Source organism: Triturus cristatus, chromosome 11 (assembly GCF_964204655.1).
Source record: "Triturus cristatus chromosome 11, aTriCri1.1, whole genome shotgun sequence".
Lineage (NCBI taxonomy): Eukaryota > Metazoa > Chordata > Amphibia > Caudata > Salamandridae > Triturus > Triturus cristatus.
This window is the reverse complement of record NC_140594.1, coordinates 627646892-627782236: the sequence shown is the minus strand read 5'-3', so window position 1 is coordinate 627782236 and position 135345 is coordinate 627646892. Positions and strand designations below refer to the sequence as shown.

At 46.3% G+C, this 135345-nt stretch overlaps 1 protein-coding gene across 3 annotated transcripts; it reads right to left on the bottom strand.

The window, feature by feature from the left end:
- Window positions 1–14325: 14325 nt before the first annotated feature.
- AP3M2 (adaptor related protein complex 3 subunit mu 2) lies at window positions 14326–72096 on the bottom strand. Of its 3 annotated transcripts, none has more exons than XM_085634073.1 (9): window positions 72044–72096; window positions 53808–54129; window positions 42319–42490; window positions 38586–38723; window positions 38367–38452; window positions 35654–35787; window positions 35081–35288; window positions 19535–19679; window positions 14326–17548 (listed from the first exon to the last, which is right to left on the bottom strand). In XM_085634073.1, exons 2-9 carry the CDS (start codon window positions 54078–54080, stop codon window positions 17448–17450), a joined length of 1257 nt encoding a protein of 418 aa, XP_085490199.1. In that variant the 5' UTR covers window positions 54081–54129; window positions 72044–72096; the 3' UTR covers window positions 14326–17447. The 3 variants fall into 3 exon arrangements, with proteins under 3 accessions (XP_085490199.1, XP_085490198.1, XP_085490197.1); XM_085634072.1 differs by lacking the exon at window positions 72044–72096 and adding an exon at window positions 62113–62246; XM_085634071.1 differs by lacking the exon at window positions 72044–72096 and adding an exon at window positions 61945–62141.
- Window positions 72097–135345: the final 63249 nt, after the last annotated feature.

Here is a 135345-nt window from a genome sequence, read left to right as displayed (position 1 = left end):
AATTTTACCTTCATCATTTCAATGGTCAATGAAAGAGTCATCAACGTAGTGTGGTAACAGTCTCTGCATATTACTACAATTCCCTCCCTACAGTCCTCAAACTTGCCAGTTCCCCCAAATCTTTTTCCATTTATTTGTTCACCTTCTGCTCAGGTATATCGTGGGCTCCTCCTGCCGACATCAGTCAAAATCAATTTTCCAGTCCATCACTTTCGATAGGGTGGGTGCCCCCCCAGCTCCTTGTGAGGTTACGCTTTGTCACCAATGTGGCTAATGTCCGCCACAGTTTTATACATTTGGGCCAGGCCTCATCCCCTGCGATCAACAACAAGAACCACGTCGGTTCAACTGGGACCTCCCCCCCCCCCCCCCGAGGCCATGATCCTCCCAATTTCACACCAGTATTGCAGTGTCACTGGACATTCCCATAGGAGATGGTAGAAGGTCCCCTCCCACCCACAACCCCAATAACATAAGGCATTCTCTGTGTGGCCCAGTCAATGTAATAGCGTTCAAGATTAGTATATTTGATGTAAGATCTTTAGTTGAATTAGTCGGAATTGAGAGCGTATCGCTACCTTTCTCGGGCCCTGTATGGCTCCCACCCAATCTTCATCATCAACGGTGCCCACGTCATCCTCCCATGCTGTTCTCAGCAGGTCCCAGGGGGTCTGAGGCATTATTCACTACTTTCCTGTATATTAGTGACATCACTTTTTCCTCTAATGGGCCCATCAACAGTCGGTCCTTCAAGGGGGACGCTTCTGCTAGTTCTTCCCCCTTGAAAATATGGCCCGAAGCAAGTGCTTCAACTGCAGATATCTCAGCCACTCTCCTTCCCCCATATCGTATTCCTGTTCAAGGGTGGCAAATGCAACATACGCCTGCCCTCTCCAGATGTCGCCCAGTTTTTCCAAACTGAGAAGTTCCAATTTGCTAAAACTATGCAGCCTGCCCACCTTGCCAAGTTGATCACTATCCCACAGCAGGGTCATCGCTGTTAACCTGCCCACCCATGACCTTACTACCATCCGTGTGTGTGCTGGGAGACCCCGCTCCACTTTCTTGTCGTATAGTAAGGGAAGGTAGCCCCCTGGCCCCCATGAATGACGTATTAACTCTATATGCCGGCTCCACCCAATCCCCAAAGACCCAACCATTCAGTGTGACCAGTTGGAAGGCCCAGTAATATATCTTGATGTCGGGAAACACCAGTCCACCCTCAAATATCCCTCTGCAACTTGTGCAGTGCTATGCGCGGTGTTCTCCCGCTCCACAGCAGGGTCCGTTGCTCGACCTCTATCTTTTGAAAAAATATTGGGGGGAATTTATTAGTGTGAGTTCTGCAAGATATACAGTAGGCGTGGAAGTGTCATCATCTTAAATAGGGCCGCACAGCTCATTAATGTAAGTGGCAACAACTGCCAGCAGTGGGCGTCCCTAATTAATCTGTCCAGTTGGGTCACTAAATTCCGCTCATAAAATTACGGGGATCCCTGGCTATGTGGACCCCCTAGTATTTGAAACCGCTCATCTCTAAGGGAACCTCACACCTGGATGTCAGGCTAGGGGCCACACCCACCAATGGAAACAGCAAGAATTTATCCCAGTTTATGCAGTGCCCTGAATAGTCCCCAAAGATACAGAAAATTTGCAGTATTCTGTCTATGGACTGCCTTGGTCTCCTCACGTACAGTAAAATATCAGCATCCAAGAATATGCGCTCATCCCATTCATCTCCAACCGGGATGCCCCATATTAAGAGGTCTTGTAGTACCCATGCTACAAGGGGCTCCAGGGCCAAGCCAAATAATATCGGGGACAAGCGGCACACTGGTCTCCCTCCCTTCTGTAAATGGAACAGCCAGGACACGGCCGAATTGACCCTCAACCTGGCCAATTGTTGTTCATATAGCAGTTTCACCCAGCCGATTAAATTCGGCCCAAACCCCAGGCGGTGCAGGCTGCCAATAAGGTAACACCATTCCACGCTATCAAAGGCCATTCTGGCGTCTAAGGACAGAAGGGCCGCCGGGTCCAAGAAACCGACCTCCGTGACATCTAGGAGTAGACTAATCTTTTTAAACACATGAACTAAATATTTGCATAATTAGGACAAGTTTGTGGTGTCAAAATTAGAGGAGTTTCCTTGAGCATTTATTTACAGGTCTTGTAATAAATCGGCTTGCATCACTATAGAGAAATCACTCCATACAAACTGGACCTCAAGCTGTGGATTACAGTTTCATTATAGAGCAGGTAATTGGTGAAAGAGACTTATGACCGCTATGAAGAGTATATTAGTGCTTTCAAAAATAGCAAGAAGAAAATCAATATAACTAGTTTGTGCATGGAAAGCTTTGGGCGATCCGTCAAGCAGGAACCGAGAAAAAGGGGGAGGGGTCCCGAAATGCATTTCCCCATAAAAATTTCCATAGGAACCTTAGACACAGCAACAGCACAAACCGCTGCGCGGATTTACACCAAATTTTACAGAAAGCAAAATCTTGGCCCAGAAAGAGTGCTTTTTGTGATTTGGTGTAAATCTGTTCAGTCATTTTAGAGCAATGAATGATAAAAAACTTGGTATATTTCACTCAGTGGAATATCCGCTGAGCCAACAGATCTCCTGCTGAGATCTGATTGGCTGCCACTACATCAACCAGAAACTGGTGACAGTCATCTTAGGAATTGTGACTGAGTCCTACAAAAACAGTAAAAAAGTAAATAGGGGGCAGGGTTGGGATACCCTGACCCCATATTCTGGTCTTGGGGTCCCAGAGGGACCATGCTTGGGGCCCAAAAATGTTTTAATTTGTTTTAAAAAAAATATTGCTGCAAATATGCATGGGATCTGAGAAGCCGCAGCAAAAAAAAAAAACACAGGCTCGGAGCTTGTTTAATAAAAGAAAACCCCGAAGTGGACAAGGGCCTGGGAGGGGCGATGCTTGTATTAATTTTGGGAAGAAGATGTGTGGAACCTGTCCTCGAGCCCAAATCCCCCAGGGCCAAAATGTAAATCAAATGGGAGGGGGGCTGTGCGACCCCCTTTCCTGAGCCTTTAAAAGGCCTGAGGACCCCATTCCCCTTGGCTGAGTAAATAAATGAAAGGGGTGGGAGCACAAGCCCCCCCTCCCAGAGTCTAACTAGGCCCTGAGGACCACATCCCCCAGAGCCGAATTTTAAATAAAAGGGGAGGGGGCCACACGCCTCTTACCTGAGCCTTAAAAAAATGCCCCGGGGACCTCACCACCCTGGGGCCAGCTCAGTTACTGTGTCCCGGAAACCCACCCCAGGAAACAGTAGTTTCCCAGCCCACACCAGAGCAGGCAGAAAAACATGTTTGCTCCCCACTGACTGAAGCATTTTAAAATCTCCCACCAGATGGGAGCAAGCGTGAGTGTGCTCCTATCCGACAGGAGTTTTAAAAATGCTCCCACCAGCTGGTAGCAGAGTTTTGGTATGTTTCCTTGCCTGCGGGCAGGGAAACAAACACATATTGCTCCTGCACGGATGGAGCAAGCAGACAGCTGCTCCCTCTCAGGCGGGAGTAGTGCCGGCTCACACACCATGTGAGGTGTCAATTGGAGCCGCGGATGCCCTGGGGCTTCGCGGTTGCCCCCAGGGAGTTCTTTTGGGTTCACTGGGGCATCCATCCATACCCCAGCGGATGGGATCTCCGGGCCTCAAGAGGTCTCAGGCAGGGGGATCGCGCATCCCCCTCTACCCTTTTTCATTAGATATGGCTCCAGGAGAGGAGATCTCCATGATCCGGGAAGTCTCCCATCACCTGTTTGTTGAATTGCCACTGGAGGATGGGGTCTCTGGGCCCTAATGAGACTCGGGGTGGTGGGGCCCCTCCCCTTTTTTAATTGAATTTAGTTCTGGTTACAGGGACCATATAGTTAGGTTCATATTTTACAAACACAAAACCATAGAAATTCAGCAGTTATAATTATCTCAAGTAACTGTAACTCGCGCCCTCGCCATGCACTGCTAATTACCCCACATATTACATCACTCATGTCATCCTCTAGGATAATATCACTGCAACATTTTCAGTGAAATTATTGATGATAAAACTGTACATGGCGGGATGCAATTTATAGTTACCTTAGGCCAGGAGTTATAGTTACTTGAGATTACTATAACTGCGGAAGTTCCATGGTTTTGTGTGTGTAAAATCGGAACCCAACTATAAAGTCCCTGTAACCTTTGTTTTCTTTAGAGAATATATAGGTATATATATAAATATAAACATCAAGAGCAAGGTAATGTGGAAAGTATCCTGAAGGTAAGCTTATGTCTAATGGCTAACTGTCAAACTTCATCCTTCACCCACTCTGCAACATTTCAACTCAAAAATCAATTTCCGTTCCCTCAGACATAGCAGATGGTAAATATTCTCAAGACCTTTACATGTTACATGCTTAATGATGAGCCACCGAAAGTCATTCAGAGAGCATCCATGTGATCTGAAATGGGGCATTCGTTTTACTGTAAATTTATATAACTGATGGTGCTCTTCTGTGAAAGGAATTTACAGCATCACAGATGATGCCTGAAAAATGGCTTTTTGTTGAGGAATGTTCCACCTGTAAAACACTCCAGCAATCAACATCATTGTACTGTTTGTGCAGCTGTTGGCTATCTCATTGAGATCTGATAGAGACTTCTAGTTGCAGATTCCTTACCTTTTAATTTCCCAGGTGTTAGGCTGGATCCAGAAACGTCTGTGTGAGCGGAACCCCAGTGTGCCGTCGGGTGGCTCCTTTCGGCTCCGCTTTGCATCGTCCTTAGCGTCGGTTGTGATTTCACCATCACCTATATAGGTGTATATATCTTTTCTTTCCTCACTGGTACAGAAAAGAGCTACCACTCTGGCTCTTTTTGACAGTTTTTCTTTTTGTTGAACAAAATGTTTTCTGTGTATCGAGGTATGTCTTCTAGAAGAAAAGGGTTTAAACTGTGTGGTGATTATTACCACGCCATGTCGGTAACAGACCCCCACCTCATATGTTTGCGGTACCTTGAGCGCAACCACAACACAAAGTAGTGCACGAACTGTCGGGCCATGGCTCTGATAACCTTGCAGGAGCACGCTATGAAGCTCCTTGTGGCCCAGCAGTCAACACAGGCCAGCGAGACACCACGGAAGATGCTGGTCCCCTTCGAATAGGAGGTTGCGGGACCGCTCCCGGAGCCCCAAGTTCTCTTCTTCCCATTTGAGTTCTTCGGGACACTCAGAGAAGAAGCACAAGAAGATGAAGTCCAATCGGATTTCATCTTTGCCTTGGCTGTTGCCTGTAGACAAACGAAGTAAGGAGCACCAACGCTCTAGGCATGGTTCTGCAGAGTCGGAGCCAGGGTCGTCTACACACCTACCCCCATTTCGAAGCGACCCCCACTCAGATAAAATAATTTTACGAGGCCATGCACCGCATATTTGAGTGGACCGACCCCTCTGGTGAGACTTCGGGCCCCACGGGTTCAGAGGAGGCCACATCAGATTCGGCTCCGGCTATGGCACTGGTGGGGCCTCATGGATCTGGTTCCCGATCTAGGTCGACGGGTCGTGCCAATGCGACCTTCTCGACATCGGACCCGAACTCGTGCCTTTGGAGCCGCCAGCCTCCACCGGCAGTGCCAGCCTCATCCTTATCTCTGACGACTCTGAGTAGAACTGGCGTCGCTCGACGTCGACTTCGGTACGGGTAGAACCCAGAGGTTCTATATCGTTGCCTGGATATTTTGAAGGCATGGGAGGGGACTGGGAGCGGTCTAGGGACCCTTTAGCACATCAAATAGATAGACCTTCCAGTGGAACAGATGGACTGGTAAGAGGAACTTGTGGATGCAAGTGGACTGGACACATCCCCAGGTACTGACATGCTCTCTCCCCTGACTTTGGTTAAAGAAGAGGGGGGTTCATATGCCATAGTGGTAAGGAGGGCAGCAGAGGTCCTTGGACTGGAGCTGCCCTCTGTGCAGGTCAGAACTAATCTCCTAACCAAAGTGCTTCAGCCTGGGGCTTCCACCTCCATACCCCTATTGCCCTTTAAGGAAGCACTGACAGATATCCTTATAGACACATGGTCCAAGCCTAGCACAGGGGCTTCTGTGAACAGGACAATTGCACGCCACCATCTCCCGGCTCCAGGCGACCCAAGATTCCTCAGCCAACACCCCACACCTGAAGCTTGTTTGTGCAGGCTTCAACATCCCATGGTTCGTTCCCTTCCGCTCCTCCGAATAGAGAATCCAAGAGGCTGGACACACTTTGGAAGAAAATATTTTCTTCTACTAACCTGGTGTTGCAGTCAATGAATACTGCATGCTTATTGGGCTGTTTCTCCCACACCCTTTGGGTAACAGATGTGCAAGTGCTGCCACAGGTCCCGGAGGAGGACCGAGCTGTACTCTTCCAGGCTATGAAGGATGGGAGTGATGCATCAAAATTCCCCATTAGGTGTGGCCTAGACATGACTGACTTGCAGAGCGGTTTTGTCAATGGTGGCCTTACGATGCCACACCTGGCTAACAACATCTGGCTTGTCGGGTGATGTCCAAGCTAATCTCATGGACATTCCCTTTGACGGATCTCGTCTCTTTGGTGAGAAAGCGGATTCGGCCTTGGAGCGCTTCAAGGATTTTCATGCTATGGCCAGATCCATGGGCCTCTCAGTGACACCTCGCGGCCAGTCTAGCTTTTGCCCCTTGCTTGGCAATGAAAGGGGTTTTCAGCCGCGTCAACTGTATCCCAGGCCCTGTCCTGTGCAGACTCGCCAGGCTGTGCAAGGACGTGGACGCAGCTCATTCGCACCTCTGAATGGAAGCCAGAAGTCATCTGCCACCAAGCCCTCAGCAGCTGCAGCTTTCAAGCACTTCTAGTTTGAGTCTGCAAGACCATTCCAACTCCAGCTGAAGGGAGAATTCATCACCATCTCCACCACTGAATGTGGATAACATCGGACAAATGGGTCTTGCAGATTATTCAGTAGGGCTATTCCTCGTCTTTCCTTTCTGTGCCTCCTTGTATTCTGCCAATTCAAGAGCAGCTGGTGGAGGATCATCTATCTTTACTCCAAGAGGAAGTTATAGCTCTCCTGGCCAATGGAGCTATAGAGAAGCTTCTGGTTTTAGAAGTAGGCAGTGGTTGATATTTCCGCTATTTTCTGATTCCGAAAAAGAACAAAGGGTTAGGGCCCATTTTAGATCTTCAGACAGTCAATCTCTTCCTCAAGAAGGGGAAGTTCAAGATGCTCACGTTGGCTCAGGTCTTGTCTGCCTCAGACCAAGTAGGCTGGCATGTAGGATTGGACTTACATGATGCGTATTTTCACATTCCCATCCTGCCGGGCCAAAGACATTACCCGAGGTTCAAGGTAGGCCACAAGCACTTTCAGTTCACCGTGCTACCCTCTATGGCCTTACCAGTGCCTCTTGGGTGTTAACCAAGGTAATAGCAGTAGTCGCAGCTCATCTGCGCAGGTTATGGATTTCAGTCTTCCTCTGCCTCTATGACTGCCTGTTGAAGGCATCCTCACCCCAGGTTGTCGTCTCCCACCTTCAGACCATGGCAAAACTCTTGCATTCACTGGAATTCTCTATAAACGTGTCGAAGTCACAACTGACTCCTTCTCGGACGCTCCCTTTCATCGGAGCTGTTCTGGACACAGTGCAGTTTCGGACCTATCCTCCCAAGCAGCAAGTCCAGAATATTTAGATTATAATACCCATGTTTCAGCCTCTATCCTGGATTTTGGTGAGACTGACTCTGAGACTGCTGGACCTCATCACCTCCCGCTAGTGACGCATGCCAGATGTTATATGCAGGCTCTGCAGCGAGACCTGGAGTTCCAGTGGGCACAGCATCAGGGGAATCTCTCCGACATGGTCCAGATTTCAGAGCAAACTGCAAAAGACCTGCAGTGGTGGTTGACTAACCGCAACTGGGTCAAAGGCAGACCCTCTCTCTTATGCAATCAGATATCATAGTAGTGGCAAATGCGTCACTCCTACAATAGGGCGGCCATCTGGGAGAGGTGGAAATCAGGGGACACTGGTCTCCGGCGGAGTCACGGTTCCACATCAATTTGTTGGAGCTTCAGGCGATCCGGTTGGGATTGAAAGCATTTCACCCCTCTGTCAAAGAGAAGTTAGCGCAGGTGTTCATGGACAAAACCACCTCTATGTGGTACTGCAACTAGCAAGGCGAGATGGGGTGGTGGACCCTTTGTCAAGATGTCCGGCGTCTCTAGACATGGCTGGAAAAGCAGGGTGTAACCCGGGTGGTTCAACACCTGGCGGGTTCTCTGAATGCCATGGCAGACGAACTCAACCGTTGATGCCTAGCGGATCACAAATGGCATCTCCTGTCGGAGGTGTCGCAAAGCCTCTTTCAACAATGGGGAGAGCCTTGGTTAGATCTGTTCACCTCTGAAGAGAACACACAATGTTAGCAGTTTTGTGTGCTGAAGTTTCAAAGGCGGCTATTGCTCGGTTACGCTTTTCATCGTTAGTAAAGCTCAGGCCTACTACACAGCTTTACACCCATACCACTTCTGCCCAGAGTTCTCAAGAAGTTGAAGAACGACTGAGCCCCAATCCAGACTGGGCAAGGAGAATATTGTATCCAGAGCTTCTTCAAATGAGCATCGATCCTCCGATCAGGCTGCCTCTTCGGAAAGATCTTCTGTCGCAGCTGCAGGGGAGGGTCCTCCACCCGAACCGGTCAACTGTCCGCCTCCATGCGTGGAAATTGAGCAGCAACAGTTGACAGCTTTCAACCTTCCTTCAAAGTGTGTGATGTTTTTTTGGCAGCCAGGCAGCACTCCAGCAGGATGGTGTATGCCTGCTGTAGGCAAATTTTTTAAACTATTGTACAGAATAGTCTATTGAACCTCCTTCTGCTTTTCTGTCTATCATTCTTCTCTTTATCCATACCCTTGCCCAGCAGGGCTCTACTTTGGGTACTCTTGAGGGTTATCTTTCTGCTCTATCCACTTTCTTGCGGCTACGGGATCAACCCTCTTTATTCTAGTCCCCTAAGGGTTTGTACATATGTTTCCACCTAAGCCCTTTGTCATGCCACAGTGGGACCTTAATTTGTTTCTCGTATTTCTTATGTGCGCTCCTTTCGAACCTCTGCATAACTGTCTTCTCTGGCTGCTTACCATCAAGACAGCTTTTCTGGTGGCAATAACATCTGCCCAGAGGGTGAGTGACTTGCAGGCAGTGTCTTGTAAGCCTCCCTATATTATAGCCTTTAGGGATAAGGTAGTGCTTTGCACCCGGGCTTCATTCTTGCCAAAAGTGGTGACCCCATTCCACCTGGATCAATTAGTCACGCTGTCCACCTTTTTTTGCTCCCCCGCATCCCTCTAAGGAAGAGGAGCGTCTCCACTTCCAGGACCCAAAAAGAGCGCTGTTGCTCTACCTTGACTGCATAAAAGAGTTCAGATTGGACGACCAACTCTTTGTGGGGTACGTGGGAGCAAAAAAAAAAAAAGTTGGGCTGTACAGAAATGGATCATTTCTCGCTGGGTCGTTATCTGCAGTAAAATCTGCTATGCCCTAGCTAAAAAGAAGCCCCCTGAAGGCTTACAAGCTCATTACACCAGGGGGAAGGCTGCGACCACGACATTGGCTTGGGGTGTCCCAGTACTGGACATCTGCTAGGCAGCAACATGGGCGTCTTTGCACATGTTTACCAAGCACTACTGCCTGGACAGTCGGGTCCGCAGGAACAGGCATTTTGCTCGTTCGGTCCTGCAGGACTTTTTAGTGTAAGAAATCTGTCCGCAGCCCACCACCAGGATAGGATGGCTAGGGTATCTATTCAAATGTAAGGAATCTCCAGCTAAAAGTCTCTATCAGATGAACAAGTTACTTACCTTCGATAACTCATTATCTGGTAGAGACATTATCTAACTGCAGATTCCTTATAGACCCACCAATGCCTCCCCACTCTGCGACTCAATTGTTAGGGCTAGGGTTGCTCCCTTCTTCAGGGTCCTATTTATGACACAGATTCAAGTCTGTCACTTCATGGCTCCGCGCTTCTGGCATAGAAAAGTGAAAAGTATTTACGTTTGTGCGCCTGGGTGTCGCCTACATAGGTGACCACGACGTTATAAGCAATGCTACTGACGTCATACAGAGCCAAACTGATGCACTGAACGTCACGCCGGGGTACGGTACTGCTCATGCAAAAGTTTCCAGATCCAGCCTGCCGCCTGGGAAATTCAAAGGTAAGGAATCTGCAGCTAGATATTGTCTCTACCAGATAATGCGTTACCGAAGGTAAGTAACGTATTCAACTACTTGTGTGCCCTAAAACTCTCTTGCCCACCTCCTTAAAAGGCAGTGGTACAGTTTACAATGGGAAAAAAAAGCAATAGCAAGTGTATAACTCTTCATTAAATCAAAAGCACCGCTATATAATCATAATAATAAATCATGTACATACATTTACAAAGAAAACACCAAATAAATCTCTCTTAATTGATATATGTATTAATTCATGATATTAAATTAATTTATATGCATAAACATTTTTTTTGAAGAATTTTTGTTTAAAAATGTGTTAAACAAATATGACAACAACAAACATACATATACAAAACCCACAAAACAATAAAAATACAGTTTGTTTTAGTTGAGATGCCCAATATCACGGTCAGTCGAAGGAAGGCTAGCGGTAGATATCACTACGTGCGTTTCGGCATATGTGCCTTCATCAGGGGTGCATAATGACTATTCATTATGCATGGAAAAATCCAGTGGCAAGTTAGCCGCAATTCTGACTCCAAATCTTTTAATGCGGATTTTAACTCGGTTATATCAGTATATCCAGAGATTTTAATTGCTTTCATGAAGCTGCTCAATGCGTATGGGTAGCGTCTCTGTTTCTAAAATTATTTGGTAGTTCAACCGGCTTTATTAACAACATATTACATGATATGGCGACAGACTGAGTCAGCGACGAAACCGATGTATGTCGAGGCCCGTTTTGTAAACACTATACGGCAGTCTTTCGTGTCGTCATCAGATTCAGTTTGTAACGCGGGGTACAAATTCGGCAAAATGGGCCTCAACATACATCGGTTTCGTCGCTGACTCACAGTCTGTCGCCATATCATGTAATACGTTGTGAATAAAGCCGGTTTATGTTTATTAACAAATTTTTAAACAAAAATTCTTCAAAAAAAGTGTATGCATATAAATAAATTTAATATCATGAATTAATAAATATATCAATTATGAGATAGATTTATTTGGTGTTTTCTTTGTAAATGTATGTGCATGATTTATTATTATATAGTGTTGCTTTTGATTTAATGAAGAGTTATACACTTGCTATTACCTTTTTCCCATTGTATTCATTTCCCTACGATTAGCAAGTTCATTGTGTATGTGGGGGTCTCGATCTTTCAAAAATATAGTGGTACATTTTACCTCAGACTCAAATGAGTGAGACATTATAGTGGTTATAGGTCATCCAGTATAGCGCAATGTTTTTCCTTATAAGGCAGCGTAGGGTGATCAATCAGGAAGTTTGTGTGGATTGTTTATAGAAGAACCCTGTGCCCTTGCTACAGACACCTGAATTCTCAGCAAATAAGTGACTTGATTTCCACCATAGTTATTCAGGAGACACAGGAGTTCCTCTAGTGGTTAGTGAGCAGTCTTTTATGACCTGAAATCTTGTTTTTCAAACGAGCAGCAGCAAATTATTCCTTGAGCAAACACTATGATCTCTAGACTCTGTGTGAATGATGGAAAGGCAGGGTGTGGCGAGAGAACCAGCTACACATCTTAGTAACTTACATGGGTAGTATTGCATGGTCCTCTTGGGTAACATGGGTCGAGCCGATCGTTCCCAAGACATGCATTTTGTACTTCTGTTTTATGTTAAGCACGTGTGGTTACAATATTTAATATTTCAATATCAGGCATGCTTCAGTCTCTTGCCTTTTTGTGTTCTCTCAACCTAGGCACATGGATTTGCATTAGATCCCCAAGTTCCCACTCTTCCATTAGATTGCCTTTTGATGAAACATTGGTATTGTGGTTTCAATCAGGAGATTTGCACATCTCTTTACTGTTTTTTATGCTCTGGTCTGGGAGTTTTTGTGTTCATTTGATGTATTAGCCACCTCAAACGGTTTTTATTTTTTAAGTAAGTGAATTAAAGACGTTTTTTTCCTCTCTCCATAGTCATCTATAAGCAAATTTAATGTAATAGGACTGAGGTAGCTGGTGTCTGTGTCTTTGTTTCCCTGTTGTGCTTCCTTTCTTTCTGTCAGGTGCCTTGTTCTTCCCTTGTTCAGATATCACCTTCTCCATCAGAAGAGTGAGTACCCATGCTAGCACTGCGAAGATTGGTATGGTTGAATGTTACGTTTTTAGGCAGTGAGCGATTAATTTGCCAAATTAATGCTGTTCGGTATCCATGGGAGGTATTTATAAGTTCAGGATTTTCTCCATGGATCATGGCATCAGTGGAGACCTTCAAAAGACTCTGCCAAAGGAATGGTGGCAACAAATCCCAGTAGACTGCCCTTGTGGTCATTTGTGAAGTAGCTGTGGGGTCTTCTTTCCAGATCTTTGGACCAGGCAACTGTTTCCAAGACAGAAAGTCTTAATTGCTTAAGTGTTTAGTCAGTTGAGGGCTAATTCTGTACTGTTCATGATATTACTGCACATGGACAGCCACAGGTCAGCTATGGTTCTTAATTCTGTGCCACGGCTTGGTCCATAAACTGGTTTTCATCCAACATGACCAGGCCAAAGAAAGGGCACAGATTTCATGCTTAGATAACCTTCTCCTAATTCTGTAAGCAAATTGTACACTGCCTACCCTCCTAAAATGTCAATTTGTTCATGCCAGACATGAGAGAATACTAAAAGCGGATCATTGGTGATGCAGCACTATTTATGATACCTCCGTATGCTGGGTAGGGATATCTCAAGACTGAATCTGAGCAACAGGATTTCCTGTCTTGGACGTGGAAGTGACATTACTAGTATTAAATAATCTATAGATTCAAACATTAAATAGTGCACTATTGTATTTCATTAGTAATGAGCTATGTTAATCCATTAACTTTCCCCATATAATCACAAAACCAACTGAGTCTGTTTCGGTGTTCACACATAATGACAAATAAGAAAACAAAGGCATAGTGAAACCATCAGTTACCCAAATCATATAATTTGGTTTAATACAAGACCCAGCATGGCAATTTAGGGTTTCTTGGTTCAGGGTCCATGACTTTTCTACACACCGCACTGAAGTGCCCTCGCCCATCTGATATGCTTTTAACTTAGTTTCCAAGTTATGCAGTTTTTTTCCCTTTTAGATAGTGATTTGTCTACTCTCTATTAGCCTCTTGGAGGGCAGTCCTAGCACGGAGAAGCTCCAGTTGGTGAAACCAGGCACTTTATAAAATGTAGTATTATTATTTTAACATGATGAAATCATGGGCCTAATTGATGATAAAGATTGGCTTCTATCTGGTAACTAGAGCACATCATGAATACCCGTGCTATCCAAGATGAAAACGTATAGAGTACAAGCCTTCACCCCAATCTATCAATGGAACAGCTGAGGACTGCTGCAATGACTAATTCCATTATCAATATCCCTTCAAAGAGGACATCCTTTTGTAGTAAAGCTAACAGAGTAGCTCTTGCAAGAGCGCCAATCAGTTCAAGGCGTGATGAGTGCATGGTCAAAAACCAGGCGTCTCAAAAAAGCAGATCTACACCTCTGGAGCTAGGAATGTAAGGGGGCCCAAAACACTGCCACGTTTCCAACCCTGTATAAATTCAGTGAATTAATGGGTCTTGTTTATGACTTTTCACTCCAACGCAACAGCTCTTCTGTTACTCCTATATGTTAGGAAAACGTTTTCAAACAATTATGTCTTCAGTAGGGCACTGCAATGTGTAGGTAAGTGATCACTTCATGCCCGAAGGCCAAAACAAGAGATAGCTCCTTAGATGTACTAACCTGCGGTCCAATGTACAACTAGGCATGCATATGAACAGAAGCGAGCACATTTTCGAAAAAAGAAATGCCACTTGTAGGCCTGGTCTCTACTTACCTGTGAAAACTGCTCCTCCCCACTCCAGCCCCACATAGCAGATCTATGGGTAGCACTAACCCATATAGACGCGGGGCTCATGAATACGCAGAGGACAGAAATGTTCTTACTTTTCTACCAACAATTTCCTACACATGGTTATCAGCTTTAACTGAAATCACATCTCAAACAAAACATTGGTTCAATGATAATGCACACACAATAGGACAGATGCCTTACACTGCAGATTTATTTGTGTAAACTCAACTCTTATCACATGAGGGAATGAGCAGCAAATATTGGGTTTACCACCACGGCTCTCTGAAAAGCCAGGTATAAGTTTACACACTCACTCAGGAAAAAACAAATGTTCTGTAATCTGTAAAGTGACTGATGGCTCACACAAGTTAAATACACTTCTGACCTTTCTCTTATGTAACAACAGATCGGAATCCCACCCCTTTATACACCTGCTCTGGGGCTGTAGCACAATAATAGCGAGGAGACACCCAAGCAACTGGGCAGGGGCGAGGTCAGACATTGTGAGCTCCTCAGATTCCACTTAAATCATGACTTAAATCGGCTCCTATCTGGAAAGCCTGAGGCTTCTGACTTGGCTGTAGGCCAGTACTGACTTGGGTCCCAGCCCAATGCGTTGGAGCCCACCTGGGGTTGGTAGCCCCAAGTATGGTGATGACTGCATGTCACTCACATCCTGTCTTCGCAACAGTCGGTAGGTATGGGTTCAAGTTACTGATCGCCATCTTTTGTATTCAACACCCATTGAGAAAAAGCTCTGGCAAAGGCACCCCTGGGGAATCTATTTGCCAGTGGTTAATTTCCAGCTTGAAGACCACCCAGCCGCTCGGTCACCAAAGGCCTGGTCGACCCTCCAGGAAGGGGGCAGGGTCCTCTCAGAGATCCTTACCAAAGGAGAACTTCTCTTGCCTCTTATCACCCATACCAGACTTGGCATGGGCAAGGCTGTTCTGTGGCAGCTCCCCCACTAACCACTCGATCTCACATCTTCGAGACAATAGGACTCTCTGGAAATATTTATATCATACATGCACACTCACTGCAGTCAAACATTTGCAGAAACATACCAATCACTACACTCGCTGTCAATCACTTCGGATCCCATGTGGACATGACAAATGCTGCAGAGAGCCACCCACGTCCAGGATGGTAAACATATGGACCACAGGTCATCCTGACACAGCAATATGAGCACTAGACAAGTACATGTACAGATAAGTTTCATGTGGAGGAGCCTCAGAGCTTGCCAGGAGCATGAGATAAATCAATCAGCCAAGTTAATACTCCCACCCCACCTCCCCTCAGAACACGCACCCACTCTGCAGAATACCCACATAGCACGACCCACACTGTGCAGAGACTCGCATGGCGTAAAACAGTTAATCCATGGTGTATTAACCATGAATCAGTGGAGGCTCCTCATCCTAGAGTAAATGCATCATAATTTAGCAGAGGTGTCTGTAAAACACATTTATTCCAACAGTCACCAACCACCTCAAAATGAAACCTCACAATATTAACACGTGTGCTGAGCAGCAAAGAAGCAATCAGACAACAGCATTTGGAGCCACTTACTCCAATAGGACCTTCTCAAGGCTGTGAAGGGCAGACCACCACTGTGCCCTCTTATGGTTAAACACTACTGGATCAGAAGTAAGAGATTTTATTTTAGGGAGGAATTCAAGACACGAACATCCTTAAATTCAGCTTTCTGGTATGACTATTTCCTTTGACACATTAGAGGGCTGTTAAGAATCAAGAAAAATAAAGGGCGTCCAAGGGTAACCGCTGCCGCAAGTAGGGTGTTTCTTTCAACAGCAATGTATCTGGAAACATGGAAGAAGCCTACGCGAACTCTGGAGATCTCTCTGACCGCAGAGTTAAAAAAACAGAAGCAATTACAGCAGTTTTGCAGAGTGATCGTCTGTTTGATTCAGAGACTTTGCCTACTCCTGCTATCATACAGTTGTTGTAGATGGTTGCACAAAGAAGTCTGTGGGAGACTGCGGACTCTGGAAACATTGACAGGATCACCATAACACTTTTGGACATGACGCTACATTATTTTGCTGGCCCATTGCACTTCCGGTGAAACTCGCAATTCCTACCACCTTCCTTCATGGCGATGCTGTGTGAAACACAGGTAAATCAATACAAGCCCTCCCCACGTTTGATGCTTTTAAGGGCACTCTGGCACCACTGGGTTGTTTGTGGCCTAGACTGTTGTCTAAAATGAAACTGCCATAGAATATGGCCCGTTCTTTACTGAGCAGGACCTCCTCCACTATGGTCCAAAACAGTGGCATCTTTCTATACCAAGGTGATAATATGGGGCTGCACTTCACACTAGAATCACTCAACCAGGAAAGTTCTAATGTCCTAAATTCACTTGAATGTAATCATGTTATAAGTATAGAAACCAGTCCTGTGGGCCATAACTCTAAAAATCACTTGACAGCTGATCACAGGCAAATATTGTTCAGGAAGTACGGATGATAACTTGTCGCAAATCTCGAAATCAGTAACTTGCACCCAATTTCCATGCTGAAAGCAATAGTGAACAAAGGACACTAAACATGAAGTCAAGAGGATTCTGAGATTTCTGGTGGCATCATCAGTACCTGATTAGAAGCACTTCCTCTACCAACCTCTTGGAGTGTTTACTAGAACTATTTTTACAGCTATTTCAGATCTAACTACCAGATGAGAGTTGCACATAAAACATAGGACACATCCATGCTTAAAACCCGTTTATAGTCTTACAAGTCTGTTCAATTAAAAAGCAGTCATTGAAACTGGAGTCTGCTGCCAAGGCTCCCATTGCAGTTAACGCAGTCCCTCATGCCTCCAACGGCATCGCCTTATGTGCAAAGAAAAAGGGCAGAATTCCGATACTCATCCATTCCAGTGACGCACACTCAGATGAGAGGGCAAAATGCTAAATACTCAAATTTCTTCCCGATAGCTTCCCCAATCCAGAAACAAATTACTAGTGCAAACCAACACTGGTATTCACACACTCACAGAAGCACAAACTCTGTCCCTACCCACACACTCTTCACAGTCCTAGAACACACGCCTTGTTCTTCCTTCGCAGTCCAGGGTCCATAATCAGTCGCCTTCCTCAAACTCTGACCGCTCTTCCATTCGAAGTCTGAGAGAAGATGGTTCCACCCATAGCATTGTCTTAGCGTGTCGAGTCCCCAAGACCAGGCAGATGGGACTGGGGGGGAAAATTGTCTCTGGTCCACAGGGTAACTGCTGGAGTGGGGTTGTCTTCCTGGAGGAGGGGCTTCCTTCCTCACAGATGCCCTGTTATGTGCGCACCTGAAACTTTCCCGCCTTTGTCATGTACTTGATGCCTTTAAAGGGTTTGTACTTTTCACCATACATATCCAGGCGGTTCACCTTCAGCCCTGCAAAGTACAAAGAGATGGTGGTCAAAGTAGTGTCTGTCTGAGGCAGAGATGAGAAGGGAAGTTAAGGGGTATTACAGACAGACACAAATTGGAGGAGCAAGAGGTTAAGCTGTGTTACAAAAAGACAATGGCACACATACCGGCACAGGAAGGGGAAGTAGAGACTATGTGCGTTGAGAGAAATGCGGACACGAGCATAAAATCGATGGGTGAAATATACAAATATTATACAGAGTGTGTTGTTAAGTTGCTATCGCTTGATATATGAATGCGTGCTCATTATATATGCTTATGGTAAGTCTTTGAAAAGGGTTATAATTGCGCTCCCTTATTATTCTGAGGTGAAGCGTGCTGTTATCTTCCCAGTGGTCATCTCCATTGAGAATATGAAGCACTGAACAGAAGATGAGAAACCTCTAGGAGCAATGTCAGGTTGTGGGGCTGGCACTATGGAGATGACAGAAGAGGATTTCACGGTCTCAGTAGAAGTGGGCCTTTTAGGGAATAACCTGAAACTTGGTTATCGCCGGAAACCGATTGTGAGAAAGGTGCAGCAGCTTCCCAGAAGGGGCAAGCTGAATCAGTGGCATCTCTAGAATTGATTTTTAGTGGAACAGCACAAATTGGGCGCCACAGATAAGGCTAGTGGGGCCCCCACCCACCCCAGAGGGGAGTGGGGGGTGGGGGGGGGGTGGGAAGAGAACACACACCTATATATTTATATATACACATCTGCTTGAAATGACATTCAAGCAGATTTAAACATTTCAAGTAAATGTGGCCTCACATTGGCTCAAACAATCGCTGCTTTGCAGTGAAAGGTAGTGTGTGTGGAAAGGAGCGCTGCGGGTTTTGTTCTGGGTTGTCCCTGAGTAAATTCAACAGCTGTGGTGGTGAGGCCCAAGATGGGCCAAGGCTGAATCAGAACTACAAATATTTTATGCCTTGAGTTGCTATTACTACTTTTAGTTTTTGATTTGTTATATGCATGTTAATAATTTTATGATGAAAGTTTTTTGTTTTTATAACATTATTTAATAATAAAGTTGAACGCCTGAGCAGCAGAACTTCCCCAAAGTATGTATGCACATTTTACTGGTGGAGCTAGATTCAAGTCACATGTTGAGCACTTCAGTGGTAGGCTCCGCTGCATGCTTTCTGCAACTTAGAAGAACACAAATGTTATATTTGCTGATCCTCTGCCTGGTACTTTGTTCCCCTATAGTGCAATGATCAAGCTAGGCCGGATGAGCCAAATTCACACTTCCAACAAATTCTACAGCCAAGCAAATTAAGCATTGTCAAGAGTCGTCCCTAATTAATCAGTCTTTAGATTAGAATCAGACACGCTTTTTTATTTGAAAATGCATTTCCAATGGATGAATTATAAAAATCTGCAGTTAGTTTATCATGAGAAAGATTTTGTCTTGATAACATTTTCAGATTTGAGCAAAGAGGTAGTGATTGTGCACAATATAGAGCTCTGGTGGCAATCAGTCATTGAATTTTTTGAGATAGTGACATAGAGCGATTTATTAGTGTCCCTAGTCATCACAGACAGAAAGGGCGAGTTAGATCATGGATACAAATCAGATGACCTCAGCCACCCCCATAGGAGGCAGTTACATCCTGGACACATACTTTAGGGATCTGTTCTTATTCTCTAGATGTTGACTGCACCACTGTACACAGATAAGTAAAGCCGGTTAATCTTGATTTACTGAATATATGCTTTACACTGGTACACAGACAGCCCTTACAAAGTCTTGTTATTCGTTGGCACATACCAAGGATCCAGGCAGTGGTGTAACAAGTATGCCATGATCCTTAGCCTAAAATTTTTAATTGCCCCTGCACTGGTTTTGAAGCAAAAAAAACACCCATCATTGGGGTGCAGCGTACTGACTCCACTGGACCTCCCCCCCTTCGGATCTGTGACTGGACACTCAATAATAAATACCTATCGGAGTAAGGGACACTCACCAGAGATTGCCAGTTGCTGAATCTTGAAGTTCAGGTTGATTGTGGGATTTTCATCAGGTTTGGAGCACCCGGCCTGAAGACTCATGGATCCTTTCAAACTCGGTAACTTCTGCGGGTTTATCTTCCCCACATCCCATGACAGCAACTATAGAGAAACCAGAAGAAGACTGTGTAAGATTCACACAAGGGGCTCTCAGAAACAGAGAGGAACTGGGGCTCCCAGAAACAGAGAGGAACAGACGCCTTTAATGCAGAGGAAAGGGAAGTGGACATCAGGGGTGATGTAGTGGCCTCCACTCAACAACCATAAAATATTTACAGTGAATCAGTTGAAGTATTAGTAAAATCCTGTCCTTCAGTCGCTGTGTTTGTTATACGTGTTTTTAGCCCTCTGGTTTCAATTTTTAATATCCTGCAGGTCCCGGTCTAACTCCGACCTTATATCTTGTCAATATTCATGTTGCCAATAGATGTGCGCAAATGATGAACGTTAAGAGGGACTCTAACTATCAATGACTAGTTGAGCTTGTCTCCTCCACAAAACCACATGCTACCGCATTTTTCGCTGTTCACTTGACCTTCTGCCAACTAATCACTTCTGACACCCGAGCACCGTTTTTCGCAACTATATCCACGTCGCATCCACCTACCTAGTCAACCTGCACCCCTTGGCTGGGTTTGGAGGCTTTACAGTAATTTGAAGTTTCCTTTAAGAATCACAAGTGTGCTTCTCACCATAGTACCTGTACATTGTGCATCCTGGCAGGTCTAACCGCTGGTTTTATCCCCCCCTTTTCACTTTGTCCTTCTCCTACAGGTCTCGGTACATCCCAGTACCAGTTCTCCTTTACACTTCCTCCTGCCGTAATTAGCAACTAGTGCTATACGGTGGTGCACTTAATTCATACTCACTTGGTCCTGACGAAGTGCCATTGACCCCTTCTGGGGCAGCTGGGGCACGAAACATGTTGACCACACACACTCAAGATTAGCCCTTAGGGAACATTATTTCCTACACAGGGCTTCTTCACAATTTTAATAAGGTTGGAGCTACCTCAATAATTAAAATTTGAATTTAGTAGGACTGCTCAAAAACCTTTTTTAAACATCCCACCCCTAGTGCACTACCTGGCCCTCACACCCACACGCACCCATACGGCTTCTTCAAAAGATCCCCGATAAAGAGCCCCGGTTTCGGGAGCCAGTCAGGCATTGCAGCGCCGGCCAGACGAGGGGCAAATGCCCAAATGATGAAGCATGACATCCCTTGGGGTGTGTGAGGGCATTTCGAAGAAAGACCTGTGCTTTCCCTTCCTTCCTCTCCCCCTGTCCTAGACAGCACCCCTAGGAACTGCTCATTCCTTATACACTACTTCATTGGGGCCTACGAGCAGGACCTAATAAACTTGGCTCCGCGTCCCTCCTTTTGCTCAAAAGTAACGCGCGGCGGACCAGCCGTGGGACTTTCGTTTTTTCCTACTAGTACTGCTAGTCGCCTCACATCCACCATGGATAATATCCAAGGCCTTTCCTTTGGTGAGGATTGCGTCTCAGAAATTCTGAGTGGACCCTCCATACTGGATCCAGATGGAGGGGCATCGACCAGCAATTCAGCTGGAGATTGGACTACTATCACAAACATGAAAAGGCAACTCATGAAAATTATCATGCACGGTGCCATCATGACGGAATATCTGCGTGCAAATATAGCACCGAATGGTTTGATCGTCACTAACACTCCAAGGATCTTCCTAGAGGACAAGTTATTCAAGGAAGAATGGTCCCTGGTGTCATGGAAATGCACCAGTGACCTTTTGGTACTCATTATAAAAACTGCAAAAAGGTTAGCTGACGAACTCATCCAAAAAATTACCATAGCAGAAGGTACTATGAAGGCAAACATTACTATTGCCGCCTTCAAGGCCAAATTGGCAGAAATTACAAAAGAGATCAATGATAACAAAGATTACTTGATGAGACAAAAAGTAACTAAGCTCCAGAAGGACATCACACGGTTCAGCAAGGAAAAGGTGTACCCTTACCTTAAAGACGATTTTGTACCTTCCGGAGATGATTACTTATCCGATGACAGTACTAACTCTCGCCGGCGCACCAATTCCTCAAGCAGTAACTCTAGCTCTGAGACGCAAGGCACATATTATCATAACCAGCAGTCTAGAAGACCCACCAATACCATGTACGGGTATGGCAATTCACCATACCAAGGACCGGGACCCTTCCAAGGGCCGCCTCCTTTCCAAGGATCTTATCCATTTCATGGACCACCCATGTGGCAATACCCACAAGGACCACCACCCCTCTTTCCACCCTTCCAACCACAACCTTTTTTAGGCAGAGGCTGGGGCAAGGGGCGAGGCAGAAGAAGAAGAGGCGCACAGAACCAACAAAAACAAGTACAATGGCAGGATCAGGCACCACAACCACCACTACACATGGAACTGCGGAGCCACCAGGAGAAGAAAAATTAATCGTAAACTTGTCAGATCGCCTTCTCACCAACACAGAAACCAATGTCCTTAAAAGAGGCCTAGGATTTGTACCTACACCCAAAGTGGATTCCTTCCGCACAAACTTGGAAGTCCATAATCTCTTTAGGAAAATCCGCCTCAAGGCTTACTTTGGCGAGCAACCTAATTCACGTCCCATGGATACCGGTTTACGAAAACCTTCTACTTTCACTCCTACCACCAGTATGGTCCCATCAGAAGTCCTTACTTTTGAAAAAGCAGTACTAAAAGAAATATCAAAAAAACGCCATACTTCGAATTTTTCTAACATGACCAATGAAGAGGCCCTAGCTATAAAAACACTAGCCGACGACGCTTCCATAACAATCAAGGAAGCAGATAAAGGCGGTGCTATAGTCATTACGGCTAGCTCAGACTACCGGATGGAATGTCTACGCCAATTACAGAATACTAACTACTATACACCACTCACTGCGGACCCCACACCACGTCTATCTACCAAAATAAACTCCATGGTCACAGCGGCAAAGAACCAAGGATGGATTTCTAAAAACGAAGCTGATTTTCTAGTGAATACTGATCCAAAAGTACCCTATTTTTATACACTGCCAAAAATCCACAAAGGGGTATCCCCACCCCCTGGAAGACCAATTGTGTCTGGCATAGGGTCCCTATTAGAACCACTATCCAAATTCTGCGACCATTTTTTACGACCATTAGTTCGTACTACCCCTACATTTCTACAAGACACCAGAGATGTTCTGAAATTGATTGATCTAACCAATTTGGAGGGTCCACATCCAGATGTACTTCTTACACTGGATGTAGAGGCCCTCTATACCAATATCCCTCAGCTCAACACTCTTGAGGTGGTTGAGACGATCTTGCAAAATACCGACTGGGACTCACCAACTCCCGTGAGCTTTGTCATGGAGTGTGCTAGCATCGCTCTCACTGAAAACTTTTTTCAATTTGAGGAACTGATGTTCCATCAAACCCAAGGTACTTCGATGGGCAGTACCTTCGCCCCAAGTCTGGCATGTCTCTATATGTCGGATTTCGAGGCGAGGTATGTGCTCACGGACACAAACCCTTTTTCGAGTAACGTTCTCCTATGGAAGAATTACATCGATGACATTTTAATTTTTTGGAAGGGCAATATGGATGATATTCCAAATTTCATGTCATGGATTAATGATCTTAACCCCTTTTTAAAATTCACTGCTAACTGCTCCGAACAGGAACTACCATTCCTTGACCTGACTATTATCAACCGGACGGGCTTCCTGGAAACAATCACATACAAAAAACCCACCGACAGCCACTGTCCCCTACAATACTATAGTTTTCATCCTAAAGCACTTAAGGATAATCTTCCTTACGGGCAGTTCTTGCGTATTCGCAGGAACTGCAGCCAAATAGAAATCTATAAAGAACAAGCATCTGAACTTAGTGTGAATCTAGCTCAAAGACAATACCCCGCCCGCATCATTGGCAACGCACAAAAACGAGCACGTAACACTCACAGATCAACCCTTTTGGAATCACAAACCAAACCTGAATCAGACCTCATCACATGTGTGACCACTTTTACCACAGAATCCAACATGTTAAAAAGGGTCATTAACAAACATTGGCGAATCCTAGATTCGGGCGATTTGTCCATACCAAAACCAAGATTTGCTTTTAAACGCACGTCAAACCTGAAGGATCTCCTCATCAACACCAGACCAAAAAAGACAGACCCTGCAGTCCCTACCACCTTATGGAACCTACCTCCGGTTAGTGGACATTACCCTTGCGGTCAATGTGTGGCGTGCCCATCAACCCAAGCTACAAAAACAGTTCAACTTATTAGCAACTGGAGTTGGACCCAGAAAAAACACACAAACTGCAACACTCATAACTGTATCTACCTGATCACGTGTCCCTGCCCCCTACAATACATTGGGATGACCACACGCCAAGCCAAAACCAGATTAACTGAACACAGAAGTAATGTACGGTGCAAAAAAAAACAATACTAAAATGTGTTCACATTTTGCGGAAAAAAATCACACGCCCAATGACTTAAACTGGACTATTCTAGAGGCTTTCCCTAACATCACAAAAGAAGCCCTGTTTAGGAAAGAACAATGCTGGGTGTTCAAGTTGGGGTCTCACTTAAGGGGTTTAAATGACGACATACCCTGGGCAGAACTAAACTCAAACAATTAGCACATCCGGGCTAACTTGGTATGACGTCACTTCCAACTCTTCAACCCATATTTTACCCTATTAGCTGACCATGTCGGGCCTTAAGTGGTACTGCTCCCCTGGGTTTTGAAGATAACACATCCTGGGCCGGACTGATAATAATTGCATACTCTTGATGTACACTTCATATGAGATCAAACTCCAGTAATAGATTCCATGGTGGACATTGTAGGCATATCACATTAAGAGTACTTCTGGAAATGTTCCTTGCTTACTATTCCCCCATGCTAACATCACGCTTCGCATAACATTAAGTCTGGGAAAATTTCTCAAAAATTTAATAATACACCATTGCACTAATGTTGTGCAGCCCTCTATCACAAGGGTTTCACTCCCTTCCTTTAACTTTCACACCACCCCTCTGCCCGTTCCAATATGGTTGCTATGATACTACGGCGGACACCGGAACTTCCCGGACGTGATCCAGATTGAACTCGCATTGATAGCCCATTCCAAGATGGCCGCCACGTTCGGGGACGCTCCTCGAACAGCGTTATTTAAGAACGCCCACCGAAAGGTTTCTTTACGGGGCCCAGAGCGAGGGTAGGACATCGGCAAGTTGCTAGTCTACCGCCGTGAGTACTTAATGGGGTGTCTTAACCCAAACGGTAAGCCTTCTAATTACGCCGAAGTGTTGTCAACAGGTTTATGTAACCGGACCTTTTATGTTCTTTTAACCATCCTCTTAGACTCCGGAGCAACTATTGTGCTCTGTTCCTCCCCGTCAGCCGGAATTAGGTCATTGGGGGTGAGTCCTCAGCATGTGTCCGTTACTCGTACTTTTACCTTCCATACCGTCTTTGTGGAGGGACGCCTGGCTGCCAGAATGATATCACAGACTTCAGGAGGCAAGTCAAATGGCATCAACTGCCGCCGCTAAATCTCCATGCATGGAGGTGGAGGCTGGACAGGTTCGGGTGGAGGACCGTCCCCTGCTGCTGCAACAGAAGATCCTCCCGAAGGGGCAGACGTATCGGAGGATCGGTCAACATACTGAGTAGCTCGGGATACCAGTACCTTCGTGCCCAATCCGGAGCCACCAAGATGACTTGGGCCCGGTCGCGCCTGATCTTCTTCAGCACTCTGGGCAGAAGTGGTATAGGCGGAAAGGCGTACAACAGACCGCAACTCCACTCGTGACGAAAAGCGTCGCCGAGCGAGTGCCGCCTTGGAAATTCCAACGCGCAGAACTGCTGACATTGCGCGTTCTCTTCGGTGGCGAATAGATCTAACCAAGGCTCTCCCCACTGCTGAAAGAGACCTTGCGCCACTTCGGAGTTCAGACGCCATTCGTGATCCATCATGCACCAGCGGCTGAGTTCGTCTGCTCTGGCGTTCAGAGAGCCCGCCAGATGTTGAACCACTAGGGTGACGCCCTGGTGTTCCAGCCACGTCCAGAGGCGCAGAGCCTCCTGACAAAGGGTCCACGACCCCACCCCGCCCTGTTTGTTGCAATACCACATGGCGGTGGTGTTGTCCGTGAACACCTGCACGACACTTCCCCTGACAGAGGGAAGGAAGGCTTTCAGTGCAAGTCGGATCGCTCTCAACTCCAACAGGTTGATGTGGAGACGAGACTCCGCCGGAGACCAGAGGCCTCTGATCTCCGCCTCTCCCATATGGCCACCCCATCCCAGGAGGGACGCATCCGTCACTACGACATGCTCCGGTTGGGGAAGGGAGAGGCTTCTGCCCATGACCCAATCGCGGTCCGTGAGCCACCACTGCAACTGCTGTGCAGTGCCCTCCGAGATCAAGACATGGTCGGACAGGTTGCAGTGATGCTGGGCCCACTGAAACTTCAGGTCCCACTGCAGAGCCCGCATGCGCCGCCTGGCGTGATGCACTAGTAGGATGCAGGAGGCCATCAGCCCCAGAAGCCGCAACACTAGCCTGACCGAAACCCAGGATAGAGGCTGAAAGATGGGAATCAGGGCCGGAATATCCCGGACCCGCTGTTCCGGCGGATAGACCCGGAACTGCGCCGAATCGAGAACCGCTCCGATGAAGAGGAGCTTCTGAGAGGGACTCAGGTGTGACTTCGGCACGTTGATGGAAAATCCCAGCAAATGCAGGAGATCCGCCGTAGTCTGGAGGTGGGAGACGACTGTCTGGGGCGAGCCCGCCTTCAACAACCAGTCGTCGAGATAGGGGAAGACTGGAACCCCTGATCTGCGCAGATGAGCCGCGACCACCGCCATCACTTTCGTGAACACCCGAGGGGCACTGGTGAGGCCGAAGGGGAGCACGGTAAACTGAAAGTGCTCTGGGCCCACCGTGAACCGCAGGTAACGCCGGTGGGCCGGCAGGATGGGGATGTGGAAATATGCGTCCTGCAAGTCCAACGCTATCATCCAGTCTCCAGGGTCTAGGGCAGCTAGAACCTGAGCCAAAGTCAACATCTTGAACCTTTCCTTCCGGAGGAAGGCATTGACGTTCCGGAGGTCCAAGATAGGGCGTAGGCCCCCCTAGCCCTTCTTGGGAACCAGAAAGTAGTGAGAATAACAACCACGACCTACTTCTGGGCTCGGAATGCGCTCGACGGCCCCCTTGGCCAAGAGGGCCGAAACTTCCTCGTGGAGAAGATTCAAATGATCCCCCGAGATACGGTGGTGCTGCGGTGGCATGGCTGGGGGGGGGTCGTCTCGAAGGGGAGGGAGTAGCCCCTTCGGACGATTTGCAGCACCCACCTGTCCGATGTGATGGACCGCCAGTGGAGCAGGTGATGGCGAACTCTGCCGCCCACTGGCGTGGAATGGGCCTGAAAGCTCGGACTAGGAAGGCTTTGAGGCGGATGCTGCCGGGGTGGATGTGGGCTGACCTCGTCGTCCTCCAGAACCGCCTCGGCGGAAACCACATCCGCGAACGCGCGCAGGTTGGTTCTGCGGCTGGTGGCTAGGCATACGTGAGGAGGCACCCCTTCCTTGGCCACGAAAGGGGCGAAAAGCGGTAGTTTGTGACCGCGGGGCCGAGAGGCCCAAGGACTTGGCCGTAGCCCGGGAGTCCTTAAAGCGATTCAGCGCACTGTCCGCTTTCTCACCAAAAATGTGAGTGCCATCAAAGGGCATGTCCATAAGAGTGCTCTGGACATCACCCGAAAAGGACGTGGACCGCAGCCAGGCGTGACGTCTAAGCGCCACCGTGGTAGAAATCGCCCTACCCAGCGAGTCCGTAGTGTCAAGCCCACAGCGGATAGCATGCCGCGCTGCATCGGCCAGAGCCTGGGTAAGTCGTGTCTGGACCTCCTCCGGACACAGGGGCAGCACGTCCTCCACCGTATCCCACAGAGAGTGGGAATAACGGTCCAAGAGACAGGCGGTGTTCAAAGACCGCAGGCCCAAACTAAGGGAGGAGAACAGCTTTTTACCAAACTGTTCCAGTCTCTTGGAATCCCGGTCCGGCGGGGCGGTCGGGCAGGAGGATTGGGAGGTAGAGGCCTGGATAACCAGGCTCTCGGGGGTAGGGTGTTGGGACAGAAAACTGGGGTCGCCAGGAGCAGGGCGGTGGCACCTGGCGACGTTCCTGTCCACAGGAGGAACCGTGGAGGGCTTGGACCAGGTGCCCTGCAGAACGTCAATGAGGGCCTCATTGAATTGCAGCAGAGGCTCAGTGGAGCTTGCTGCAAACTGAAGCACCTCAGTGAGGACGTTAGTCCTCACAGCCACGGCAGGTAGCTCGAGCCCAAGGGCTGCGGCCGCCTTGCGCAGCGCCACAGAGAAAGCAGCACCCTCCTCCGAAGCCACAGTCGGAGGAGAGATGAATCCAGTGTCTGAAGAGGTATCCAGACCACTGGCCTCACCCAGTTCGTCTGCCCAGTCCTGTGACAGTTGAGCCTGAACGGCCATAGGATCCTCGGATCCCTCCCATTCGCCCCCATCATCCGATTCCTGGTATACAGGAGGAAGGATAGGAGCCGGGCGATAGACAAAATGTGTCTCTAGCGGCGCCGAACGCGGCGTCCATCGGGGGCTGAACTGGGGATCAACGCCGAGCGGAGCCGGCGTCGGAGGTGGTACCGGTGTCGACGCCGGCGGAGGAGGCGTGACTAGGTCAACCGGCGTTGGCGGGGACTCGGGAACGGGTCCCTCGGGCACTTGCGGCGTCGAGGCCGGAGCCGTCGACGGCGCCGGGGCCGGAGCCGCCGGCGGGCAAGGTTGCCCAGTCGGGTCCGCGGGGCCCGAAGGCGCGCCAGCGGGCGTCGACGGCGGAGCCAGGTTCCTCATGGCCGAGGGGAAGGCACTGACTTCCGCCGGCGTCGCGTCAGTCCCAGGGACCGGTGGGTATGGGGACTTGCGCGGCGCCTGCGGCTCCGCCGGAGCCGCGGGGGTGGAACCACCCAGACCCTCGGCCGAGTCGCACGACCGGCGAGGGGAGTCCTTAGAGCGGTGTCGCCTCTTGGACTTCTTGGAGTGCTTCGACTTACCCGAAGACTTGGATCCCGACGACCGATGATGACGTCGGCTGCGGCTCCGCGACCGATCCTTGGACCTCCTCCTGGACCGGGATCGAGAGGGGCGCGGAGCCGAGTGGCGAATCTCGAGAAGCTTGCGGGACCGCTCCCGTCTAGCCTTCGAGGTCAGGGCCTTGCAGTCCGAACACGACTCCGCGTCGTGGTCGAGGCCCAAGCAGTACAGGCACCGGCGGTGATGGTCCGTAACCGACATCAAGCGGCTACAGTCAGCACAGGCTTTAAAACCAGGCATCCTACCGGCACCGGAGTCGAGACAAGATCAAAAAGGATTGAAAAAGTTAGTCAAAAAGTGACTAAAGGGGTAGCTCTCCCGGATCTGCGCTTACTGGCGCGGAAAAAAGAAGAACTGACGTCAGCGCGCGAGGGCGGCGTCTAAGTACTCCGACGACGTCATTCCGGCGCACGACGACGGACGCGGAGCCGCAGACGACGCCTAGCGACGCGCAAGGGGTATTGCTGACGAAAAATCTTCCGGATCCAGTCTGACGCCTGGGGATATTCTAAGGTGAGGAATCTAACTAACGTGTTTCTTTCAGATTCAGTCAGTCAGCAAGAGTCAGTCAGTCAGTGAGAGAGAGAGTGAGTCAGTCACTCATTTAGTCAGTAAGTCAGTGAGAGAGAGTAAGAGAGTCAGTCAGTCAGTGAGTCAGTCAGTGAGTCAGTCAGTGAGTCAGTCAGTGATTCAGTCAGTGATTCAGTCAGTGAGTCAGTCAGTGAGTCAGTCAGTGAGTGAGAGAGTCAATGACTGACGGAACGAGAATGAGCACTATGGATTGGGTACAGCTCCCAATCAAGAAAGGGCGTTGTTGTTAAGGAGGAGCCTAGCCGGCAACAGAGATGGCCGCCTGAGCCCTCGGCTCCGCCGACTCGTCCGCTTCCCTCCCGTACCGCTTCCTCTCCTGATTGCTGAATCGTGCCTGTTGTGCGGTAACGGGTTGGGGAGGCGACGCTGCATCCGATGGTGGGCTCCCCGTCGTCCCTCCTGCACCGGGGGTGAAGAAACGCCCTGAATTCTCGCAGACGCCTACGGAGTGGGTCCGGTCCTTTGTTCTCGGCGGCGTCCGGCTGGAGGGCAACAACAGCGGCCATTACAGGAGAATCTGAAACCGCCGGCGAGACGCGACAGGCCACCGAGATTCCCGGAAGTAGCGCAACAGTTTCTTTTGGAGTCTCGCCGCTACGCTGCTTTAACACCACCGATGCAACAAATGTATCCCCCCCTGTTGGAAGTTCCTCTTTGATCTCTCGCTACGAAGTGTAATGGAAGGGGCCATTTTTATTGAGTGATCGGCGCTTATACACGGCGCCTGGTTGGACCGTCACTGTGCTGTCCCTGTGCGTGGCGCTGGGCTGGAGGTTGCTGCCCTGTCCCTGTGGTTTGGCGCTGCCTCTCTGGGAGCTGACCTACTAAACGACGCCTGGACATGCATGCTAAAGACTGGGCTCGAGGGTCGCCACACGCCTGCGGATTCCGGGGACAGGGAGCTGGCATCTCTTCCTCTCACGCTATGCCCGTGAGTATCGGCGACGTCCTGGAAGCTTTGGCCGCTATGCGAGCTGCTTTTTGTTCCAACGCCCGTGACCTGGAGCGCCGGCTGGACGACGCTGTGCCCGTTCTCTCCTTGGCTGACCGGACGGGCGGCTGTGCGCGGAGCGGATCGCCGAGCCCAGGACTCGGCAGTCGTGTGCAGCCTCTCCGGGGAGACGTAGAGGAACTGATTGTGAGTGAACTTAACATCACCGCCGCTCGGACTGTCGCAACTATGGAGGACACAGTGCATTCTATATTTGGACGGAACCTAGAGGTTCGCCGTCGGATGCCAGGACTACCACCGCCAGCGGGTATTGCTGACAAGATCGCTCTGCTTACTTTGAACATGTTGCCCGGGAGTGAGTTGCCCAATTTTGGTGGACTATCACTGTACGCCTACCCGTACTGCACTCTTGGGGATAACACTGTCCTGCTTTGGATGGCGATTACTGGCTGTTGCCATCTCTCTGGGTGTTCACATCGGATGCTCTTCCTACTCTACGGGGCTACGCCGCAACTGCATTATGCTGGCGCACTGGCACGTAGGGGTCAGGGTTGAGTTTGTCTTTATTCTTGCCCTGATACCGGTAACTACATTCCTGGGACTGTGCTGGACTGACGAGAACGCTGGACTTTGGGTATGGTTTGCATGGGGGTCCGGGAGGTGATGGCCGGATACACTTCTGTTGATTTTTTTCTTTTGTTCTCTTGGGTTGGCCCTCCTCCGTTGATAAATGTTTTGCACCGTTCTTGTGGGTGGGGCAGCCGGGGAACTAGTTTTCTCTGAGTGACCGGGACATGTATCGGTGGTGCTGGAAGACTATTGCGGGGGCTTACGCTTATCAATCATGGCTTGAAGATTCCTTGTTGATATTTTGGATGTTTCGGTTGGGTGTTGCTGCCTTACTTACCCTGCGCGCTGCTGCGGTGACCCCAGTTCTCTCGTCATACCGGGCATGTTATTACTATTGGGTGTTAGACTACTGTTGCTATTATGGGTGCGAGGTGGCGGAGCTGGGGGACGAATAGTGGGCTCCTCCCCACCTTTCTCAATTTTATGAGAGTTTTCGGACTCTCTCTTTTTCTTACTTTCTATATTTCGGGACTCCTTTTCTTGGGCGACAGGCACACTGCTAGGGGGGGAAAGGCCGTAGCCAGCTGCAGGGGTGCAGGGTGGGGGGCACTTGGGGGGTGGGGTTGCTTTCTTTTTTGTTTTTCCTTTTTGTTCTATGGGCCTTCTATTCTTTGTCCTTTCTCCTTCCCTGGGGTTCAGACGTTTCTTTCTGGGTGCCACGCAGCGACTCTGGTGTTTTCTACTGCTATAAGATTATCTATCCTGATTGTTTAACACCAGTATTGACTTGTTGTGCTACGATATCCTGCTTATGTCTATCCTACAAGGAAAACTTTTAAAACTAGACCTCAGTCCTTCTGTAATGTATCCTCTGTGTTTTCAGTAAGTTGTAATGTACCGTATGTGTGAGCCCCCCCGGGCTCCTTGTTGACTTGTATTTGCCCCTTTTCTATCAATAAAGGTCTTCAAAAAAAAAAAAAAAAAAAAAAGAAAGGGCGTTGTTCAATTTTAAAAGTGTAAGGCCTCTCAGAAATTAGAGCATTTTTGCGGCACTGTTCTAAGAACTCTCTGGAGTTTGCAGACTTGGTTGGAGGTTCCTGTATTCCATCCAGCACCTCCAGATGGACAAAAGCCACACCCTATTTGGACATTGTCGATTTCAGAAGTGCTCTGGGGAAAGAGGGTCGTGTGCAAAGATCCTTCCAGAGCCGTGCTGCTGAATTTCAGGAATGTATCCAACCAGAAGAGACTTCTGGTGCCATCACATGCGTTATCCACACACACACACAATGTGGATTCCTTGTTACGAGGGGCCACCAATAAGGTGTACAAAAACTGTTGATAGACTTGTTGTTGACCCTCCCCCTCCGGCAAAGACCTACACTGCTCCAGTTCAGGAAGGACCCCAAGACCTGGCTTCAGATGACCACAGCACCCTACGGAGCCTCTCCTTATCCCCCCCACAGGATACCAACTAGTGCCTCAACTTGAACAGTTAGAGGAAGTTAGTACCTCAAAACCAACAGAGCCTACCCTAAATGGTAAAAAAAAAAAATGTATCCCTCGTAGGCAGTGCTTTAAATAGATAAGTACAGTTCAGTAACTACACTTATTTTATTTGAAATGGACGGTACTTACACTAGTCAGCAATGTTGCAGTTCATTTCATTTGACAGTACCAGCACTTTTCAGGAGCAGATAGTGAGTACCAGCAATTTTATATTTTTCTTTAAAACACTGCTGGTAGTGAGAGGGGTCGGCAGAATCAAGAAGGGAAAGAAATTCAAGGAAAGACAATTGTTACTCACAGCCAAAGCTTTTGTTGGTAAAGAAACAAATAGTTTTGTAAGAGCTTTATCGAGAAGCGACAAAAATAATTGTTTCAACTGTCTTACATATTTAGAAACAACAATTTAACAAAACACCCCTTTCTAAGAAGACATCCGACGCAGCTCTCCAGTCTGCAATTTTCTCTGGAAACATTCTCCCGGCATCCCGAAAATACAAATAAAATTGATAGACAATGATAGACGTTACAATCTAAGTCTGTTCCCAGTCTTAGATGCAGATTCACTCGGTTCCCTTGCCAATATATGTAAATTGGAGAGCGTCTTCGTAGCACTGACTCTAGCCCGGTGCCTGTCCATCAAAGGCCCCGCGTTTTCTGAGCAAGGCACAATATTTGTTTTGTCCGCGACTGTTGGTTTAATTCTGCGCAATCCAAAAGCGCTGAAAAACACATGCTCCACCGAGGCAAACAAACAGGTGTCGTGCCTTACTAATGTTCAGAATGCGCCAGAGCTCAGCGGTGGCTTAATCTCTGCCTTTCAGCGCCAAACAATTTCACCCCACGTGACTTTCAAAGCCCACATCTGAGTGAGACTTTCTCCGAGGTGCACGCCTAGACGGTGGCTGATTTCGCACCTTCAACTCACACAATCGCAAAGCCTTAAATAATTGGCCTGTTGCTTTGTTCTACAACCGCTCAGAAGCTTCGTTTTTTGCGAATGACCTAATCTCAGGTCGTTCTCGAAACGCGCGCCAAATGGACACAGCTGCTTCCTTGCACAGCCTCATCCAATTATCTTTGAAGAAAATATCTCGAAAGAATTGGACCTCTGAATCTGTAGGATGAACACGCATCTCCGCAGCAACATACGAATCCATCATACGAGCGCGGATGAGGCATCCTCGGCTCCGTGGCGCCCTCAAGGACAATGAGCGCTGAAGCGCATTAAGAACTAGAGTAAAACAAGGTTTCAGACGGGGGCGAGACTAGAGTTCAAACAAAAGCCTGGACCGATTCCAAAAGGTCACTCTAAAGCAGCGCTTGCGTGCTGCGTAGGCAAGGCCTAAAAAGGCAGTCATCAGCAAAGCCTGGACAGAACTAGCTGAACTTGAAGGCTTTGCCACAGTGCCCTGTGCACTTCACAGTAGCTACTCTTCGATCCTCATAATAAAAAATAAAAAAAACAGTGATGGGCATGAAGCAAAGAACAAAGGACATTGATGACCCATATAAAGATGGGAAGATAAACAACCTCAAAGGTCTGAGTTCTGGAAATGCGATAGACAAAAGCATAAAAACAGGGTAACTAATTCCTGCCTTAGACCACCAGGGGTCGTATCACGTATTGGCACTGTTTGCGCCCGGCGCGCCTAACACGCAAACAATGCCAATGCCCCCTCATTATAGTGAATGCGCTGCCACGGGGCCAGGCGCGAACTTGCACTGCACTGGGGGCAGCTGCTCCGTCTTTTCACTTTCAAAAGGCTTTAGAGATCCCCTTGCAGGCGGGTGCAGTCAGTGGCTGCACCCGCCTGCAAGGGGATGTCTGGGGGGGTCCATGGGACAACCTTTTCCCCCTGCAGAGGGCTGCTGTCAGGAGACGCCCTAACAGTGCGCCACCTTTTAAATGGCGCACTGCTAGTGCGCCTCGAGGGCTTCTTTGATTCTGCGTCTGTAATATGGCGGGGGCAGAGTTAAAGGAATTCCGTCATTTGGATAGGCAACGCCCCTATGCAAATGGGGGAACACCCTCCGCTGATAGCGCTGGAGCTTTGAGTGCGCCAGCGCTATCGATATTAAAGAAGGGAACGCACAAGCGTCTGCGCCCCCCTCTATAATACCAAAGTGCCTCGGGGGCACACAAAGCAGGTGTAAATGCCCGTTGCGCCCACGGGCACCTTATGTAATATGGCCCCAGGTGAGATGTAGCACAGGCTCGCAGTCTGCAGGTTCTTTGGGGAGTCTGGAGTAAATGGTTATTTCATGTCATCCAAGAGTGAAGCTCAGAGAACCAGACAGAGGCCTCCTTTCTACCCCTCAGCAATGGATGATGTGCTGATCTGAAGTTACCAAACCATTCTTCAAAGCCAGAGGTGCCCAAAAAATATTTTATACTATATAAAGGTGCTCTGCACAATAGACGATGCTAAAAAACAAACTTGCTCATGCTCCAAACACGTCAGATGTCAAGGTAGTTCATGTCCCCTGGACTTCTTATTCCTTCATTTCTAACATCTTCTGTCCCTAAATGAATTCCCTTATTCCGAGCAACCCTTCACCCTACTCCGTGTTTTGTACTGCTGATGCCCTTGTAGCACTCTTATTATAGGGTTGCTCCTCCATGGGGAGCATGGCATATTGAATGCCCCATTGACCAAAATAACATTTCCATTTTTTCCCTAGAGATCAATCCTTCCTTTGGCTCTGCATCTCTCACCTTAGTCACAGGGTCAAACGTATTTGTCCCCTGCGAAGGGGTCAGGGTCATATTTAAGACTCCTTTGGGCATCTGGCTTGTGACGGTTACTCCTTCCACAGTTTTCCCCATAGTCTGCTTGGGTCCCACGGTGATCTCAAAGTGCCCAATGGAGCTGTTCTCTCGGAATGTAATGTTATGCTTCACATAGACTGGAATTGCCACCAAGCTGCAAGAACAAAAGAAAATAGTATTAGATGGACCAATAAGGATATATAAGCACGTCAAGTATTAGTGCAGGGTGAGCAGGGAAAGAAAGAATATACTGAGAGGGACCATCAGGAAAATGAGTACACTGGGGGGCACAAGGTGGGGGAAGAATTAGAGAGGAACAAGAGAAGCTGCAAGATCAGCAGTTGTGATTCTCCCAAGCTTTAAATTCGGGAGTTAACCCAAGAAAGGGGCTCGCTAGAATCAGGGGTGGTCACATATGGCCTTGATAATGGGTAGTGACGTCACCACAAACTTGATCAAGAAGGACGCTCCCTCCAACACCAAAATTGTAGGTTTGCTGCCCACACGCTGACCACTTACTTTTGAGCACTAACATGGTAGGACAAAAGCCGGAAGTTCCCATCTGGCGGAATGAAGGACAGAATACGCTCAGACTCCCAACGCTTGAAACGGACACAGGGATGAAAACTGACATCATCAAGAAGTCGAGGATTCTAGAAAATATATATATAAAGAAAACAGAATCAATGATTTTTTGATAATAAAGCACCTAGAATTCATTGAGACTGAGCTATGCAGTCAGCAGATGCTCCAAGCAAATATGACTGGCAACAGGGTCTCAAGATGAGCTACTTCTATCACACATGGTTTTAACAACACATGCAAAAGTTTAGTTCTTTATTTTGTAGTGTTGTATAGTGCAGAGAAGACATAGGGCAACAAAGTGCTTTACAAAGAAGCATTTAACATGAGATTTCACAGTTTACTCATTACAGGAGTTAAAGCAATAAATTCTCAGGAGGAGGGGAGGAATAGATCACAGTCCTTCGGGCCTAGTGTTCCACATGGTTTGGATAAAATGGTGGTATGTGCATCCCATTTACATGTTTTACAAATGAAAAGAGGTAGACGTGCCAGAGTTGTGGTTAAAACAGTAAATTCTGGGTAAGAATAAAAGACAGTCCTTTGGAAATAACTTCCACATAGTGTGGATAAAGTGGGCATTGTGTGCATTATATTTACATGTTTCACAGATTGAAAGAGCGCAGGAAGTCCCAAAGTCATGGACCTGCAACCCCGCTTGTCCAGAGCCATCTTACAAATCAACAGATGCCATGATTAGACATTCAGTGCTAGAGATCCAGAGTGTTATTGTGAGTTAGTATGAAGACTTCAGAAGAAGGAGGAATGAGGTTATTTCTCTGACCTATCGCAGACCTCGCAGGCAGCGGTGATTGAATCATAAGATTTTCAGCTCCTTTTATGAACAAATCCTGGTGGAAATATCCTGCCATTCGGGGAAATGGAGTCTCAGAATCAATGTGTGCTTCCCAATAAGGATTGTTTCAGATATTTAGTCATCAAAGATTTTGAGCAGGAGGTTTTCTGAGCTGCTCAGTTGTTGTGCACCTCCTCAAATCCATAGTGCTCCGCTGAAGTAAACTGGTGTACCATTGAGCAGTGCAATATGGATAATCCATGCTAGTCTGAACACACACCTATGTCCATGGGCAGCCAATTCAATGAAGTCAGCATAGGAAATAGTGTATTTTTCCAGTTTTTAGACAGTCTTGGACAATTCCTTGCATCAGAGAGGAGATCTTAATATTCAACTAGCAATTTATCCCATTTAACCCATACTTTCGGACACTGTATGAATGGTGCACCTATACTTTACAGGATTGCAAGTCAAATTAAATTAAGATTACAATAGGTGCCTTTACAAAACCAATTTTATTTACAGTAACATATTGGGCACTTTTATGGATATGAGGTTCAAACAATGGTGTCAGTAAGTATTCAGCGATGAAATGCAACAGCAAGAAATAAAACACACAGATATAACTTTAAGGATAAGTCAAAGCTGGTTTGTACTTGTAAAGTGCTGGGACTTTTAGTCATGCAAGAGTGTGGAATTCTAATCAAGATGAAAACGTTCAAAATCTTCGACTAGTTAAAAGATTGTAGAAACAGTTACAACTGCAATGTCAAAGTTAGTGTTGCCACTTTCATAGAAGTGGGTTGGAAAGGTTGCCTCAGACCTTACTACTTCACTCCACAAGAGACTCCTATGAAGACCATCTAGTTGGTGCCTACAAAGTATTATTTGGCCAAGCACCCACCTTGAGACCCTCAAATATGGTGCCCTATCTCCACCAGGCTGGGCCACATTTTTATTATGTGGGCGAAAGCTTGCACAATGTGTGCACTTTCCTGCCATTTCCCTGTTACTTAATTTTGAGTACCTTTTATCAATGGGACAGATGTTTGAGTTGAAGCAGGAATAAATCTTACAAGCATGGTTTCCTTTTTAGGCGGCTGAGTAACACATATAAAATGCACCACAATGTAATAAGTTATTCTAACTTCGCCATCCAAAATCCAATCTGATTCACTTCTAAAGAGTAACAAACGCAAATAAGAAAAACTTTAATTCACATCAACGAATACCCTTAAAAGGTGCCAGTATTGTGCATGTGCTACTGGGCAACACAAAATGGTAAGAAATATTATGCAAATGCAAGCAGCATTTGTATAGTACTTCTAGAATAACAAACATATAGAAACTTTCTTAAGAGGATTAAAGGGGTTGATAGATATTACAGGTTCTTTTTTCATAAGTCAACTTTCTAACATTTTCCAACCAATCCCTCTGTCTCTGTACAAACCTGCTAATGATATGATAAAGGTGAAGTGTGGGTACACGGGTGGGAAGAGGTTGAGCTCTATCCTAACCTTGCGACAAACTGAATCGGACACACCCAGAAGTTAGGAAGAAGTTGGACTTGGGCAAGAAGGAGCTCGCCCAACAGAATCAGAAATTATCCATTCCAGCCACATAACCACCAGAATAAGGCCAGTGAATTTATTCAGTTGACAGTCAAAGCCGTATGTCAGCAGAGGTCAGCACCAGCTCCATAAGGGGACTGCTGGCCAAATAATCCTAAAGCACAGGAATCTATTTAACCACAAAGCCAAAATAAAAAAGTAATGTTGACATTTTGCGGTCTAATGGGTGCCTAGCTACATGGAGACTGAGGTCTTCCATCCCCCAGCTTCCCTCATAACTTACCATGAAGGATAGTGTCAGGTCTGGCATTCCGGTCAATTTAACACAGGCATCAATCACACCCTGAATCTCTGCTGTAACTGTTGAGCCTGCAGAATGGAAGAAACAGATCACAGTGAGCCATAGAAGGGAGGCAGGAAGGACAAGGAGATTGCAAGGGAGAATTTTGGAGGCATATCTACCGAAGGCCAAGGGAAGTAGGAACAAGCCATGATGAATTACCAGATTTATCCATGATGACATCAATTTCCTCGATCACATCAAAGTAGGCCTCGTTGTTGGTGTATTTCACCCCAGTTCGTCGCCATGGCACGACAGAGAGCTGCCCTGTAGGGAGCTGGTCTCCAACATTAGTGCTTCCTGAAAGATACAAATATTTACAGAGAATGGTAAAGGAAGAACACAGGTTTTCCGATTCAAAGAACTATCCCTTTGTCCTCAATAGAAGCTGTAATCCTGCTCCGAAAGGTGCGATCAGCCAAGTAACCAGACCATCCATCTTTTACTTGGGGATGGCGATGATCTATCTGGAGCATCAAAGAAGTACATTTAAACATTTCCAGTTTACTGGTGATGCAAATAAGAGCAGTTAATTGTGAAGTTAAAATGATTAGCCACAAAGAGCCTCATTAGAAGGTCCCTGTTATCTATTCCATTAACTCTAAACCTTCAGGATTACTGGCAACTCCTGGGGAGGATTAACAGAGAATACAAGTGAGATCCTGAAGTTCCCCAGAGAAAACAGGTTTTCTGGACCCGATTCTCCCAGAAAGTCCTCATTTTCAATGCTTTTTTAACCAGAAACTCATGTAGTTCTGATAGGATCAATCACTTCTGTTACCCGAACCATCTGCATTAAATGAAACCTGGTACTGAGGCCCAACCTGGTACTGAGGCCCAGCCGGATAAATTAAAAACAATCAGTAAAGGGATAACTATCCCTCGGCCATCACATTAGAGGGAAGTCCCTGCCAAACAGACCACCAGGTCTCCTGGAGGCCCTTTCTCACATAACTCTGATGCACCTTGATGAGGAATGTCTTACTTAAACCCACGAGGGCTGGATCCATGTTGGATTTTGAGAATGACACGGACAGAAATTGGTCATCAGATTTTGTCAATAAATCTTCTGTGTGCACTTGCTACCAGTTATTGGTCTAACAGTTCTTGAACAAACAACTATTGCCAAAAATGTATTAAATCCTAGCCCATGTGGTAAACAACCCACATGTTGCACATCGAACCCTCGCACTACCACTAGGACTAACCTTCGCTTTGTGACCACTCTCTCGGTCAAAGACAAAGTCTTTGTCTACATTCCTCTGTTTCTTGACTTTCTTAAGCCAACTCTGCAGAGCTCTTGTATTTGCTAATTAATACTTATTCAGATAGTTTCCCTTACTTCTCATTGCCTTAACAGTTATAAATGCTGTGCTTTCATCTAAATCGGTTTATAGGAGTGGCCTTTATCCTTCAGTTTGCCTTTGGTTTTTTTCTGAATCGTCTATCGGGATGGTCTCCGACTGATGATTGCAAAATCTCCTTCACTCACACAGACGAGACCTGTGTGACAAGGGGGCTATACTTTTATGGTATTGACAATAGTTTGCCCTACAGATATCGGACTGTCCTCAAATCTTTAGTATTGCTATTAAGTATTAGTTGAGGGTTTTGAACCACTTGATTCAATTAGCTTGTGCGAATTCAAGCACTATTTTGATGCCAAGTAGAATACTGTAAAATGAATTAGACCTCTGATAAAGACACAAGTGCTTGTTAACAATTTTGTGCAATGATACGCTGCATTTGGGGACTGTAGCACAAGCACAGGAACAGCTTTGCCATGCCACTCACTGATGCGCCAACATTTTTTGTCTTCCTCAGCAGTCCGAGTAAAATGAGAGTGATAAACTGTGCCATATTTGCAGTATGAAGGAAAAGTGTGGCTGGGTTGGTCAGTTTGGCTACAGCAGAAATCTTTGTATAGTCTGCATTTTACACGGTCAAATCAGAACGGGGCGAGTCCGCTTGCCATTGTTCCAAGGTTAACAAAACTTAATACAACTGACTAAAGTAATGGTAACATTTGTAGTGCTAAAGGATGTGTAACAGCAAGACAGTGGCAGTAAGAACGTATTGCAAAACGAGCCGGTTAAATAAACATCTGCCAGTCAACACTCATCACAAAAACTACACAACTGATCATGTACCAGTAAATTGTGCATTTTGCATACTGTGCGACCGTCACTTGTCTCTACAGGTTTTCTTGTCTCTGGAAACCTCTCAATGAAAAAGTCACTACTGCATCTACTCATGACTACAGACGTGCCAAGCACCTGTCTGAACTTATGGAAGCTGCATATTGCTGTTGTCTATTAAAGCATGATCTAACGTAACAAAGTTTATTTGTAAAAGGCACGTTCACCCAAGGGTTTCTTGGCACAGAGTAATCTGTTAATTGTTACCCAACTCCATGGTACTCATTTTATCGACCTCAGAAGGATAAAAGGCTGAGTGGACCCACCGGGATTTTGACCTGTGACCACGAGATCGAACACAAGCCCACTACAGTGAATGCATTAGTCCACTAAGCCACCAGACCAGGCCTTCTTTGCTTCTCATAACCCTATTTTCACAGTACTTGTTTCCGAAGCCTTAAAGCAAAGCTGATCTCTTCCCAAGACCAGAGTAGGCAGAAAGGTCAAATGGAAAACGCCTAGAGAAAGAGTCACCACGCATGGTTGAGCCCTGAGCATTCAGCAACTAAACCAGTATTCGTTGGCATCCCAACTTCAAAGCTTAGTAGTCCTTTGAAGAAAGGCCACTGACGTTTGCAAACAAGGGTAGGTTTTGTATGGGGAGAAGGAAGAGAGTCATTTCTTCCCATTTCACCCTAACATTTAAGATTTGTCCGTGCTCGGTACATTCAATCTTTTTATCTCTCTCTTAACCCTACAGTGGTTGCCAATCAATGTAATATTTATTGTAGCGCTATATATTAATTTCTACCTGTTGCCACCAGCCCCTCCTCTTCAAAATGAGTTAATATTGATACCTTCGTTTATCGAGCAAGATATGGGTGAATGGGATGCTTTGGAAAATAGGGTGGGGACCCCAACTCTTGATTTTACCCGTTTTTAACGTTTCTCATGTAGAGCTATATCTTGCCTTTAATATGAATATCAAATAAAATAACTGTTTTATGTGCAATTGCTTTTAACAGAAAAGTACAGTTCCTATAGTTTATATTGTTTCTCTCTGAAATATTTCCAAATATACCAGTGTTCCAAGTATAAATATGCATTTGAAAATGTGTCTGCTTGGGTTGATTTATATATTAAAGACATAAAATATGATATGTAACATTACATTCCGCATTACAGGACACATACTTATATTTTACTTTTTAAAATGGAGCCTGCCTCAGTCACTATTAATCCACGTTCAGCATAGTTTTTGGCTATCAATGCCTGGCATTGTGCAGCCTGCCAGAGTTATGAGGCTCCAATAGTTTGGCACAAAAGATCAACAAACAGACCTTTCCAGAGGTTAAAGTGATCAAGTCACATTTTTTTCAACTCTTCAATTGCCCAAACAAAACCTTTGGATCCTGAATGTTTTTATCCCTGTACAATGAGAAACATTTGAATTAAGCATGTTGCTTCAGTGTTGAACCACATGCACTTAGCAAATTTAGGTTGTGACAAAATTTGCTAAGCAAATAATAGTTTTTGGTTTCCTCATGTGTACTGATCAGCAAACAGATTTTGTTAACATAGGATTCAGTAGTGTTGACAGTTACGAAGAAGCTGGTCTGAACCGCAGTGTAAATTGTGTAGACCAACCAGCCCTCATCTTTTGGATCCACGCGCCTGTGCCAACATTCCCAGGCTGTATTCCTCCACCTGGCATAAGGTGCCTCTTTCTCCACCCTTGCGCTGTTGCGGTCATTTACCTGTGATGGTGTTGACAACGGTGCGCAGAATTGTGGGGGGTTTAATGAGCTCCTTCAGGATATTTGACTCGGTGGCCAGTGGGAACCCGTTGTCCAGCATTTCCTCCAGCACCTCGTACACAACCACAACATTATCCTTAATCACCACCTCCGAACACACTCCAAAATAATCCTGCAAGAGAGATGGCATCACTAGTAACAGCAAGAGAAAGCAAGGAGGGACAACAGCATCGTTAAAAACAGAGTGGGAGAGTCAGTCAGTCACAGGTGAAAGAGGGGATTGAGTCAAACGTGTTGTCTGAGTATATAACTAAAACTGGGGGCACAGTCAGAAAGCCTGGCCAATAAAGAGGGGATGCCATGTTCAAAAAACAATCTCAGACAACCAAATTAAAAAGCTTTGAGAGTTATCTTTTTAACCTTTCACAAAGGATGTGAAGGGCAGGCATCGGATTCACAGAGAGAAAAGGACAACTTGGGAGGATCCCTGCAATTTCCTGACACTCTGTAATAGAACCAAAAGGAGGGAGGTCACAGAAGGACACAGGATGTGGTTGAGCACCACACAAACCAGACACTGTATATGCAGGTTTGGCCTGGCCTCCAGGGGCAGCTCCCAAGCAGCAAAACAGGTCTGATCAACTTTCTTCATTTAGAAAGTGCTCTGAACAGAGTGTAAATTACAAGCACAAACCAAACAATAGCAAAAGAGCTACGGGGTCTCCGCAATGCAGCCCAAGGGGATGCTCCACGGACAAGGAAGCCAGAATAGTCTTATCCAGTGAAAGGGACACACTACTGTATGCTGCATGCAGTATGTCCTCACAGGTGGCACCATTTAAACATCAAAGCCGTCAATGCGCACCACGTTAGCCCAAATAAAATAAGGACCATGCTACCCAACCCACAATGTACACACAGGGGAAGTTAAGAACCCCTATGGGGAGAGGCCCTGGAGATCCCACATTCTCATTTACCTCTCTGCTCCGAGCTCACCCTTCAAGGTGCTCCCCCTAAATAACACTTGGTGACAAGCATGTCCTGTCCTCACCGCACACAAACCACTGCGGAGGACAATGGTCCACAAGGAGAAGATTATTGGCAACCCTGACCCAGAGCTCATCACGCGGCGGCCACCATCTCTGGTGCTGCATCTTCTAGTCCATGGGGCTTTTTTGAAGAAGTGATAGCTGTGCACCATATACACAGTAGAAATGTCCTGGTGGTCTTCACTGTCTATCACCCAGTCTAGGATCCTGCTTCAAATGTTCAAGTGCACAAGATCCCAAACTGATATCACCCTCTCCCTGATGCACCTGTCCAAAGCATGTGGGTTGTATGAGGCATCTAGATGCCTTACAGCCCTAATGCGTTCTAAAGTATGATCCCTTAACGGTCTGATACTGCACTCTACATACATAAACTTGCATTTGCAAATCAGTACACGAATTACAAGTTTAGTGAAATAGTTAGTAGTGAATATAGATTCTGGGATTCTATATTCCTTCCTTGTGTTGTAGATGAATTTCTAACACTTATTAACCAATTATTTGCACATTCTGCAGCGGCCAAACATGTGCAAGCCATGTGTATATGATGTCAAACAATTTGTCGGAGATGCGTGAATGTGGCAGCAAGGACTAACGTGGTTTGCGGTGTCTTTCCTAAAAGTAATGCTGGGCTTCTTATTTGTGGATTTGCTAATAGTAGGGGTTTCATCTAGTATGGTGCGAGTTTCTTCGTGGCTGTGCTTATATGTGCCATTTTCTCACCCGTCTTACTAGATTTCTTCATCATTTTTATTCTTCTTGGGCTTAAGGGGTCGAGGGGATCAGGACGTAACCTTGTTAATGCCCTCTATGTAACGTTTTACTTTGTTGTATACATCTTCAGTGTATCTTATGTTGAGGAATGTATTGTCAACATCAGTTGCTGCATTTCCAAAATCAGAATTTAGACTTTAAAGTATTCTTATTCCGATCATTTCTTTGTATGGAGTGTATTTCTGATTTTTGGTGGCCACTGCCTGCTATTAGTGTTTCATCACATAATGTTTCCTTTTAATTTATTCTGGATTGATTCATTGTGAGCCAATAATTCGATATCAAGAAATCTCACTGGTTGTCAGTTAAAATCTGAAGTTGTGTGATTTAAAAATCAGTGTTCTAGATGGGGGCAGAATTGTTGTAACTCTTTCTCTGTCACTTCCTGTCCAGATGATCAGGATCTCACATATGTATCTTTGCCAAAATTGGATTTGTTCAGGAGGCGTCCAAAGCCCACAAATGCTTAATCTCATACCAACCTATGAGCAAATTGGCATATGAGGGAGCACACTCTCAGACGATGGCAGTACCCTGCAAATGTGTGCATCACCAGTGTTCATTCAAGAAGATATTGTTCTTTATTATCATCCTGATTATTTCCCATTGTACCCATTTATATTCAGAATAATTCACATAGCTGGACCCATGAAATGAGTTCCCATTGTTAATACATGTGTATTGGCCTGTAACGCCCATGGTGACAAGGGTTATGCAATGTAACAGGATAAGTCATTAAAGGTGTGGAAAATGTGCTGTGTGCCCGGTATATATGATGGGAAGCTGGTCACATGAGGTCTAAGCACACACCTACAAATGCATGGTTTTTCTGTTGGGGAATCTATGCCTGAGATGATAGGTTTTTCTAGGATATCAGATCCTCCTGTGTGTATTTTGTAGACAATTTGGGTGCATGTGTATTTGGGTTTGTGTGCAGGAAGGGCTCTGTATTCATAATCATTCAGCAGTGTTACGTAACTGACCAGATATCAAGCTGTATGCTAAAGGTTTTATCACTTTTAGGGATAGGGTTACTGTCTAAAGTGTAATAGAATTCAGTGTCATTTAACTGTTACATCATTTCATTGTCATGGTCATAGTCGTCCGGGCTCATTACAACCATGTTACCTTCTTTGATTGCTTCCCTTATGATCAGATCGCCTTCCACCTGCAGCTTCTAGATAACCCTTCATTCCCCTGAGGGGAGGTTATAATCTTCCAGTCACTGTTGGTCAACTTGTTCGTTCTCTAGTTTCTTTAAATCCTTTAGGACTGCATTGTAAAACATGTAAACATAGCTGCAAACTGGCAGTGGTGTTATGGATGTGGATTTGTGTCATACACCTATGGCCCTAATAGCTTAGCCTTCAATTTCCAACTCGGTCAGTAATCTCCTCTTTGAGTCTGGGTCAGTGTGTCAATCGTGTCTTGTGTTTATTAAGATCTTGTCCTTAGCCCTAAGGTTATTACAAACTTGTACAGATCAATCTAACATTTATTTTAGTAATATTCATTTATTGGGCAAAATCCAATTCCTTCTTTAAACAACACAATCATGCCATCTGTTAAACATTTGTCTATCAAGTTAGCCACTGAGACCTCACTGTTCTCCACTACGTCATCGGTAGTCTGTTCAGGAGGAGGTTCTCCACTGTCTCATCAGTAGTCTGTTCAGGAGGGTGGGTGTGAAGATAAAGTAGAGTGGTCTATGGATATCTGTGGGGTTGGTCCTGGACCACAAGGGTATCTGCATCCCATCTTTAGCTCTTCCCCTTCCTGGGGCTTTATTTCACCTTCTGGCCTTTAATTTCAATCTGTTTTTGTTCTCGCATTCCTCATGCGCCTAGCCACTATTCTTATCTTTTGACCTCTTCTACAAAAAGGAGATGAGAGGACCATGGAAGTTGAAGCAATTTATGAGAATATGCCTCATCTTGTTTCTCAGTGAGACTACTTAGAGACATACAAGCTACTATTCCTAGCTGTTTTGTCTGCTTGGTTCCTAGTATGGTCTGGTTCCCTTGAAAGTAATTCAGTAAACCTTTTTGCAAATATAAATATTTGCTCCCTGCTTGGAATCTTTCATCACACTTCAGTTTTTTATTTTTCATGTTTGATGCTTCCTGGAAGTTCTTAATACAACTTCCATTTCTCTATTTGCGGCTTCTGTTAGACATTTTAGCTTTATTTTGGAAATCTCTTTACGTTTATTGATGTCATGTTGAAATGTGTCTCCTACATTGTCATTATTTCTGCATCTGGGTCATTGAGATAGGTCTAGTTTATGACACTTTTAGTCAGTAGAGTGTTTTTGGTAAGCATGCATCCACCTTCTTACTATCGTATTTCCTAAAATAAATGCATTGTGCATGGTTAAAAAGCCAGTTGCCAAATCTCCATCAAGTCCATAAAACAGCTGCATCCTTATGCTTTAATTTGACTGGAAAGACTGGAATTTTTTGTGATGTGAAGCTGCATTTTGAAATGGAGAAAGTCTACAGAGTATTCAAGTCACTGCCCCACAAAGATGGCATCTCAAACTATTTTCCAGTGATGATTGCATTTACTTTCTAACAACCTCAAGTAAATTTGAATTTTTAATGTTCTGACTTGTTCTGAGCTAAGCAGAGACAAGATAACTCAATGTCTTTCATGCAAGACAGTCACCTCGTCAGGCGTGTGACCTACATGAAGTGCGCAGCTCGAGACAGTACAAGTTTGGATGTTGGTCATTCATTCTCAGACTTGCGCAAACAGAGGACCAGATCTTTCATTTCTCTGTTCCACATTCTTGATGTAGTAAGGAAAGCGAGTCTAGGTTATGCATTGGGAGGAATCAAGGCCCACTGTGAAATACGCCAGGAGCAAGAGGTTTCCCTGATGAGGATGAAGGATGAGGATGAAGCATGTTTCCATGCCAATATGTGGATGACAAACATGCGGAGGAGATCTCCTGAATGCTAGTCTCTGACCAGCAAGGGTCTGTCTTGCCTCAACCAGTATGCACCAGTCTTAGATGGCAGAGTCCGGATGAAAAACCTCTGAATGTAAATAGATGCCATAAGGTTGTTAAGCATGCAAGAGCGGATCCCTAACTGATGAGGGAAACTGCACTGAGCACCCTGAAGTATTCTTCTCCACTGTCTAACTTGAACACCATTACAGCAGCTTTTTGACACTGTGCCTTGGTCAGCATGAGTCCTGACCAAAGCCAAAGTCAAACACAAAGTCACGCTTTGAGCTGAGAAGCAGAATTGCCATAATGTTTGTCTCTGTGGCAAAGCAGCCTCTCCTGTTGGTGGGTGTCTTCAGTGCCCATGTCCACTACACTGACCAGTCGGAGCTGCATACTGGCAACACTGTCGCAGTGGTTGTGCTGAGATACCAATGCAAATAATTTCATATGTGGATACAAGTTGAAAGTGAGCAGAAGAAGCTATAAATCGATAAAACAGAGTTCAGGAACCAACACCAAGAGTCATGTTGATTGTGTCTTCCAAGAACGCAAAACAACTAAAGAAAATAAGCATCTGCATGAGTTTGTGACAGCAACACATGGTCATCAAAAGGGGATTGTCATGTAAACCTCACCATCAATTACATAACGGCAATTTCGACAGATGCCTGTTTGTTTTTCAAGCGGAGTCCATTCTCAAAGCTGCCAAATATTCGAACAACCGAACTTCAGATAAATGGTGACTTTCTCAAGCCATTTTGGGCTTAGTACAGGCATTCCTTCCATAGCAAACCTTTTTGCAAAATAGCGCTGGAGAGGTCCTAGTTGGCATGTCTGGCGCTATCAACAATAGCGATGACATGTTTGTAAACATGCTGTTTCCAGAGACTTGAAGACAGAAGCAAATCAATACAGGTGCCAATATCTAGGTTATGTTGATCTGTATAGCGCACTAATAACCTGCAAGGGTATCCAGGCGCTTGGGCAGATGTGGAGGTGTGGTCCCAAGGTCCTTATATGAAAAAAGTTCTTTAACTTCTTGTGGAACTCAAGAAGTGAGGAGGAGGCTCTGTTGTGTTGAGGGAGGTCGTTCCATGTCTTGAGTGCGATGTAGGAGAATGAGCGACCTCCAGTTATGCTTTTGCGGATGCTAGGAAAGTGTGCAAGTGAAATTGAGACAGAGCGTAGGTGTCTGGTGGGTTAGTGAAAGTGTATGCGGCTGTTCAGATATTCTGGTCCTGTGTTGTGTAGCGCTTTATATGTGTGCGAAAAGTTTGAATTCACTGCACTTGTAAATGGGGAGACAGTGGAGCTTCCTGAGGTGAGTTGTGATGCTGGTGCGGTGTGGGAGGTCGAGTAAGAGTCTTGCAGCGGTGTTCTAGATGGTCTGTATGGGAGGCATAGAGAGTGTTGCCATAGTTCAGCCTGCTTGGGAGGAGTGCTTGCATCATGGTCCGTCTGGTGTTCTGAGGGAACCATTTGAATATCCTTCACAGCATGCGTAGGATGTGGAAGAAGGTGGTTCACACTGTGTTCAATTAAGCCATCATGTTCAGCTTGTCATCTAGGATGACTCTTGGATTTCTTGCGTGGTCTGTGGGTGTTGGTCCCAGCTCCGACGGCTACCAGATGGAATCCCATGAGGAGTCTTGTTGCTGAAGACCCGTCCTTCTGTCTTGTCAGAGTTGAGCTTCAGGCAGTCGGTTCACATCCAGTCTGCTACCACGGTCATACAGTTGGTGAAGTTGGTTATGTTGGTGTTTTTATTGTCCATCAGGGAAAAGATGCATTGGGTGTCATCGGTGTAGATGACAGCAATGTCTAGTGATATATGTAGATGTCAATTCTTGTAATAAATAGATATCCCAAGATCAAGCTAAATCGAAATTCTAAATGACATCCCATGCAAGTTGTGGGCTCGGAAAGTACCGTGATTAGATACTTGAGGGAATTAGATGGTCTCCAAGAACTTATTCATGTAGTAATGAAAAAGGAAAATAAGTCCCAAAGCAGTCTTTTTCCAGCTGAATCCCTAGCCACCAGTGATGTATTCACAGTGGTGCCAACCAAGTTAAAACGCCATTTGACCCCTTTTAGGAATCTCATGTGTTAAAAGATCAGTCAAAGGTCACTACCTGCACTAATATCCAAAGGTCTAGCACCTCTGAAACCACAGGTCAACATGCGAATGTCAGTTTACAGCAGATGATCTTAACCTGCGGTCCACGGACTCCTGTAGACTGCGGACATGTACTCTGGGCGTCCGCAAATGTTCAGAAAATTAAATTATATTAGCAGATTAATAAAGAATATATAAATAAAGAAGCAAAATGTAAAATTGCTAATTTGAAAACGTTCTGTAAATAGGAAGGAATTCAAAATTGGAGGCTAAAATAAGGTGTTTTTAGCTTAATCCGTAGCAGCAGTGTAATTACACTAAACATAATACAGTATGGGCGATCAGTGGCTCAAATGAAGTGCTGCCAAAAAGAGAGCATACATTAGGATGAAAATGACAACGCGATATGCGACAGTCTAGCATATCGCTTTGTCTCTTAGAACTAAGAAGCAAATTTAGAAACGCTCCAACCTTCCAATTAAAATGGAAAATTCGATTTTTCTATATTTGTGAATCAAATAAAATATTTCACCATTTGTGTGTTTGTTTGATGTATACTTGCTTCTGCATTTTTTTATATTGAGTGTCAAATCGTAGGAATTGCTGAGGGTGGATTCCTCTGCTTATTGTAATAACTCAGTGGAGTTGTGCCAAGAACCAAGTAATGACTTAGTATGGGCCACATAGGTCAAGAACTACTTTTTTACAGTATAGATTTATATCCTACGTCGAGGTTAAGGATCTAGCCCCAAGTTCAAGTTTTGACTTTTATGGGGTGTAAAGTGCAGCTGATTGCAGCATCTTGTCCAATACCCTCTTTCAATGCCTGATGGTCATACAATTTGCACTCGTGGAGATGGGGTGAAATTACCTTTTGTGAAATAACCATGCATGTCCTGGCACACTCAAGTGGGCTCAAAGTGTGAGAGCCCCTTAAATTATCCCAGTCTGTGTCACTCGAAGGTGTTCTGACTACGCAATATACATTTGCCTGAAGACTCATGCTTGCTGCACTATAGACAGAAGCAGCCTCCTTCCCCCTCCTTTCTGTCTGCTACAAGAAAGACCAACCTGCTTATCTGCACACAGAGTTTGATTCACAAAATAAATGGCTCTGGAAGATACTCATAGGAAAAACATGTCAGCATCAGAAACCGATATGTGTAACAGGAGACCTGGGTCTTCACAGTAATGAATAAAACAAGAGCTAGCAACAGATAGAAAAAGCAACACAGTGTGAAAGAACGGCGTAGATAGAGACAAAGCGGGGTGAAGCAGGTGAGGGTAAGAGATCGCAGTATTACAGTAGAAGAGGTAGAAAGATGGGAGAAGTAGTGCTAAAAAGAGGGGTTATCAGGTTAACAAAAAGAGTTGGTATACAAAAGAGTGATAGAAAAAGGAACTTGGGAAAAGAAAGGCGAGTATACAGGGTGTGGGAGAAAGAGAAAGCCTTGAAAGAGTGAGAAGGAAATATATGGACATGGTGACAAAGGGCAAAAGTGGGAAATAGGTGAGAGCAAAATAGAGCGAGAGAGGAAGGTGGAAAAGAGGGAAACCGAGTTAAAAAGGTCAAAGGACTTAGTGAAAGATGGGTAAGAAGCAAAACAGATACAAACTAACATAAAACTGCCCACCATGAGAACCTTCCCAATTGATTAAAATATCACAGCCTTAAAAAACACAAAAGCACTGACCAGGCTGTTAAAAACAGTGAACAATCCATTAACAGATAAAACCAAGAAACGCAGGCAAAGATCAAACACGGGATGAGCGTTGAATGGTGGACGTCGATCTGTGGCTGTTGACCGCAAAGGTTTATAGCTAGGACTGGGAAGTCCGTGGCTATATTCACCGAGAGCAGTGCCTCCAACTCGGGTCATTTGGCAAGTATAGCATCAAAGAACCTCCTCTGTAAACATTCCTGAGGAGGTGATTATAGAGCCCATCGAGCAAGGAACTACGTTTCCCATGATTCCAAGCGTCGCCTGAAGAAGCTTTTCAGCCAGCATGTGCCAAAGGTGGACTCTGCCCCATCTTGGCAATAAAGGCAGTTAACTCCCATGTGACATGATATCGATGTGTGTCCCACAACCAGTGTTTAAAATACAGTGTGCAGGCTTACCTTTCAAACGGTTGTGATTAAAAGAATGTGCTAATGACCATTAAGACTCCTGCAGGGTAGATCATCCACCTTGTAGAGTTGTTTACACAACAGAGTGACTTCACTGGTGCCAGCTACCTTGTCAACCAAAGCAATACTTAGATTGTTTGTGCATTATTGTGGAACTTACAACCGCACCCTTTTGCTTTGCAGAATATATTTTGGGACTGAAATACGCTTCCCAGCTAAGATGAGTTTTGGGCTCACACACGCTTTGTTGTGTTGCCTCAGAAGAGCTCATGAACTTGGAGTCTGCTCCTCGTTTTCCACCTCTAAGCACCTAAGACTGTTCCATCTCTGGTCCCTTCCCCTATCTTTAGTAGAAAACGCATTATACCCCTCGTGGGTTGCTATAAGGTCAAGCCTAGCAAATCTTTTGGTCTTGCATGAATTACTGTTTGAGTACAGCTGCATTCTTTTTTTGGGTATAATCGCTAATGTTTTCAGGAACATAAGAAATAAAAATAAGTGGATGGTGGAAAGCTGCAATATTGTGTACACTAAATTTGAAAATGACATTAAATAGAAGTCAGAGAGCACATTATTTGTACAGCGATTATAATTTCAAGCATTTTTTATTGGATTCGTTTTAATGTAAAGCTTTTTTCAATTGTGAACGAAATATCATTAGTATGCTTTGGGTATGTATGTGAAAGGCCACAGGACTTGTGTGACACATCAGCGATGGCATTTTCTGTGTGATTACGGACTTACCATGCTTGTCACGTTGTCCATCATCTGCAGCATAATGTGCAGGCTGTGACAAAAAAAATAGTTTCATCCTCAAAGAGACCAAAAGTTACTAAGAATGTGTGACACGCATGGTGCTGCACAGTGCCAAACATTTTGCAGAGGTAACTGGTCACATTTGAGTTGCTAATTGCTGTGTTTAGGCATTGCCAATACAGCATGGTGTGTTAAAAAGATAAAATAGCAACATAATACTGCAAGAGAACGTGTCACCTTATGCCCCAAAGTTGCTTTTCTTGACACATAATTTACTGAACCCTGATGCATAATGTGGTCCTCTATTGCCACATAATTCCAGTGACCGCAAGTGTGGCCATGCTGATCAAAACCAATTGGTCTCATCCCCTTACTTTTATCACCATCCACTCATTCACTGAGCTCCATATTTACTTTTCAGGCTAATTTCTGTTTTCCCCAGCGTGCCTTCATTGTTGATTTTCTACGTTGGTGATGTTCAGGTGACCTCCCTTTCTGCCTCTTTAGGCATCTTGACAGTCCCATATCCTGATACAAGTGTTAACTTTGTTTTTTGTTGTGAAGCATCTGTTCGCCTCCAGTCGCTTCTACCATCAGGCATCTCTGCTAAGCTCTAGTCAAAGCACTACTAGATCAACCCTTTAAGAAATGCCGCTTCTTTCCTGAGCCATAGTACATGCTTGTCCGAGCGACAGTACTTACTTGCTACACACAGATGTTCACCTCATGCACACTCATTCTTATTGTCCCCTATTTGGTGCCACATAACCGTCCATGGAACACACCTGGCGTACAACAGTTTTAAGTTATAAAGGTTTAAATTTATGAATATTTGGAGTCAGTCAACGGTTTGCTTTCTTGCGACTGCTGTTCCACAGACTGGCTATTCCCAAATCCTCGTTTAGCAAGCCTGAAAGTCAGGACATGGAGAAAAGAGACGCATCTGGGACACATTCCAGCACCCCCAAAACAATGTATTGCTCCCTCCTGAAGAATGACAATTTTGAAACACGTGTGTTGAGGTACACAGCACTGACTGCATCGACAATGGGGAAAACGACAGAAGTTTACTAAGGTACGTGTTACCATGCACTACATTTACCATAATGCATCTGAGAGTATGGAGTGCTCGGATGTGAGGTCATGTGCTCCCTTCCTCTTTTATTGGAAAACTGTAACTGCTACCAACGCAACACATGCCTGACCAAAAATAATAACTAATAAACATCTGCAATAAAAAATCATGCCTGGCATGTTACATGCGATAAATGAAACAGAAGACTGATGCACCCTCATGCATGATGTCATTTTGTTTTGACAAATAAATATAGACTTACCAAGTATTCTGGACAAAACTACCTTAAGAATAGCCAGTTTTCACAGCATTTACACATTTTGGAATATAAAACAAAAAAAGCATACGTATTTGCTAATTCATAATTGTACTGCAATGAATAAAACGGTAGTGAGATGCACTAGCAGGTATAAAAAGAAGGCACAGTTGAACAAAGACAAGAGGTAAAGCAGTGTAGCTTACTCCCCCCGTATCCAGAGTCTATTCCACAAACCCCCCCCTCCTTACCAACTACTCATGGGGTGACACTGCTGAGAGCCCCACTCTAGCTCTGGTCTCTATCCTTTTCTCATATGCTAAATTCCACTTTCTACCTCACTCCACCCGATAGCCACCATTTGTGAGCTCACCTGGAATGTGTCCACCACACGGTGCAGAAATTCGATGGCAAAGAGAGGAGGCACCTCGGTCTGGATCACGGCCACAAAGAAGATCTTGTGCCGGTAGACACTCAACAGGTAGTGATGGGGGGTGGGAATCACAGGAGGTACGTTCTCGGCCTCAGATGCCCTCTCCTGAGCCTCGAAGAAGTAGTCGCAGACAGAGCGGCTGACCACGCTCTTCCAGTGTTTCTCCAGGAAGATGTCCCCCGAAGCATTGATGAGGAAGAGGCTGTGAATCATGGTTGGGCTCCAAACGACTCCAGTGCGAGATGCCTTCCAAGTCTCAATCCTAAGGGAACAAAGCGATTCATGTCATGTGAGACAATCTATAGAGGTTGGGGACAAAGGAGACATTCCATTAGGAGAGTTACAATGCACAGTAGCAGGCAGGACACAAAGTGACATCACTAGTCTTTCAAACAACATCTTGCTGCTCCTTGACCCTCACCCCAGGACCACCAACCTTCTTTACCCTAACCACTTTCTCCATCTCAGATACCTACCTACATGTATTCCTCAGAGCTTTGTGTAGCACTCCTTTGCTTTGTAGCTAGGTTCAGTCTATGCAAAACCCATAAATACACAGGCGACAGAGAAAGAGTCTTTGGTAGAGGAGAGTGTGTAATGTTTACTGGTGTGGAGTACTAAGATGATTAAATGAGGTCTCAGATTCATAGCCGGCACTGTATTTGGAAGAGACTCCATATGCTTAATGAAAGGCTGTAAGTTGCAGGAGGTAAAATCCTTTAACCACTTGCTTTAAGATAGCAATTCCTCTTTCTCCAAGAATAGGAGTTTGTAACTGGAATACTAGGAGGCTTGAGACTTTACTCGCTCTTTCAAACTCTGGCCCTTCCTATTCCTCAGAGTAAACTATAGCAGTGTTTGCTGTTACAGGGCATTGTACTGGTGTAAGGAGCTAGAGAACCCACGGTTTTGGTATAAAGTACACAACCACATGTGCTTATTTTTAAGTTCAAATGTATGGAGAAAAAAACAGAATACCCACACCCAAGAGACTGAGTAAGAATAATCTAAAGTGTAGGACTTTGTATGTTCGCAAATAAATTGTGTCCAAGTGTACTGTTTTAATCTCCACTGTTGAAAAGAACATTTGGGGTGCCCATTTTACACAGCCAGTATTTTATGGCCTGGTTCAGGGGATGTTTACATACTCTCTCTCAGACTGGGTTATGAATAATCCTGCCTTTAACATCTTGGCCCCTCCCACTCATCAGTGGGATTCCACAGGAGTTTATCTTGAGCCTCTGAATCGGTCAGAAGTGTCCATGTTTACATTTATATGGGTGGTACGAAGATTCTCCTGTGGCTGGATGGCACATATCTTTCATCACACTCATGTTCCAACAATGTGATGGAGAGCCAGGATTGATGGGAAGCAATTGGTTCATTGTTATGGTCTGGCTTGACAGCGTAGCTGTCGCTAGACAATTATGTGAGAAAAACCAGGAGAGGGGCTTTGGCTCCGCCCACATGTTGGGAGCCAGGAGTACATGTTTTGATTAGGCAGGAGTTGTGAGCTTCCACAAAACAGTGATTGCCCTCCACGCAGCTGCGATCATTTTGTTTAGGTAACCAGCTGCCTGAGGTTTAACTTTCAGCAGCACACACAGAACATTGTATTGCTATTGAAGTGTCTTAAATAACTGGACAATTTATGGTGGTTTAAACTGGCAGCAGAAAAGATGAGAGGAGTGCAGTCATTAACCTACATTAATTTTTAGGTCTGTCTCAACAGTACATTCAAAAGATCTATTGCATTGCCAATGCTTGTCAGAGGTACGGGGAAGCCCTGAAAGCTTGAATCAGGATCGAGGGAGATGCCTGGCTCTAGCTCAGTTCGGGGTACTCCTGTATCCCTGAGCCCAAACAAGCTCAGCTTTCATTTTGCTTCTGCCAGCCATCCAAGCTGCAACCTCATGCATCAAGAATTAAAGCCAAAGGAGTGACCTTTGATGTCAAACAGAGAAGAGAAAGAGATACCTATCTAGGAGCTGAAATGCACAATGTGAAACAAGAAACCATGGTCTCAATCGATACTTGGCTGCTTGACCCAATTATGTGATCCTGGGGAAATATTCTATTTCACCAAACCCCCTATGTCTTCATTATCACACATGAGAGCACCTTCAAATAAGTGAGTATAGGATGTGCGCTGTACAGAAGCTGCTTGTGTTTGATTTAATAACCCCAAGACCAGGACCGGAGGAAGATCCTTCTCCTCCCTCCCAAAACCTGGAATACCCGCTCTCCACCTCAGGCTATCCCCGTTGCTAACCTAATTCAGGAAGGATCTCAAGACCTGGCTCTTCGACTGAACCTCAGAGCACAGTAGGACCTGCAGCCCACCCAGCGCCTTGAGACCCTAGCAGGTGAGTAGTCAGGCTTGACAAATACGGATTGATTGATAATGGGTACACATGAAAGCTGACTTACCTTCAAGTTCACTACTGACACTGTCAGGGTGTTGGCGAATTATGTTTCCAAGTTAATTTTAAAAAAAAATATACTAATAAATACTTCTCAACGCAGTGAGAAGAATTTATTAGGGATACTAATGAGAAATGCTTCAGCATGTTGAAGAAATAGAGATTTTTGGATTTTTAAGAGACCAGGTCATATTTTTTACATTATGTTTTTTCATGATTTACATGCTTAATTAATACTCGAGGACTCAGCTCGTGCACTGGCTTTTTGAGGCAAACTAGACCCTTAGTTTGGCTCTCCCTGTCGACCACCTTTAAATTTTAGCCCCGATAAGACAGAAATATTGAGGGGCAGTATTAGCATTTGGGGTTCCAAGTTAGGGAACCAGGAACAGGGTTCATTTAGAAGCACAGAAAACTCATTAAATAATGTAGGCTTTAAGATGGATGAAGATAGGCATTTGTACCCTGGTTCATATTCATGTTTATCTCCCTTCACACAGCTTTGGTAAATGAATTCTCTGCTTTACTCTCTCTCTGTAAGAATTTCAGCCGGCCTAGCATTGAAGGGTCCGAACAAGACTACTCTAAATGCCCACACATGGGACTTTCTTCAGGTAATTCTGGGCACTGCTGCAGGAGAAGTCTTCCAGTTTGAGCCAAGCTCGTGGTACATTTAAAGGCACGTGCATTGTTCAATGTTCTACTTGTGGACATGGCCTACAACTTCTAAAGACCACGTTGAACAAATTTACAGTCGGTACAGTCAGCGGGGGTGCTTGGAAGAAGCTCACTTTCAAGAACAGGAAGAAGGGGGAGTATTATCCTTTTCAGTGGTTGATCCCACCATCTGCGGCAGCCTTCCAGATAAGTTATGGGTTACCTGTACCCCCATGGATTTTAAAAAGCATTTGAAAAGTTGGCTTTTTAGGTCTCGACCTTGCTATTGCGTAAGCGATCGCAAAGCGAGATTATAGAAAGCGGGTTTGAAAAGTGCTCCCAAAAAGCGGATTGCATTGCTAGCACGCGCACAATCACGCGCATCGTGCCGCCATGCAATCCACCTTTTGGGAGCACTTCAAAGGGTCTGCTCCCCGCCTGGAATGCGCTCCCCCGCCCCCAAGTGCGCGCACGCCACGCTCCGCCGGGCTTGTTTTTCTTGTTTTACATAGCGGGAACTCGATCCCAAGATATCAGAGCGCATTACAAAAGTACCAGTTGCGTTACAGATGGACATTATGTAGATAATGTGATTTTTTTCCCCCGAATCACTGGATGCTTGAACCTCCAGCCAGACACAGCTTCAAAGACAGCCCGGATAACTGAGCACACCAATCATCATACTTTGACTGTACAACACACGGTCCGCTCGCGCTTTACAGGGATAACTAACTACATCATTATACTTTCACCGCACACGACGCTGTATGCAGATCACATGATCAGACTTTCACTGCACTTGGTGCTGTGGCGGATTACTGATCATGATCACACTTTCACTGCACTCTGCACTGCCAAGTGCCACGTATCATATTTTAGAAAAATGCATTTTAGTGCAGATCTCCGCATCACTGCACTGAAATGCCATGTCGCGTCACTTTTATATCGCTTTTCTGCCTTCAAGTTGCTCCAGGTGCTCTCGCATGACAGTGTGCCAGCCAGCGAGAGGTCCTCTGTCTGAGGCGGAGAAGAGGCGAAGTGCTAGCAGCGATCTCCGTGGGTTTTGGCTGGATGTAGTTTCAATGAGTAATTCATCAATCAGATCTACCTGAAGTTAGAATATACCGTGCTTTTATTAGATCCCGTTACAGCATCACGTCTGGCTGTTCTTTTAAATAATGCTGCGGCGCTGGAAGCATGTTTTTATATGCATATGGATATGAGCACACAGCAAACGTGTGTGAAGCTATTCTTGTTCTGTTCATTTTACACAATCATTTCTGAAATGTATCTCATTACATAGGCATAACTACTTGCACCTACTCGCGCTAAAGTGTCACTCGTAAAACGTGACTGTCGCATACAGACACACACAAAACATGGAAATGCCACACATAAGCAGTCTCAACACTACAGCTATGGGCGCTGTATGCAGATCACGGATCACACCTTCACTCCTGAGCCGTGATGCGCTTGGCGCTGCACACGGTGCAATGTCCCCTGGCCGGTGCAATGCCCTCCTCACCCCCACAGTGTTTTTTTCTTCTAACAGTTCTACAATGGCCGAACTCGACACGAAGGTATCAGAGTGCTTTACATGAGCTCCAGTTGTGTTACAGACGGACACATTCATTTAAGGCACCGGGAGATTAAGTGATTTGCCCAGAATCATGGGATGTCAGAGCCTCCCACCAGACTCGAACCCAGTTTCCCAGCTTCAAAGTTGGCAGCTCTGGTTGTTAAGCCGCACCCCCTCCCCCGTCCCTTGCACAGGAGCACTGCTTCCACGACCCTATCCTTCCCAACCCTTCCTGCTTTGCAGCGGTCCCTCCCCCTCCGATTCCCGATGTCCCTTGCCAATGCTTGTTCTGTGGTACTGTCGCGGGGCAGTATGCCCAATTCTGCTCATGCTTAGGGAGTTTGCCATTGATGCCCCCTGCTGTTCTGAGGCCACTGTGATAAATATCGCGGCTTATTTACAAGCCCCTTGCACCGCTGGTGTGTCACTTTTAACATGGGGTAAAGTGACGTACAGGCGGCGCAAGGGGCTTGTAAATAAGCCTTTTTTAAAGTGCAAAAAAACACCTCAGCGTTCTACAGACAGGAGAACCCTTTTCTTACCGACCAGTCCATAAAGGCCTAGCCTGGCATTGCCGGACCTGGGTATCCAGCCGGGTGTGTAGTGTGGAGGCAGTTCACTCGCTTACTCACAGATTCTACTTCCGTAGGGTTTCTGTATAAACTTGACACTTTGCTCCTCCGAAAGCGAGCACATGTTACTGAGGGCTGGGGTGGTGCTGCTGTCTGTTTTTAGATCCGGCAGGCTGGTTGGATGGTTTTGATTCTTAGGAGTGTTTGTGTTGGTTTGTTTTGGTGTTGACGTAGTCTATATTGCAACAGTAAGGCTGGGATGCATCAGTGCCCTTGTTGTGTCCGCTCAGTGATCTGTATGCAGAAGTGGGTGTATCTTCTGTGCACCACAAGTGGGCGGCTGGTGGTTTGTATTACTGCATAGATTGGCTTCATGACATACACGTCCAACCAGACGCCGCCATTTTTACCTTTCGCGTGGGTGTTGCTGCCACTCCCTATTCTTGTGGCCAGGTAAATGGCAGCCTCTCCTCGTGTGTACTTCCAGTCACCAGCATCGCGTGTCGGTCCCGGGGAGGCACTGGGGCATGTCACGCATGCATAATCAGATGTGCCTCAGGCAACCGGTGAGCCTGTTTCTATGCTAGAGCTGTTTCTGAGTGTCACGTCTCAAACTCCAATTTCTGCTGTGGACACACGAGTGCAGATACCTAGAACAGACCCTTGGGGGACACCACATATGATTTTCCCTAACTAGGGTAGTGAAGGAGCCAATTATGAGCTGCCAGCTTAAGTCAGAAAGGGGGGGGGGGGGGGCAATGTCCATTACAGGATAGGCACAAGGGGACAGATTAACCAACATTATGCGCTGTATTTGCATCACAAAAGTGACATAAACCGGCATAAAATGTTTTTTTTTGTTAGTTACTTTAAATTAATGTAAAGCAGTACGAAGCACTGCTTTGCCTTACTTAGGGGTATATTTAATAAAATGTTGTGCTGTTTTGTGACACAAATCGATGCAAAATCTTTTTCCCCCCCAATTTACTTTGCAGTGCAAAACTTGATTTGCGCTGGAAAGCCACTTGAAAATAACACAAAGCAGTGTATTGCACTGCTTTGTATTAGTCAGCGCCAAAAGGGTGATCCATGGGATGTGCATGGGCGTTCCGATGCACCTACTCCTCATGGTTTTTCGATGCAAAACCATATCTACTAAAACAAGCATTTGCAATGCAATAGGTCTTGCATTTACGCGAGTTTGACCTATTGGCATTGTAAATGACAATGGCTTTTATTTATGTTTCAAAACCAAAATATAAATAAAAGGCAATGTCACTTACAATAAAATAGCTCAAACTCTCGCAAATGCGAGACCTATCGCATTGCAAATGCTTGTTACTTCATGTTACAATTACTCATTTTCTTACTTCACGTGGCTGTGTGTGTTTTGAAGATGCCAGGACCGTCTTTTAAGAGCCCAATCTTTTTCTGCTTTAATTAAAGCCCTACTCGGTTTGAGTATTGCTTTTATTGCAGGCCATTACTGGTCTCTTATATCTGAGTTCCAAACATACTACCGCTTTAAGGATAAAAGTGGCTGCTTGATGAAGGAAAAGTCAAGGGCTCTTGGTCAATTCAGCTGGAAAAATAAAACCTGCTTGACACGCAGATGATTTACCACAGATAACACACAGGAACTCCTGGCTGCCACCGGACACACACAAAAGGCCTCTTTGTTTCATAGGCAGCCAGTGGACCTATGTTGAGGGTCTGGGTACAGGGTGAACCAACACAGTGACAGTACACAGCTAACAAAAAGTGTGAGTGTCGTTGTAATACTTTTTAATGTCATAATTTAGCCGTTAGACTCTGTACTTTCAAACTCGTGACTAATACGATTACTGAGCATGTTTACATAATGGAAATGGTCGGTAACATTGTATTTTTGTGGCGGGCCCCTCATAAATGATGAAATGAAATGAAATTTTGTACTTGTATAGCGTACTGCTGCCCCAGCAACGGGGCGTCCTGGCGCTTGTACTCATACCGCTGTGGAACCCTTCCTGGCTTTCCCTGTGAAATGTCCACTCCTGGGCACCCCCAAGGTGAGCCAGACATCCCCAGCGCTGTTGGGGCCGTTGTGGAGATTAAGCAAGCTATTGCCCAGAGTTGCAGAGTTATGATTAGAGTAGGCACCAGGCGAGAAATGTCAGGTCAGAGGAAATTGAGCCCAAGACCCGCCGAGGCGGGAATTGAACCCTGGTCCCGGGCCAGTTTTCTGCATCCGGGTCTGCCGCTCTAACCATTGAGCCACACTTCTCCACTATGTTTTGTTAATTGAGAACGCAACAAGACAAATATTCCCTAGAGCCTCGTGCCCCACCGAGCACCAGCTGTCATCCATCTGAGCCCTCGCCGGCCCCCAGCCCCATATAGCAGGACTGAGGGAGGGGGGTGTCTTTCAATCAAGCCCAATCTGCGCCGAATAAAACCCTCTGCCGAGATCGGAACTGAAGTACATAAAACGTCGGTGTTCAGCAGTAGGAAGAAGACAAGGTCCTGGATCGGTATCCACTATTGTAAACTATTAAAACATTATCCGGCCCCCTCCCCAGAAGAGCCAGGAACCTGCAAAGTTCCTGTGTGATGCACTCGGTGCTGCAGAGTTGACATGTATCCCCCGCGCCCTCGAAAAAGAATAAACAAGGGGGGAAATAAGAGCGGCTTCATTGTGTCCCAGAGCACCGATCACACCTCCCATTCATTGGCTAACCCCGGATCTACTTCTCCCTGTAGCCTGCATCTGCTTCCAGCTCTCCATACCATCGGCCTCCGTCCCCCGTTACTCGCCTCCGGCTTCACCCTCCAGCACCGGTATCACTCGAACCCAATAAACCGCTCACCATTCACTCCTCACCATCCTCTTCCTAATCCGGGCTAACCATCTTTGCCTTCACCACGATCGTCCTCCCTTTCTCCTGATCACCCTGCCTGTCCACGTGCGTCACCCACACCAAGAGCCCCAAGTTGTCTCCGGGCCCCCCTCAGGTCTTTGACAGCCGAGTCTGTACCTGAGCAGCTTAGCAGGGCCTTCCTCAGCAGCAGCCTCTTCCTCTGAAAAGCTCCCGCGTCACCCTCCTCTTCCTCTCAGTCAGCAGCCTCGTCAGCTGATCACCCTCCCTCCTCCTCCTCCTCCTCCCTCCGCTCATGCCTGCTCCGCCACCTCCTCCGTACTGTTTCTCCATCATCTTCGCTGACCCCACCGCGATCGTCCCCATTCAACTGAGCCGCCGTAGCCCCGCCCCTCAGCAGACCACCGTTCTCTCTCGTCCTTTGACCCCCGACCTCTGTACGCCATCATCAGCTTCGAGATGAGGAAAATAGCTTTCTGACAAAAGCACCCTAACAATCTACACTTGTGTTTTTATATAGCGCGAATTTGGCTCGAGAGCACTGGAGCGTGACCTCTAGATTTTGCTACACAAGGTCAGATTCATGTTTTTTTAGGCACAGGATGATTAAGTAATTTGCCCAGAATAAGTTTAGGAATCGGAAGCTCTGGGTATTAGCAATCTTCCTCCCATCTCCTGTAAAACAAGCATTTGCAATGCAATGGTCTCGGCATTGGTAAAGTTAGAGCTATTGGCATTGCTCTTGACATTGTTTTTGTTTATGTTTTTGTCTTTAAAACATTTAAAGAAACGGCATTGTCATGAGCAATGCCAATAGCTCTAACTTTAACAATGCCGAGACCGTTGCATTGTAAATGTTTGTTTTTGTTTATGTTTTTAAAACATTTAAAGAAACGGCATTGTTATTTACAATGTCAATAGCTTAATCACTCTCAAAAGCGAGATTTATTATGCGAGCATTATTTGGGAAGTTTGGCAAATCCATAAATATGAGGAAAACGCTGCAGCATCGCAAAATGCCAGTGGCCCAGACTAATATGCATGATTAGTATTTGGATCCCATGCCTATTCCTTATTTGTCCTCTCTGCTGAAACTGCTGCCTGAAGTGTCAAATTTTATTAATACTAAACAAAAATCGCACTACCGTGCCAGGGCCAGACTTGGCGTTGATAATGATTGTTTGAAAAGGGAACTTTGAAAGGATACGAACTTGACCAATTCTGGTTTCAAAATATAAGAGAACACTGTAGAGGCATGCGTCTACCGACTGTTATATATAATTTGGGATATATTTCTTAATCTGTCGAGTTCAGCCACTGCATGATTATATCGTTGTCTCTTTTTGAAACTCAGGAGCAGTAACATTGTCGTGGTGTCACTAGGGCTTCAAGTGGATGCTTTCTCAATATTATATACAAGCCACAGTTACTGCTAATTTATCTTATGCAACTAACAACGATTTACAAAGCCAATAGTCCTAACTTGTTGTAGGTATCATGTTACTTGCTGTATCATTATGCCTGGATGCAATGACAAAAGAGACAGCAAAAGGTGAGGAGGGCAGACAGGTGAGGGGGGCAGGCTGAGGACAGTTAGTGACTAGGGCAGGCAGAACCAGGGCAGATGTGAGGAGTTAAGAGGTGGGCATAATGAAGCCAAACAGGTGTGCAGGAGAGGAAGAGGTTAGGGCAGGGTTGAGGGAAGTGAGAGGTAGGCAGAGAGAAGGCAAACAAGTGAGTGACATAGGGAGAGGCAAGGTCAGACAGAGGCGAGGACAGGCAGGTGAGAGCTCAAGAGGGCAGAACAGGTGGGCACAGTAAGAGCACGAAGGTGACGGCAGCCTGGGAGTGGGCACCGCGAGGGTAAAAGTGGGGACATGCAGAGGCAAGGACACAGGTGACGCCAGTCTTAGGTGGGCACACGGTAAGAGGACGCACCCCAGGCGAGGACCCTCAAAGGTGGGGACATACATAGGACAGGGCAGAGGTTAGGACAGGGCAGGCAGAGGTCAGCGCAACGAGGGCAGACAGGTAAGACCGACCAGAGGTGAGAACAAACGCGGCACTGGCATGTATGGGCGCGGATGCCACCATGCCATGCTGCACTGGGGATCACGCCGAGGAACTTACCAGGACCAGTCAGGGAGGTCGGGCAGTGCCCAGCTCCGAAAAGCCAGGGCCTCGTGGGGGGTGCGAAGGGTGTGTGTCTGTCCGCAGCCCCCGTGCTTCCTGGGGTGTTTACACACAAGGCGCAGTGTGCGCCCAACTGACTCAAACTTCATCACAAGTAAAACCCAGAGGGGTGTTCGCTTTCAGCCATGATCAGCCCAGAAACTAGAGCCGACGGGGCCCCGCCCCCAAGCCAGCAGAGGGGCAGCATGGGGGGCAAGGCAACACGGGACAAGAAGAGGGGCTCCAGGAAGAAGAGGAGGAGCCGATATAAAGAGAGAAAGAGGGGATGGGGGGGGGGGGGGTAAGAGGGCGGCGAGGTAGGGAGGAGGAAACGTGGGCGGGACTTAGGAGAAGGAAATAGGGGGAGAAAGAGGATTGGATGGGAGACGGTGAGGGCAGAGGATGGGGACATGCAGGAGAGATAATAAACGAGGGGAAAGAGACTCGAGTAAGGGGAGAGAAAAGGAGGAGGCGGGTATTACCATGGCCTATGTAATGTTTTGATTATTTTTCGAGTTTGTAATTTTAAATGGACTTACAGTGCAGGTTTTTTAAGGTGTACGTACTATTACCATTTGCAATTTGAGTTGTTTGCTTTAATGCAATGGTGGTACTCGAATGTGAAACAATTTATAGGTGTAGCCATGTTGGGTGTAAAACGACATGCATGGGTCTCTAACTCAGTGGGATTTTGAGTGAAATGGCTTAGAATTCATCAGTCGGGCAAGCATTCGGTATGGGTTATCCTAGTCCTAAAATCGACGCCCTCGCCTCAAACCAGGCATGCGTTGTTCATCCGCCGCACCCAGCATGACCGAGCGCAAAATAGAATTAGGAGAAATACAAATAAATCGTAACTTGAACAATACCGCTTTACCGAGAACGTCAGTCTACAAATGTACTTTTTAACAATACTACACTGGGCTGATTAGAAATCGTTCAAAATACGGTAAAACTTAAATAAAAGAGCCGATTGAAGTAGATAAACTACTCCTACGCCGCAAATAAGCTAAAGCATGTATAAATAAATATCAAAAGATGGCGCATTTTGGACAAACAAGCGCGAACAATTGCTCTGGAACCTGGCAGACAACCCCAGCAACAGCACCGGAAGACACCACCGCCTTTCTCCGAGGCAGAGCAGAAATGCCTCGGAGAAAGGCAGCGTCCTTTTCGGATTCGGGGGCGTGTTTTGCTGTTGTCTCCTCCCTGAGACTTCTCGCAAAAAACACGCCCCCCGATCCGAAAAGAACGGGGCCTAATGTGAATGACTGACCTCTTCTCCAATGGCTGGCCAGCATTCAAGAGGCCAGCCAATGGAGAACAGGGGAGAAGAGGGGCGGGTTCAAGCCCCTCTTCTCCAAGTCATTAAATCTCGGAGCGAGACTGCGCAAGCGCAGCCTTCGCAGCCGAGACCTAAAAAACAATATCAACGAGTCCCCCTGCTTCCGCGTTCTCTGTCTGTGATCAGTGTCACTTGGATAACATACATCTACCAGCGAGCCGGGCCTTTTTATCCTCCTCACTCGAGCACATTTTGAGAGGCTGCCACTATGGAGAATGCACCCATCCGCCCCAGTGTGCACAGTATGGCCAGGGTAACATGCTGTAATGTTCACAGGCGGGGTAGCGGTACAGTCTACCCACGACCTGAACGTACACGTTGGCGTTGGCGTATGATGCCAGGCGCATGTATAAAATAAAGAGGCGTGGCCCCGTTTGGTCAGTCGGAACCACGCCACAGATCCAACACCCGTGTAGAGTGTTATTTCAGCCGCTGCAGCGCGCACATGGTATCCCGCGCTGCAGTTTATTACACTGGCGACGACGGCAGTAACGAGCTCACCCTGCATCACTGCACAGGTCCACAGCGCTCTGCAACAGTGAGTAGCCTGCTGCCACTTGGGCCCTGCAGCCCCAATCAGAGCCAGAGTTCCCACAAGTGATTATCCCTCAGCACCCCAGCCTGTGACCACGCTCAAGTCTGACTCCCCAGTGCCCCCTGGAGGACGTCAATGACTGGGGCAGACTAATAAACCATGGTGCACAGAATCCACAGTCGCAGTTGGCCACAGTTGACCTCGGTCAGGCGGCTGCCCCTCCGGCCAGATAGAGAGGCAGTGCACGTGCCGTGCCATGAGGTACACCCACAGCTGCATCCTGATGGCGACGATCCCTGCCATCGAGCCCTTCGTAGTGGACAGTGCTCCCTCTTCCCTCGCCCCAAAATGGAGGGACTGGACAGAACGTCTCCAATTTTATTTTGAAGGGGCAGGAATAGCCCGCGACCGGCGCAGAGCACTGCTCCTCCACCTAGGAGGCAAAGACATACATCGCATCTACAAAACGCTGGTAGAGGCCACCCCCAAGATGTACGTGACACTGTTAAACGCTCTTAATGCGCATTTCAAACCGATGGCGAACAGAGACTATGAGAGATTCATTTTTCGCCAGGCCAAACAGGAAGCAGAGGAGTCGTTAGACGCGTTCCATGGGCGTTTGAAAGAGCTGGCCAGCACGTGCGGTTTCCAGGAAGAACAAGAGGAAATCAGGGCCCAGAATAATACAAGGCTGCTACTCCTCAAAGCTCAGAGAGAATATTTTCCAAGAATCCGGCAAATCCTTGGCTGACATCCTCACCATAGGACGGTCAAAAGAACTAGCGAAGGCCAGAGCATCCTACATGGAGGCCGCTCTCCACCGTCCCATCAAGACGGAGCAGGTGAACGCTGAGAAAGCCAAGTCGCGCCAAAGCCCGGGCAAGTGTCCGCAAGACAGAAAGAAGGAATGCGGCTACTGTGGGGGCACGCCCCACCGCATGCAGGACTGCCCAGCGAAAGGGAGGAGGTCCACGGCCTAAGGAAGGATGAACCATTTCGCAGCAGTGTGCAGGTCATCGAAGCCCCAGAAAGAAAGGCCCAGACCGTAGTCGAAACACAAGACAGCGAAGACATGGACGACGACACGAGAGATTACCCCGTCCATTATGTATTCGCAATAGACCAACCGCCGCGGAAAAGATGCCGGCTCCCAAAGTGCCGAATCCAGATTCACCACCAAGACGTGCAGGCCACCATAGACACTGGGGCCTCAATCGAACTGATGGCCGCCAACGTATATAACCATTTGAGTCCACTCCCACCTTTGCACGAAGCAAAGATTTGTGTATTTGCCTATGGGCAGAAGACACCCATCCCACTCCTGGGATGCTTTAAAACCGAACTTCGGCATCAGGATCTCAGGATCCCCACCACAGTGTACGTGACCAAAGAAGGGAGTGGAATGCTGGTAAGTGGCCAGACAGCAGAAGACCTGAGGCTGATCTCCTTTGCTCTCGCTGTCCAGGAAGAGGAACTAGCGGCCATCATGGAGGAGTTTGACAACATCTTCAAAGGAATCAGATGCCTAAAAGGGAAAGAAGTCTCTCTCCACATCGACCAGTCAGTTCAACCGGTGGCGCTGAGGCACAGACGCATAGCGTTCCACTTAAGACAAAAAGTCGAAGACGAGCTGGAGGCGTTGGAGCAGCAATGGATCATAGAGAAGGTCAGCGGGCCCACTCCATGGGTATCCCCGATCGTGGTGGCGAGAAAACCAAAACAGCCAGGGCAGGTCCGCATCTACGTTGACATGCGCCTCCCAAACGTAGCTATAAAAAGGGAACGTCACATAACCCACACCATCGATGACATTCTGGGGGAGCTAAACGGTGCTGTGTGGTTCTCGAAGATGGACCTACGCTCAGGGTATCACCAACTGCCCCTACATCAGGATTCCCGATATATTACCACATTCTCTACCCACGTAGGCCTCAGACGATACAAGCACCTCAACTTTGGTATCTCGAGTGCCGCTGAGGTGTTTCAGAACACCATCAGGGAAGTCCTCAGCGGGCTCTCAGGAGTCCTGAATGTGAGTGACGACCTGTTGGTATACGCCACGTCTGTGGAGGATCACCACAGAAGGCTCTGCAGCGTTCTCCAGCGGATCCAAGAGTCTGGCCTCACCGTGCACAAAGAAAAGTGCCAATTCTTGAAAAAGAAAATCGGCTTCTTTGGCTACACGTTCTCGGACAAAGGAGTGGCCCCAGACCCCGACAAGGTGCGAGACATTCAGGAAGCCCCGGCACCCTCCAACATCTCAGAAGTACGGAGTTTCCTAGGGATGGTAAACTTCTGTGGACGTTTCATCCCCGATCTGACCAACATCACGAAGCACCTCAGGGAGCTGACGAAGTCCGCCACCACGTGGCAGAGGGGCCCCGACCAAGAACAAACCTTCAAAGACACTAAAGCAGCACTCTCGGCAGACACCACGCTGTTGTACTTTGACCCGGCCTGGCCCGGCCTACCAACGTTGCCATTGATGCCAGCCCCTATCGAATTGGAGCAGTGCTCACGCAACATCAACACAATGAAGAATGGGCACCGATTGCCTACGCAAGCCACTCCCTGATGGAAACTGAGCAGCGCTACTCTCAGATTGAGAGGGAGACGATTGCCATCCACTGGGCCTGTCGGCATTTCCACATTTACGTGTATGGACACCCATTTACAGTTTCCACCGACCACAAGCCCCTCATACCCCTCTTTCAAGGATCCGCATCAAAGCCCCCCGAGGATAGAAAAATGGATCCTTCAGCTGCAAGGATATGATTACCGGGTACAGTACAAACCAGGTTCGTCCAACCCAGCAGACTATCTCTCTAGGCACCCGAGGGCCGCGACCAAAGCAGAGAAAGAGGATGCAGAGGACACCGAAGAATACGTCCATTTCATAGCGGAACGGTCCCGACTGCTTCCGATGAGTCTTGAAGCAATAGTGGAAGCCACCCGGAATGATGAGTGTCTGCAGCTAGCCATCACCGCAGTTTGAACGAATGACTGGCACCCCATTCAGAACACGATGACCCGGCGAACATCACAAGCAAAGGCCACGCTAGAGTCGATCATGAGAATCAAAGAAGAACTTTCTGTCGATGGCAGTGGGTGCCTGCTTAGAGGTCCGCGGCTAGTGATCCCGTCAGGCCTTGCTCAACAGGCGGTAGATCTTGCACATCGAGTGCACCAAGGCATGGTGAAGACAAAAGGTCTGCTGAGCTAAAGTGTGGTTCCCGGGGATGGACACAATGGTAGAGCAGACGATCAGAACATGCCAATGGTGCCAGGTGTCAGGCCAACCTGATCGTCCTCACCCCGTCATCACTGAAGACAACCCTCGATGACTGTGGGAGTGCGTCAGTATAGACTTTGGGCATCTACCAGATGGGCGCTATGCCCTCGTGGTCATAGATGACTACACAAAATACCCGTAAATAGAAATTGTCGCAGGCCAGATGGCCACGGAGATGATCACTAAAGTGGAGAAGATCATTGCTACCCACGGGATCTTTGAGGTGGTGAAGACAGACAATGGCCCGCCCTTTCAGGGACAAGAGTTTGCCGACTACCTAAAATCTTGGTGCATCCACCATCGGAAAGTAACGCCACGCTGGCCCCAAGCAAACAGGGAAGTAGAGAGGTTCATGCGCACTCTCAACAAAGTCATCCGCATCGCGCATGCAGAGGAGGCGCCCCTGGAAAGAGCCATCTACAGCTTCCTGAGAGAGTACAGGTTGACGCCCCATCTCACGACAGAAAGGGCACCGAACCTGCAAGTATAGGTCGAGTGCTGCGAGACACCATTCCCCATCACCCGAACTGGGCCCCTTCTCCGACTGACAGTACGAGGGTTCTAGCCAAAAGGACCAGCACCAACAACCAATTCAGTGTCAACCGAAGAGCGAGAGCATCGACCATCCGGGAGAGGGACCTGGTCTACGTCAAAGACAGACATCCAGGGAGCAAGTTTCGCCTCCCTTTTGAGCAGCGTTCATGGATAGTAACTCGCCGGACAGGCACGATGGTAACAGCCCGGAGAGGGACGGAAGAACTCACATGCAATATATCATTCTTCAAAAAGGTCCATACTGGAACTCCCAACCTTCCAATCCTGGACAGTGAGGAGGCTGGCCCAAGTCAGAGAGTGGCTGGGGAGGAGGAAGCAAGACAGAGAGCCATCCCCATGGATACTTCGGATGTGGCTGACAGAGGACTGCCATCACTGCTCGAAGCCCCTGAAGGAGAGCCGTCCAGCTCCCCACTGAGATCTCCGGACGACAGGGTCTCAGGGGAACTTGCCCCATCCCTATCATCATCCCGGGGAGAGCATTCCAGGTACTGTCTGCGGAGCAATCCGGCCCGCTCCTCCCATCTTGCAGGGTTCATGGTGTGAAGAACCAAGGACCCGCAGAGGACTGCGACCTGTACCTGTGTTGGTGAGCTGGAAGCAGACGCCACGGCCAGAGCTGGTAATAGACTGAATGTTGATGTTTTTTTCTGTTTAATAAAGGTTAGAAGGAATGTAATGTTCACAGGCGGGGTAGCGGTACAGTCTACCCACGACCTGAACGTACGCGTTGGCGCTGGCGTATGACGCCAGGCGCATGTATAAAATAAAGAGGCGTGGCCCCGTTTGGTCAGTCCGGACCGCGCCACAGATCCGAAACACCCGCGTAGAGTATTATTTCAGCCGCTGCAGCGCGTACATGGTATCCCGCGCTGCAGCTTATTACACATGCTTCCTATATGACGGGTATGCGTGCTAAAGGTTACCTACCTCAGTCAACCAGTGCGGTTGCTCAAATGGGTGTAATTTCTGATATTTTATATTTTTTCCCTCGTCTTCATTGCTTGATTTGTCTTGCGAGAATGTGTCACTCATAGTTGTTGAAATGTCACTCATAATTACACTGGTTTTGTTAAAATGTCACACATAGCAATCTGAAACCTTGGCAGCTATGGAATGCTGGGGGCCCGAGTCCCACCCCAGCCAGCCACCACAGGATCAGTTAAGTTCGGTGCAGGGCCTCGGATGGCCTGAATCACAATAACCATGCTGCAGGAAAGGAGAGGCACCTTTATGGCAGCGGAAAGGCTGTCCCTGCCTTCCGCGCTGCACAGAATGCTAGGGGACCGAGTCCCACCCCAGCCAGCCACCACAGGATCAGGTAAGTTCGGTTAAGGGCCTCGTATGGCCTGAATCACAATACTTGCAATGCGGGAAAGGAGAGGTGCCTTTATGGCAGCGGGAGGGCTGTCCCCGCCTCCCCTGCCGCACAGAATGCTGGGGGACCGAGTCTCACACCAGCCAGCCACCACACAATCAGGTAAGTTCACTGCAGGGCCTCGGATGGCCTGAATTGCAATACCCACGCTGTGGGAAAGAAGAGGCGCCTTTACGGCAGCGGGAGAGCTGTCCCCACCTCCTGCGCCACGCAGAATGCTGGGGGACCGAGTATCACCCCAGCCAGCCTCCAGAGCATTAGGTAAGTTTGGTGCAGGGCCTCGGACGGCCTGAATCGCAATACCCCCAAGTATTCCTAAAGTATGACCGCTTGCAATATGAACGCAGTGTGTGCGCTACTTCCACAGTATGTAGTGATCAAACCTCAGCTGTGTATGAAGTAACTCATCCCATTCTAGGTTAACCGAACATGCTGACATTCATAGTTCAGTGTTTATAATTGGCAAAGTAAAATTCTAGTGTGTGAATGATTGTATTGTATTGGTTCATTTCTCTAAGCATATTCATATTACTTGGTGCGACCCTGAAACATTACAGCATACAGGTCGGTATTTGCAGTGCTTGAGTTGGAAATATGAAAGCTCAGGTAATTACTACACTAAAGTACCAGTTTGGTACTGAGAAGTGTAAATACTTTCCTAATAATAGCATTGCATGTGTGCAGGTATTCCTCCTTTCAAATGAAAGAAGCGCAGGTACTGCAGTGTGAGGAAGACCCTACCCCACTACCCAAGTATACCCCAATTAACCTTAGGGGACCATAACCAGACACCCATAACCTCCCCTCACTTACCTCTCTCATCCCGGCATGACCGCGACGAGCAGCTCCGATGGTTTCTTCCCTGGAATAAAGAAAAGGAAGGGGTTAATCCTACTGGCTTGACTTCGATGACGTCAGGAGGGGGCGGACTTACAGACACCAGGAACCAACCAGGGGTTCAAACTAAGAATAAAAACAACGTCACTGGACCACAAGGAAGTAACAGGAAGCGGGACCCGGAAGACGCTTAGGAACACAGCGTGATAGCGGGGCGGTGCGAGAAAGAGGAGACGCCTTTCACCACAACTGACCCGGAAAACACCAAGGAACCCAGCGCGAACATGGAATGGTGCGCGCAGGAAGAGACTCCTTCCACTGCAACCGAGTTGGGGAAACCAGAGGAGGAGGAGGACGAAACTCCAGAGGACTGGAGTGAAAAGTGGTGGTCGCACCCGGGAGATGTGAAAACACCACAGCAACGCAACGCAGGAGAGTTGCGGCTTCTGCGGTACGTGATCAGGGGAGGGAGATTCAGGGTATAGACAAATAACCGGGTGAGTGATAAAGGGAAACTGGGCCTGATAAAGCAGATAGCCTAGAATTGTTTAGGTTCCATGACCTTGATATTTTCTTTCCCTTTTGTTGGCTCGCATATTTGTATTTTTTCTCTCTTTAACCTGATAACCGGTCTGAGGTGGAGGCCAGACAAAGTGTTTATAGTTGCTGAGTATAGGGAAATGCAACAGTAGTTTCTTTGTGTGAAATATTTCTTTTGGGGTACAGTTGCTTCCTGGAAAAGCTAATGTGAATAGCTGGCCCGGGTTAATAATAAGAAGGGGGGAATTGACTCTGCATGACCACGCTTGCTTTCTTTTTTTCTTTTGCACATTTTCCATCCTGATCCGTATTTTCCCAAGAGGATCCCAAAACCTTGCAAAGAGAGAGAGAAAAAGAGAGAGGGAGCACATATCTACCTTTTCACTACATCCAATCTCTGGCTGGCACTCCTGGGTGTGGTAATGGTGTCTATCCTGCACCTGGAAACTTAGTATTGTTATACTTGCCGCCATCTCCCTGTCTTCTTCCCTGAGCTCCCGGGATGCACCACTGGAGGAGGTCTGACCTAGGAAGAAGAAGAAGAGGAGAAGTGGTGTTGGAGAAAGAAAACTTATTCAACCTGCTTCCCCCAGATACATTTGATTGTTGTTTGAACTTCTCCGATAATAAAACGCCAAGATTAGGAGACACAACAAGCCTCCTAGATTAGTTTTTCGCCCATCTCTCCCATATGCAGACAATGTTTTGGCATCCTGTTTCACTTCCTTTGAAATACACCATATGTACCAAAATCCAGAGACAGAAGTCTAGTAGAACAACAGTAAGGTGTTCAGGAACCACATAGTGGATACACAATAATGGTTTTGGCATTTTGTTTTCCCATCAGTATTCTATGTAAAACACAGCAGACCTGTCAAACTGGATTTGACACAATGATGTAAAAAAGGATGCTTACAACCACACCCTGCATATTCCGTCAGGTTCAAAGGAGTCACTTCTGCCCATTCAAGTCAGCCTATTGTTTGCTCCTTTGAGGCCCTTCACACCTTTTTCACATTATTCAAATGCTAATTACTGGCTGGCACAAGTGAGAGAGCAAATGCAAATTTAGATTTAGCCTCTAGGAAATTCAGGCAGCCACTGGATTGGATTTTTAATAACTATTAAAAATAATTGTTTAATTATTGTTCTAGCTAGTCCCATTCCTGAGATACAATATTAGGATTTTTTATCTTTGCTGTTTTTTTTTACATGAGACAACTAGGCTTGCCACAATGAAAAATATCTTTTGGGTGCAAGTCACTGTAAGGGCTTGTAAACATTACACTTAGACATGTCCTACTTTTAAGTACATTGCACCTTACCTTGCGCCGACAAGGCTTACATAGGGATGACTTATTAATATTCAAAAGGGTGCGTTTGACCTATCAAAAGAGTATATATGGACCGATCGAATTGCAGTCTTAACATTGAAACAGTCAGGTTACACTGGTAGGCCTGAAGCCATGTTTTACATTGTCACTGTAGTGGATGGCACAATAGATGCAGCAATCCACTAGTGGCATTTAACTTTCAGGCATTTTGTACCTTGTACTAGGGGCTTATGGGTAAGTTAAACATACCACTTAAATCATGTTTACAGGCGAGCGCAAGGATATTACTACTGGTTAGCAGGGGTAAAGTGCACAGAGTCTAAAACCAGCAAACATATAGGGTTGAGCAAAAAGCGAAAGATCCAGGATGACCATGCAGAAAAAGTGGGTTGCTTACATGCAGGCATGTCAGAAATGAGAATTCCCAAGTTTGCCTGGTCTGTTCTCACTCCATGGTGTTTTCATGATGAAGCTAGTAACAGTACAGAGTAACCAGTAACAGAGTGGTTGATTATTTATCAGGACTCTGCAAATTTCATGGCACATGATGAGATCACAGAGAGCAAGACTGGATAGGCACTATCCTTCTGCCTGGTCTGTTTTTCCTGATGGCCTGTGAAATGAGTGAGATGTTATGAAAAGCTTGGCCTTTTTTCGGATCCAGTTGGATACTGTGTAGGTGACGGTGTGTTTACCAAAGTGGAATGTCATTGAGCTCAAGAAGAACATCTGATGCATTATGATAGAGAAGCTGGTGCACCTAATGTAGCTGGTCAGGATAGTAGGCCTCATCTCATCATCCTGTGACCACAACATCACAGTGACTTGCAGCAACTGAAGACCTGACACTTGAGATGTGACTTGTAGCCTTTGGTGTTTGTAGATCATTTGCCATTCAAAAGAAGCTCATGTGGACCTCCAGTTGTAGCTGGATCAGAGGGATACCTATAATAGGGGGTACAGTTGTTGTAGCATCCTGGACAGGATTTATGGAATCAGATGCAAACATCTCTGGCTTGTGGCTTAATGTGGAGGTGTCTTAACGCAAATGGACCATGGAACAAATGATCATGCAAAACAACTCTTTGGAGACGCTTTGTGTTGAAGTGTCTGATGAGGGATCAGGTAAAATGCTGTATCGTCTTCAGAATGGACAACAAGTCAGCAGTTTAATAAGTGAATCATATGGGGTGGCGAGGGCTCCAAATCCAATATCCTCCCAGACTGCAAAAGAATTCTGGTGCCACTACCTAAAATACCAGATTTCAAGCAGAATGTCTACTAGGAATACACAATGTGGTTTGTGACTGGTATATGTGGCACCTCATGGGCTATTGTAACTTGAACATACAAAAGGTGATGAAAGGAAAGCTTGAAATATGTCTAACCATTAGTTATCATTCAAGGCAGCACTCCCAACCCATTGATCATTTACTCACCATACCACCTCAGTTTGGACCCAGCCATTTGTAAATCAGACTTGACTCTGCTTCAATAGGAACAGTCAACCTGAACAGCCAGGTCAGGTCCTCCCTGAACCGGAGCATAAACAACTGAAGACGAGATTGACCCTGATTAAGGCTCGTCAGTCAGGTATAGCTTTGTTCCAGTGGCACAGTGAGCACAGGGACCACCTGTGGGCACACCCTTGACACTTAGGGTGTTACATCAAATACACAATTCAGTATAGCACATATTTTATCATGCTCAGTACTAACAGTTGTAAACAAAAATCTAATTTCATTTGAATGTAATGTGCTATCATTTTTAGGCGGATTAAATAAAAGGTCTTCTCTCCTCTGTTTGGATACCCTGGCAATGGCTTTATTCAATACATTTCTTTTTCCTTCTCATATTTGGATTGTGAACTACGATTCCATTTTGCTCGCAATAATTTGTTACATATATTGTTTTCCTGTGAAATCGGGTGGAAACTCCCAGCATGTAATACATTATTCACAGCCGCTGATTTTCTATACAGTGCTATAGTAATTTTGTTCCCTTTCACGTCAAAAATAAAATCTGAAAAATTTCTTGCTGATTGGCCATATTAAAAGTGATATTAAAGTTTAAACAGTGGCGCAGCTACAAACAAAGGGTGGTGAGGCGGGTGGAGAGAACGCAAATGGAGGTAACGCGTGAGGGGGAGCACAGTTGGCAGCACGCGGGGGTGTGGGGTAATATTTAAAAATAAATAAAACATGTACTTGAAGGGGACTGGCCTAAGCGGGCTGAAAAGATGCACCGCTCAGGCCAGGGAGTCTGTGGGGGTTTCTCCAGCCCAGCTGTTCAATGCAGCTGGGCTGAAGAAACCTAAGTGCATATTTGTGTTTTGGTCAGCCGGAGATGGCTGGCCAAACACATATGCGCACTTAGGGAGTGCACATAGCACTCCTCCCCCCGTGCCCACCCCACCCCTCCCTGCACAAGCTGGCTCAGAGCCGGCAAATGACAAATACAATTATGCTAGAACAGCATTTAATTTCTCATTTGCTGGCTCTGAGCCAAGCAGTGGGGCGATGCTCCTTCGCCATTGTGGAGGAGCCACCCCTGAGTTTAAATCATTTTTATTCAAACCCTCTATAAAAGCTTTAACTATCACCTCAGCGCTTTTCCAGATGAAGAATAGATTGTCAATGTAGCATCCAAGAATTAATTATATTATCCATATACATTTCGTAGTTGCTTTCATGAAGTACCAGCTCTTCATATTACATATATATGTACACGTCTGATTAAAATATTTAAATCTGACTTATCACTATATAGATGTAGACATGTACCTTCAAAGTCAGACTTAGACATTTTAAGTAAATGTGGACTCATGTATTGCCTCAGTTGTTGCTTTGCAGTGAAAGGTAGTTAGACAAATTGTATGTGGCAAGGTGTAGTGCTTGCTTTTTTCCCTCTGTTGGCTCCCTGTAAATTTAACAGCGGTGGTATTTGGGCCCAAGATCTGTGAATCAGAGTCAATGGTTGGAGGATTTCGATCTTTTTCCGTTGTGCAGAACATTGTTAAAGCGGACAATAAGCTGAAGAAAAACAAGCGGATGGCTAGGATGTGGTCATTATGAGAAGAATGGACTCTTCCTGTGGTCGAGAAACAAAAGACATTTTTGTAACTACTTGTTTTTACATAGGTAATGTTCGGACAGAAAAGTCTTCTGCATAGTAAAGGATGCGTACCCCTGCCCCGAGTGCCCAACTGTACTACTATCTGGATCTCTGATGCTGATTTTTGCTGTCATACGCAAACATGGATCATGCATATGTGCCATGATATAAGTATGTCTCATGGATTGCAGTCTTGTTGTAGCAGGAGGGGCACCCAAAGCGCTATTCATAGTGGTGGAAAGCTACTGCCTTCACCAGGAGTTAAGCGGCATGAGCGTGGTGGAGGCAGCATATCGTGTAGTGATCAGTAGCAGTGAGCAGTTCCTTTTTACCCTGTGTCACTGGAGTGAGGCCTACAGGCCCACTCACCTTTTTAAAAGGTTTCGCTGCTGTGTCCTTAACTCCCCCTTGGCCTACAACAGTTAGATGTAAAGTGCTGCACAGAGCAGGAGTGGTGACTGCGCTGATTGTATGTGTGTCTGGGAAAGTTACAATTCAGAGATAGAGCAGTGCTGTACAATACATGCTTGGTAAGTGTTTGTACTGAGTGTATGTATACCTGTGAGGGGTACATTACATATGAGATGTAGTGCTGTGCAGTGTGTGCGCAGTGGAAGCATGTTGTAGAGGTATGTGTGCTTGCGAAAATGACAATACATGAAAGGTTAAGTGTGTTCATGATCAATGTGGCTACTGGCTTTGCAAATAGCACACCATGGCACAACACAGAAAGGCTACAGTACTGAACAAAGCACACAGCAAATGTATGTGCTGAATATATAATATGTCTCTGACAGCACAATCCATGGAGGTAACAGTAGTGAATAGTATGTGTGCTGTGCCTGTACACTTTGGGGCTCATTACAATGTCGGGCGGAAAGCCTCCTCCCGACAGTCGGAATCTCCCCGACTGCATCGGAGCCCTTCCGACCGACTCGGTCGGTTTACATTCCGACTGCCCAATTATGATGTTCGCGGTCGGAACGTAAACCACGTGGTCATTCCGATTCAGTTCCGGTCGGAACCGCATTGCGATTACGATGTCGATTTCTAACAGTGTTTCTGCATCTGCCTGTCGGACATGGAAATGCTGTCGTAAAGTGACTTTGCCCCTGCGGCCTAAGGTTGATGGGACCCCCTGTAAAACCCTGCACTGTGTGGCAGGCACAGTGGGGTGCCTGAGACAGGGTGTAGGTTTTCCGCACACACCCCCTTTCCACATAGGAGCCTGTGTTATGGCCGGTTGTCAGGCATAACATGAGCTTCCATAAGAAACACTGGGAATCCTACCGTCATTGTAATCCGGCGGTCGAAGCCGCCGACCGCAAGTCGGTCAGTCCCGAATCCAAGTCGGTGCCGGGCAGAGGCTTTCCACCCGAGATCGTAATGAGCCCCTGAGTGTAAGTGTGCTCTCAATTGATCATTACATAGAGGGCCCTGGGTTCCATTTTGGAAAGCCCAGGTCTGCCTGTTGAAGACATGAGAAGTAGAGGAATCTCCCTAGACAGATTTGTGTATTGCTGCATTCCTGTGAGCTGGGTGGCAAACACTGGAGAAGGGAGAGAAAGACTTACCCAGTACACTTTAAAGGGTGTTCTTTGATTCAGTGAAGGATCACAAGGAAGGGTCATGGACACATTTCAGGAAGGAGATGGGACTGATAAGAGAATCATAAAGGGTAGGGCTGCAAACCCGGTATTAATATTTTGAAGCACATATCACTGGTAGACATCCAGGTGTGAATTCTAGTCACTCCCATTGCCTGTGTTGTGGACTATCAGCTTTGGAGCCTCTCCTGCTAACATAGACAACCTTTCAAGAGGAAGAATAGAGGAGAGAAAAATGCACTTTAAAAGAAGCAGAACCCCTACATAAAAATTCAAAGACCCAGACCCTAAATCACGTTTGGTGTCTGGAAATGGACTATATGAAGGAGAGGTTGACACCCCAAATAGTTGTCATATGCCAAGCGGCCATATGGGTTGTGTGAGGAGGGAAAGCTCTGCAAGACTTCTGCCTGTGACCAGGACTTAGGTCCAAGGCCTGCTAGTCTTCCTGCTGGGTCAGGGGAACATCACCCTGGGAAACCAAGACCACCTGTTCTGGAGTCTGGAGCACCAGTGCCTGCCAAGACCAGTGTGTCCTATGAGGAAGAGGATAGCGTTGGAGGGAGCGAGGTCCAGTGGGATGCCCTCCCGAAAGGACTTCTGGTGTGAGGACACAGCTGTGCACTGAACAGGTTGTTGCCTGGATGCATGATTGGTTCTGCGAGCCCATATGTCAGGATAGGGCTGTCATGAACTTAGCTGCGAATCGAGTTCCATGTGGATATGGTGAAACACGTACTGCATGGTTGCGGTGATCCCGTATGCCAGAAGGGACCACCATGAAAGTAATTGTTGCCAACAGAATGCCAAGACATGTGCGGGTCTTAGTGGCAATCTAGTGTGCCAAGAGGGTCTGCCGTGATACAGCTGGCTGCACAGTGAAGCAGCGGGTAACGCAGTGACCTATATCCCAAGAGGGGCTGCATATGGTACAAGGTACTGCGAAATTAAGGTCATCACCTAGAAAACTGAAGCTGCAACCTGCTGGTCAGAAATAGGCACAGAGACTTGCTCCTGACCTGTCTTGTGGAATCTGGAGGACATCACTCTATTGCTGGTACCTAGTCTGGAGCACAAGAATCAACCCTCTCTTCCGTGTGGGGAAGCGCCAAACTTATAACGTCAACAGAAGCCAGATTGCTGTTGCAGCTGGCTGCGTAGTTCAGGGAGATCCTGCACCTTTCGGATGCTGCCTCGCTTACTGTGTGCAGACCGACTCGACTGAGCAAGACTGGAGCACTGGAAGTCTCTGCAGTCAGGTTACCCGCTGAAAAGCTGAACAATTACTTGCTGCTAGAGTGGGTAAGACTTGATATGGGCCTGCCGGTCACGTGGGAACTCGCTGCTGAAACTACTGCACCCTCATAGACACTTTCGACTGTTTCCTAGGAGTCAGAGTGGACTCTTACGGTCTTACTTGTGAGCATTCCCTGAATGCGGTCACCAGTGAAAGGGGAATAACCCCAACTACATTACAAGGAAAAGGGTGGGAAAGGAATTTGGCAGTTAAAATTAGAGCCTGACCTCAAGGGGATTGTGTTATTGTTTACAAATGTTGTAATAGTTCTGGAAATGTGTAGAATTAGAAATAAAATACTTCTATTTAATATAAAATCAAGTAGTTGAATGGACATTGATTTATTGCTGAGTGTACTTTGGGTTATGAGTCATTTTCACTAACCTGTATCTACACATCATCTCCCTGAGGGACTCTTTGACTGATTATCCGCAGCGACCACTCGGAGTCAAGTGCAGAAGGGGTACTGGGCTTAGATGCACAGGATCCATAGTAGGTGGAGTCCCGGGACATCAAGAATAAAAGGCCTCAACCACCACGGTTGGGACCAGTAACCCCTGCCTGCCCGTGGCCCTCTGAAAGGGGTTCTGATAGATGTTATGAAAATAGTTGGCGAAAATTATCTTTCCAGCTTTGTTGTTGGGGGGGAAAAAGAGAAACATATAATTTGCATCTGTACTTTAAAATAGTCAATACTTTCATGTTAGTACATTAAAAAAAATTACCCAATGCATAAGAAAGGTTCAGGAAAAATCATTTTAGTAATTTAAAATTGAATGACCTTATTCCTTTGCCCCAGTAAGCTTTCGTGATGGTGCATAGAACCTTATCTTTAATCTGGTCATCCACTGGGAGCTACAGCATTTTGATGTGGTCCTGTTTATGGAGGTTAAGGCCCACTCTGGTTCCTTAGTCCAATATCTCTGGGACCTGTATGTGAGTTTCTATGCAAGACCAGATTACATGATGTAGCCGTAATTAAATTGTGCCAGTTCGAGTACTCTCCTCAGCGTAATTCTGTGGTCACCTTTGAAGGTGAGGAAGGACTTTCCAGAGAAGATGGTTGAATAGTCCCACACTTGCCTGCTGCATTTATTGGGGAGCTAAGGTAAGGTTAGCATCAAACAAACTCCAAAGTACTTTACTTCTAGTGGGGTGTATTGGTATGTTCTTAGTTTTGGTGGGCAGTCAAACAGCAGTGATTTGGGAACCAATCACTAAAGTCTCAGTCTTAGTGGGGTCCATGCATAGGAAGCACTCATTCTTTCATCCAGTGTAACGTTTGGTTTACACATGAGGTCAGATTAGTTGGGTTCTCTGGACCATTTTCCTAAGGTAATTGTATTTGTGTATCATCGGGGTACATTTGAATGTTCACTTGGTATTCCTCAACGGGGTACAAGAAGATTGATCTTTAGGGAATACCACAGATCAATGGATGTGTGGAAGATTCAATAAATTTGTGTCTCGCTTTTTGACTAAGGTTAGTGAAAAATAATTAGACCCTTTCAATGCAGGATCAAAGAACCCTTTCAAGTAGTACTGTGCACAGTCAAAGACAGTAGACAGGTGTGGAAGTATAAGTCTTTTGATGCCTTGGGATTATCCTCTTTGTGTACAAACCTGAAAAGCATTAAAAAAGAGGACAAACTAAGGGTTAAATCTAATTTCCTTGAAAACAGTGAGAAAGTAAGGTTTAGAACACAATTATCCAAATGCTCAGTGATGACATATTATAGATCCTAAGTATTAATGAAACCTATTATTTACCTAGCGACAGGATCTCACCCAGGGAGAGATCCTGTCTTTTTCACTTTAGAGCAGTAATGATCTGGCGGCTTCTGTGTTTTAACGGAGATTCTGGTTTGTCGGGGGACTTATCTCTGCCTTGCCCATGCGATAATATAACTGAACAATCACAGTTGTACTTCATGGTTTTTTGTAGTTTTATTTACTTTGTGCGCCGACATTTTCTTAAACCTTTACTAAAGAACATTGGGCATCGCATGTGTAGAGAAGCTTTGTTTCACTCACAAATACTGAGGTCCCCTGAATATGTTTTTGGGTCAGTTTCTTTTTAGGTCGAGCCTAGCGCGGCTTCTTGTGAGCACTCCAAACTTCCCCGAAACTTCTCTGTGTGGGTCTGGCAACTCCCACACATTCAATTGGCCTTTGCGTGTGGCTTTCAATAATGAAAGCACGCAAATGACCAAAGGTGAGTGCATGTCCCGCCTCTTCTCTAAAGGTTCACTCCCACGGCGTTTTGCTCTCGGGAGCGAGCAGCGGCGCCCAGGATGGCAGCTGCATTCCTCCCTCATCGTGGATCATGTTACTAATTAAACACAGCGGGGTCGCTTTCACTTTCACGGCCACGCTTGTTTTCTATTTCTCAGCCTTGCTCTTTATACAGTAATCCAAAAGTTCGCCACTTTTCAGAAAGTAGGAAACAGATGTTACTTTGCACATGAAAGCGTTCAATGTTACATGTTTCTCCTTTATGCAGTACCCGAAATTCTAAAGCTTTGGGTTGTTTCTCTAGACTTGTATTTACTGTGCCCTGTCGGTCTTGATGTTTTTAGCATACCAAGGCACGAGTAGTAGTTTTGAAGAACAGTACTAGATTGCTCGAAGTGGTCATGTGTTCCTTCATTCATCAACAGTTACCTCAGCAACACATTACCGCCACGAGTTGTCCATATTCAGACTAACATAAAACCCCAAGACAGCCTCCCACACCTCGCAAAACACCCATATAATCCTGTGTCCCGGCTGCGCCATTTTACACTTGTTATAAAACACTTAGTATATTCGGAGTATTTCTAAGTCGCACAAATATCTCTCTGTACAAGTACATCTCTGTGCTGACCGCCTAGAGCTCTTCTTACACGCGGGGGCCCCAAATCACAAAAATCTTTGGAAATCTGCACCTTCCATTTTCCTCCTTTGAATGGGTGCCATTTTAGGAATTCAGAAATATTTCCGAGAATATTTCTGGTAAATCCATTATGAATTCCGACTTGTAAATAATGGAAAGACCTTTTGCATGAACACGTGTATATCGAGTAAAACTTTGCATACAAAAATACCTTCGCATTTGTGCAGTGGTAGTATATTTCTCCTCTACACCCATTTACTTGCAAGTGTCACTCATTTTTAAACTGTTCCGTGCTCATTCCTACACTGGAAAATAAAAAGACTGATTCCGGAAGTTAGTTTCCAAACGTTTCCAGGGTGGGAATAGGTTGTTGAGAAGTTTATGAATACCCACAAGTTCCGCGTGTGTTTCCAAACCTTTCAGGACCTGCCCCATGCAGTGCCCGTTCGCACGAACCCCTCAAGGACATTTACCGCATTCACAGCATTACACCTATAGCTGGGTAATTACACGCATAGGTAAATGGGTGCCTGTGTAACTGCAAATCCAACGTTGTTTAATACCTTGAAGTCAAACCACCTACGCCTTTAGATTACGATTACATATGACACTGGCTTTGTGCGATTTGAGGCCTGGATGTCACAGATGTCACGACAAAAGAAAATGTGCCCTTTTGGCTCAAGCGGTCGACCTTGAAACTGGGGAAGCAGGTTTGAGCCTCGGCAAAATGTTCAACATCTTGTGATTCTGGGCAAATCACTTCGGCCCACATGCATCAAAACAAAAACCGGTCGCAAACGGGCAGATTCTCAGAATTCTCTAAATTGCGATTACTTAAATTGCGATTGCATTTAAGGAATCTCAAATTGAGATTCCTTAAATGCAAGGCATTAAAGTAAAAATATTAGCGATTTCGCTAATAGGGGGAGCAAATTACAATGAAGTTGAACTTCATGGTAATTTGCAAAAACTAAAGTGCATTTTTCAAAGTTCCATTTTACGCACACACATGCCCTTGGGGCATGTGTGTGTGCAAGATGTACTCATATGCAGATTTCAGGGGTGCAACAGGGTGTCCTTTTGACACCCTGGCACCCTTGAAATTGCATGAGCAATTTGCGATTCTCTAATTGAGAATTGCAAATTGAGAAAGTCTTCCCATTCATTCCTATGGGCCTCTAGGCCCATAGGAATAAATGGGGAGGTATTCCTTAATTGCGACTCGCAATTTGCGAGTCGCAATTAAGGAAAGTTTAGAAATCGCTATTTTGTAAGCGATTTCTACATGCATAGCCTTTTGCTATTCCTTATTAGCGAATCCTTATTTTTCGCTAATAAGGAATCGCAAATGGCATTGTTGATGCACGTGCCAGTTAATCTCCCCGTGCCTAACAAAATGAATATGTCCGTCTATCATGCAACTAGTGCTCATGTAAGGCGCTCTGATACCTTTGGTCGTGTTCTCGCTATATTAAACTCCAAAAATATATTTAAAAAAGGATGTTTATTAAAGCATTTTAAATAGATGAGTAACCCCGTGACCGGAAGCCAGTTAATGATGTCGCACTAAATTCGAAAATCGTTTTGTTAAACAGAAAAAACAGCTACTCTTGCTGTGGACAGCCATGGGTAGCGTGCAGCTTCACACATGATATTAGATCAGTGGGCGGCATCTGTGCTTGTGGCACTCATTCCGCTTCTTGGCATCGTTCGTACATGCGTGCCTTTTCTGCCATCTTCTGGCTACATGTGGCCTGTAATTGTAACAATTAAAGAAGTCTGCTGCATGGCTAAACTTATAAGGTCTCAAAGGCGAGACCTAGTGGCTATGCCAATGCTTGTTTAAATCTGCAGTACGAACTAGAAATTCATTGGACGTGTAAATACAATAATTTTATTCTTAGTTAATTCTGTTATTGGCTTACGTATATGTCTGTATTTTTATAAATGTTATTTATTAAATTTTATTACATGAATTTTACAAATGTCAAATTTTAGGCCAAAAGACAATTAATGGACAAGGTATATGAATTATCTAGCCTTGGTAGCTACTGATGTACGTGTTCCTTGATTGCTGATGTTATCTTCTTTTTTTACAAGTGCACTTACGATATCCGTAAGAATTTTATTGCCGATAACCTTATTGTATTGTCTTTTTATTATGTTTTATGTTCTCTTTTATCACTTAATAAGGTTGAATAACGATTCTGTGAATTAGCAATTAGACCCATTGCAATACTGGATAAAAGAACCCTTACAAGTAGTATTGTGCGCTGTCAAAGACTGTAGACAGGTGTAGAAGTACAAGGCCAGGGTACTATTCTCATCTAGGTAGAGAGGAAGTTTATTTCTCATTGGTTAGGGCAATTTTAGTGCCGTCAATGGTCAAAATGTGATTGATGGCTGTAAAGGAGGTGATTTGGTTACACATTATGTTCAAATTGTCTCATTGCTTCCCTTTCCTATGAATTTGCTGAGGACGGGGAAGTTTGAAATAGGCCTACAGAAGACTAGTACCTTCAGGTCAACAGAGCTTTTCAAGAGCCTGGTGATGAGAATGTGTTTCAAAACCTAGGCACAAGTCCTAGAGAAGAGGGGCATTAATTATGTCAGTTGTATGAGAAGCAAGGGAGAATAAAGTTGCTTAAGGCTGAACAATGGAGCTCAAGTTTATTGAAAGTTTGAGGTTTAGGCCTGTCAAAAACAGGTTAAAGTTGGCTGCAATGAAGGAGCTGTTGAAGTTGATGGTGCATCCAACCACAGTAGGGTGGGAGCACACTTCCTCACATCCTAGCACTCAATTTTCCCCAGTGTATCATGGTAAATGCAGTGCATAATAACTCTTACTTCAAAAGTACTCTTTAATTTTTTCCTCTAATTGGTGTGGCCTGTGCTATGTAACTCTAGACACACGCTTCTGGATTCCTACCTTCATCAGTAGTGACCAACAAGTCGTTTTGGGGGGCTGCAAATGCTGCCCAAAGTCTTTCTAAAGTCTCTGTACCACTCACTGGGTGAAGGTGCATCAGCACAAGCTTGTCAGCTCAGTAGCTCAAGGGAGCCTTTTCAAACAGAAGGAGGGTGGGAGTACACAGCCTCAAATCCCAGCATTAAATCTGCCCCAATACATCATGTCAAATGCAGTGCATCATGACACTTATCTCAATACCTCAAGGGAGCCTTTTCAAGCAGAATGTGTGGGTGGGAGCACACTGCCTCACATCCCAGCACTCAATTTACGGATCACGGATGTAGGTGTGTTGTGAGGTCAGCAGTGCTTAGTTTGGATATTTGAGATGTTGGAAAATCTTTTTAAAGGCAAGCAAGTTCCTGTCATTGGCTTGCATCATGATAGGCTCTAGGCAACTCAGCTTTTAGACAGATGGAGAGACACAGGGATTTGTAAGTGGGGGTCTCAAAGTTGCGGCGCCTCACTTGATCATTAATCCACTCTTCTGCAAAATCCCCAACACCAACATCAAAGTATGATCATGCTCCTTTTTGTCCTTAGCAAATACAAGAATGTCAACCATGGAAAGTTGCAATATAAGAAATCCCCTTAAACAAATTATGCATTACCCACTGAAACACAGCAGACACAGAGGCTAAACTGAATGGCATCCATATAGACCTATAAGCAACCTCCAGCCACAAAGGCGGTCAATGGCCTAGAATCAGGGTCTAGCACTATCTGATGGTACGCCAAAGCCAAATCCAAGATGGGAAACATCTTAGCCCCACTTAATAGTGGATAGCATTTCACCAATATTGGGCAGAGGATGTCTATCAAACCAGATAGCAGCATTGAGATCACGCAAATCTACACATATGCGCAAATCACCATTGCCCTTGTTAGCCAGCACAACTGGAGCCAACTATTCTGACACTTATATTTCTTTTATGATATCCTCATCACATAACCTCTGCAGCGCATGTCATAACAGCCCCCTAATGAGAAGTGGAACACCGCAGGGCTTATGTACTTTGGGTGTTACTCTATCTTTCAAAACTATATTGGGCATGAACCCCTTAAGGTTGCCCACCAAACACTGAAGGAAACTCCTCTTCATGGGACACCTCTCTTGCCTCACTAATCCCTGATTGTGCCCCAAAACCTGATCAGGATGATTTGGGTCTTAGAATATCATTACATTTCTTTGCCTGGGTCAAGACAGGAACCTCTATCGCAAAATAACCTTTAGAAGGGACCACCACCCACTGAAACTCCAGATTGGCTTTGATGAACCCCACCAGGTTTATTGGTTTATTGTCATAAGCTACCAGCTTGACGTCTGGTGATTTGCAAGTGTAATTGGGAAATTTGCTAATGTATTCTTCACCGATAATGGTGTATTTGGCACCTGATTCTGCCATTATGTTAACTTCCTCACCATCTAACTTAATCATACAACAAGCATTGGCATAGCCAATAGGCCTCGCCTTTGGGACCTTATAAGTATTTAGTTATGCAGCACAATATTCTTGGTGCAACAACATCAACTGTTGCATGTCTAAACACTTATAAGGTCCCAAAGGCAAGACCTATTGGCTATGCCAATGCATGTTTATAACGCAAGCTTCCTTGAGCTTGAAGAAATTTCCATCCCCAAAGTGGATGTTAATAAGAGGCTACATTGTGACAACAAAATATGGAAAGTGGTCTTCTGGCACAAGGGGTAGCAGAAAAGTGTGCTCTCTTGGGTTCTTCTATAGGTTGCAGTTTAGATGGCTAAGCCAGAGCGCTCACATTTCCAATTCCGTGGCTAAGTAGCTCATTCACTCCAGGTTTTCACTTTGCACTCTGGGATATGCAGTCCTGCTGCTCCAATTCTAAAACGAGGTCTATATTTATCAGAATGCGACAAAAGAACCTGGAACGGTCTAGCTACTCGAGGGCTTTAAGACCATCTCCTGGTGGGTGTGACATATTCTCAAAAAACTTTAAGTGAATGTTATCTGGACTATACAAGTTCCAAGCAACAATAACATGCATTACATACATAACACATTTTACAGAGTGGAATCGTTGTCGCAAAACGTCTGTGCCCTATTTGAGATGAAGGTTTTTCTTACCATTTTATTTTATTTTTATTTTATTTTATTTTATTTAATTGCTTCACTCCCGACGGATTGACAAAGGACTTCCTGTGCCCATTCACAACCTGACGCCTCTCACCTAATGCATTAAAACGGAACCACCTCATAGGATGATTGTTTTATCACAATTGTTTCTCTTCTTGCTGCTAAAGAATATCGTATCCTATTTTATTCTATTCGGATAGCCCCTTGATGTTTTCTACCTAATGTGCAATGTGCCCACCCTTTTTTTTTTTTTTTATTCCCTATTTTTATTTTTATTTACCTCAATGTGATGCTTACATTTTTTATGTACTCCTTGCCTGTTGCTTGACAATCATAATAATTCTCCTTCTGTATTGTATTTGTTTAACCTTTTGGTGATCTGTGTTTCCTAACGGTCCTTCCTCTCCTTGTTGCACTTACAACTCCAATGTATTGTTACTCGCTGCTATGTCCTCGGTATTTGTAATCCTTTTGTACTACTTTCCCCCTAATGCATCTACCTCATCTTGATGCCCTTTACCTCAAATGTGATAATGCCTGTTACTAGTCTTAACGTTTTTATTTTTTTATTTTGAATTGTAACCCGACTTTCCTGGGTCTAATGTCCCTCATACGCCCAAACTGAACTTCCTCATCTAGACCCTATTCTATTATCAACATTATCGTGTGGTCCCCCCTCCTGGTCGATCTCTATGTCACTCCCACCTCTCTAGCGTGCTGACCCAAACTTAGGTCGGTACCTCTGGATACCCTTCCGCATTCCAACTCCTCTTTGTCTCAAACAACTGCAATACAAGGCCCTTGCACCAGCTTTGGGACCAATTTTGCCCATTCAAAGACCTTTCGCCCACCCGCCTTTCCCACTCTTCCACACCATCTCACCTCCATTCCCACTCTTCCCCACCATTTCACCTCCTACAAATTCCCCTGCCCGCACATTCGATCATCCTAGTGGTACCACCATGCCTCCCCCCAATCCCACCCTCACTGCACCGGACACACTAATCACTAGGTTTGGATCCAACTCATGGTCCATCATTTACCCTCCCAACCTATCTGAAAATGCCAAGAGGAACCTGAAACATAAACTGCTAATTCGCCACCAAGAAACCTTATTCGTGGACAATTACCTAAGCCTCATATCCATTATCAAAACTAACTACATCTTCTACTCCAGACGCCCCTCTAAATGGAAAAGTATCTTCCTCCACCACCTCCCCATAAAGAAATCTTGCAAAATCCCATATTGCTTGAAGCTGTCCACCACCCCTTCCCCCACTTTCCCAGGTGAAATAGACATCTCTATATTTAAATCCGGAAATCTTTGAGCACCACTTCAGCACCCTATATGATCTACTAACCTCCCCTGCCCATCTGTCTACAGCCTCACATTCTCAGGTAGTCCTCCTGAGTTCACTTCTTTTAACACCAACCCCATCTCTACCTGAATCCTCTGCTTACTCGGAAGACTCCCAATCCCAGACCTTTGAGCCAGCCGCTCCGGTAACATCCTCTCTCTCGCCTGACTCTTCCTCATCTTATTCAGCCACCCAAATCCTTTCTCCCATTTCCTCACCGGCCTCCCTACCTTCTCCTGACTCGCCATCATCCCTCTCAGTCACCCAAACCCTCTCCTCTCCCATTGACGCTCTCCCATCCTACCCCAATCACTCCCTTCTTCCTTCTCAGTCCTCTCATCCCCCACTGTCTGATCTCCCTACCCCGACCCCCAACACACCGAGTCCCCTCACACCATCACCCCTAACGCCCCTCGACGGATACCAATCCCGTCCTTTCTTAATGATCCCCAATCTCATAGAGATGAGATCACCTCTCTTCACTTGCACATCTTCCCCTCCTCTTCTCACAGCAACCATCAGGCCGCTGGTAATGTGGGCACTCACACTAAAATCCCTCCTCAGCCTAACATCTGGAACACCCCTCACTTCCCGCCTCCTGGGTTTCCTCCTCGTCCACCTCCCAATCCTCCCTTCCTGGCTAATGCGGAACACGCCCCTCTCCCCACTGACCCCCTTTCCTCCTTACCGTACACGTTTGTAACCCAATCGCTTCTTAACATTGAACTCCACCTCTCTATCTTGGCGTTGGAATTTTCAACCCTCAGGAAAGACTTCAACGCCCTCTCCGATACTAAACCTGCCAATCATCCCGTCTCAATCGGATATGCTCATACCAACTCTTCCTTTCCTCCACAAAGAAGTACCACACCTCAGGGCAGACGACCATCTGAGGGTCTCCCTGGTAACTGCCTCGTTATCCCATCCCAAGCACCGAACCATCTCTCCTCCCCGGTCCCCGGAGATCTAAATAATTCCTACCCCCCAACTCCATGTCTGTTGACTCTCACATACCTCACACCACTATTCAGGTGATCCTAGGGAGAAGCAACAGCCCTACCACCACTGGCTCACCCAGGTCCGCTCTGCAACTCACTGCGACTACCGATCCTTCTACACTTCACCCCAATATTCCTGTGATCCTGGGGATAAGCCGCACCCCGACCTCCCCTGGCTCACCCAGGCCCCCCCGCAATTCACTACTATCCATTCAGGATGCTCCCCTGATACCAACCACAAACCCCTCAACTGCATGCTGATCAACTGTAGGTCAGCTGCACGACATGCTATCGAAATCTCTGAGACTATCCTCAATGAAGCCATCGACATTTCCTTTCTTACGGAAACCTGGCTCAAGGCTCACTCCTCTTCTATTCTTGACATGCTCGCCCCCCCCGGTTACTCTATCCTCAGAAAAGATAGGCTTGACAAAATCGGGGGTGGCCTAGCCATAATTTATAAAGATGAACTCCCACTCTCCCTTGATAAGAACACTGATCACGCCATTTAAAAAAAAAAAAATTAAAGTTAGGGCATAACAGAGTCATACAAATGAACACATATTGTAGTTGGTTGGTACAGTTTCTTTTGCCATTGTACATATCACTGTTACAGCTATTACATGATGAATCACACCTGTTAATCCGTCCACGCTGCTGCATCTCCTCCCCTTTTCAGCTCAAGATCTCCTCATTCGGTAACTCCGGTGGTACACAGATAAAGCCCCTGTATTTGTTCCAGGCTCCCCACACTTTCCCCCATTTCTGGGGACAGCCACGGTTAACATACGCAGCCTTCTCTGCCACCATGGCTTCGTCCATGTCCACACACCAGTCATTAATCGTTGGTAAGCCTCTGGAGCCCCACAGTCTAGCTATGTTTCTCTTGGCGACCATCATACCCAAAGTCGCCCAATCCTGTGCTGGGTGATTTAAATCATTGGGTTCCCATATATTTAACAAACATCTTTTAGACTCTGGTACCACCGACACCTCTGCCGTCTGTGATATGGTCCTCATCACTGCCACCCAGTAGGTCATGATCTTCGGACACTGCCATATAGTGTGGTAAAACGTACCCTCCTCCCCACATTCCCTCAGGCAATATGGATGGGGGGCATTCCCTATTTTATGTAGGGTTAATCTAGTGTAGTATACACGGTGTAGTATCTTTAGTTGTATTAGTCTTAATCTCGAGGGTATTGCAACCTCCCGCGGTGATGAGAGTGCCGTCTGCCAGTCTGTGTCATCGAGTTCCCCTAGGTCCGCGGACCATTTGTCCTTCAGTGCCTGCGTTGGGTCCGGTAGGTTATTAATTAATTTACGATAAGTAAAGGAGGTGGCCTTTTTCGTCATGTAGTCAGTTAAAAGCCTATCCTCTAAGGGAGATGCCTCCGGCAATGCGGGGTGTTTGGCGGTATAACCGCCTGTAATGCATGTTTAATCTGCATGTACCTAAATCGTTCAGAGGGTGCTAGTTCGTATTGGTCCTGTAGGCGCTCAAACGTGATCACCCCGCCCTTAACCCATAGGTCGCCTACCGTTGAAAATCCTATTGCATCCCAGTTATTGAATCCCTTGCTATTTCTGAGTCTTCCCAGCCGCTGTGTATCCCAGAGTGGAGTAAGTTGTGTGATAGCCCCCTGCCATCCCAGTTTTTTATGTGCTGAGTACCATATGCCCACTGTGTGTGCCGTCGGGCCAATCAGTGGGTTAGATCATTTTTTATTGTATAAGGCCGCCATGACGCCTCCATCTCCTAGCACATATCTGTCCGCCTGAAAAACAGGGTCGGTTTGTGGGGCGTGAATCCATTGATTGATGTTTTTCAACTGCGCTGCCCAGTAGTACAGTTGTATGTTGGGGAGTGCTATACCCCCATCATACCAGCTCTTAACCAGTTTGTCCATTGCAATACGCACTGGCTTGTTTCCCCATAGTAAACTAGATACCTCAGTCGCTATCATTTTAAAATAGCTCGCCGGTACCGGAAACGGAGTGTTTTCTAAGGCATAGCGAAACCGTGGGAGCGCCATCATTTTAAAGAGCGTCAATAGCAATGTATGCCAGTGCGTTTTGTCCCGTTTTAGTCGGTCTAGGGGGGGCATTAGATTTTTTTAAAAGAATTCTTCAGACCTAGGCGTCACATAGATACCCAAATACTTGAAACCCTCTGTCGTGACTAGGAGATCGCACTCTGTAGGAAGATGCGGTGTCGGACCAGACAGTACCAACAAAACTGATTCAGACCAGTTAATAGTATAGCCAGATACTCTCCCGTAATGTTCACAGACGTTCAGAAGCACCAGAATGGAACGCCTGGGGGAGGCCAGGTATAGCAAAACGTCATCTGCATACAAGGAGATACAGTCCTCCCATCCCACCGCCCATTTGAGTCCCCTGATGGTCGGTTCCCACCTGATCAATGCTGCCAGCGGCTCCAACACAAGGGTAAACAACAAGGGGGACAAGGGGCATCCCTTGCGAGTACCGCGTACCAGCTGGAAGTCCTCTAACATGTGACCATTGGCGGTGACATGTGCCAATGTTTTCGAGTATAACAGGTGTACCCATGCACAGAATTTAGGGCCGAAGCCTAGATGCCGAAAGACCGCAAATAGGAAGGGCCATTCCACCATATCAAACGCCATACGGGCATCCAATGAGAGAATAACAGCTGGTTCTTGGATATAGGGTATACGGGCTATCACCCCATGCAGTCGCCTCAGGTTAAGAGCCGTGTTGCGACCTGGCATTAATCCCGATTGATCTGGGTGTATTAGGGCCATCATGTGAGGGGTTAATCGAGTCGCCAAAAGTTTGAAGAGTATTTTAGCTTCAGCATTAATCAATGAAATTGGGTGATATGAGGTGTATTCCTCAGGAGGTTTCCCAGATTTATGAATAACCACTATGGTGGCCGTTCTTTGGTCCCGCGGGAGCTCTCCCACGTCTAGACTTTCAATGTACATGTTTAACAGGTGGGGGGAGAGTGTTCCCACCATCCTTTTATAATGCTCGATTGGTATGCCGTTAGGCCCTATCGCCTTCCCCGTCTGCAGAGACTCAACTGCTAATTGTAGTTCTTCCGTCGTGAGGTCAGCTTCGAGCGTGCTGGTCGCCTCTGGTGTTAATGTGGGCATTTTGATGTCTTGTGCCTCCTCAACCGTGTTGTTCGACGAAGATGTGTAGACCTGGGCAAAGTACCCAGCCAGTCTGTTTACAATGTCTTGAGGGTCTGAGACCATTACCCCCTCTCGAATTTTTATCCGTGCTATCCAGTTCCTTGCTCGTTTTTTTTTGTCGAGCCAGGCCAAGAGCTTACCTGCCTTATCCCCAATTTCATACATCTTATGTTGTGTATTCTTTGATTTGGACTTTGCCATCTCTTTTAAATATTCCCTGTATTCTTGCTGCTTAATACGTAGGGACTGGGACGTTTCCAGCGTCGGGTGCAGTGTATGACGGTCCTCAGCCTGATGCAAACTCGATTCTATGTCACATAACTCCTGTCGCTTCTCGCGTTTATAACCTATTATGGATGTAGTGGCTTGCCCACGAATAACAGTTTTATATGTCTCCCAGCGGGTGACTGAAGATGGGACTGACGTTATATTTTCTTTAAAATAGTGCTGTGTTGTAGTGCTGAGGTTTTTAAGGATTTGGGGATTATTCAAATATCCTGGGTGTATGGGGTAAATGCGTCGTCTGACCATGCGATGGCACGTGTATGTTAGTAACACTGGGGAGTGATCTGATATCCCTCTGGATCTGATCTCTATGTCCGCTACATTCTGTAAGCTGTCCGCTGACGTCAAGAAGTAATCTATCCTTGATAGGCTATTGTGTGCTCCCGATTGATAAGTGAACTGTCGTGTCGTGGGGTGACGGCATCTCCAGGCATCCAGGAGACCAAGGGCTTCTATAAAACTCTCTATGCGAGACAACCCGCCGGTGGGAGGTTTGGGAGGATGTCGGTCAAGAGTCCCATTGATTGCGGCGTTTAGGTCTCCCCCAATTATTCAGTTCTCCCTCTGGGAGAGCGAGCAGAAACTTACTGAGCGCTGGGAGAGCCACTGCGTGGAGTGCTGGAGGGACAATACTGACACCACATTAAAGGATCTCCCCTCCCACTGACATGCTATTGCCGCAAAGCGGCCCTGGTCATCTGTCCATTTTTGGTTAATGATCAGCGGGAACTGCTTTCTTACCAGGATACCCACTCCCCGTGATCCGGAAGAAAACTCAGAGTGCACAATCATTTTAAAACCAAACCGGTGCAGCGCTCTACAGGTCGTTCCGGTTAAGTGTGTTTCCTGTAAGAGGGCTATCGCTGGCGCACACCGCTTCAAATTCTGTAAAACTAGACCTCTTTTAATCTTGTCTCCTAGCCCCCGAACATTCCATGTAACCAATGATAAAGGAGCAACTGGGCACACAGGGGACGTTATTGACTCAGCCCTTGAGTGATCCTGCACCATTATTCCTGTCATAGTGAAAGCATGCAGTCAGTGCTGTAAATCGTCTGTACTTTCTGTAACCAACACAGATAGACCACATTGTAGCCAGTGCCCTTAAGAAATTAATAACCAACAACTTCCAATACTGTAAGAACAACCCCATACCTCCCGCCCACCTCCCTGCCTCTCTGCTTGACGGACCCTTAACTAGCCGCCACCCCAACAGTGCAGAGCGCTTAGTACCCATCCCTGATACCATAACTTGGGGGTGAGAGCAATCGTCCGTTGTCCTCGGTGACCCATTGTTCCCTCTTCAGTAGTAGCAGTCTCTTCTCCCTATCTGGTAGTTCATGTACATTTGGCGATTGGAAGGCATGGTTTCCCTCCATCAGGCTGTTCTCGTCGCAGTAGTCACTCCCCCCAACCCCCTTGTGAGGCAACCTTGATGTAATTACAATGGATTCGTCGATAGTCTGGCAAATTGACCGACGTCTGAGCTTCAGCCGGTGAGCATGGCCAGGTCGCGATCCCCTCATCATTGCAGCTGGGTCTTTCGCTACTTCAGCAATTAATGTCACCTTCCCCTACAGCCGCTTACTCTGGTCCCTCTCGCAGTTCAGCTCCCCCACGATGGTCGTGTCCTCCATTCCGGCGTTCCGAAAGTGAGGCTTTGCGCCAACACTCCAGCCACTCCTGGGCGTCCTCCGGCGATAGGAAGAACCATGCTTTACCTTCGGCTTCAACCCTCAATTTCGCAGGGAACAACATTGAGTATTTGATCCCACGTTCGTGGAGTGTCTTTTTTACTTCAAGAAATCCGCGACGCTGCTTCGTAACTGCTGCCGTATAGTCCGGGAAGATGGTAATATTAGAGTTGCCGAGTTTCAGAGGGGGCACAACACGTGCGGCCTGTAGTATTACGTCTCTGTCCCGGTAATTAAAAATACGAGCCAGGATAGGGCGTGGAGGGGCCCCTGGTTTGGGTCGGCCTCCTGGGACTCTGTGTGCCCTTTCAACAGAGAAATAGTTAGAGAGGCCCCTTGGGTGTAGATGATTTGTAATAAGATCCTCAACAAACATATCAAGGGCTTGACCACCTCTCTGTTCTGGAACACCTATAAGGCGTATGTTATTTAGTCGTGACCGCCCTTCCTGGTCCTCCAGTTTAGCTGCCAGCAACTTGTTATCTGCTGTGAGTTGTTGCATTTGTGTCTTAAGCGTGGCCGTGTCATTAGTTAGGGTGGTTGCCGTGACCTCCACCTCCGATACTCTGGTGGACATTTTGTTAAAGTCAGCTCGGATTAGTGAGAGTTCTGCCGCGAGAGAGCCAATGCGTGAGTCCAAGGACGTGTGCACTTTATTCAATGCGGCCATAATATCTTGTAGCGTCACTTCTTTGGTTTCTGCGGTGTTCGTACTTGGCCCCGGCGTTGCGTCATGATCTGCCAGATCCGGTTGCGATTTTGTATAGGCATACTTCTCTATCTTCGCCTGGTTTGGTCCTTTTGTATTTCTGCTGCTCATTTTCCCGTTGGGGGTACGTTCTCACAAGCTGAGAGATCAGGAGTGGTAGTCACCACCGCCTGCCAGAGGGCTAGCGCAGCCCAAGAGGCCTGCCATGTTTCCCACCCCGATCCTCCTGTAGCGTGCTGCTTATAGTATCCCAGGACCGGCCCTGTCTACGGGACCCCCTCTGTCCATTCTCTTCTGGAGCGATCTTCGGATTGCCACTCAGGACCAGTTCACCATATCTGGGGAAGGCCTCCCCCCCAGGCAATATGGCCTTGTGCACCGCGGTGTGTTGCCCCCTGCAGAGGGGCCAGTGCTCCGTGTTGAGAGTCACTCCTGAAATAGGGTTGGGCTGTTAGCCCGCTGTTGTGTGACACTGTTGGCCCTTATTGAGCGTGATCAACCCTCCCCTGCACTGTCCTCAACACCGGTGAGAGAGGCACCAGATACTTATTCAATGTTCAGGCAAGAGAAGATCTATGTGTTAGTCACGATTAGTTTCAATGAGTTGCAAATACGGGACCAGAAGGGCAGCTTTTCAAAGATTCGCCGTCATTCAGCTGTGCAGCTTAATAAAGGTGCGCGTGTAAAACTTTGGGCAGCCTGACGGCGGTTACGCTATGCAAGCAGACGGTGGCAAGGAACTGAAGGAGCAATACCTGGGCAGTAAAATAATCCCCTGTGTTCAATTACACCGCTGTCCTGGCCTCGGAGGGAGCGCAGCGGTGGTATGGCGGGGCAGCTAATCACCAGTCTTTTCCAAGCGCCCCCTTTGATGATTACGGGAGGCGCGCCAAGGCACGAAGCGGCAGTCCGCCCGCCTCTCCTTTCCTGCTGGTGCCCTTCTCCGTATTGCCTCAGTACGATGAAATCGCCTCCTCCAGTTCGCTGTCGGCGGAGGGGGGGGCCTCTTCCGGCCGCCTCCAATCCACCACACCTCGCGCCCTCCTCCGGTCAGCACTTCTCGCCCTCGCAGTCGGCTCTGCCTGAAATTTACTCCCCGGCTCACCTCCCCGGGGTAGGCCCCGCGTTGTTTCCACGTCCTCCGCGCCATCAGGACCTTCCGCTCAGCCTCGGGTCGGGATTAACGGGTGCCCAGGGGTCTCCGCAACCACGAGCTGCACTATTTTGGAAAGGGAGCCGCCAGATAAATGTTCGGATTTATTGGGAGGGTTCCTCTGAACCTCGGAGCCTCCCTAGGCTGCGCCCATTTTCTACGGCTGCTAACCACACCCCCCGATCACGCCATTTTTGAATGCATGGTAGCAGAACTTAAAGCTAAGGGGGCCCCTGCTATTCGACTTCATAACATTTACCATCCCCCTGGTGACCCTCTGACCTTTGTGGATGAACTGTCTGACCAACTTTCCCAAGCCTCTTTTTCCAACTCCAAAAACATCTTCCTCGGAGACTTCAATATCCACTGAAACAACAAGACTGATCCCTCGGTTAGTGTCCTCAATGAACTACTTGACGTTACTCACTTGAATCAACTTTGCCATTCCCCAAAACATGACAAAGGAGCTACCCTTGACGCCATCATCACTAGCAAAGATTTGGCTTCCCTTTCGCATATTGTCCCCATTGATTGGTCGGACCATCACCTTATTCTCTTCACGATCAACAACATGACACCTCCCCTTCCCCCTAAAAACACCAATCATATGAAAATAACCAGAAACCTTCACCTTATTCCTCCAGGCGAACTGGAGACTAAACTTAAAGCAAAACTTCAACTTCCTCCCCCCTCACAAAATGCCTACGATCTTACTGAATACTACAGCAAATCCATCATCGAGGTCCTCGACAAAATCGCCCCTGCCAAATCAAAATCACAAAGAAATATCCCTGCAAAATCCTGGTTTAATGCTGTTCTCAACAATGAGAGACTCGCACCCAACTCGACCGAGCCAAGAATAGACCTAGGGAACTATTCAACATTATCAAAAATCAAATAGCCTCTGCTCCCCCCAAATTGATCGCCACTACCAAAAGATGTGAAGAAATTGCGAATTTCTTTTCTGATAAAATTTCCAAGATTGATCTTTCCTTTGCGGTTACTCCCCACCACAGAGCTCCTCACCCCTCCATGTCCTCCCACCCAAATTTCCTTTTTCACCTTCGCCCCTCCAGACTCTGTTCTTCTCCCGCACACCACCGCCCCCCTGAGCACCACCTAACCTGCCCACAGCCCAAAAATAACGCATCTTGGCTTTACTTTTGCCCAGTTACCAAACGAGAAGTCCTCAACATCATCACTAAGCTTAAACCCTCCTCTCATACCTTTGACCTGCTCCCCGCCAACCTCGTTCAAGATTTAAAGTATATCATCTCACCTTATTGGACTTCCATCATCAACTCCTCCTTGGCCTCGGGGGGCGCTAGAGGGCGCACGGCGAAATGGCTGCCCTTTGAGTCAGCTCCGCCGGACGGGACGAACAAATGGCGCGAGAGGCATGATCGGCGGAGTGCTGAAGCCCGCAAACATCACAGAACAGGTCGGAAGGTGGGCTCCACAGATGGAGCGAGTGGGAGACGGCGGAGCGTCCGACTAGCCCCAGAAAATCGAACTTCTCCGCACGGCGTTGGGCGCGAACAACAGCTCACAAGATGGCGGCGCCCGGGAGATCTGAACCGAGCCGCTACTGATGGACGCCGCGACTGTCTGCCCGGTGGCTGGCCAGGTACACGCATGGGGCGCTGCGTGCCACTAAATGCGGAGACATGCCGTGGAAACACCGGTGATGTGGATAAAAAAGCAGCGACGCAGAACTGACCCTGACTGCCTCTGCGAGCCTTATGCTGTGACTGCTGCCAGTACTTAACGGAGTAACACATGTATACCTACCTGAGGAGGCGCTGAAAGCTGGCTGTCTGGATCCGGCACGACCGCATGGCTGGGGGCAGCCGGCGGTGGAGGCTGAGGCTGATCTGATGCACCGGGTCTATGGTGGAGGCTCGACTGGGGTCTTTGAATCGCGAGGATGCCACTACACGGGACCACCACTGCTGCCGTTGTCGTGCGCTGATGGCCGCCATTGGGGATGCACGATGACATGCGGGCGGCCGGGTCCTTACGACGCCGCTGAAACGCAGACGGCCACGTGCAGTTACTCCGCAGATAACGTATGCCGGGTGTCAGTCGGAACCTGGTGGAGCTGGGCGGCACCGGCTGACAACGAATGGTGGAACACGACGAAAAACTGAAGTGCAGGAGAGGGGCGACGTGTTGATATCTGCGCACGCTGTTCTGCCAGGCCGATACACACCACGCCTGCGGAGCGGACAGAGCAGCCAAATACTACTGCGAGCGCAAACTTCGGTGGCCGACGAAGGACCAGGACGCGATGGGGAAGCCGGACAAATCGCAAACTAAGCTGGCGTTTGAAACTAAGCGTCAACCCAAGGGCGCTACACCACCGCGCGATGAAGCAGAGGACGTGGGGGAGCTGTCGCCTTCGGGCATGGCGGAGGCGCTGAGGGCCATCCAGCAAAGCCTGCACGACATCCACGGTAAACTGGACACCATCACGCTACGGGTCGACAACATGGCGACCAAACTGGATGGGCACGGCGAGCGACTGACGGAGGCGGAGACCCGGCTTGGAGCGGTAGAGGACGCCTCACAAAACACGGCTCAAAGATGCACGGAGGCGGAAAGACGGAGGATTTGGAAGCGAGATCGAGGCGAAACAACGTTAGAATAACGGGTGTCCCGGAGTCCACCAACACTGGACGGATGGAATCTTATGTTGAGGGGCTGATTAAGGACGTTGTGGGCGCAGAACATCTGTCCCCGCTGTTCCTGGTTGAGCGCGCGCACAGGTCACTGGCCCCGAGGCCGAAGCCAGGGGCTCCCCCGTGCCCTATAGTCGCCAGAGTCCTCAACTACAGGGACCGCGATGCAATCCTCCGCATCGCGAGAGAGAAACAACAGGTCACGCACCAGGGTAATAAACTGGCCTTCTACCCGGACTTCACGTTCGCAGTCCAACAGGCGAGGAATGAATTTAATCCGGTCAAAAAGAAACTGCGTGACCTGGGGATTGATTATGCCATGCTCTATCCCGCCCGGCTGCGCATAACACATGGAGGGCGGGTGACGCTGTGCCACTCGCCTCGCGAGGCGCATGAACTCCTCAAGCAACTTGGAACCAAGCGCAAAGAGAAACAAAGGGTTGATAAGGGTGCAGACACAGACTGACGTGTTACAAGGTGAACCACAAGAAGACCGGTGAGGATGCTCCACACAACCTGGTGAAACTGCAACCATGTCGAGGTATGTGGGGTCTGGCAAGGACACAACTGAGACACTCGGACTGGTGGAGACGGTGAGTTCACCCACTGCGAGCGAGTATATTTGGGTTTATGCCAGAATTATGTCTGTCACCTTTACTGCTCTTGCAGCTCGGCGGAGCTGTACGCTGACTCCTGTAAGTGGGACTCCGGAGTGACAATGCCATACAGCAATAGAGCCCACATAATTGTGTACTTGACCACTGTGTGATGTGTTGCCATACACATCGCGGGCCTAGGAGGGGCTCAGATAACTGGATAACGAGAACAATGGTCCCTGGCAGGCTGGGCTGGAGCAGGACCCCGAGGGTCAGGCATTTGAGGGGTAATAAGCGAAGGACTGTGTACTGCCCACTGAATAGCAAGATAATGCTGATGCGTAGTGGGGATGATGATTCGTAAGGGCTGTTGCACTGGGTAAGGGAAAAGATTGTTGAAATGCCTACATTAACATGGGAGCTGCTGAGCTCTGGACCATAATACAATCCCGTCCCCATCCATTAAGTTGGATGGAATGGTGCGCTCTAGGCGGTCCCCCCGAATAGGGTGATCCCCGAATTCAGTTAATTTGATGTTTGATGTTAAATTTGGGGTGTGTCTTTGGCATGGTTGGGGTGCTAAAGTGGGTGGGGGGATACGGGTTGTGGTTGAACTGTTGAACTGTTGGTCACTGCGCATGAGATGCATCGCTGAAATCCAAGTACCATTGCTGGGGACTAATGGGGCCCCTACCCGCTGCGCCAGATGCTGGGAGCATTCACTAAAAGTGGGGGCGACTGGTGCACACAGGTTGATACGGCTTGATGGCTGAGAACAGGATAGGTGAAGGGTATCTTCGACTGCTAACATGGAATGTGAGGGGGCTAGGCAACCCCAAGAAAATAAGGCAAACGCTAGCTTACCTAGACAGGCAACGCATAGACATTGCACTAATACAAGAGACGCACTGCGCGCCGGCGCGCCGAATAAATGTGGGACGAAGATGGGCTGAATCGGTACACCATTCATCCTACTCCTCCTACGCACGGGGGGTGTTAGTGCTGATCAGAAAGGGGCTGAACTATATGATAGACAAGGTGGAGACGGATGTAATGGGGAGATTTGTCCTACTGACTGGGGTCCTGCGGGGTCAGAGACTAGCTGTAGTAAATGTATACGGGCCTAACATGGATGATCCGCAGTTCTACCACTTACTGTGGGGTAAACTGCGTGAATTGCAGGCGCCTCACGTGATTTGGGGTGGGGACTTTAACCTTGCGCTCTCGGAGGATGTCGATAGATCTGGAACGACGACGGAGCCACATAGGCGAGCATTACGTGTCCTACATGACATAATGGTGACAGAGCACTCACTGACATCTGGAGAAGTAGACACCCGGGAGAGTTGGAGGCCACACACGTAGCTACATCACACGGCAGTTGGTCCCGCATAGATTACTGGCTGGTATCGGGGGACATAGCATTGTGGGCACGGGAAGTTAGGCACTTACCCAGAACACTCTCAGATCACAACCCGGTGCTCCTTTCTCTGGAGCTCCCGAACTACACGCCGCCTCCTTTCAGTTGGAGATTTAATGCCAAAGCGCTGATGGATCCTGTCTATGCGGATACCATTGGGAGGGCGATACAGGATTTTTTTGACAACAATGCGACTCCTACGACCGACCCGGGAGTACTATGGGAGGCTTGCAAGGCCACCATACGAGGGGTCTGCATCAGCACTAACGCAGGTATTCTAAAGGACATCCGACAGCAGATACGAGCCAGGGAGGACAAGTTGAGACTCCTCGAACGGGAATATGAGAGCACGCAGAATGGTCAGCTACTAGGGGACATTAGGAAAACACTGTCCGAATTCCAGAGCTTAGCGGACGACGAAATTAAATACACCACCAAAAGACAAGTGGCGAGGGCATACGGGGAGGGCGGCAGACCGGGCAGGCGCCTAGCGACTGCCATCTGCGAGGGCCGGGCCCCACAAAACATACAGGTGATCCGTGGGCGCCATGGGGAGCAGCACTATGGTGAACAAGCAATACTGGGTGAATTTGTGGCCGCCTACGGTGAACTCTATGCATCCCGGCCAACGGCCAATGAGACCGAAATCGCGGACTACCTCGAAGACGTGGCGATAGCGTGGCTGTCAGACTCACACCGCGAATACCTTTCCCAGCCCATCACGGTCGAGGAGGTCACTGAGGTTATTAAATCGCTGCCGAATGGCAAGACGCCGGGCCCAGATGGATTCACCGGCGAATTTTATAAGGCGTTTGCTGACCAACTAGCCCCACATTTGGTGGAAATGTATGGCAATGCTCATGAGCAACAACATTTACCGCCAACCCTGCGAGAGGCGCTACTACTGGCGCTACCCAAGCCTCAAAAGGACCCGGAACTTTGCGACTCTTACAGGCCGCTGTCCCTTATAAATGTGGACAACAAGATATTGGCAAAACTGCTTGCGGCCAGGCTTAATCCGCTCATGCCCAGATTGGTCCTGCCTGACCAATCTGGATTCATACCAGAACGCTCCACGGCACACAACACGCGAACACTTTTTGCACTCGCGCACTATTTAACACCTGAGACGAAGGCGGCGGCGGTCTTTTTGGACGCGGCCAAAGCCTTTGACTCTCTGGAATGGACTTATATGAACAAGGTGCTGAGGAGGATGGGCTTCCCGCCCATGTTCCTCCAATGGATCAACTTATTATATGACGCACCTGTGGCTCGGGTTAAGGTGAATAAATATATCTCAAGCCCCATAGACATTCGGAGAGGGACGAGGCAGGGTTGCCCCCTGTCCCCCCTCCTGTTCGCGCTGGCGCTGGAGCCCCTTGCGTGCAAAATACGACAGGGGCACCATTACTCGGCCCTGCAGTTCCCGCAGCGGCCACTACACATATCACTGTACGCAGACGATATGCTACTCTTTGTGAGAGACCCGCAGGCCAATCTGAATCGCCTACTGAGGGAATATATCAAATTCGCGCGGCAATCCGGGGTCATTATAAACTGGGCCAAGTCCATGATCATTCCACTGACCGACAGCACGCAACCACACCCAATGGACTATCCCCTTGAATGGCAGATGGACCCGATAAAATATTTGGGTGTGTGGTACCATAGGGACCCGGAAGTCGTGATCCGGACTAACTACGGGACGGTGATTGACGCACTAGACGCGAAGGTGGGGAGGTGGATCCAGCTGCCACTGTCGTTGGCTGACCGAATCGCTATTGTTAAAATGGTGGTGCTGCCGAAACTACTCTACCTCTTCACTAACATCCCAATTCATCCTCCAGCGGAGGTGTTCCGACGGATCACCTCGCTGGTCCTCCGCCTTATCTGGGCGGGAAAGACGGCTAGGGTAGAGATGCGGACATTGACGCTGCCTTACAGTAGGGGGGGGTACGGGGTTCCTGACTTCTGTCTATACTATCTCTGCGCGCAAGCACAATATGCACATTTTTGGTATCACAAGGTCCCGTTTCTCACCCACACAGCAATTGAGGAGGGGGATGCTATGCCGGTTCCACTGGAGGCGATTATCACCCATCGCAGGCCCCCTTTGCACATAAACGACATAAACACTATCGATGCTACAAACAAGGCGTGGCATGAGATGGGCAGAAAAGCTAATAAAATGCCACTGTACGCCCCGGCACTCCGGCTTCAGTGGCACCCGGCTATATCGGTCACGCAAGAAAAAGTGGGACTGGAACTGCTGCGCCAAGTGGGCATTGACACTATGGGGGACTTGTACGAAGATGGGACCTTTAAAACGCTAGACAACCTGACATTTATTAGTAACATGACTGCATTATTTCGTTTTAATTATCACAGACTGCAGAGGGCTATGAAGCAGCTATACCCAACGTACCCGCTGGAACCCCCGGGGCTAACCGCACTGCAGTGGCTGATCACCACACCTGCGAGAAAACATTTGGTGTCCACACTGTACACGAAGATGCAGGAGGACATAGCGGCAACCACGACTGCTTCCATGGAGAAGTGGAATGGCTGTCTGGACACTCCGCTAACGGAGGATGAATGGACTACCGCCTGTACTCTAACGGGCATGCTGACACCTAACGGCAATCTCCGCATTCTGCATTTCAAATACTTACACCAAACATACTACACACCAGCTAGGCTGCACCGCTATGGGCTGCGGGAGGACTCTAGATGCGAGCGCTGTGGGGCAGACGGGGCAGATTTCATACACCTAGCCTGGTCATGTGAGGCAGTTGGAGAATACTGGGTGCAGGTGACGCAGAAGATTGGGGCTATGGTAGGCGGGGAAGTGCGATGCGAGATCAAAACATGTTTACTGGGGCTACTGCCTGACTTTCGAGCCCTGAAACGCAGATTCTGTATGATTGCGCTACTAATGGCTAGGAGGAGGGTCTCGATATGTTGGAATGGCAGGCGCAGCCCGAAGCCCACAGACTGGCTCACGGACTTAACATATTGTAGAGATACCCTGAAGACCTATGAAGAAGAACTTCCAGCTCGATCGCAACCCAGAGACTACTGGGTGTATCTAACCCAATATTTGCAACTGCAGCAACAGACTGAATAAGTGATACGCACATGTGTTAAATGGCGGTGGGTATGGGAGACTCCTGCTTAGGAATGTATAGACAAAATTGGATGAAGGATGCTGTTGTGACGTGACCGCAATGTTATGATTGTTTTTTTTTTTGTTTGTATACAATTACAAATGCCAATAAACAAAAAAAACAAAAAAAAAACTCCTCCTTAGCCTCTGGTTGTGTCCCTGTTTCCCTTCAGCTTGGCCAAATCTCTCCCATCCTCAAAAACGCTACTGCAGACCCTAACGACCTCAACAATTTTTGCCCTATCTCTAACCTGCCTCTTCTTTCTAAGGCCCTCACAAAATGCATCTTAAGACAACTGGAAAAACATATCGACTCATTCAACCTTTTTGATGCATTACAGTCAGGCTTCCGAAAGGGCTGTAGTACAGAAACTGCGATGCTCAACATTGTTGATGATATCCGTCACACCCTCGACAAGGGGGAGGCTTCCCTTCTCATCCTTCTTTACCTCTCTGCTACTTTCAATACTGTCAGTCACTCTGCCTTACTCAACACCCTCAAAGATCGATTTGGCTTCAATGGACCTGTTCTCAAATGGTTCACCTCCTTCTTTCAGCACAGAACCCAGCAAATTAAAATCAGCAATTGCCTTTCTAAACCTATGCCTGCCTCCCTGGGTGTTCCCCAGGGGTCTATTCTCTCCCCTGCTCTATTTAACCTCTTTATGGAGCCCCTCATCCTCATTCTAACGAAAGCAGGTATAAACTACCACCACTATGCGGACGATACCCATCTTTACTATGAAATCAAATCCCATGCAGACATTCTGCACCTAAATGATACCCTGACTAAGATTCAACAATGGTTCCATCACAATCACCTGAAACTCAACCCTAAAAAACTGAAGTCATTCTCTTCACCCCTAAAAACAACCGGCTCCCCATTCAACACTGGCTCTCTGACCTCAAAGCTCTCAACTGCTCCTTGGCCACCTCGAGCTCAGTCAAATCTCTCGGAATAAGCATCAACCAAAACATCAACCTTTCTCCCCACATAAAAAATACAACCAAAGGCGCCCTCTTTTCCCTACATCACCTCAAGAAAATCAAACCCTTCATTCCTGTTGATGACTTTAAATCTGTTGTCCAATCATTAGTTCTCTCCAGATTAGACTATGGTAACGTCTTGCTCTCTTGCTCTTCAGAACACCCAAAGTTCACCTAGCCCCTATCAAGTCTGTCCTGAACCTCGCAGCCAGGCTTATTTCTGATTGCAAGAGGTCCGATCACATCTCCCCCATCCTCACAGATTTCCAATGGCTTCCTATCGAAGGCAGATCCATCTACAAGACCGCGTGCATTACACATAAAGCCTTACACCTTCAAACCCCACTGTATCTCTCACAAAGAATTCACAAGGCGGGCTGCTCTAGAGAAATGAGGAGCACCAATGCTCTTATCCTGGTTCCCCCCTTGGTTAATAAGAAATCTACCCAATCACGCTCTTTCTCCGGTAATGCGCCTACAATCTGGAACAAAGATCTACGTTGCAACCCTTCATACTTCAGCTTCAGAAGAGATCTCAAGCGACACCTTCTCCTCATATACTGGGGTCCTTAATGCTGTCACCTTACAGTTGTCTCACATCCTGCCCATTATGGTGTTCTGTTTCTCACCACATTATGCCTGACCTTCTACCCCCTCCTCTCTTCTTCACATATACCTCCATTCTCCTTCTACCAGCTCTCTTATATTTACTGCATACTCCTTCATGCCATCTCCTCCACCCTCTCCCTCCCCGGCTCCACCCCTTCCCCATACCTCCTCCCCACGTCCCCTGGCCAACCACACTTACACAGATACCCAATGCCTGGTTATGGACTAAATGTTACTTCTTATTTCCTTGTCTATGTATTTATTGTTCTTTACATTTTGCTCATATATTTTGCTTTTCCTTTTTGTACGAATGTAATACTGCAGTGTTTCCACTTACATCACCTGTAAAGCGCTCTGATACCCTTGGGTCTGGGCAGCGCTATATAAAACCGTTTAAATAAAATAAATAAATACAGTTAATTTCTAGCGTTTCCTTCCTCCATGGACATTGCTGTTTCCAAGCATGGCGATATTACTAGCCGGTGGAATGGGGTTGGATTGACTTCAGAATGATGAAAGGGTGAGCCGGTCCCCCAGACATTGAGACCATACCCAAAAGGTTACTCTCCACATCTCAGCACCGAGCACTGACTGAAGCTACTTCCCCGACCCAGGTCAGGAGAGCAGATTTCTGGGATAGAGGACACATTTCTGGTACACAGGAGGTCAGGATTCTAGCTCCAATCTTGCCACTTCCGGGTCAACAAACTACAAGGACAACAGGGTCAGCGGCGTGACGGGAAGCCGCTCTCTGAAACTTTCATTTCTAACTATACATCCAAAAACGTGTGGCTGTTTTCCCACACGTGCAGCTTTCAGTAAGGGCGTTGTCAATCTGCCATAATGGTATGGACATGGAGGGGGCTCCTAGACGGGAAGCAGCTCAGTGCATCATCCTGCGCCTACTCTGGTAACTGAAAACCTGTCCTGTGAGCCTGAGGTCAAGCTTTGCCGAAATTCAGGGGTTCAGTCAATGATGATGGTAAGTGAGCACTGCGAGGCGGTGAAGGAAGAAGATGCACTCAGAGGATGGTGAGTGCTGACTGAGTGGCGCTAGAAGAAGGTGCACTCAAGAGAGAATGGTGAGTGAGGACTGCGAGTCGTAGGAAGAATGTGCACTCAGAGAGGTTAGTGAGTGATGACAGGGTGGAGCTAGAAGAATGTGCACTCAGCGAGGTTAGTGAGTTATGACTGGGTGGCGTTGGAAGAAGGTGCACTCAAGAGAGAATGGTGAGTGAGGACTGCAAGTCGTAGGAAGAAGGTGCACTCAGAGAGAGGATGGTGAGTGAGGACTGCGAGTCGTAGGAAGAATGTGCACTCAGAGGTTAGTGAGTAATGACTGGGTGGCGCTAGAAGAAGGTGTACTTTTCCGACATTTTAATTCCAAAGTGCAGCATTGGTAATAAAAGGTTAAAAATATGAAAAATAACTAAATAAAGTAAGATAGAGTGGGAGCAAACTGGCCAGATTGATTTTATTCACACATTAGCGCCACTTTTACAGAGTTTTCCAGTGAAGCGCTATTTTTGTTTTCTTGTCTTTGTTTTCCCTGGGCTTGCAACTAGTGCACCAATCCTGGAGGTACTACAATGTGTGGATTGGAAAACAAAATGTGTACTCGGCTCAGCGTCCAGGGATGTGGTCTTTTTACCATACTGCTTACGTTTTGTAAGGATATAAGCAATGGACATTGAAATAGGTCCATTCAGGGCCCTGTAGTCATGTCCTTAACTTTTCAGGCAAAAGCACTCACTGATTTCTGAACAGTGAGTGTAAAAGAGTTAAGGTAACCATGTTGCTCCTGCTTACATTTCACATGGTTTGCTAAATTTTGCATTCCCTATGAGTGTTTGCCTTTTCCATGATGTTGTTACTTTTTTTTGTAGGCCGCATATTGCTCTTGTCTAGTACGAAATTTAAATTGAGCCGCATCCAGGTGTTTATAGCCGGCAACAATTGGGTTGTAGTTCAAGGCAGTGTGAGTTTTCCTCAGTGGGGCAGTATGGTGTTCTGTGGGGGAGAGGATGTGGCACTAAGACCAGAGCTGCTGAATTTGGAACTGGGGAACCAGGTTTAACCTTAATAACCAGTCCACCAGACCACTCTCCTGAGAGAGCACAATTCCATGCTAGACCTTAGAAGGCTTCGCAAGACCTTAGAAGCCCTGGTGTCTTAGCACCAGCAGGTGGACCCCAGCATGACAAGTGTAGGTTAACCTTCAAGGCTTGTCCACCACAATCCATACTGAAGTTCACCTCCAGTCTTGCGGGCAGGCCTATGCAGCAGCACACTCTAGAGCAGGGTTACTCATAGTACGCTAACAGAAACGGTTTAAAGCCAGGGGGTCTCAGGGACAATTTAAAGACCGCACAGGGTTTATTCCCCAAAATTCAGATAAAAAAAACAGTACGAAACCCTGAGGTCTACTAATGCAAAAAATTGAGAAATTAATAAAGTGAAGTATAGAAACAAACTAAGCCCAATAGATATTTCTAAGGGCAATCCCTTTATAGGACGTAAAACCTCACTCACCATAGGTGACATGCTTCATCATTTGGGATTCTCCTCCCAGAGGAAAAACCTAGTTCCTCTGGGGGCTACAACCCCCTCTCTGAGAGGGAGGAGCTCAGGGATGTTTTCGAAATACACTAAAGGATAAACTACATCCACAAATGATGAGCTGATAGTATGAGTGAGGGGTGCAGTGCTGTGAGAAAAACAGTTAAGTGAAAATAGTGTAGTTAAAACTAGTTCAAGAACGGCAACCAGGTAGGAGAAATATTACTGTAAATATTTCACAGCCGTATATGACCAGGATTAAAAACGTTTACACCACTAGTCGCAGAAGTATAGACTGTGGTGATCAGTCTATATATATTGGTCGACATGTTTCAGCCATCACGCCTTTAAGAATGCTAGGCTTTCATCAGGACCACTTAAGCTACTGCAAAAACACACCTGCGTGAGAACCACACAGGTAAAGGATACACCGGACGTAAGAGAATGACTTAACATGTGTCCGTCAACAGTGTGTTTCACCTTCACCTAAAAAGAAAAAGAAAACTTGGTATCAGTACACCCAGGAAAGTGATGCACTGTACAAAACACTACATCTGACAATTGAAATTAATTCAAAAGCAGAATAACTCACCTGTATAAACTGGGTGAGTCAACAACCTCCACCTGGCAACCGCTCAGGAAAGGAACACCGCTCTGAAAAAGTACGGTAAATATCACTAACAATTGAAACACATGTCCTGCATATTGCAAAGAGGCTTAGCGTATCAAATCTGCTGCACATCCCTCACAAAGCACGTGTGAGACAAACTCAATCTAGAGGGGAGACTGGCTAGAGAAACCTTACTTAGACAAGAATCTAAAGAAAAACAAACATGTTGGGCTCAGCAAAGCGAGAACCAAAGGGAACACAAGTGTGTGCTCTCGCTAAGTTAATGTAAATATAAATGTAAACCACCAAACCTACAGTGAATAGATGGAACACATATACACCTCAAGGGTCCCACATTCCAGAAGAAGAAGAACGAGACCCAAGAGCAAGGTAAAATACTCGAGAGTGAGTTAAATGCTATTAATTCATAACACCCTGCACAGCACAAGGTTAATAAACTGCAAAGGCATGTTTAGGCTACCTCATGTGTAACTCGCAAGGAATAAAAATAAACGTAGGCCAAACGAAAACACAAAATGCCTACCTCTCAGTTGGGGAACCGGAACTGCGGTGAGCCTGAAGCCGGAGGTCCCGCGGAATAGCAACCACTGAAATATAAGCCGCCCACTCCGGGATAAGAAGGCCAATCACAATGCTCCTTGAGAAAGAACCACCCAGGGCGGCCCTTCAGCACGGGCACCAGTTACCCAAGATATCCGGGTTAAAATGTTAGCATGTAATCTGAGGGCAAAGTGCATAAACCAAAAATAAAGGTCAAAACTAGATTTGTGTGACGACCATCAAGTATCAAACAAAATAATATTAACTTGCAGCTATCTCCATTGAGACACTACCTCCATACGCATGCGCCTACCATACGAGTAGTGCGCATGCGTAATAATACTAGAAAAACAGCGAAAGACTCCATCAATGTTCAATGCGTCCAAGCATACCATTTACATAGTGAATTAGTGCGCGAGTGCACTGATCAAAGCGCTAAGAGTTCAGCGGAAAGTAAGAACCAAAATGAACAAATATAACACTCTTATATTGTTAAATAGTATTTTCGCCTAAATAAAAAGAAAAAAGTGGGAAACTTATACAGGTAAGGTGCAAGGACAGTAGGCTGAACATGAGGCATAAAGCCACCAAATAGAAACCCACCCACATAGTCTAATTTGCGAGCAGGGTGTCAAGGTACAGAGACACCTGGCCCTTATAATTATCCTCCATTTCCATCTTTTGGACAACCCTGTCCTTATCCTCCACCGCCTCCCCAAATGTACCCTAACCAGTCTTTTTTAGGGTTTGGCCGCGGCCGTTCAAGAGGAAGGAGACGAAACCAGGTCCATTGGGCAGACAAACAATCAACAACTCCAGCGCAAGGCTCAAGGGAGAACCAAGCAGGTCCGAGCTCAAGCACGACCTTGTCATAAATTTGAGTAACAAGGTCCTTAAACCTGAGGAAGTGTCTCTTTTGAATAAGGGACTTGGTTTTGTACCTTCCTTTAGAGGGGACACTTTTGTTATCAAGCAGGAACTTGCTCAGTTTTTCAGAAAGATCCGTTTGAACTTTTTCTTTCACAATGATTCTAGCACTCTATCTGACGAGCAGGATCAGAACACAGGATTGAGAAATAAATCAATATTCAATCCTTTGTCCAGCCAAGTTCCCTCCCAAGTACTTACGTTTGAAAATGCGGTGTCTACACAAGTGACCAATATTTGTTCCGTTGTGAGCCGTCAGTATCAGAACTTGACCAAACTTGAACGACATGCCCTGACATCTCTTACAACAGATGAAATGATCACGATCAAGCCGGCGGATAAAGGTGGGGCCATCGTGATTATGGATACCACCACCTATCGGGCTGAATGTTTGAGACAGCTCAATGATGGTCGATCATATCGTCAATTGAGCGAAGACCCCACTAAAAGATTGCAACTGGAGATCCAAATCTTGGTCAATGAAGCCAGTACTAATGGCTGGATTACTGCCAATGAGGCTCTTTATCTGGTTAAAACTTCTCCTATTGTGCCGTATTTTTATATCCTTCCTAAGGTACACAAGAATTTGCATCCTCCACCGGGTCGCCCCATAATCTCAGGACTAGGATCCCTGTTGGAACCCTTATCAGCATTTTCTGACTATTTTTTACGGCCTCTGGTTGTCCAAATGCCCACCTAACTTAAGGACACCAAAGACATCCTGATTTTGCTAAGAGACTTGACTTTTGATCCTGAGACTGAGTATCTTGTCTCGTTGGATGTAGAATCACTTTACATATGTATTCCACAGGATGAAACGTTATCTGTCATCGAAACTCTCCTGTTGGATAATCCACCTGATTCCATCACGCCGGTCTCTTTTATTATGTCTTGCGCCAAGATAGCAATGAAAGAAAACTTTTTTCAATTCGAGGAACAGCTATTTCTACAGGTGTCGGGTACATCGATGGGGAGCATTTTTGCTCCCAGCCTGGCAAATCTGTATGTTCATGTTTTTGAGCAACACTACATCTTCAGTATCGACAATCCATACAGAACTCAGATACACGTATGGAAAAGATACATTGACAATGTGTTTGTTCTATGGCATGGCTCTCTGACTTCACTGCTTGAATTTAAGAACTGGCTGAACAATTGCAATATTTTTTTGAAATTCACTTGTGAGCATTCTAAGACTCAACTCCCTTTTTTAGACATCTTGATAACTCCTGTAGAAGGTGGTTTGAGCACTGAATTATATAGGAAACCTATGGCTAAGAATGCTCTCTTACAATATGATAGCTATCATCCACAAGCTTTGCGTGACAACTTGCCTTTTGGTCAGTTTTTACGCCTAAAAAGGAACTGTTCCTCCAATGAGAAATATCAGGAAAGCGCACAAAATTTGTCTAAACAACTCTTGGCTAGACAGAACACGAACAAATTGATCAGAAGGGCTTCCAAACGGGCCTCTAATAATAATCGTGAGGCTCTTCTTGAACCGAAAGTTCTTAAAGACACAGACAACAGGTTGACTTGTGTACACACTTTTTGCAAGTTTTCAAATCAAATTAAGAAAACTATTTTGACCAATTGGAAGATCCTGAACATAGGTGAAGTAAAATTACCTAGACCCCTTTTTGCTTTTAAACGTAGCAGTAACATCCGAGACCATTTGATACATACTCGACCTCGTATTCACAAGTCAGATACACAAAATACTCTATGGAGTTTGTTGCCAGTTGTAGGACACTATCCCTGTGAGTCAGGTGGGGAGGTTTGACTGATCACCACAGTCTATTCTTCTGCGACTAGTGGTGTACACGTTTTTAATCCTGGTCATATACGGCTGTGAAATATTTACAGTAATATTTCTCCTACCTGGTTGCCGTTCTTGAACTAGTTTTAACGACACTATTTTCACTTAACTGTTTTTCTCACAGCACTGCACCCCTCACTCATACTATCAGCTCATCATTTGTGGATTTAGTTTATCCTTTAGTGTATTTCAAAAACATCCCTGAGCTCCTCCCTCTCAGAGAGGGGGTTGTAGCCCCCAGAGGAACTAGGTTTTTCCTCTGGGAGGAGAATCCCAAATGATGAAGCACGTCACCTATGGTGAGTGAGGGATTACGTCCTATAAAGGGATTGCCCTTAGAAATATCTATTGGGCTTAGTTTGTTTCTATACTTCACTTTATTTATTTCTCAATTTTTTGCATTAGTAGACCTCATGGTTTCGTACTGTTTTTTTATCTGAATTTTGGGGAATAAACCCTGTGCGGTCTTTAAATTGTCCCTGAGACCCCCTGGCTTTAAACCGTTTCTGTTAGTGTTTTATGAGCAGCTATCACGGCTGCGGGTCTTACTATATATTGACACATTTGGAGTGTTTAAACTGACAGCGTTAGAGCCTCATCTCATCGCTATTATTGTGTTTATTTGTTTTTGAGCTACTACTTTTTGGTAGGGTTGAGACTGACTGTTTGCTTTGTTTGTATCACTATGGCTGAACGCCAAGGCTTAGCCTTTGACGATACTATGGCTCAGGCCCTTCTTAATACACCGAGTATTATTGACACCTTTCAAGGGCCTTCTATAAGTTCGGAAGTAGATTGGGCCAAAATTCTCACACTTAAGAAATCACACTCACGTGTGTACATACACGGAGCTATCATGACTGAGTACTTGAGGGGTAACTGTGCCCCCACTGGACTCATTGTGACTAATGCCCCCAGATTGTTTTTGGATGATAAAACTTTCTTAAATGATTGGTCTTTGATAGCCTGGAGATGTACCCGGGATTGGCTTATCCTCATTATTAGCACTGCCAAACGGGTAGCCGATGCCATTATGGTAGAAATACAGGCTTTAGAAACCCAAATTAAGGTGACGTTAACAGGTGCCCTTTTCAAAAAACAAAATGAAGAATCCAACAAACATAATAAAGAATTCAAAGACTCCGTACTAATGACCAAAATTAATAAATTCAAAAAAGATCTAGCGTGTTTTTCTCTTGAAAAAGTGTATCCGTACACTAGCGCAGATTATGTGCCTCCTCAACATAATCGACATGGTCGTAGATACGGGTCTGATTACTCCACATCAGGGAGTGATGAATGGTCCAGTGACTCGGACACTGCTAACTATGAGGATTCCTCATTTAGAGGCAACAAAAGCAGAGGCAGAGGGAATAGGAGAGGCCACCGGGGTGGTCCACCGACTTTGTATCCCTCTCAGTGGTGGCCACCTGGCCCTTATAATTATCCTCCATTTCCATCTTTTGGACAACCCTGTCCTTATCCTCCACCGCCTCCCCAAATGTACCCTAACCAGTCTTTTTTAGGGTTTGGCCGCTGCCGTTCAAGAGGAAGGAGACAAAACCAGGTCCATTGGGCAGACAAACAATCAACAACTCCAGCGCAAGGCTCGAGGGAGAACCAAGCAGGTCCGAGCTCAAGCACGACCTTGTCATAAATTTGAGTAACAAGGTCCTTAAACCTGAGGAAGTGTCTCTTTTGAATAAGGGACTTGGTTTTGTACCTTCCTTTAGAGGGGACACTTTTGTTATCAAGCAGGAACTTGCTCAGTTTTTCAGAAAGATCCGTTTGAACTTTTTCTTTCACAATGATTCTAGCACTCTATCTGACGAGCAGGATCGGAACACAGAATTCAGAAATAAATCCATATTCAATCCTTTGTCCAGCCAAGTTCCCTCCCAAGTACTTACGTTTTCAAAAGCGGTGTCTACACAAGTGACCAATATTTGTTCCGTTGTGAGCCGTCAGTATCAGAACTTGACCAAACTTGAACGACATACCCTGACATCTCTTACAACAGATGAAATGATCACGATCAAGCCGGCGGATAAAGGTGGGGCCATCGTGATTATGGATACCACCACTTATCGGGCTGAATGTTTGAGACAGCTCAATGATGGTCGATCATATCGTCCATTGAGCGAAGACCCCACTAAAAGATTGCAACTAGAGATCCAAATCTTGGTCAATGAAGCCAGTACTAATGGCTGGATTACTGCCAATGAGGCTCTTTATCTGGTTAAAACTTCTCCTATTGTACCGTATTTTTATATCCTTCCTAAGGTACACAAGAATTTGCATCCTCCGCCAGGTTGCCCCATAATCTCAGGGCTAGGATCCCTGTTGGAACCCTTATCAGCATTTTCTGACTATTGTTTACGGCCTCTGGTTGTCCAAATGCCCACCTATCTTAAGGACACCAAAGACATCCTGATTTTGCTAAGAGACTTGACTTTTGATCCTGAGACTGAGTATCTTGTCTCGTTTGATGTAGAATCACTTTACACATGTATTCCACAGGATGAAACGTTATCTGTCATCGAAACTCTCCTGTTGGATAATTCACCTGATTCCATCACGCCGGTCTCTTTTATTATGTCTTGTGCCAAGATAGCAATGAAAGAAAACTTTTTTCAATTCGAGGAACAGCTATTTCTACAGGTGTCGGGTACATCGATGGGGAGCATTTTTGCTCCCAGCCTGGCAAATCTGTATGTTCATGTTTTTGAGCAACACTACATCTTCAGTATCGACAATCCATACAGAACTCAGATACGCGTATGGAAAAGATACATTGACGATGTGTTTGTGCTATGGCATGGCTCTCTGACTTCACTGCTTGAATTTAAGAACTGGCTGAACAATTGCAATATTTTTTTGAAATTCACTTGTGAGCATTCTGAGACTCAACTCCCTTTTTTAGACATCTTGATAACTCCTGTAGAAGTTGGTTTGAGCACTGAATTATATAGGAAACCTATGGCTAAGAATGCTCTCTTACAATATGATAGCTATCATCCACAAGCTTTGCATGACAACTTGCCTTTTGGTCAGTTTTTACGCCTAAAAAGGAACTGTTCCTCCAATGAGAAATATCAGGAACACGCACAAAATTTGTCTAAACAACTCTTGGCTAGACAGTACCCGAAAAAATTGATCAGAAGGGCTTCCAAACGGGTCTCTAATAATAATCGTGAGGCTCTTCTTGAACCGAAAGTTCTTAAAGACACAGACAACAGGTTGACTTGTGTACACACTTTTTGCAAGTTTTCAAATCAAATTAAGAAAACTATTTTGACCAATTGGAAGATCCTGAACATAGGTGAAGTAAAATTACCTAGACCCCTTTTTGCTTTTAAACGTAGCAGTAACATCCGAGACCATTTGATACATACTCGACCTTGTATTCACAAGTCAGATACACAAAATACTCTATGGGGTTTGTTGCCAGTTGTAGGAAACTATCCCTGTGGGTCTTGTGCAGCCTGTGGTCATACTTCTATGACCAAAGAGATCGATATAGGCTCGAGTAGACCTTGGATGCTTAAATGTCATACTAACTGTAACAGTACCAACTTGATTTAGCTGATTACGTGTCCTTGTCAGTTACGGTATGTTGGCATGGCCACCCGTCGGGTTAAAACCCGCATCCTAGAACACAAAAGCACCATTTGTTGTGGCAGGTCCTCTACCAAAATAACCAATCATTTTCCTCAGCTAAACATGTTCCATATGACCTGAAGTGGACAGTTCTTGAGAAACCATTCATACCTCCCCACCTGACTGACTGCTCTTCTTTTCTATTTAAACGTGAGCAATGGTGGGTACACAAATTTCAGACAGACATCTGTGGGTTAAATGATGAAATCCCGTGGTTGTCACTATGAATTTCTCATGGTGTGTGTTTGTTGTCCAGGTGATATCTCTGTACCTTGACACCCTGCTCGCAAATTAGACTCTGTGGGTGAGTTTCTATTTGGTGGCTTTATGCCTCATGTTCAGCCTACTGTCCTTGCACCTTACCTGTATAAGTCTCCCACTGTTTTCTTTTTATTTAGGCGAAAATACTATTTAACAATAAAAGAGTGTTATATTTGTTCATTTTGGTTCTTACTTTCCGCTGAACTCTTAGCGCTTTGATCAGTGCACTCACGCACTAATTCACTATGTAAATGGTATGCTTGGACGCATTGAACATTGATGGAGTCTTTTGCTGTTTTTCTAGTATTATTACGCATGCGCACTACTCGTATGGTAGGCGCATGCGTATGGAGGTAGTGTCTCAATGGAGATAGCTGCGAGTTATTATTATTTTGTTTGATACTTGATGGTCATCACACTAATCTAGTTTCGACCTTTATTTTTGGTTTGTGCATTTTGCCCTCAGATTACATGGTAACATTTTAACCCGGAAATCTTGGGTAACTGGTGCCCGTGCTGAAGGGCCGCCCTGGGTGGTTCTTTCTCAAGGAGCATTGTGATTGGCCTTCTTATCCCGGAGTGGGCGGCTTATATTTCAGTGGTTGCTATTCCGCGGGACCTCTGGCTTCAGGCTCACTGCAGTACCGGTTCCCCGACGGAGAGGTAGGCATTTTGTGTTTTCGTTTGGCCTACGTTTATTTTTATTCCTTGCGAGTTACACGAGGTAGCGTAAACATGCCTTTGCAGTTTATTAACCTTGTGCTGTGTAGGGTGTTATGAATTAATAGCATTTAACTCACTCTCGAGTATTTTACCTTGCTCTTGGGTCTCGTTCTTCTTCTTCTGGAACGTGGGACCCTTGAGGTGTACATGTGTTCCATCTATTCACTGTAGGTTTGGTGGTTTACATTTATATTTACATTAACTTAGCGAGAGCACACACTTGTGTTCCCTTTGGTTCTCGCTTTGCTGAGCCCAACATGTTTGTTTTTCTTTAGATTCTTGTCTAAGTAAGGTTTCTCTAGCCAGTCCCCCCTCTAGATTGAGTTTGTCTCACACGTGCTTTGTGAGGGATGTGCAGCAGATTTGATACGCTAAGCCTCTTTGCAATATGCAGGACATGTGTTTCAATTGTTAGTGATATTTACCGTACTTTTTCAGAGCGGTGTTCCTTTCCTGAGCGGTTGCCAGGTGGAGGTTGTTGACTCACCCAGTTTATACGGGTGAGTTATTCTGCTTTTGAATTAATTTCAATTGTCAGTTGTAGTGTTTTGTACAGTGCATCACTTTCCTGGGTGTACTGATACCAAGTTTTCTTTTTCTTTTTAGGTGAAGGTGAAACACACTGTTGACGGACACATGTTAAGTCGTTCTCTTGTGTCCGGTGTATCCTTTACCTGTGTGGTTCTCACGCAGGTGTGTTTTTGCAGTAGCTTAAGTGGTCCTGATGAAAGCCTAGCCTTCTTAAAGGCGTGATGGCTGAAACATGTCGACCAATATATATTGACTGATCACCACAGTCTATACTTCTGCGACTAGTGGTGTACACGTTTTTAATCCTGGTCATATACGGCTGTGAAATATTTACAGTAATATTTCTCCTACCTGGTTGCCGTTCTTGAACTAGTTTTAACTACACTATTTTCACTTAACTGTTTTTCTCACAGCACTGCACCCCTCACTCATACTATCAGCTCATCATTTGTGGATTTAGTTTATCCTTTAGTGTATTTCGAAAACATCCCTGAGCTCCTCCCTCTCAGAGAGGGGGTTGTAGCCCCCAAAGGAACTAGGTTTTTCCTCTGGGAGGAGAATCTCAAATGATGAAGCATGTCACCTATGGTGAGTGAGGGATTACGTCCTATAAAGGGATTGCCCTTAGAAATATCTATTGGGCTGAGTTTGTTTCTATACTTCACTTTATTAATTTCTCAATTTTTTGCATTAGTAGACCTCAGGGTTTCGTACTGTTTTTTACTCATAGTACGGCCCACGGGCCGCCAGCGGCCCGGCAAGCCTTCCTCAGCGGCCCGCGGACCTTGGAGACATCCTACATGTGTTTTAAAAAAAAATTATTAGTGTAAACACTGCCGGTTGCAGCAGCCCGGACTCAGACTCTGCTCAGTGGGGGCCGGGGGATTCCAGTGAGTTTCAAAGTGGAGATGCAGGCGCCTAAGAGGTGAAATACAACAAAGCTTTATTAACATGTAAATGGTCTTTTAAAGACCTGTGAAGTACTCGGGTGCGGCTGTGTGTGAGTGCTGGGAAGCGGTCTCAGGGCGGCTGTGTGTGCGCGCAGGGAAGCTGTCTCAGCCCAGGCTGAGGGCTGACACACACACGGGTGAGATGACAGAGGGTGACGGAGAGAGGGAGAGGGAGACAGAGGGAGAGGGAGGGAGACAGAGGGAGGGAGAGAGACAGGGAGAGAGACAGGGAGAGATAGAGGGAGGGAGACAGAGAGAGAGAGAGAGAGAGAGAGACAGAGGGAGGGAGACGGAGGGAGGGAGATGGAGGGGGACGGAAGTAGGGGGAGGGAGGGAGAGGGAGGGAGAGAGAGGGAGGCAGGGAGACGGAGGGAGACAGGGAGGGAGGGAGACGGAGGGAGACAAAGAGAGACAGAGGGAGACGGAGGGAGACACGGAGGGAGGGAGATGGAGGGAGGGAGATGGAGGGAGATAGAGGGAGGGAGGGAGAGGGAGGGAGAGGGAGGGAGGGAGAGGGAGGGAAGGAGACGGATGGAGACGGAGGGAGACGGAGGGAGGGAGGGAGACGGAGAGAGACGGAGGGAGAGACACAGAGGGAGAGGGAGGGAGATGGAGGGAGGGAGACGTACGGAGGGAGAGAGAGGGAGACGGAGGGAGGGAGACGTATGGAGGGAGAGAGAGGGAGACAGAGGGAGAGAGACAGAAGGAGAGGGAGGGAGACAGAGGGAGAAAGACAGCGGGACGGAGACAGAGCGGGAGAGAGAAGGAGGGCGACAGAGGGAGGGCGACAGAGGGAGGGCGACAGAGGGAGGGAGGGCGACAGAGGGAGGAGGGCGACAGAGGGAGGAGGGCGACAGAGGGAGGAGGGCGACAGAGGGAGGAGGGCGACGGAGGGAGGGCGACGGAGGAAGAGAGACAGGGGGAGAGGCAGGGGAGAGAGACAGGGGGAGAGAGACAGGGGGAGAGAGACAGAGGGAGGGAGGGGGAGGGAGGGAGAGGGAGGGAGAGAGAGGGAGGGGGAGAGGGAGAGAGAGAGAGAGATCTGTGTATGCCGGGTCTGGTGGCTCAGTGGATGAAGGCGTCTGCTTCAGGGACCTGTGTTCAACCTCATGGTCACAATTTTTTTTTTGCTTTAGCCCCTCCCCCTCTGACCCCGCCCCCACTGGTGCGGCCCTCGGCCACAAACCACACTGTAAATTTGGCCCCCGAGAGAAAGTTTGTGAGTACCCATGCTCTAGAGCAACAGTGACTCTGTCACTGAGGTCACAGGACCCTTGAGAAGGGCCAGCTCTAGAGCGGTACAACCGGTGTGACCGCACCTGGTGCTGACTTTGGGTGGAGGCATTATGTTTGCTAGTATATTATGGTTTTTAAAGCACTTGCTGCCTCCAGCAATTTTCGGCAACAATAAAAATGTCATTATGGGGGGGGGGCGTGGCTTGCAGCCAAGCGAGATGGCCGCAGCCTAGTTGGGCTCCGGGGAAGAGATCGACTCCCCGTTCATCTGCCATTCATCCGAGCAGTGATCCGATCCCGCAGGTCCAGAAACGTACGGCGGACACACAGCGGCGCTACCGGATCCAACTCCTGGGTCCCTCGGACGCCTGGGACGGAATCGGCAGGATCCGGAACTTTGCGGCCCGACTCAGCGAGTGCGACCGGGGCCTCGAGTGGCGGGGTGACCCTGGGCGAGGCGCGACCGGACCGGCCTGGCCCAGCAACCACTGACGGCGGCGCTGCCGGAAGAAGCCGGGGCAGAGATGAGGCGAGTGCTCTAGTGAGGGAGGCATAATCGGGTCTGCTGAACTCGATCGGCCCGCAACGAGGAACCTGCACGGGGCGCCGGGGCTGAGGCGCGAGCTCCGCTACTTCTCCGGGGGGTCTGGCCCGCACTTCTGGGGGCTGCTGCCTGACGCCGAGGGGGCTTCCTCGGGCCTGCGCTGCTAGTGGGGACCGGTGGGGCGCACCGTGGACTGTGACCCTGCCATGTGCCGGGCCCCGCTGAGGCGTGCAGCCGGCCCTGCTGATCCGCAACACCCCCCGGGGGACGACCTGAGACGAAGCACGCTCCCTGGGCTGCCTGAGGGGTTCGTGTCCTGCCTGGAGAGCCCTGGTGTCTCGACTCCCCGCTGATCTGCAGGAGTGTCCTTTGAGAGGCATCCCCTAACTGCGCCATGAGCGGGAAAGGAACCAAGGGGCACCACCAAGGCAAGCTTGATAAATTCGCCTATACCAAAGACCCCGCGGTGTCGGACAGCGGCGGCCGCGCGGAGAAGATGGCGGCGACCACCAACGCACCGAAGGTGACACTGGAGGACATTATGGCGGCCTTAACACAGGTACAATCAACGGTGGGGACGATTTCTACGGACGTGACCCTGCTTCGCGCGGACTTCCAGAAAATGTCCGCCAGGGTTGCGGAGGTGGAGCAGGTAACAGAGACTCTGGCGAAAGACTCGAGAGGCCTTCTGCAGAGGGTGTCGCAGTTGGAGTCAGAGAACAAGCGTATGGCGGCCCGACTGGATGACCAGAAAGGGCGCTGTCGCCGCAATAATGTGCGCATTATCGGGATTCCCGAAAGTGAGGGGCACCCAGCCATGGACCTATATGTCGAGGAACTGATCAAATCCAAGTTGCAGCCCCGGGGCCTCTCAGCATTTTTCTCGGTGGAGCGAGCACATAGGGTACCGGGAGGGCGTCCGAAGGTGGGAGCGCCTCCGAGGCCCGTCCTGGCCCGCCTGTTTAATTTCCGAGACAGGGACGCCATTCTGCAGGCGGCGCGGGTGGCGCCACCTATCAAACTTCAGAACTCCACGGTGTCCTTCTTCCCTGACTATACGGCTGCGGTGGCGGCGCAGCGGCGGAGTTTCGTGGAGGTCAAGAAGAAACTAAGGGCCCGAGAACTTCCATATGCAATGCTCTTCCCGGCGCGTCTTCGTGTGGCGGCGGAGGGCAAGACTCTCTTCTTTGACACAGAAGGAACAGAGTCAGCGGTATCCCTCTAGGACAGCACCGGATTATCAATTAACCCATTGAATGAATTGGTGACAGATTCAAATTCACCCTGTGTGTGCGCTCTTGAATAGTACCCGCTGACACAATACCACCCCAGACACTGGGGCAAAATGAGACATAAACAGCAAAAGGCGCACCACTTCCACAAATGTAAATAATATCAAATTAGTCCATGTACATGATATGTTTTCTTTTTCAAAAAATCTTCTTTATTATTCATTTGTTAAAGTGACATTTAAGAACAGCCAAAGCAGCCGACGCGTTTCGTCCAACTTGGGACTTCTTCAGGGCTGCAAAATGTATATATAAAACAGTATATAAATACCACGAATAACCACATCCAGTATATACAAATCCAACAAACATAATCTTTGACACAAGACAAATTCAAAAACGTATTACAAAAAAGAAAAAAACGTTACTTTTAACAATACACAGAAGACATGAACAAGCTAAAAGCAGGATTGTAGGTGAATTAACCGTTAATGTAAATTCATGTTCGGCATTTTTCAGATAAGAACAACCTATCAACATATTGACATGTTTCTGGTTAAGTAACAGTTTAAGATTGCACATTTATGGAGTACAATTGGTTTCTTAACCCAAGTCTCATTCCTCAGCCAAATTTGCATTGACCGTAATTGATTTGGTCAGAAGGAATTATGAGTTTGTTCTCAACTGACTCAATAAAGTTTTAAAAGGAAAGCAACAAGCGAAAGAAGAGACCCAAGGGTGTACCCACCGTAAGAAACAATAAATCTGTATATGTTTGTTTTCTTGAAATTTCTAGAGCATCATTCAACGTCACTAGAAGAAGTCAAAGTGAGAGGGCATTAATCAGAGGAATTTCCTAATGATTGTAAATATCAATTTAACATAAATACATCATATGTTGTGACAACCTAAGTCCTGACCGGAAGAAGTTTAACAAGGAGATAAGCGTAAGAAGAGGCGTATAAAATGGTTTCATAGTACGCATTAGCAAGCGTGTTAGTCCTAAGCAAGTATTCCATATATACCCCTAAGAAGACGTTTTTTATATATGAAAAGGAATAAAGAAAAGGGAAACTCCCCCTGGGGGTATGTGTACTTACATTCATAAAATAGAGAATATGTCGATTAGGATACAGGTCTATGTCAGACAAATGGCAGTCGCTGGTCTCGTCTTTTTTAATATAGCACCGGGTCAGAAGTTTATCCAATGATAAGGATAAGAGTCAAAGTCTTTAAAATGCCTAAAAGTAAGAACACAACAGTCTAATAATCCAAAAGGAATCAAAGTGTGTTAAGTTATTTAGACACACTCAATCATTTGTTTATATGTTGGTAAACTCATATTTAGAAACTAAAAGGAATGACCTAATGAATAAAATGAGGTATCTGATCAGCCTAGTTACAACCAAACTAACAGTATAAAATGGAATGGTACCAATGTCACCATCCATAATGTTTTAAGATTAAAGGTTATGTTTATAAGTAGGTCCCAGTGCTAGCATAGAGAATCTGGTTAATGTCGTTTTGACATAAAGACATGGTACTAAAATATCACCAGCCCTTAAATGTTTACTCAATAGAGATTTAAATTTGTTAAAGTAAAAGAGGCAAGTTAGGTCAGCTAAAAACCAGGGAAAGAGGCACAATCCAAAGTTCCTACAGAACCTACCCGATTCCGCATGTTCAAAATCCTGGACGGGACCCAATCCTTTAGCGGTCTGTAACAAGCAGGACTCGCGCTCGCGTGTTTAAATAGTGTTTGACCCTATGTGAACTCAAAACACCTGAGTCCCGAGCCTCGTTTCCGGGGATTCACATCACAGCACAATCGGTAAGAAACTGTGAGTAAACTCAGTTGCCATCTTAGAAGGGTAAACCGTATCGATTAATCTCATGCGAAATAAAGCATACAATTAGATATTTTATAACTAGTGAACACTAGCGATAAGCGATCGAAGAGCAATGTATGCACCGTATATCTAAGCAGGTGACAGTCCATTAGTGTTGTTTTGGCACAAACAAATCACAGCTCCGTGATAAATCAGAAGGCAAGCGACCCCGCGGCCATGTTGGAATGGGCATACTTGAAAGTATCAGCTTTATGGGTAGACAAATTTGCAACCTATAATCCTAAATCCGATATGTGTGATAATTTAGAAAAACAAGGATAAAAAACCAAACAGAATTAAATCAGTAACATAGAATTTCGGCTTTTTCATGGCACGGGCCTCGTATTTCGGCGAACGTCAAGGCTGGCTGCCATGTTGGGAAAGTAAAGTACGCCGTATTAGCTCAATGGAGCTGATCGTGTGTCTCAGAAAACCAGGGAAGGAGTGTACATGGGGATAAAGTGCCCCACGGATTTTAGATCGATAACATTTTAAGCTTATTCAGGGCACGGGCATCCCATAACAGCAAGAATCAAAAATAGCGGCCATATTAGAAAAGTAGAGTACATCGTATTTGCTCCAAAGAGCCAATCATATGTCTCAGATCAGAAAAACCAATGTGCATACAGGATGTATTCCAAAGTATCAACTCATGTATGTAGTGTCGTGAGGGGTCGCTTTGGAGTGTAAGTATCTAACAAATCGTATGAAAGAACCGATGTTATACATTTTGTTTATGAGGATCAAACAGGGTTATAACTATTATTAGTGATAAGTTACTATGTTACCGATCACCCAATAGGATTCAACGAGTCCAGTAACATAGCCTGACGCACCAAGAGGAGACAACATGGTTAATGTAATTGACATTAACGAGAAATTATTAAACAATAGCTGTAGTGAATAACAGGTTGCTCTGTTACAAATTCATACACAGGGAACAAAAGGTCCAACAACCATGTTGTCTCCTCTTGGTGCGTCAGGCTATGTTACTGGACTCGTTGATACTTTGGAATACATCCTGTATGCACATTGGTTTTTCTGATCTGAGACATATGATTGGCTCTTTGGAGCAAATACGATGTACTCTACTTTTCTAATATGGCCGCTATTTTTTATTCTTGCTGTTATGGGATGCCCGTGCCCTGAATAAGCTTAAAATGTTATCGATCTAAAATCCGTGGGGCACTTTATCCCCATGTACACTCCTACCCTGGTTTTCTGAGACACACGATCAGCTCCATTGAGCTAATACGGCGTACTTTACTTTCCCAACATGGCAACCAGCCTTGACGTTCGCCGAAATACGAGGCCCGTGCCATGAAAAAGCCGAAATTCTATGTTACTGATTTAATTCTGTTTGGTTTTTTATCCTTGTTTTTCTAAATTATCACACATATCGGATTTAGGATTATAGGTTGCAAATTTGTCTACCCATAAAGCTGATACTTTCAAGTATGCCCATTCCAACATGGCCGCGGGGTCGCTTGCCTTCTGATTTATCACGGAGCTGTGATTTGTTTGTGCCAAAACAACACTAATGGACTGTCACCTGCTTAGATATACGGTGCATACATTGCTCTTCGATCGCTTATCGCTAGTGTTCACTAGTTATAAAATATCTAATCGTATGCTTTATTTCGCATGAGATTAATCGATACGGTTTACCCTTCTAAGATGGCAACTGAGTTTACTCACAGTTTCTTACCGATTGTGCTGTGATGTGAATCCCCGGAAACGAGGCTCGGGACTCAGGTGTTTTGAGTTCACATAGGGTCAAACACTATTTAAACACGCGAGCACGAGTCCTGCTTGTTACAGACCGCTAAAGGATTGGGTCCCGTCCAGGATTTTGAACATGCGGAATCGGGTAGGTTCTGTAGGAACTTTGGATTGTGCCTCTTTCCCTGGTTTTTAGCTGACCTAACTTGCCTCTTTTACTTTAACAAATTTAAATCTCTATTGAGTAAACATTTAAGGGCTGGTGATATTTTAGTACCATGTCTTTATGTCAAAACGACATTAACCAGATTCTCTATGCTAGCACTGGGACCTACTTATAAACATAACCTTTAATCTTAAAACATTATGGATGGTGACATTGGTACCATTCCATTTTATACTGTTAGTTTGGTTGTAACTAGGCTGATCAGATACCTCATTTGATTCATTAGGTCATTCCTTTTAGTTTATAAATATGAGTTTACCAACATATAAACAAATGAGTGAGTGTGTCTAAATAACCTAACACACTTTGATTCCTTTTGGATTATTAGACTGTTGTGTTCTTACTTTTAGGCATTTTAAAGACTTTGACTCTTATCCTTATCATTGGATAAACTTCTGACCCGGTGCTATATTAAAAAAGACGGGACCAGCGACTGCCATTTGTCTGACATAGACCTGTATCCTAATCGACATATTCTCTATTTTATGAATGTAAGTACACATACCCCCAGGGGGAGTTTCCCTTTTCTTTATTCCTTTTCATATATAAAAAACGTCTTCTTAGGGGTATATATGGAATACTTGCTTAGGACTAACACGCTTGCTAATGCGTACTATGAAACCATTTTATACGCCTCTTCTTACGCTTATCTCCTTGTTAAACTTCTTCCGGTCAGGACTTAGGTTGTCACAACATATGATGTATTTATGTTAAATTGATATTTACAATCATTAGGAAATTCCTCTGATTAATGCCCTCTCACTTTGACTTATTCTAGTGACGTTGAATGATGCTCTAGAAATTTCAAGAAAACAAACATATACAGATTTATTGTTTCTTACGGTGGGTACACCCTTGGGTCTCTTCTTTCGCTTGTTGCTTTCCTTTTAAAACTTTATTGAGTCAGTTGAGAACAAACTCATAATTCCTTCTGACCAAATCAATTACGGTCAATGCAAATTTGGCTGAGGAATGAGACTTGGGTTAAGAAACCAATTGTACTCCATAAATGTGCAATCTTAAACTGTTACTTAACCAGAAACATGTCAATATGTTGATAGGTTGTTCTTATCTGAAAAATGACGAACATGAATTTACAATAACGGTTAATTCACCTACAATCCTGCTTTTAGCTTGTTCATGTCTTCTGTGTATTGTTAAAAGTAACGTTTTTTTCTTTTTTGTAATACGTTTTTGAATTTGTCTTGTGTCAAAGATTATGTTTGTTGGATTTGTATATACTGGATGTGGTTATTCGTGGTATTTATATACTGTTTTATATATACATTTTGCAGCCCTGAAAAAGTCCCAAGTTGGACGAAACGCGTCGGCTGCTTTGGCTGTTCTTAAATGTCACTTTAACAAATTAATAATAAAGAAGATTTTTTGAAAAAGAAAACATATCATGTACATGGATTAATTTGATATTATTTACATTTGTGGAAGTGGTGCGCCTTTTGCTGTTTATGTCTCATTTTGCCCCAGTGTCTGGGGTGGTATTGTGTCAGCGGGTACTATTCAAGAGCGCACACACAGGGTGAATTTGAATCTGTCACCAATTAATTCAATGGGTTAATTGATAATCCGGTGCTGTCCTAGAGGGATACCGCTGACTCTGTTCCTTCTGACTCATAGTTTCACCCCAGTTAGCACGGATTTACCCCAAAAAAATATTTGGTATTAAAATAAAACGTCTGAATTGGAATACATTTGATTCCAATTCACTCCCTGGACCAAGATGGCCCAATTTAAGGATAGGAGACATGAGTTAGCACAGGATCTGTTTACAACTGGCTCAAAGACGGGAGGTTTGGTTACAGCAACCCCCAGCTCTGAGGGTCTTAAAAGTAGGTTTCAAAAGTTGGAGAGACTAAAAAAAGCTGAAATGGCTCGATGGTGGGACGGAACAACCCTTGAAAAATATATGGAAAATGATAAGATTCCTAGAGGACTGAGAATCCTCATTTTTCCCACCTTCGAAAACCTGGAGATTGATGATCTCAAGGACTGGGAGAAGAACTTACATGACGCATCATTTGTGATGATGCGGATACTCATTAAAAATGCTGAAGGAAAAGGGAAGAAGCTACAACAGGAGATTAGTGACTTAGAAGCGGATATAGCCACACTGGAACCCAAGGAGGCGATTAGAAAAAATTACGAGATTCTTAACAAAATCCTTGAAGATTATCAAATCTATCTCAAGGATAAAAAGGTGAAGAAAATACGCAGAGATGATAAGGATTACAGGGATGGTAGGGTGTATACTTTTGCCCGCAAATATGATAACATCAAGGCTGTAGGAGAGGGAAAGAGACAACGTGAGGACACATTGGGTTCATCACTTGCGGGTAGTGTGTCCTCAATCTCCTCCTCAGTCAGTTCCATACCACCGGAAGATGTAACACCCATACAGACCAAGACCGCCCAACCCTCTTCTTTTTTATTGGAAATGGAGAAGGTGAGAGTAGGGGGGAGGACAGCACCAAAGGACCAAGGACAAGAAGGGGCGGTAGGCGATGGCAGAAACAGCGAGAAAAACAAAAATACAACAAATGTGACCTCAGACAGGTCAACAAGATCCAGGAGGGGAGGGAACAGGAACTAGACCCTAATGAGGAAATTACTATGGAGGAACTAAGGATTGTGAACTTATCCCAGAAAGATCTATCAGACTGTGAAATATCTGTTCTTAGCAAGGGTTTAGGGTTCTGTCCAACTCAGTCAGGCAATGATGTTGATGTTTTTGTTGACTTGTTTAAATTTGTGCGGCAAATAAAATTGAAAGACCACTTCTCAAGAGTCTGGCCTGTGTGTACTAACAACCAACAAGACCATGTGGGTTCACAACAAACGGTTGCAGAATTTAACGCTCTCAAATCCATGTTGTCTATACAGTTTGAAACCGAAATGGACACAGACTCTCTACCTTTGGAATTGGATATTGATGAGGATCTGAATATAAATAGTGGTTTAAAGGAAAGATCCAAGTTCATACCAACAGGCACACACCCTAATATTGATATCTTTTGGGAAAAGGTCAGCCAGGATTTATATAGGCTCCAGGCTGCGCACTTTAGAAACCATGACACGATACACAATCTTACCATAGCCGAAAATCGCGCATTAAGGGAGTTAAGATCCAATTCTGCACTAGTCATTCGCGAAGCAGACAAAGGAGGAAACGTGGTGGTTATGAATACAATGGACTACATGGGGGAGATTGAAAGGCAATTAGCTGATACAACCTGCTATACGAAGCTGACCCATAACCCGATGAAATCATTATGTAAATACATCAATGGCAAATTAGTTGAATGGCGGGAGACTGGGCTACTTGATGGCAAGGAATATGAATATCTTGCTGTCGGGGAACCCACCTTCCCGTGCATTTACATTCTGCCCAAAGTTCATAAGGGAGCCCCCTTCCCACCTGGTCGACCAATCATTTCCGGTATTAATTCCCCCACAGAGAGATTATCGGAATATGTGGATGGCTTTCTACAGCCATTGGCACAAAACCTACCTGCTTATGTGAGGGACAGTAAGGACATCTTATCTAAACTTGAGGGCTTGGAATGGACGGATACCTTAGTGTTCACCACCCTTGATGTGTCCAGCCTCTATACCAGTATCAAAAAGGAATTTGGCTTCAGGGCCTTGGAATTCTTTTTGGGACAAAGGTCGGCTGTCCATCTGTCCCATAATGAGATGCTAATGGAGATGACGGACATCATCCTGTCCAAAAACTACTTTCTCCACGACAACGAATGGTTCCAGCAGACACAGGGTACGGCCATGGGTTCCAGGTTTGCGCCCGCTTATGCCGGCCTATTTATGGGCTGGTATGAGCGGGTGCACGCCTGGGGCCGACATGCCTCCACATGGATGGAATATGTACTTTTCTGGGGCAGGTACATTGATGATGTCATCATCATCTGGAATGGACCTGTCCCTGAACTGATGAGTTATTTTCATTTTCTTAATGACAATCCGTACAACATAAGATTTACGATAAACTGGAGTAAGGAGAGGATTGACTTCCTGGACATCCAGTTTTTTGTACATAATAACTCAGTACAGAGTACAGTCCACCGCAAGAGCACCGCCTGCAATAGTGTATTACGCTACGACAGTGCTTACCCCCGACACGTTGTTAACAACATCCCCTTTGGGGAAATGATAAGAATGAGGAGGATTTGTAGCACTCAGGAGGGATTTATCCAAAATGTGACGGAAACCAAAAATAGATTCATTAATAGAGGTTACCCTGTGCCACTTATGAATAAGATCGAAAAGAGGGCCCTGAAGGTAAAAAGAGAAAGCACCCTGGAGAAAAATACATCACGAATAGGACACAAGAAACAATTCACCACTGCCCTTGTTACCACCTACAATAGAGACAGTGGTCGGATTTATAATATCCTTAGAAAACACTGGAAATTGCTCTGTGAAATACCGGGCTTAAAGGACGAAATTCCTAGAACACCCAGGGTCACCTACAGACGAGGTCACAATTTGAGGAATCTATTATGCCCTAGTTTTGTAACGTCCCCCAAAACTCCAAATTGGCTGACAGAGGGTCAAGGGGTTTTCTTCACATGCATGAAATGCAATGTGTGTAAAATGGAAAAAATAGGACACGAACGTTCCGATACAATACTGACAAAACACACAAGATCAAACATACCATTACGTGTAAATCAAATTTTGTAACATACATATTGGGCTGTCCGTGTGACATCATCTATGTAGGCAGTACTAAAAGGGAACTTAAGGTCAGGATACAGGAACACCTGAGAGCGGCAGTGAAGGGTGACTCTAAGTATCCCCTTACCACACACATTCAGGACAAAGGGCACAAGCCCAATGAATTGTGGTTCTTTGGGATAGACCATATACCACCATCTCCTAGAGGAGGAAATAGAGAGCTGGAATTAAGACGAAATGAGGCAGGTTGGATATGTAGGCTTCGATGTGTGGAAATGGGGCATAACACTGAATCCGAAATGCATTACTTTCTGTAGAAAACACTTTTATGAAAGACCGATTCGGGTTTATTGCATGTCACTATGTATGTTATCATATGAATCTTCTGTATTATTTCACCATCACTGCTTACTAACCTCATTTTTCCTTGACTACTACCTTGGTAATGCCAATGTTTATGTTATTATGTATAATCTTGTTGGATCCATGGGTCCTTGTGTATGAATTTGTAGCGTAGCACCCTGATAATTGCTACGCCTCCTGTATCCATTTACCAGCAATACCTACTACTACTTTGGTAAAGCTAATGTTTTGTCATTTATTTACAACTTTGTTGGACCTTTTGTTCCCTGTGTATGAATTTGTAACAGAGCAACCTGTTATTCACTACAGCTATTGTTTATTAATTTCTCGTTAATGTCAATTACATTAACCATGTTGTCTCCTCTTGGTGCGTCAGGCTATGTTACTGGACTCGTTGAATCCTATTGGGTGATCGGTAACATAGTAACTTATCACTAATAATAGTTATAACCCTGTTTGATCCTCATAAACAAAATGTATAACATCGGTTCTTTCATACGATTTGTTAGATACTTACACTCCAAAGCGACCCCTCACGACACTACATACATGAGTTGATACTTTGGAATACATCCTGTATGCACATTGGTTTTTCTGATCTGAGACATATGATTGGCTCTTTGGAGCAAATACGATGTACTCTACTTTTCTAATATGGCCGCTATTTTTGATTCTTGCTGTTATGGGATGCCCGTGCCCTGAATAAGCTTAAAATGTTATCGATCTAAAATCCGTGGGGCACTTTATCCCCATGTACACTCCTTCCCTGGTTTTCTGAGACACACGATCAGCTCCATTGAGCTAATACGGCGTACTTTACTTTCCCAACATGGCAGCCAGCCTTGACGTTCGCCGAAATACGAGGCCCGTGCCATGAAAAAGCCGAAATTCTATGTTACTGATTTAATTCTGTTTGGTTTTTTATCCTTGTTTTTCTAAATTATCACACATATCGGATTTAGGATTATAGGTTGCAAATTTGTCTACCCATAAAGCTGATACTTTCAAGTATGCCCATTCCAACATGGCCGCGGGGTCGCTTGCCTTCTGATTTATCACGGAGCTGTGATTTGTTTGTGCCAAAACAACACTAATGGACTGTCACCTGCTTAGATATACGGTGCATACATTGCTCTTCGATCGCTTATCGCTAGTGTTCACTAGTTATAAAATATCTAATCGTATGCTTTATTTCGCATGAGATTAATCGATACGGTTTACCCTTCTAAGATGGCAACTGAGTTTACTCACAGTTTCTTACCGATTGTGCTGTGATGTGAATCCCCGGAAACGAGGCTCGGGACTCAGGTGTTTTGAGTTCACATAGGGTCAAACACTATTTAAACACGCGAGCGCGAGTCCTGCTCGTTACAGACCGCTAAAGGATTGGGTCCCGTCCAGGATTTTGAACATGCGTAATCGGGTAGGTTCTGTAGGAACTTTGGATTGTGCCTCTTTCCCTGGTTTTTAGCTGACCTAACTTGCCTCTTTTACTTTAACAAATTTAAATCTCTATTGAGTAAACATTTAAGGGCTGGTGATATTTTAGTACCATGTCTTTATGTCAAAACGACATTAACCAGATTCTCTATGCTAGCACTGGGACCTGCTTATAAACATAACCTTTAATCTTAAAACATTATGGATGGTGACATTGGTACCATTCCATTTTATACTGTTAGTTTGGTTGTAATTAGGCTGATCAGATACCTCATTTGATTCATTAGGTCATTCCTTTTAGTTTCTAAATATGAGTTTACCAACATATAAACAAATGAGTGAGTGTGTCTAAATAACTTAACACACTTTGATTCCTTTTGGATTATTAGACTGTTGTGTTCTTACTGTTAGGCATTTTAAAGACTTTGACTCTTATCCTTATCATTGGATAAACTTCTGACCCGGTGCTATATTAAAAAAGACGGGACCAGCGACTGCCATTTGTCTGACATAGACCTGTATCCTAATCGACATATTCTCTATTTTATGAATGTAAGTACACATACCCCCAGGGGGAGTTTCCCTTTTCTTTATTCCTTTTCATATATAAAAAACGTCTTCTTAGGGGTATATATGGAATACTTGCTTAGGACTAACACGCTTGCTAATGCGTACTATGAAACCATTTTATACGCCTCTTCTTACGCTTATCTCCTTGTTAAACTTCTTCCGGTCAGGACTTAGGTTGTCACAACATATGATGTATTTATGTTAAATTGATATTTACAATCATTAGGAAATTCCTCTGATTAATGCCCTCTCACTTTGACTTCTTCTAGTGACGTTGAATGATGCTCTAGAAATTTCAAGAAAACAAACATATACAGATTTATTGTTTCTTACGGTGGGTACACCCTTGGGTCTCTTCTTTCGCTTGTTGCTTTCCTTTTAAAACTTTATTGAGTCAGTTGAGAACAAACTCATAATTCCTTCTGACCAAATCAATTACGGTCAATGCAAATTTGGCTGAGGAATGAGACTTGGGTTAAGAAACCAATTGTACTCCATAAATGTGCAATCTTAAACTGTTACTTAACCAGAAACATGTCAATATGTTGATAGGTTGTTCTTATCTGAAAAATGACGAACATGAATTTACAATAACGGTTAATTCACCTACAATCCTGCTTTTAGCTTGTTCATGTCTTCTGTGTATTGTTAAAAGTAACGTTTTTTTCTTTTTTGTAATACGTTTTTGAATTTGTCTTGTGTCAAAGATTATGTTTGTTGGATTTGTATATACTGGATGTGGTTATTCGTGGTATTTATATACTGTTTTATATATACATTTTGCAGCCCTGAAGAAGTCCCAAGTTGGACGAAACGCGTCGGCTGCTTTGGCTGTTCTTAAATGTCACTTTAACAAATGAATAATAAAGAAGATTTTTTGAAAAAGAAAACATATCATGTACATGGACTAATTTGATATTATTTACATTTGTGGAAGTGGTGCGCCTTTTGCTGTTTATGTCTCTCTTCTTTGACACACCAGAGGAGGCTCATGACTGGTTGGAGGGGTGGCGCCAGGCTGGTGGCGCAAGACGCTCTAACCGGGGGACAAGGCGTCCCGGGAGTGTGGACGATCCTACTGGACATGATCGGCGCCTTGAACAGGTCGAGGAGGAGCCCACCGGATGACGTGATGGCTTATATCATTCCCGAAATATAGTTCGGGGCTGCCCTCCGGGGACCGCTGCTGCTGTATGGTCCACACACCAGCTGTTTTGGGACATGAACGATGGGACCTGGGGATAGGGGACGTCCTGGTCTCCCTCGGACTCCACGCTTCTTAAAGCGCAAGTACTGTTTGGGGTTAATGGGATCGAGCACTCTGCTGAGTTGGGGTGGCGGGCAGTTCTGAGTCCGTGTGGCAGGGAGGCAGGGAGGGGGGTGGGGGGTTGGGGTACGTTCATTGGTTTTGTTATTTTGTTCTGGTTATATAGGACACGGCCTTCAGACTTACACCACGCACATGTTCAACACACGACCCGGGTCACCTTCTGCACTATCCGACTCCTGCTTTGTCGCTTCACCCACCCGCCGTGAAGTCGGACTTGTTTAGTGATGTAGCCCCTGACACTGACATGACCCCGGTGCAGCCCCTCTCTTTACTTACCTGGAATGTTCGGGGTTTAGGGGATAAAATCAAACGAGTGTCACGACCCGGAACACCCGCGCGGCGCGAGGAAGCGCGCGCAGGGTGTAAGACTACATCTCCCAGCATGCCGAGTGGACGGCGCGATCACGGGACCTATATAGGCCCCGCCTTCCTTCGCCCCGGCGCTTGTCAACCATTGAGGAATCAGAACGAGCCCGGAACGCTGCTCGCGTTCCTCGTCAAACCTACGAACCACCAGCTACCGAGTTTCGAACCAGGAACTTCCCGCGTCTTCGTCGTTGTTACTTGCCGAGCACTGCCGAGGGTGAAGAGAGTGCCCCGACGAGTCCCGTCACGGCAACGGCCGCTTCAGGACGCCCTCGAAGCCCTGTGGCTTTGATGCTTTACCTACACCCCCCTACCTACAGAGGCTAGAACGCAGGGACGCCTTCTCCGGACGCCGCGTTAGC

Bases quoted from the DNA above. Each gene is read 5' to 3' on its own strand.
- AP3M2 (XM_085634071.1), bottom strand. The intron at 35,289-35,653 runs GTAAGTGGTCAG...TTGTTCTTGCAG, and splicing joins TACCATGTTAGTGCTCAAAA to CTTGGTGGCAATTCCAGTCT. The intron at 19,680-35,080 runs GTGAGAGATGCA...GTTTCTCTATAG, and splicing joins CGTTTGACCCTGTGACTAAG to TTGCTGTCATGGGATGTGGG.